Below are 144,179 nucleotides of genomic sequence, written 5' to 3'. Positions count from 1 at the left end.
TCTGCATTAACTCTGCTGCTCGCAGAGCCAGATTACCCTTCCGGTTGTCCTCTGATGGGACCTCGGGAGCCCACCACAGAAGGAGAGCACTAAGCTGTCAGGCCGCGCAGCTCAGGGAGGCAAGGAGGCAGGCGAGGAGGCAGGCAAGAGGACGGCCTCGGCGGGCCGGGGGCCGGCACAGACCGCACTTCCAGGCTCCCGCCAGGGGCCCACTCATGCTGGCTCTGGGGGAACATGCTCCTGCCCGGCCACTCTCCACTGGCCCGACAAGTGTGCCCAGCAGTCCCCAGGGACGTCGCTGTGCCGCTCTCGGAGCAGGCGGGAGCGTCCTGCCCTTGCGGGATCAGCCTCCTGATAGGGGCTTTATATTTATCCAGCTTTCCCTGTGCCCTGAACTTTGCCTGTGTCTCTGGCAGAAGGGCAGTTACCCCAGGTCAGAGCACTGCCTCGAGCCAGTGAGGGGAATCAGCTTTCAATTTCTGGAGCGACTTTCCTTCCCTTTTTTCTCTTATCCCTCCAGCCATCACAGAATAATTCCCATCCCTATTAGCTTACCCCCCTCCCCCTTCCTTTCTCTTCCCCTTTGAAATCTTTCCTTCTGTCCCTGGGACGGGGCAGGGGGAGGCGGAGGGGGACGGCTGGAGAATTCCTCCAGATATTACACAAAAGCCTCATGTATCCCCAGTGTCAACCCCAGAGGGCGGCTGAGTAATTTAATTAAAGCGAAGGGGCTTTTGTTTTACTTGCTTTCCTTTTTGATTTTCTCGGTTTAAAGCAAGAAAGAAAAGAAAGAGGGAAAGAAATGTTAGCCCTCAAAGGAGGCACAGCAATGCAAGATTTCCCGTCTCTGTTCAATGTCTTGCTGAGGAAACACCAAGGGCCTGTCACCCGGAGACCGTGGGGCTCTCCAAGCATTGGATGGTTCCCTTCCCTCCGCAGTGATTTAAGCGACTGACATATTCCAAGAATTAGCATGTATTCTTTTGCGGACAAACACATTCATGCTGTTCCCTCCATCTTCCCTCCCTGTTCTTTGTCCCATTCCTTTTCCATATTTGTCCTTTCATGTATTTTTCTCACCCTCTTCTACTACCCCCCTTTAGACTTTTCCTTCTCCCTTTCCTAACTTTTCTCCCCTCTTTTCCTCTTTTCCTTCATTGTTTTTTCTTGCACTCTCAGCATATTTACCTCCTTCCATCTCTCTCCGCAGCCTCTGCCTTCCTTCTCCCCTGCTACTCTTGACTGGTAGAAGCTTAATTTTTTGCCAATAAGTAATATCTTCATTCCTCAGCCTGATGTTTATTAATTGCAGATTCATCATACCCTTAATGCAGCACATTCATGGTGGGGTAGGCACAAATATGGGAGAAAGTGGTGCCTCATTTAAAGTACCATGGACAAAGTGTCAGCTCACCAGCATGCCAACATCCACAGATTTCTTCCCAACAATTTTTTGTTCTTCGTGTGAGGAAAAAGAAATGGCTGCACCAAAGGGGTCTGAGGCTAGGTCAGATTCAGCTTCTTCATATCGCTTTGAGGCACCAGGAAGCTAGGGCATTATGTCAATGTTATGCTGCAGCAGAGTCTTCTGTTAAGACCTGTTCTGCTTGTCGTGCCTCAGAGGCCACTTCTGCCACAAGCGCTTGGCTCTGTTTGTCCTCAGATTTGGCCACAATTTCTGAGAGAACTAAAAGATGAGGAGGGAGGTTCAAAGGGAAACACAGCCCTGAGGAAGAAGAAATTGTCCCTTGAGAACCATTAGCACAAGGCCTGTGTGCGAGCCTCAGCGCAGAAGATGTCATATCTTATCTGAGTAACAGAGATACCTTGAGCTACCTCCTCCTTACCCAGGAGAGTGCTGTGGAAAAAGGCACATAATTGGAGGTTAGAGACCACTTCAATTTAACATTCACCTCCTGGAACATGATGCTGTAGGTACTGAATCCTAAGTCCAACCTCAAACCAGAAAACCCTCCTGCAATTGAAGTGGATATCATCTCTCATCTGTGTATCTTGAAGGAAAGTTTAGAAGTCTAACAGGAGTCTCCAGAGAAGAAGAGATTCTCCCTCTCTGGAGTTAACTATTGAGTCCACTGTCAGAGGCAACTACAAGGTCTTTCACAAGACTCATTTTTGATGCCAGATCTAATTTAGGCTATGAGCTGAATATGCTGGGTTATTCAGGTGGACCCTTGCATGGCTGCAGAGACCTAATGCTTTCTGCACATTTCAGTGCAGGCACAAGGACTAGCATGAATGCACAGCTTCCAGGGACATGTCCTGTACAACTCGGGCCAGCTGCAGCTTCGATTAGGTTGGGAAGGGGAAAGAGAGTGTCCATGCCTCCATATCAGAGCCCTGATCCAGCACCCACACCACATTAGGTTGAATAGGTAGGAGCTAGGAGGGAACACCTCCTCACCTCCACCTTCCCACCACCATCTCCGATGAGGTAATTTCATGCTTGTAAGATGGCAGTGACATTTTAGCATGCTACACATAAGAGTAGAAGTCCTGATCACTCATAGTCCAAGGTGCTGTGGTTCCTTCTGCATGAGTAGTAGCAGAGGCCCTCTTGGTTGAATTCGGCTAGCTAAACATGTTTCTCCTAGAGGTCCTGAATTCCTTCCGGCAGCCCAGGTGCCTCTTTGCTTCCCAGCTTCTGTAGCTGCACAGAGCAGCTACTAACCAAATTCCATCTCTGACTGCCAGAGCAGCTGTGCTTCCCAGCGTGGCTGTGCTCTCAGAGCCATGAGGTACACATGCAGGCTTCTCAGAGTACCCCAAATCGGTCCAGCTTCACGCCATGCGACTGCAGCCAGGCTGTCCCTGTTAAGGAGCTAGCTCCTGTGTGACTGTACAGTCCTAGATAAATGGAAATCCTCATGGCAGATTTTCAGGGTACTGCTCAGGACCACCAGTTCCATTTTCCCTTGCCTGCCATCTCAAAGCGCATTGCTAAATCTGCACCATCAGAAAAGCTCAGGGGATTTATTTATCTTTTGGTTCATAATCTTTCTGAACTGTTCACCTTCTTGCTTCCCTTGGCTCCCCCCTTCCCGAGGAGCCGTGTGTGAATTCCAGGGAGAGGACTCCACGTCACGCCTCCACCCAAGAGCCCGGCAGAGGTTAACATAACAAGGCAGGGCTGCACTTAATTCCCTTCTATTCATGTCAGAGCTTCCCCAAATCAGATGTCTCTCACAGTCTTTTACTGAACTCCGTGTTTGTGGCAGCCTTCCCTTATTAAAGGGGACATATAGACCAATTAGTTGCTATATAATAGCTCTGGATGGCCAGGCAAAGGGACCAAGGGCACTTGTTCAAATTAATAGACTCTGGGATTGATTTAACTCTAGGAAAGAAAGCTAATTCAAGATTTAATATCTCTCTAGTATCTCCTCACACAAAACAGGACAGGTTTTTGTTTTTAGTGCTCGTATTGAATAAAGCCATATACATCACTACACACCAGTAAAAGCTCTCAATTCTAAACAGAAAGCTATGATTCTGCAATGACAAAATTATTTATTTTCCCTTGTGTTTAACTTTTCCATAAAATAAAACACTCTTATTTTCAGAAACTACACCTGGCAAAGGTAGCTATTTTCCCACAAAGAAAGAGCTGATTTGTGTAACAAGAAGGGATAGAATAGAAAAAGTCCAGCCTGAGGAAATAAAAGCTGAAGTGAGAGTGAGCATGTCTGTGGCAATCAAAATGCATATCCCAAAGAAGTGGCAGGTCAGTCATGCGCCTCAATAAGTGTCCTTATTGAACAAAGCATAACAAATCTACGCCCAAGAGGAAGAGGAAACTAGCTGCTATGGAACGGAGTGAAGTGCAGAGGAGAGCTGGTGCTTGGTTCCCAGGGGCACCAAAGGCTGGGCCTGCTGGGAGGGCTCCGAAAAGGCAGTGAGTTCAGCAGCTCTGGGACTTGCACGGCCCTCCCTGGCACAGCTTCCAGACACACAGGGCTTTGGTAAGGGCTGCTGTATACACAAAGAGATCTGGGAGGTTTATAGCAAAAGTCTTCATTAAGCCTAGCTATATACAAGCATGTAGAAAAGCAGAGGATAAATGCCTTTGCTGGACAAGCAGGTACACAGACAAGAGCTTAGAGGTGGCAGGTTGCAACTGCAGGTTATCTCAGCAGTGGAGGTTTAACACATGGGCATACCTATGTGTGCAAATCAAATTTGGCTTTCTTCCCTGCTCAGCAAGATGACCATGACTAGCAGCTACTGTGATGCTCCCTGGGGAGGAGAAAATGACTGTGGTGTCCTCAGCTGAATCCCTGCCCTTCCTTGCATAGGCTAAGCTCAGCCCACGGGACAACTTGAATGCACCAGCCCAGCTCCTTGGCTAGGGAAAATTCACACAGAGATACCAGTTCTCACCAACTGAAGGTCTGGTCCCTCATTCAAGTTCACATCTCTGAAATCATCTATCTCCCCTCAGCACACCGGTTGCAGATGTTGGGATCTATTAATGAGCTCTTCATGTGGCTCTTGACACAATTAGGAAATACAGACAAGAGAGTACCTGGAATTTTCTAGAACGGCTTATTTCTTATAAATGAAATCAAGACTGAAAGATGGCAGAGACACGTTTCCTACAGTACATGATGTTCATACAAAAATGTGTTCTTGTCTCGTCTCACATGTCTCTTATTCAGTCTATGAAACAAGAGGCAGGGAAACGGCATATAAAACTGTGCACATAAGCTGGCAGCACTGAAGGTCTTATCTCCTGTGAGTTTGGTCCTTGAGGCTATCATACCACATGTTTGTAACTCTTCTCGTTAGTCATTTGTGCAACCTAACCCTCAGACACAAGTAGATTCAGTGGTTAAAGCAGAGATCCAAGAGTAAGAGCTCCTCAGCTCTGCCATAGATGAGCTGTATGAAAAAATAAACTGTTAACTTTTGTATTGGGTATAAATAGGATTAGCATTCATGATGGGATGTTTCCTTAATTGATAGAGCCAGTCACAAATACTAGAATCGGTTTGCAAGTAATTTTGCAAATTACACTGCTGATTTCCTTTGTTATAAATCATGTCATGCTCACTAGTTGGGAAAGTTCAGATTAGGATGAGATAGACACAGAAACACGTAAGTCTCCAGCATTTCAAAGACTTTAACAGCACAAATGGACCATTGAAAAATTAGTACCAGAAGTTACTTCATTTTTTGTATAGTGATTACTCTCTTGCTACAAAGGGAAGCTATCCAACAGGAGAACAGCAGCTCTGCCCCCAACCGGGATCTGTCATGAAGTGCAGAGGCTGAAGGACAGAGAGTACAGATTGTGCTTCCTATAGATTGAAAACTATTCCCCACTATTTGGAGAGACACCCTGCTGATCATCCCTTACTGAGTCAGGACCAGTCAGTTAACATAACCTCATTTATGAAGGGGCAAAACTCTGATTATCACAATTTCACATATTACAAATGTTTAAAGAGCTTCTGATGGGAAGTGTGAGAAGAACTGGAGGCTATTGACTGATTCATTGTTATGGAAGACCTTGGCAGGGTCGTAAATTGACAGCATTAACAAGGAGTTTCAGAAAAAAGAAATCAAAATAAGAATTATATTATTCAAGTATGTGACCCAAGTAAGAGAATGATGGGAGGGAAGTTAGCCTTGAGTAATCCATGATTCCTTTAGACAAGCCTGTCCTGTAATGTAACTCATTAAGAGAATAAAAATAATCCACCTTCTACTGTTTGCCCCATTCACTCTACCTCTCTCTTCCCAAATCCACTTTGTCTTTTCAAAGGTAAGAAATAACACTGGGCTATGTTGCTCTCAAATCTCAGCCAAACCCCAGAGAAGAACAGCAGGATGCAGGTCTCAAATGGTCCTTTTTCATCTCAGCAACTTGGTGTTTCTGACAAAGCAAAAGAGAGAAAGCACATCCACTCTGGGTTCACTCTCTATCTTGGCAAAGCAGTCAGTAGGCACATGCCCAAAAGCATGCAGCTTCCAGTGGAGTGAAACCATAGGAAATATGTCAAGTCAAATAAAGTTACACTTTCTTATTTGCTGCCTCTGTTCAAATAATTCCATGATCTGCTCCTCAGACACTGGAGTCAGTCAGTCATTTATCTCCGACCGTTCCCATTAATCATAAGGGTATGTTTGGTGGGCTGCAGGACAGATAGGGGGCCAAGAGGGAGGCAGCTCATTTTGCTGGAGATGAGGATGGAAATACTTGGCTCCCCACTCTTACCACTGCTGGTGCCACTGCTACACCACAGCCCTCAAATGGGGCTGAAGGATTAGGAGATTGGGGAGAGGGGTTTGGGGAGAGCACTGTCTGTGGGAAGCAAAGAGCTGGCAGTCAAAACTACTGCATACACTGCAAAATATCATTCCAGCTCTTCTCCCTCCCTCCTTTCACACTCCAGCTTCCCAAAGCACTTTATAAGGGGCTGGGATCAAGCCAAAAGAGAAAAGAAAATAGGGCATCTGGCACACATTACCTCTGCTAAGGGCTCCCTTGTCCTTTGTTTCTGAAGAAGAGCAATCATACCTGCTGGAACCAGGACTGATACTGAATAGTATTTAAGAGTCTTAAGTTTCTAATTTTACCAAGTATATTTTTTTTCCATAAGTGATGTAGTAAGGAGATTTTTAGCCAGACTCCCTCAGGATAGTCATCCTGCAAGCTGGAGTCGGGTCCTGCAGCATGCCTTGCTCCTGCCAAGGGAGACATGGGCTGCACCACAGTGGGGCCAGACCACAGTGGGTCACTTGCTCTGCTGCCACTGCCAAAAGGTCCCACCCTGCCACTCTTATGGAGAGGCTGCAGATACTCCCCAGCTGCCCGCTTTGGTTTCTCTGCTCTGTTTTTCTGCTTCTCTGAACAGGTTCTTGTTTTGCAGAAAGTGAGTTTCTGAGGGGGTTCTTATATTTTGGATTTCAAAGAACTTTCCAAATGTCACCCCAAAGCCATGTCCTCAAACTGCCTGGAAGAAGCACTCCCAGGGAGAATTGCTCAATGAATTGTTATTATTTCAGAAGCTGAACAAAGTCCCTTTAAAGGGCTAGCTTTCAAAACAACTGGCATGTGTAAACACGCATGTAAATTCCCAAATATGGTTCCTAAAATTAGGCACCTTGAGTAAACAGCTTCTCAAGCCAGTAGGCAACAATAAAAAAAACTAAAAAAAGAAATGACAATGAGTAAAAAAAATCACATTAGTGAAATAAAAAGAAGAAGAAAGGAAACAGTAGCTTTACAAAAACGCCTACATTACAGTGGTATTTTCATTCTGGTTTGCATACAAGCCTACTATTGATATACCAGGTCAGAAGTCATATATTTCTCTTACTTTGTAGTGCTGAACATTCAGAGTGAGTTTGATATTAGAATTGAGCATGACCTTTATTTTTTCTTTTTTGGCAAATGGTAAATTCACTGAGCTTTAGGAGAGTGAAAGGACTGACAAATGTGAGATAAGTTTTGAGTATACATTCCAGATTAAGTGTTGGAAGCTAAAATACTGACTTTTTGTTAAAAGATTTTTGCGTTTTCTCTTTGAATCTTTTTCTATTTATTTTAAAGGTATTTTTTTATCTTAAAAAAAGAAGAGGAGGGATAAAAAAAAAGAAGGCTGTCTTTCAGCTTGTCCAAAGCAGAGTGAGAGATTCACTTCACCTAACTTCAGCCACTCATATTTGGAGATGACTTTTGTGAGGAAGATTAGAAGACAGAGAAAAACTTCTCAGTGGGAGATCTGGTACCTGAGCCGGGCATGCCGCAAAAGTACAGGTACAATTGCTTCACCAGCCTCACTCTGTTAAAGGCTTCCGGTAAATCGATTTTATCTAAGTCTGGTAAGAGAAAAAAATACCATGGAGAAGAAGTAGGATCCTCTAAGGAACACCAGAGAGACGGATCATGGGGACAGTTAGTATGTGATTCATTATATGGGCATCTACATAACACCTATATAAGGACTGAGATTGGTAGTGGTGATGGGGGGGTTAAGGCAAAACGGTGGACTGTATTTTGATACGATTTCACGGACTCTCAACTCAGAGAAATAAGCTGCCCCATTTACATCTTTGAGGACTCAGCTACATGCTTCAGGATGTAAATTTAAAGGCAAGGAAGTTCATTCAGTTGGTCCTCAAGGGCTTTTGTGTGGAAAACTGAGAGGCAGCTATGCTGGAAGAGATGCCAGCCGGGGCCCAGGGCTGCCCCTGAGACACCACTGGCGCCGCAGTGGATCCTTGCTCAGCCAGGCTCACAGCTCAGGCTTGCTCATTCCTGCACCCTGGCAGAGCAGTACAGGTTGCCTGGGGCAGGCCAGTACAGAAACTTCGTAATTTGGTTAAATCTGAAGCGGTACAACCCCAACAGGAGACCAAACCTGGTGTCCTGCAGCAAAGGCACTCCAAGACGTCAGGAGCACAGGGGACTGCAAACGTTGAAAGAGGGTCTCCCGTGACCTGCTGATGCTGCCATCAGACATGGTGGGGCTGTGACCAGCTATTTTCAGCACAACTTTCTTTCCCAATCTGAAAGAGCCCTCCGTGGTAAGGACTTGATTAACCCAGAATTTTTCAAGAAAGTTCTGGTCCTGATTTTTGGTTATTTTTCCAGTGAGAGGAATCCCACAACAAAATTCCCAGTGAGTTCAGCCTCTGCGTAAACATTCCTCTCCAAGCAAAATCCACTGCTGCGACCCGCAGAAGCACATGCTACTACAGGCCAAGCCCTGAAGTCTTTACGGAGGGAGGTTTTATTCTGATATGGGACCAGCCTTATCAAGGCTGTGCTTTCCCGCGTCATGTTTACCCTCTCGGGTTTCATGTGTTTTCCTTGAGTTCCTTTTGGTAAACCTTTGGCTTCAGTGTATTATTAGGGAAACAAGAGCTTGGCATTAAGTGATGATTATGCAATTTATTCTGACAGCAAAAAAAAGTGAAAACGGGAAATTGACATCTGTGATTTTAGTTATGCGCTGAAAACCATAATTAATCTTAATTCCTGCAAGAAGCAGATAAGTGAACGTGATGGGAAAGCTGCATTTTCATTGCTGCTGCCTAGGGACAGCTACTTAATCATGGCAATAAAATGGCACAAGTTAAGAAATTAAAGAGGGCAAAAAGTTTAAACCAGTTTAAATACAAGTAGAAAATAAAGATCCAAAAACTAAATGAAAGGAGGACCAATTAACATACATAAAAGGCACAAATTAGCTATGCAGAAAAATACCACTGTACAAAGGAAAAATAGCAACAGATGAGTTTAGAAAACAGGAAAAAAATCTTACAAAAAAAAAAAACTGCTGGGGACAACTGTAAACAGAAATAGGAAAGGGCTGAGCTTAGATATAACTTACAGAAAAAGGCAGATTAACTGTTTTTCACTTTATGAATTAAAAACCTTCTAAAAAGTGAGTGAGGAGTTAATTTTTTATTTGTCTTTTGAGGGTGAAAAATTCTTTTCGATATGACATTATTTTAACATGAAAATGACTCATAATTGTGATCAACAAAATATGCTAGTCTTTTGAAATGAAGAATCCTAAACACGTCAGCCTCAAACCACATGAAGCAAAAACTAATGTTTTTGATGAATACTGACGGAAAACCCTCTTTCAGCCCCATTTCACTTATATTTATTATATATCAAATTAAGAGATGGTACCTGCTGCCTTGGGGCAGGAGGACAGACTAGATGAATTCTTAAGGTCTCCTTTCACTCTTCTTTCTCCTAGTTACACTGACATGGAATAGGATATACAGGATTCCCTTTCCCTCTTCCCACAGAACTTTTTTTTTTTTTTTTCAGGCTTATTTAAAGAATTTGCTGAATGTAGTGAGTGAGCCTCCTTCATAAATACAACGTTGACTGTGGTCTCTAGCCCTGCCATGACAGAGATAAGAGAAGCAGGAATCCAAGAGCTAGAGAATACTTTAGTAGCATTAGTACCATCCTGCAACTGCATCCAAAGCAATGGGCTCTTTGCCAACAGAGATCCAGCTACAGAGTTGGGTACTCTCTATGATCTCTTGAGAGAATGAGGTTTCCTCTCTGACCAACCTATTATATCTCAATTTTGAGGAATTCCATTTGTTGCAAGTTAGAGAGAGCCTTTATCACTCACAGCAGGTCCTGTCTGGGTATATCCCTGTTCTGGGTCCTGTGTCTTCTGCAGTCAGTGGGGGAGAAGAGGGGGGAGGGAAATAACTCCATGGTCAACTGTTTTGGATATGTCTCTTACAGAATAAGCACTGCTGTAGGCAGCAATAATGGCTTAGAAGGGAGCCTAAGTTTGTGACTGTGTTTTCTCCAGATTTGAAATTCACAGATTTCCTGTCTTGTTTCAAAACAAACTAACACACATACGTGCATAGACTCAGCAACCTGTTGAGTTTAGAAATAGTTAATGTCAACTCTGCCAGACAACTCATTCATACAAAAATGTAGAGGTTGTCTGAAGTCAGTTTGAAATTGTAGACCAAGGTCTGAAACCTTTCCATTTTGATCACATTTTGTAAATGTATTTTACATTCTTTTTTTTCTTTTTTTTTTTTTTTTTTAACATCAGATCTTTTCTTCTCTCCGATGAACTGGAGTCAGAGTGAAAATAAGCTTTGCTTCCATGAACATAGGCTGGACCTGATGGCCACCTCACCTGTCTTGCCCTGTGCCAATTATTGGTATCTCTTTATTCTTCTGTTAGAAACCATGATCATCCATGGTGTGATAGAGAGAATGACAGTGAGCTATAGCACATCTGAACTGGAGCTGAGCACAAAACCATCCCTTTTCTTCCCCCCCCCCCTTTTTTTTTCTTGGTTTGAGGCAAGTTTAGGGAATCAAAAGGGGAGGAAAACTAAGGAAGTTTCAGCTCACACTGCCCCAATCCCACCTCTCTTTCCCTGTCCACAGTGCTCCCCTGCATTTCCCAGCATTTCCAGCAACCTCCATTTCATAGTTACTTTGTGGATTGAACAACCACATGCTAGACCCAGCTGATCAGTCTACTTATCAGTTGCAGGCAATCAGCACCAGCTGTTGCACAATGCTGCATTTGGCCATGCAGCTGACCAGATCACAGGCTCCTCTGGTCCATCACTTGCAGTAGTGCACAAACTTCTTCAGCAAATATGGCCCAGACTGATGTTCCTTGGATGATATTACAATTCTTACTGTGTTTTTGTAGAGCAGATTGTTTTTTTAGCTGAAATGTAACTTGGTTCTTTAAGCCAACTTGCTTAAAGAAATGTTTAGACAAGTATTCATATGCAGTGTCTTGAGGACAGTTTCTCTTACATTCAGCATTTTTCTTTATTTTCCACTGCTGAACATGATTCCTCATCCCAAACCATCTCCAGTTGATAAATTCTATATCCAAACTGAGGTTTACAGAAACCTCCATTTACAGTCAGACTGTGGAAATCCCAACCACAGAAAGTTACAAGTGAAATGCAGTAAGTTGATTCATTTTAAATGCTAAATAAATATATAACTAGCATTTGGTTATATTTAGGATAAGCAAATCTGATGCTTCAGGGCATAAAGCCAATCACATGAGGGTCAGGTATAAATTTCCACCACAAATAGTTTCTGTACATTACTGTACAACCAGACAGGTGCACTTCGTGATGTTTAAACTTCTTTTGGAAGCAAAAGGTAGTGGTTGTTGTTGAATTTGGTAATGAACCCCAGTAGTCTAATTTGGCATTTCATTCATTCCTTCTCTCCTGTAAGTGTCTGCTAAGAAAGGTCAATGACAGAACTGTTGATTTTTCTCTGGAGTTTTTTTCTTTAAGGTAAAAGACATAAAAAGAAATGAATAAGAAACAGAATCTCTCCCTCCATGCATCCATCCTCTGCACCATATGTGCCACCATTAATGAAAGCAAAGGTCATATGTTAAACCATTCAAAGAGATAGGGAGATCTCACAACAAAAACGATTTTACAATCATTAACATGTAAGAACAATCATTCTAAAAAGGTCACCAGCAAGCCAACCTGGTGGATAAATCAGAATACAAGAGGATATTTAAGTGCTTTGACCAAAGACTGGTCTCTCTAGTACGGCTGGAAATGAGTTTACCAGTGCTACGAAGCATCTCTTGGTACAGTTCAACACAGACATTTGCAGGGTTGGAGCTGACAGCCGAAAGATGGTAGTGTCAAATCTGACACTTGGTTGGAGCTGCAGAGTAATTCATTAATCTCAGTTAACCAAGTTCATTATTTCATTTAGGACTACTAATTCCTCACCTTCCAGCCAATGGCATATCTCGAGGAAGACACACTGACTTCCAATAACTTGATCATTACAGGGTCACAAAAACCAGTAAAACATCTGAACCACTAACTCAGCTGAAAGGTAGCACCAAGGTGAGGGAAGGAAGATCCTTACTACATCTCAATGAATAGCTGCATGATGTATTCATCATGCTGCCCAGAATCTAATGGGATGAAGGACTATCATAAAGCTTGCCTTTTTTACAGTGCAAATCACTCAGTAGACAAAGAGAGACCTTGTCACCAATCTTGCAAATAAGTGTGAATTCGTTAACATGAATTTATTTTAGCAGTCTTATGTTCTGGCTGACCTTTGCTCATGCCTTAAAGGGAAGTATGGCAGCAAGCATGAAGGAAAATTGTTGACAAGAACATTTGCCATGTGAATCAAAAGCCTTTTTTGCTTTTAGATTTCCTAAGACTGACAGCATCCATTTTTCTGCAACAGTCTTGTGTAAGGATGGCATCAGAAGACAGCATTTGAGTCTACATGAGCAGCTTATGATTCCACCAGTAGATCCAAGAGAAAAATTAAAAACTCAAAAGTTTGAGCTAGAGCTTGATAGGTAACTGAAAACAGAACCATTTATCATTGCAGAACAATCTTAAATAATTGTTCCTTTTACCAAAAACAAAATAGGAAAATCCACCCTACCACATGACTTTGAACAATTTCTAGGCCCTACAAAGAGCACAGTCGGACTGTTAACTATAAGGCCACTTCTTAGTCTTGTAAGTCACAAAAAGTTCTGAAAATGAGTACATTAGAGTTTTGTTCTGGGCTTTGTCATATATCAACCATCAGGCCTTGGGATAGTTAGGTAAGGTATCTAAGATACAGATAATGATGCTGATCCGCTTGTTGGGGATAGAGCAGTTAAAATACGGACAATTCAGAAAAGTTAAATTTATGAGCTGTGTACAGAATCTTCATGAGATTGGGTTAAAAATCATGCCTTTAAGTCAAGACAATCTGCACTTCCAAACTAGAAACTTTAATTCTGTAAGAACTGGCTGAGATTCTCTTATAATTACTTCAGGATAAATAAAACCTGTAACATTTGGCAATGTTACCTTGCAAAGGCTTCAGCGTTCTTTGACAGTTGGAGACTTTATCTGGTCCAATACATTTCTTGATCTCAGAAAACATTTCTTTCTCAGTCCAAGTTTGATTTCAGAAGAAACTACTTTAGGGAAAGACTGGCTGTCAGCCCTGGGCATAATGTATCCTCACTGATGAACAGCCATTTGGATCTGTAATTTCAGCATGACCTTGGAGAAAACACTTCAAGCTAAATGGGTTAAAAGTTTCCATCAACACACAGAACACAGACACATGCAGTTAAAAGACAGTTTGGGCTGATTCAGAGGCCGTGTATATTTCCAAATAAATTCAATTTACTAAGACTGACTCTTAAATGAAGTCTACTGTCAGTAAGCCCGCTAATGGAAAACTTGCAGTCTTTGTTTTTTCCGCCGGGAGTAAGTACCAAACCAGATGGCACTGGCTCTGGGCTGCAACAACCAAGTCTCCTCTCTCTACAGGGACAAATGTGCTGACACTACATAATACTTACAGGTGTTATTCAATATTACTAACACTAATAATAGACTTGCATTTACAAAAATCTCTTGCCCAAAGGCCTCGAGGCTCCTGAACAGAAATAAACTCAAAATCTAATTTACATTAAACAGGCAACATGCCCAACTGAAACACATGGAAGGAACAAAGTCTGGGAGAAAACTTGGCATGCTATGATCACTCATCTGCAACACTTAGCAGCAACATCAAGACTGAGGAAGATGCAGAAGCCTTGTCTCTTGTTCCCTCTGCCCATGGTTAGGAGATTTAGGAAGGGATTCCCCTGGCAGGGGGCACAAAGCGTAGCCTTTGCCAAGGAAGCCCTGAGCAAGCACTCCTCACTATGTGGGCAATCCCTTAGAGAGGCTCATGGCCTGTCACTGATCCCCTCTGAGACATACACTGGCCCCCAGGATTTTTCAGGTTTGAGGCCCCAGTTCCACAAAATGTCTTGTGGAGAGGCTCTGCAAGTCCTGACAGTCCCTGGGAACCCAGACCTTTGGGTTTCCATTCAGAGATGAAAGCAGGCGGGCACATGGTAAACAAAATCAAGCCTCTCTACAGTCCAGACAGGGCTTCCTACCTCCAGGCAGATATCTGCAGTGAACCCATAACTACAGAAGTTGGGTGCTGCCCATTTTGTGTAGTAGCTGAGAGATGTTACTGTGTAGTTAAGAAGGGACCATTTCTACTCATGGACTCAGACATGGCTCCTTACTGATCACAGATGAGATATCAGAAAGTAGGCTAAGAAAGACAAGATCTTAATACTGAGAAAAGGTAAAGGCTTGTTTTATTAACCAGTTAAATCATCTCTCACAGATGGTCAGTACTCAGCACAGTGCTAATGCCCATTGCAGAGAAGATACAAAGAGTTGGATCAGAACTACTAATGCCCCCTGTCTATTCCAGATGGTAAATTTGCAAGCAGTTTGCTGGCATAAACCCAAAGACACATAAAGCATCAAGTCTTCAGTCTTTACTGAAGGAAATGAATTACAAAGAAGATATTAAAGCAATGTGTCTGCACTCATTTTGCATCAAGAAGATGGAAGGAGATCATTTCAATCCTCCCTCCCCCTGTCATCAAGTGTCCTAACACCAGTGAAATCCCTTTCATATCAGGTCAGGCAGATCGCCTTTCAGTGGCTGCTTCCCACAGCCAATGGGGAAAAAAAGGGCTCATGAGGCAGCAGCTGGGAGGCTGGAGTTGGGCAGCAGGTGCCAAACACTTGTGGAGCCCTGGAGATCCTGGTCCTAAGGACTGGGCAGGCAGCAGTGGGGAGAGGGCTTTTGCCAGCGTGTGCTGTCGATGCGGCTGGAGGAGCGGCTGTGTCATGTCAGTAAACATGCCCCAGGGTAAGCAAGATGCAAGGGGTTGCTCAGGAAGAAAATGAAGAGAAAAAAAAATCTATCTAGGGTGGCAAATCCTACACACATTTTTCTGTTGATGATAGAGATTAATGCTTTGTAAAATATGGCAGACCAAGGATTTGGTGAAGTGATATAGATGTTTCTTCCTGACATGAAATTATCAGCAGAAATTTGGGAAGACAGCATGCCTATTTGTCCTGGGGTGGAAATGGCTGCCAGATAAGAGAGTAAGTACAGCTAAGCAAAAGAATTTGCCACCTGGGGACTGCTCTCCTGTGATCACATCTTGGTTATTGCAGCATCCAGTTGCCTTATGGTATGTAGGTGGCAGCTGTCTCCAGTAAGTTAAAAAAACAAACAAATAAACAAAAAAATCAAACAAAAAGCAAACAAAGCAAATTAAACACAAAGACAGTTCATCTGCCTCAGGGATTCCTTGAATCACAAGTTATTGGAGAGTACACTTCTGTAGTATCGCTGTTGATTTTTCCTGTTGTTAAGCTTCTTGCTCTACATGCCGTTTGGGGCATTCTCAGACACTAGATATTGGCTAGACCACAGAGGTCTGTTTTCATGTTATTTGAGGCTGGGTGACCTCAACTTCTGATAAGGTCCATCAGCCTTGAATAGGGCTGCAAGAAGCTAAGCTGCTGAGCAGGTTTCTGGTGAGTATTAACTAATATTTATTTTTGAATGTGGGGATTCATTTTTTAAGTCTTACTACAGTCTCAATCCCTAATAAGATTGAGAATGTGGAATAAAAAATTTTAATAGAAACTCTAAAGGTGTCTAAGTATATCAATTTTTACTTAGTAAGACTGGGGTAAAGAGAGTCCTAGTTCAGTCCAAAAGGAGCCAAGCTTGCCTTCTATGACCTGCCTGTCTAACTCTAGCCATAGGACATCCTGATTTAATTCTCAGTAGAACAGACCTAGATGTAAGAATTATTATTAAGAGGGGAAGTAGATCTTTGGTCTTGACCCACATCTCATGAGTTATGGGACTGTGGGACAATGTATCATTGTTCTGTGATCTTTTGCTTGGAACACATTGCCTTCATCATTCAGACATTCTTTGGACCTAGGATTTTTTCTCTTCATTTTCTCCATTTCACTGTATTCACAAAGATCACAACTACTTGCACTGCAGCATCTTTGAGTTCTTCCTGCCCTGCATTCTCAACTTTTTAACTCTTAAGGTTACGAGTCTTAGTGAGAGCCAGAGGCAATGAAGTCAGGGAAGCAGAACAGCAATGACAAGCTACAAGCACTTTCATTCAGATGGTCTCCACTGTATCTGAAACCCAAAACTTCTGGCAGAAATGAAGGACACTAACATTATTAAACAGTAGAGTCCTACTAAATGTGACAGTGCAATTGGGATATAAAATTTTAAAACAGTGATGCCATGCACAAAGAGAAAAACAAGAATCGTAGATACTTAGGTCCAATTCAAGTCATCCTTTAGCTCAGTAACCCGATTAAAATAATACAATTTTTTGTTTACTGTGGAAAAAATAGGATTTCTCTTTAGTTCCTTTTGTTCTTAGACCAACAGTAACACTCATGCATCTGAACAGTCTCCTGATTCCCTGAGAGGAGTTTCTCTAATTTCACCCTCATACTTTGGCCTTCCCTGGGCTATATAACAAAGTGAAGTGAACGTGCTTGGCATATTCCTAAGCTGAGCAGTCAAGATTGCTCATCTTATTAAACACAAGTGAAAAATGAAATACTCATTCTCACATTTTCCAGGTTCTGAGGCAGGATTTCCCACTGCTCTGCAGCTGATCATCTCCAAGGGCTTGACATGAACTTCTCTAGTTTGGAGCCCACAAGGAAATATCCCTAGATATCATGTATCAGACCAGACTCCCTTTACCCAAGCCAGAGGAGAGGAACTGTCACTGATTTCTGCTCCTTTTTATGGTGATATAAACCAGGCTCAAGAATTCCCTCGCTACCTATTTTTTCCATTGCAGAGGATAGAAATTCCTGCCAGCCATTTTCCTCAGGAGTTTACTTTCAAATCACAGTCACTTCTCAGTTACACATGGAAAGCCTTGGAAGGTGTTCCTTAAAAAAGGAAGAGGCTTGGACTTCTGGCCTTAAGTTTTCTCATTTGTGAGGGGGTCTCTTGTTTCTTTAGAGCTTTGTTTGGATTGATTAATTTAAGAGGAAAAGAGAGAAAATGCTGATATTTACCAGATACATGCACTCCTAAATTCTTCATTTTGTACCTAGAATCATACAGCAGCACCACCAGAAGTGACTGATTTGGGGAGCTTCTGCTTTATTTACATTAGGTAGCTACAAGGACATCTTGCCACCACAGATACGATGCACAGTTTTCTTCTTGTACAAAATATAACCTTGATCTTACCCCAGAGCAAGGCACACAGGCTGCAGAGGTGAGACCTCTCATCAAACTACCTTGCTCAAAAAATAGTGCCAACAACATTCCTTCAAGCATATGTCATTTTCAGAGGAGAAATGGCCTGCAGGGTTCCTCTGAACAGATATAATACTACAGTGAGTGTTACATTGTCCCAGCTGAACAGACTTTATGGAGAGAGGGGTAAAACATAAGCTGAAGACCAAACCCTTAGTGGCAGCTATTTCCATGTTGTCACTGCAAACTTGATTTGCAGCCTGTAAAATAAGGATGCAAGCAATCCTTGGCACTCCACTTGAAAATACAGCTCCTACTTGATCAGTCACAAGAAAGCTGCTACTCAGTGAAGAGGGCAGTTTGTACTGTTCTTCGAGATATGCCTACAGGGACAGTCTGCAGTCCCTAGCAGCACAAGGGTTGACTGCAGACCTTCATGTAGGCCCAGAGGCCTAGGATGTGTTAAGCAAGTCAGGCTGCCATGAGGAGTTCTGGGCAGCAGGTCCTGCAGCAGGCAGCAGATATGCTTCCCCAGATCTATGCATCATAGAATCACAGAATCAGTAAGATTGGAAGGGACCTCTGGAAATCATCTAGTCCAACCTCCCTGCTCAGCAGGGTCACCTACAGCATGTTAGACAGGGTTGCATCCAGGCGGGCCTTGAATATCTCCAGAGAAAGAGACTCCACAGCCTCTCTGGGCAACCTGTGCCAGTGCTCCGTCACTCTCACAGGGAAGAAATTCCCCCTCACGGTCAGGCAGAACTTCCTGTGCTTCAATTTCTGCCCATTGCCTCTTGTCCTGTCACACAGGACAACTGAAAAGAGTTTGTCCCCGTCCCCTTGAAACCCTCCCTTCAGGTACTTGTACACATGGAGAAGATCCCCCCTCAGTCTTCTCTTCCCCAGGCTGAAGAGGCCCAGCTCTCGCAGCCGTTCCTCATAGGGCAGATGCTCCAGCCCTCTGATCATCTTCGTAGCCCTACGCTGGACTCCCTCCAGTAGCTCCATGTCTCTCTTGTCCTGGGGAGCCCAGAACTGGATGCAGTACTCGAGATGAGGCCTCAGCAGGGCTGCATAGAGGGGCAGGATCACCTCCCTTGACCTGCTGGCAACAGTCTTCCTAACACACCCCAGGATACCATTGACCTTCTTGGCCACAAGGGCACATTGCTGGCTCACGGTCAACTTGTCATCCACCAGGACTCCCAGGTCCTTCGCTGCAGAGCTGCTCTCCAGCAGGTCAGCCCCCAGCTTGTACTGGTGCCTAGGGTTATTTTTCCCTAGGTGCAGGACTCTGTACTTGCCCTTGCTGAATCTCATGAGGCTCCTCTCTGCCCATCTCTCCAGCCTGTCCAGGTCTCTCTGAATGGCAGCACAGCGCTCAGGTGTGTCAGCCACTCCTCCCAGCTTGGTATCATCATCAGACTTGCTGAGGAGGCACTCTGTCCCCTCAACCAGGTCACTGATGAAGAAGTTGAACAGGATGGGACTCAGGACTGAGCCCTGGGGGACTCCACTAGCCACAGGCCTCCAGCTAGGCTCCACGCCACTGATGATGACCCTCTGAGCTCTGCCTTTCAGCCAGTTCTCAATCCACCTCACTGTCCACTCAGCTAACCCACACTTCCTGAGCTTATTTAGGAGGATGTTATGGGAGACAGCGTCAAAAGCCTTGCTGAAATCATGGTATAGAATGTCCACTGCTCTGCCCTCATCTACCCAGCCAGTCATTCCATCATAGAAGGCTATCAGATTGATTAAGCAGGATTTCCCCTTGTTGAATCTATGTTGGCTACTCCTGATCACCTTTTTTTCCTCCATATGTCTGGAGATGACATCCAGAATGAGCTGTTTCATCACCTTTCCAGGGATGGAGGTGAGGCTGACCGGCCTATAGTTTCCTGGGTCCTCCTTCTTGCCCTTCTTGAAGGCTGGAGTGATACTGGCTTTCTTCCAGTCCTCAGGCACCTCTACAGTTTTCCATGACTTTTCAAAGATGATGGCGAGTGGCCTGGCAACAACATCCACCAGCTGTCTCAGTACCCATAGGTGCATCCCATTTGGGCCCATGGATTTGTGGATGTCTAGCCTGCCCAGAAGGTCTCTATCCTCCTCAACCAAAGGAAAGTCTTCCCTTCTCCAGACTTTCTCCCTCACATCCAGGCTCTGGGATTTGTGGGGGTTGCCCTTAGCAGTGAAGACTGAAGCAAAGGAGGCATTCAGTAATTCTGCCTTCTCTGTATCCCTTGTCACCAGGGCCCCCGCCCCATTCAGCAGCAAGCCCACATTTTCCCTAGTCCTCCTCTTGCTGCTGATGTATTTGAAGAAGCCCTTCCTATTGTCCTTGACATCCCTTGCCAGACTCAATTCCAGCTGGGCCTTAGCCTTCCTCGCTGCATCTCTGCATACTCTGACTGCATTCCTGTAATTCTCCCAAGTAGCCTGTCCCCTCCACATTCCGTGTATTTTCTTCTTCTGTCTGAATTCGGCCAAGAGCTTCTTGCTCACCCATGCAGGTCTCCTGCCCCTTATGCTGCACTTCTTACTCATAGGGATGCACCGCTCTTGGGCTTGAAGGAAGTGATGTTTGAATAGTAGCCAGCTCTCCTGGACCCTCCTTCCTTCTAGGGCCTTAACCCATGAGATTCCTCCAAGTAGGTGTCTGAAGAGCCCAAAGTTCACTCTCCTGAAGTCTAGGGTTGCAATCCTGCCTGTTGCCTTACCTCTTTGCTGCAGGATCCTGAACTCCACCATCTCATGGTCACTGTAGCCCCCCAACCTTCACATCTCTAACCAGTCCATCTCTGTTGGTAAGGACAAGATCCAGCAGGACACCCTTCCTCGTAGGCTCCTCAACCATTTGTGACAAGAAGTTATCATCAATGCATTGCAGGAGCCTCCTGGACTGCTTGTGCCTTGCTGTGTAGTCCCTCCAGCAGATGTCAGAGTGGTTGAAGTCCCCCATGAGAACCAGGGCCTGTGATCTTGAGGCTACCTCCAGCTGCCTACAGAAGGCCTCATCAACTTTCTCTTCCTGGTCAGGTGCCATCACAGAAAGGAAAAAAAAAAAGTCATGTTACTTCCACGCAAAAGGAATGGCACTCACCTTTCAGCCTGTGCAGAGGCTTTTAGTCCTGTTAAAGTATAGTATTTCTTTTCATAATGCTTTTGTATGCTCCTATAATGGGAGACTAGAGTTAACCTCTCCCACCAGGGAAATAGATGTACCCTTGTAAGGGGTAGGAAAATCCACAGTCATGAGCACATGGAAGTTACCACTGTGTAGTCAAGCACTCATTCACTCAGTTCCACTCCTCCCACCCCCCCATCAGAGTGGCTAATGGTTCTTCTGATTTCAGCATAAAATCACACACTAGCTGAGTTTCTGTCTAACCTTGGACAGCTAAATCTGGCTCATGGGCAGAAGCTTGAGAATCATTATTTATATAGTAAAAACTTGCAGAACTGATACAACAAGAACTATATTTTAAGTTTTGACAGGAAAGATTTCTTTGATGAATACTTAACTGAGGAATTAGTAATAGTGCATGGCATTCGTTGCATCCATACATTATTAAGTGTTTTCTCCTCAAGTAAATGGTTGCTATTTGATGGCCATTTAGGGAGTGACTTGATACAGGCTATCAAACAAAGTGTCTTTATTTCAATGATATACTTAGTGGTTCCTATGGACATCTGATATCCTACTTGGGATTCATTTTCAACTCTCAAAGTCTCATTAAGATCTTGTGAATAGTAAGATTTTTCTGTTTATATGGACCCTTCCCAAGTGAGAAGCTAGCATGCTGACCAAGTGCAGGGAGAAAGACTGAGATGTTCCTAGCTGAACTAGAGATATGCAGAGCATCCAAAACAGGCAGTTTTAGATGATCAGCTTGGACAATTTTAAATGGTCTGACTTTTAAGAAGTTCAGGCCACTTTAGTTCTTAGAAGTCAACCCCCTACTGAAGTGTCACAAGTTGGAAGTCTCCAAATAATGATATACAAAGTGAATAGTGACTTATAGGCATTAGACAGAAACCACTCTCTTAAAAGTGCAGCTATTACTAGGTTAGTTTAGAGGTACTGGAGTGTGTGGGTAAGTGCAACTACTAAAAATCTGATCTGGAAATTCAGTAATTAAGAAAATGTGCCTTGCAAGTCTTCCTAGTAAGGCATCGGAATATCAGCATTTCAGAAAGGCCCCTTACTGTTCCAAGAGAGGGTAGAAAATAGCGCCCATACCTAGTAAGCCATGGTGATAGAAATGTGCAGCCTGTTCTCTTGAACTTGACAGGCAAATCTCTCAAAGCTTGGTGTGGGTACTGATAAAGCCTGTGCAGTGCCAGTTGTGGGGAAGGAAGTGTGAGGCTGATGCTGAACTTGTGCCAATATGCTTGCTTCTCCTGCTTTGGGAAGCTGCATGGATGTGACCTGAATGAGAAAATCTATGAGGTGGACTGCCAATATCAAAGGAAGTGAGTGGTCAAAATAAGTTGATTCTCAGTTTCATAAATTCTTTCTTACTGCTAAGTCAGAGCAGAGAGAACAACTAATGAATGGGAAGGTTAAAATACAAGATGCGGTCTATGCCCAAGATGTTGCAGAAATGCCTATGAGATTTTTGAGTTGTAACAGGACACTGAATCTTCAGCTGCAGGGATGTGAAAAAGAAAACTAATCTCACAAACACATCAAACTCTAACCCATTAATATTTTTTCCACTGGTGCTCATCACCTCTTTCTCAGAAACTAACATCTTGTAGAAGATTGATCAGTTGCTACCTAAGGAAAGAGCCTATTATATTTGAAGTAGAAATATATGTCAAGGAATACAATTCAAAAGGATTTTCATCCTACCACAGAAACACCTTTTCATCAAAAGCTAAGGGAATTTCTGTTGGCTTCTTCTTTCTCTTTGCTGAAAACAACCTTCAGGAAGGTAGTTTCATCACTGAAGTTCTTTAAACAGCTCTCCAGCCTTCCCCAGCTAGCAACAATACCTTTCACTTTCATTCCTTTCTTTTCCAGAACAAGAAAAATCCATTCTCTTCATCTACCATCATTAAGTTTAAAAAGAGAAGAAAAAAGTGCCACTTTGCCTTCTAGATGAACAATCTCTATTAAGGATCACAATTTTTTGAACTTCAGACTACAACTTTAGACAGGTGCTATCTTAAATACTGATAGAGCCTTTTCATTGTTATCCATTAAAATCTGAAGTTATATTAGCAGATCAAGGCCTCTTTTTTTCAGCTAGGAATGCAGAGTTAATGCTATTTTTAGCGAGATCAGAGGACCATCCTACTAGACTTCTGCCAATCTACTTGTCTACGTGTTTGTCAAGTGAAAATGCCATTTCTTCTGTGTAAGGCACTCATATAATTTGCAATGGAGCATGATTTAGTGATTCAAATGTATCAGTATGGTGACACCAGAATGTAATATTTTTCCAGGTTAAATATTTTAATTGGCTATATATACTGTTTTGATGTTAGAAACAAAAAAAGGCTCAGCATTTTAGGGTTGGTACTCTTCAGTTTTGATTGTTTAGTTCACAACCACGATGCTGAAGATTTAGTTCTAGAACTAGTAATGTTGATCTAATCTCCTGACCCACAAGCTTTAGAGCTGGACATGCCCTGGAAACTGTCATAAGAGATATCTTATAATCAGTACAGCTAAGAAAGGGTCCTTTTATTGAAGGAATCTTTTTAGTAAGCTATACTGCCCTCTCTGATATTTCTTTCCCTTGTGGGTGGTCAGAGCTGGAAGTAAAACATTAAAAAAAAAAAAAAAAAAAAAAAAAACACAATTCAAATGCAAGGAATTTTAAGTTCACAAACTGTGGCTCATTTTCACTAATGATATCCTATGGAATGATGAAGGGAGTTTTCTTTCTTTCTTATGAAAAGTGCCTTTTCTCAATCTATTTTTTGGCTTGCTGAGCTAGAGAGATGTACCCCATTCAAAAGTTCAGAAAAGCAAAACTCTTTTTAAGAGCTAGTCAAAATCTGTAGCGTAAGGAAATATTCCCTTCCTCCCTCTCTCTCTCAATACCAACATTTTCCCCTTCTTTTACTGTTGAATAGTATAGCTTCTTTTACTGTTGAAAAAGGAATCCAAAAAGTATTAAATAAAAAATGACATTTTCTAAAATTCAAAGCTAAGATGAATTTTGTTTTATAAATAGAGCTTAAGAAAGTTCCTGAGAGAAGAACCTGTTCAAATATTTCTTTAGGAAAAAAAAAACCAAAAACCAAAAAACTAACCAGCTGTTTCCCACTAGAAAATGGGGTAAGAACCCTCATTTGCTTCATAAACCTAGTGGTATTTCTTACAGAATCTTCACAAAAATTTCCTTAGGTAATGACACATTGGTGGCTGGGCTCACAGTCCTGGTTCTTCCCAGCATCTCAGCATCCAGGGCTCTGGGCTGGCCCAGGTGCTGGAAGCGCCTTGGCACCAACTGGGTTGGGAAATGGTCCTGAGACTAAGGTCTACGTGACTTCTGAAGGAAATATACAGATATCCACAGCCTCCTCTAGAGTCACATTTGTTTCCTTGTTCTGTGGGATTTTACTGGGTGTCTTTATCTTACTCTTTGCTGTAGTATATTCATAATATCCTAAATTGTCTAATGGGGACTCTGTGCATCACTTTAACCCATACATGCCATGGCACTATTCCGATAAGCCAAAGAAAATTGCTAAATGGATACGTATTTTTGCTTAGCTTTTGCCTGTTCCTGACTGATCTAAAATAAGACTGATCTAAAGCAGCATAAGTGTTATTCTTTTTCAAATCAGCTTAAGTCATACCTTAAAATGTTCTCTCTTCTGTTCAAGATGACCGTGACAAATGACAGAGCTCCTGACACTCACAGTTAGGTATGAAAGTGCCACTCCTCTTTTACATTCACATATTGTATATCAACCCTACCACATCATAAAACAGGGCTTGGGTAAGTTACTGAAAAGAAAATTGTTAGCTTTTAACACATAGTTTCTGATGTCTGGACACAATCTTCAAAGCACCGGGAACAGCAAAAAGGTCATTTAAAATAGAAGGAATGTTCTAGCTGAAGAACATAGTGGGATGTTAAATCAGAGGAGTGGAGACAGCTGATTAATTATATGTGCATTTTTTAACTTCAAGGAACAAAGGAGTATGGGAATTTGTTGCAATTGAACTTGAGGAAGAGCCTGATATTACTAAAATTATCAAAATATGTTAAAAATACGTTAAAATTATTATGCAGACAAAAGTTACCAAACAATTCTCAGTATCAGAACTTCACTTTGAATTGTTCTCTGTACCATGCCAGGGCAGTCAAGGGGCAATTATTGGCATCCCATGAGTGAGGTGGATGGCACTGCAAAAATCTCACTTGGACAAACCAGTCCTGCAGTGGCAAAGAGCTTTGTTACTTGCCTTCCAAGAACAAACACACTAGTAGCTAGCTAGGACAGTTCTTGCTTGCACAGAAAACTGTGTAATACAAGAGGCGCCTGGGAATCAGACCCTGATTAAAATCCAGTGAAGCCTGTTCCAAAGAGCAACATTTAGGGGTCGAGAGAGCGGTACCTTTTCAAATAGAAAATTTGTTTCCATCTCTCCCCACCCCTCAAAATATGACTCAGAAGTTATCATTATTATTACTATTATCTTTTATTTGTTTTTAATCAGAGGAAATGTAGCCCACATTTACCAATGCAACTTAACATGCAGATATGTTTCCTGTTTCCTTTCTCCTCATTATCTTACTTCTGTGAAATCAGGAATATGCCCGCCAGAAATAAACAGGTCTCAGCTGCAAGTGGCTGGCTTTCCACTGCTGCAACAAAACCCAGGCCAAGGATGAGAAACTTTGTATGAAAGTGCTTTGTATGAAATAGCTTCTCCTCTTGCCTTTGCCACACGCTACCGTTCTGCGTGTGGGCCTTGATTCATACACTCCACTGGAGGAAGTCCTAGGAATTTTTAAGTAACTTCAGAGAATCAGAAATGAATAATGCCTTCAGCACAATAACCCCTGTGCTAATTTTTTGGATATTAAGCTACATTCCTTTTACTTTGCCCTTACATTTACAGATTCTTGCACTAACATTGCAGTGGTACTGTGGAACTGTTTAGGGTAAAAACGGGAAAGTTAAGACATCTAGCTATAAGAAACCTGAGCATTTGGTATTTGGGGATATGTGAAAGACAGTGAGGGACACTGAGAAACTGATCAGTTTCTCTACTAACAATGTTAACTGGAAGCCTACAAAGAAAAATGTTAATATCCCTTTGTCATTGGGATGAATGCAGCAAGCAGTATCTCTCAGCTCTGGTCTCCCAGGAAGATATCTGCACATATTGCTTCTCTACAGCCTCCCACGAGAGCAACAAGGGCACCCTCACAGCTCAGAGGGGAGAAAGACCTTTTGCTGTCAAGTGAAAAGCAAAGATTTGAGGCCCTAGTTTCAAAGCCAGGAGATTTTCAAAGCCTTTTCTATAGCTTCTGTGTGGTGTTAACAGAGCTGGAGGAGCATCCTCAAAACTCAGAGTGCCAGAGGGCTTGGGAATTGTTTATCGAGTGCTACTTAGCTGTTTCAGGAAGACTTGCCGCCTAAGCAGTTCATGTTAAGCACATGATACATTTCATGCACATGATACATTAGAATACCAGATCAAATTTCAATATCAAAGTCATGCAGATCATAAAAATAATCTAAAATCCATGCTATTTGATATTACTATCAGAAGCATGTCAAGGAGAGCTCTGAATGGAGCAAAAAATCAGTTTGTTTGCACAAGAAGCAAAAGATGATTTTAATCATCAAGAACACATGGCAGGAGAAGGGTACAGAGCGGGTGACACAGCAGAGAGGGAAAGAAAAAGGTATCAAAATACAGAGATACATTGATGGAAGCCACTTTCAGCAACAAAGGAAAATTTGAACCTTATATGCTCACGGATGGTAAGAAGAAACTAAGACAACCCATATCAACTCATTACACAAAGACTGGAAGGAAACAAAAAGATGAGGAAAGAGAGAAGTTGCAATAAAGCTTTTTGTTCATAGGAATTACTCAGTTTTTATAGGCTGGGTCCTACCTGAAAATATACATTTCCTTTAAAGGAAAGCTCTAGTCCAGTACATCTGGAACTGATTTCTAGGAGAACCCAGAGGCAGTTTGCTACACTCCTATATGACATGCACCTGTGAGAGGCCCACAAACCACCTTTATAAAAGCAAGCATAAAAGAATCATGGGCTTATGTAGTGAGGAACTCACATGGAGGGCTCAGATGCATGCTAGTGTTACCATATACCGGTTTAGCCTTCCTAATTGAACATGTGTGCTCAGCCCTGACACATATGAAGTAGTGTGCACTCACTCTGCTCCTTGCATGGAGATTCAACAACGGTGACCTCCTCTGGGTCTGCAGCAGGCTTGCAGAATCCAAATGGTTGGTGTGTAGTTGGTACACAGCAAGTTGCTAACCAGTGACAGCTCAACTTCAGGCCAGAGCACCCTGAGACCGTCAGAGAAGATTTTAGTGTGCAGGTTGCCAGGAAAAGCCACAGCTACTCAGTAGCAGAAGGACGCATTTGCTTAGTTTTATGGGCTGTTGTCTTCTTCTGCTCCCTATACAATATAGAGAAAAACTATGCAGGCAGTGGGAGTTTACATGACTTACATTCACACTCCACCAGTCTGGTCAAACATTGAGTCAGGGAGCAAAAGTCACTAGAGGTCTCACGTATTATTTTAAATGTTGTCAATGACAGCTGCCTGCCAACACCCATACACAGTGTCCTGCCTTTTACTCGACTTTGACTGACTTAGGCTCTGATCTGCTTCACTCTTACTGTCTGGTCTTGTCAATGCCACTAAAATCAGCTTCCTTCTACCCATCTGATTGTTTTTATTTAGCTGTTTCTCTGGAAGCACCACTGCTGTGTATCAGACAAACACCTGAGATAGGGAGGATGCTGTCTAACTCCAGAGGAATGGCTGCAGACAGGAGCTCTGAGCAGAGGAGTGAGGAGCACCACATGTTGCAAAGCTGTGAGCTGCAGAACCACAGAGGAGGACAAGGAATTATCAAAGTAGATTGAGGAAGGGGGAAGATTAAGCCACTTCATTTCAGTACATTAGCCAGACAACAGTGCCAGCAGGTAAATAGTGGGTATATGATGATGGAATCAAATATATGTGCAAAGACATGAGACTGAACGGAAAGAGATGCAAGCAGATTTGTTTTCTTACAGGCTTTGATACAGGTTGCTATCATATATTAGCACTAGAGGATGTTCTCATCAATTTAAGTTCTTCTGAGAAGGTACTAACAATCTTGCACAGTTCAAGGGAAAATTCACTTTTGCATCCCATTCTATCTTTAGAGTAAAATGGTACTCATTTTCTAAGTTTCTGTTATCCTCCTATGCTCTCATGGAATGGGAACCATTAGGCTTCCTTGCTGGGGGAGGGAATAGTACTGCCAGGAGCCTCAGCCCCAGTAACTCTCCAGAAAGTTTTTTTGATAAAATCTCACTTGCTGAGCACCTTAGAGCACTTGCTGGAAGCAAGTGAGGATGCAGCTGGGAGGGCTGTCCAGTGTTCAAGGCAGGGTCAGGATCAGTGCTCAGGAATTTCGATTTCCTAGATATATTCGCCTTTAGTGACAGTGACAATACAGGGCTCTGTCTTTTATCTAGAGGCCCTTTCCACTAACTCAGGGGCAGTAACTCAGTCCAGGAAATACCCAAGGAAAGCTGGACTTAGAAATCCAGGCTGACCACCTGAACTAATGTGGAGGCGCTACAAAAAAAGAAGAATATAGAGACTTCAGCCAGAAGCAGAATTTGACCAACAGCAATGAGGAATTTATTTAGTCAGAGGGATTCCCAAGATTACATATACAAAAACTTTGATATCAGAGGCCACATGCCTGTTCATGCTATGCCAGACTGAAAATACACATAATTATTGCACCTGCCCAAAGATAGGGGGAGGGGGAACAACTCAGAGATTTTGTATCAGGGCAGACAAAGCCATAACATCCACAAGGGAAGATGGTGGTGTTACATGTTGGCACCTGTGCCATGTTAGCAGGACAGATGTACAGTGTTGATGTGTTAACGGGCATTGATCATGTCCTCTGGCCCTAGATGAGTTCTCCAAGGAGAAGGGTTCAGGATAGAACCAGGAGCAGAGCTCAGGTCACCCTCATCAAAGGCCCATGCTCCAGCTCTTCATTTTTCAAACTTTCTCAATCCAGTGATGTTCTGAAAAGTTCCCCACAGATAACCCTGCACCATGTTGCCATACAATCAAATAAAACTGGTTTATTAATAGTTTATTGCTTTCATTTTTCCCTGTGCTTGATGAATACATTTGTGTGGGTGCCTAGCAGTCTTTTCATGGACTAGCTCCTGGGGTTTTGTGGGATGCAGGCTGAAGAGCCCTGCTGTACCACTGGTTCAGACTACCTACAAAGCATGTACATGGACATTCCAAGACTTTTCCATGCAAGTGTCTAGCTAAAAACATGCTTTATGACTTGGTACAGCTCTTTCTTACATAAAATCTGACAAATGACATGTAAACTTTCTCCTGCCCTGTCACAAACTTGCAGCCTTCCAGTGCTGTCACACCCACATATACAGTTTTCCAGACAAAACTTTATCCAAGTCCTTCTAAGAGCCTGTACGCACCTCACTTTTTCCTCATCTGAAAATAAATCCACAACCTTTGGAGCATTTCCTCCCTGCTCCATGTGATTCTGATTTCACTAATTAAAGTTAATCTGATAAAGGAAGGAACTGCAAAGAAGAATAAGAGCAAAAAGGCAAGTGAGCAAGGGTCACCCGGCATGCTACAGAGAGAGTGCTTTGTGGCCACAGAGCTGTGCTGCTGCAGGGCACTGAGGGAAGCAGCAAGTTGAGCTGCTTCATCTGTTTGGCCCATGGGCTTGTGCTGAACCCCCGGCCACCCTGCCTGCCCATCCTGACCTCCCTGCTGCCCTGCAGCAGAACCAACACTTGCAAGGTGGGACCTAATGAAAGGCATCAGGAAACAGAAAGAGTGTTCTGCCTCCTGATTATATTTATCCAGAACAAAACATCATGAAGGCTGGCTCAGGGATGAGTAATGAATAACAGAGCAGCTTCTCATCTCCAGGCTGCTAGTCTGACTGGTGCCTAGAGGGCAGCACTGACTGAAATTCACTGCCACCTGAGAGTGGCTGAAGAGTTTCCTCCATACGAAATGAATGCCTGGCTTTCAGGATAAAAATGTTTATTTGGTGGACAAAATGGTTCCTGGAGTGAGGGAGCACAAATTGGGAGCAGTGTGTGGTGATTAATGTCTCAAAAAAAGCAAAACTTCAGTTCCCAGTATTACTTTGTACAAAGTTACTTTGTACAGCTCCTGGAACTTCACTGGCAACACAGCTGACTGGGAAAAAGCACTTTAGCACATAAAAATTCAGCTCAGTGCAAAAAATATCTGACAAAATGCTGTGCCTCTACCACTCAGAAGAGGCAGGACCATGGCATTCAACTTCATGGTTCAACGGTGGCAGCTTTTTTCTCTAAGGAGCACACCAGAATTTTTGAATCCAGCAGATTTATAAAAGAGGAGGTCTTCAGAGAGGAAATGGCTGTTGAAGTGACACACATGCACATACAGAATATCAGAGACAATTAATTAGAAAGATAGGAAGTAAGGTGATGATGTTACTTTCTTTCTTCAAATCATTTTCAATTGTGTTTATGGGATTGAAATTAACTTGCCTGGGCAGAACGAAGTAAATTAATCCAAAACACTCAGGCACCAGTGTGGTTCCATCTAGGCTACAGGTAAAGAAGAGAAGGGAGCAGAGAGGCCTATTGCTTCAAATATGCCAACAGAGACATTAGCAGAACCTCTCCGCTGAGGCATGATATTTACATGCAGTAAGAAATTTGCCACTTCTCTGCTTTCTTTAAATGACTAGTACATATATCAATTTCGACAGCATCCCGCCCCTCCTCTGCAAGCCCCATTCATTGTTAACTTGTTTAAATTAAACACAAGCACTGAAAGGATCGGCAAGCAGCCGTCTGTTTTATTAGTGCTTCTACTTCAAATGTCAGTCTTAGTCCCTCCTTGCTGGGTTCTGATCTCTCATGACAATTTGATTAACTTTACATTTCCTTTTATTGTTGGAGAAACATTTGGAAAATCTTAACATATCTTACTGGCTGGTTCTGAGACCAAGATGGTTACTATGTCCATGCTTAGCATCATTTATCAAAATCAGGCGTCTGACAGTCAGACCACCTGAAAACATGTCACTCCTGAGAAGTTCATGGGCCATAAAATGTTTCCTACTTGTGAACAATCACAGGACACTCCTTTTTCTCCCTGGAGCAACTCCTTCATTAGGAATTCCTTAAACATCTTCATTAGAAGGAAACAGTTTCCACTTCGTACCAGTCTGCCTGGATAAAAACACTCTTCCATCTTCCATCAGCTAGAAACTGGTAACTAGGTTTTTCCAAGGGCAACATTTCTGTAGTGACCCCCTAATCGGAATGTACCCTTAATTCAAGCACTGTCAGGATGTGACAGATCCCAGGGAAAAGGATGCTCCATTTCACTTTGACAGAATGGCCTCTTTCCTAGTACTCAAGTTAATCTAATGCTGTTTCAAATCTCTGGCATATACTCAGTGTTACATTTTTGCTGGCCTCTGAGCTTCTGGATCTTGGCTCAACCCCAGAGCATCAAGATACCAATGGAAAGGACTGGAAGTTGGCTCGGTTTTGTCTTTATGTTTCAAGACCAGGATTAGAAATAGGAGTGCTAAGAACTTCATAGAAAAAACCTACTTTCCCAGTGTTTCTAACAGCTTAGTACATGTGAATGTTTAAATTCTCTTTCCTGGCATCATTTTAATTGATTTGAAGTGAGGTATAGACACTTAGTCATTCTGAAAAGTCACATCGTTTGTCTCTGTGAACATTACATGATGACAGCAGATGTCATTTGCTTTTGTGCAAAGGGTCTGTACAACTCTGACATGTCATCTCAGTACTAATTAATCCCTATTGGGTCTTAAGTTGCACACAGACCTTATGCTGGGCTTTGACATAAGCTTGAACTTCTCCTGGAGAGACTAGCACTAGTAGTGCCATTAGACCATACTTTTACCCTTCTTCCCTGCTAGCCATGATGTTATTTATGCTCTTAAGCAGCCCCTTCATTCCTCAGTGACTCAACATTCATTTGTTCCTAGCTCCATATTTACAGCTTTTCTACTACTTCAGGACAAGAATTAGTGTTCCCTTAGACCTGTTTTGAACCTACAAAAATAGTTCAAAACCTTAATTCATGTGTAAAAACACTTATATCTAAGGGTATTAAGATGATGTCAGGAAATACTCAGATACCATAGTCAGTTGATAACACTATGCCATGGTAATTCTATTCTACATCTAAGCCACTCAATATTCTGTTCAGTGAAAGTCAAAACTAACTGTAATATTTTCAGGCATCACAAAACATGATCAGGAGACATGCTAACCTCAGAACCCAGCCCATAACAGAAACTCCTTGGATCTGAAGCAGTACAAAGTACACTAGATAACCTCAGAGTAACTTCTGTTAAGAGCTAAGCCTCAGGGTTCCTCTCACATCAAATCTGGGGATGCGAGGGGAACATACCATACCAATCTCCATTGCTTCTTGGGCAATTATGTGTTGATGAACAATAAAAGTGGTTAAAGTAAAAATGGTATCAGAATCCTCTGATGGATATTTCCAATAATTCTCTTCTATTTCTGTTACTTTTAGCCCTAAGTGAAGTCCCTCAGAAATTCCCAGATATTTCTAATTTTCCTCTCCTGAGGAAAGCTACCATTTTAGGCTCTAGAAATGAGCAGTTCTGTTCCTGCTTAAGTTACAGAAGCAGACTGATAAGTATTTCAAGAAAATAGAAGTTATTTCCTTAATCAGACCTTATTCCAATCTACCCCCCAAAAAACCCTACCCAGTTTTTAGCTCCCATCCTCAAGGGGAAATACTGCTCATGCCTTCTGAGAAAAGCTGAGCTTTCATAGCTAGGTAGAGAAAATGAAGTAAAAGAAACAGGTAGAGGAGCTATACGTAGACAATTTGCTGAAATTTACAGCAGACAGACTGAAGTTTCTGACTCTTCTGCAGCCCCAAATCCTTACACAGAGAAGTCTAAATTTTAAGAAGTATTTAGGCTCATTACACATTCTGTACTTGTGCTTCAGAGTAGAGTCCTACACCTCCCTTTTACCCCTTAAAGAAGGAAACAAGCTACTTATGCCAGCTTGATACTACAGCCACGTAAGACAAAAAGGCTTCCCTGACCCAAGAGAGACTACAATGGAATCTACAATCCAGCTCCATAGTGGCTGCTCTCCCTGCTTCAGGGCCAATAAACCACAGGTCTAATCTAGCTTTCAGTGCTATGGGTGCTGGAAAGAGTCCAGCCCCTGCTGTCCTAAGGAAGTGATAAAACCCCATGTGCTAGTTAATGCACTGCCTCTTATAGGCCTATGCAGCAGGTGAGCAATTATCACTTGCAGTTTAGTTTAATGTTTTACAGGGCCTGGGAGCTGTTTCCAATTAGCCTTAGTATACTATGGAAATTAACTCATTTGTGTCACCTTGGCTTGCAAGTGGGCTATGAGAAACTGATGAAACAACAGGAATTGTGGCACCTTCCCTTTCTTCATGCTCCCTGGCACTTCTTGCCCTGGATCAAGAGGGGCTATTTTTCACGAGAGAAAATATGGACGGAAAAAAACAGCTTGATCCATTACCAGGAGCCAACAGAGGGTTGATCCCCAGAGCCTTGTCTCCATGGCATTTTTCCAGATTGGTTCTCTGTGTCCCAAGAAATAGGCTTCCAAGCACTTCCTTTTGGATTATTTCATAATCTCATGAGGCTCCTCGGCATTTGGTCTATAAAAACCTCTCTTTATAAAGAGCTGTGTCATATGTACATTTTATCTGTGAGCCTTGATTAGTGAATGCTTTCAGACATTATGAGACAATTCCAAGCCTCTTGTAAAGCCAGCTCATTGCTCCATCAAGCTCATTGCAGTGTCTGTGCTGCAAGCATTTTCTCTTAGAAGGATGTTCTAAAAGTTGATGTCAGGGCTAAAATTAGGCTAAATATTTGCAGGGATTCTTCTGTGATCTCCTAATACAACTTCAGTGTCTGTGAATGGTGTGCATATCAAAGGAAGGACGATCTCATGGATAAAGAGCAAGAAGAGGATAGAAGAACTCTGAACTGTTTTCTGAGCTTTGCCATAAAAAGTCCTCTGTCATTCTGAGCGCATTGTCTCATCTCTCTATGCTTCAGGTTTCTCCCCTCAGAGGTAACAGTAAGCACCTCTCAGTAAGGTTGTGAAGATAAACACCTTAATAATTGAAAAGTGATTCTTGGGCAACAGATACAAAAAGAAGCATAGAACTTTAATGCTTAAGAGATATCTTCCTTTTTCAGTATGATTTTGAACTTGCTATGTTCCAGACTTGACCTATGTGAGCTCTTTTTATAACCTCACTTTTGATAAAAGGATGTGAGCTATAATCTGAGTATTCTCAATCAAAAATTATCTTAAAAAACAAATTATTAAACTTTAAAAATAGTGTGTTTGTGTGTTATATATGGATGAAAATAAATTAAAAGCCAAATTCAGCTCTCATATGAAAGTATCTATTTCTACTGATGACCCACTTACACTGTGTATGAAGAAGAGACATGGAGCTCTACTAAAAAAAGAGACAGAATAAAATCATAACCAAATCCACAGAAAATTCACATACAAAATATAGTCCACAAAATAAACATCAGGCACTGCACGACAGTACACTCAGTCAGTGAAAGAATAGATCAGAAGCACAATACTCTCCATGTAAACATACTTCAGTTCATCAAAATGTGAACTAGAGCTTAGCTCATTATTTCTAGCAGTTAATGAAAGCTAATTACACTCTACTGCATTGTACTAACACACTAGGAGACACTGCCTGCCCTAAAAAGGTAGCTAGAAGGTAGTTTTCTCCATCTTAGCGATGTATGGATATTGAGTAATGTACTTAAGGCTGCATAGTAAATCTGTAGTAAAGGCAGGAGCTTTGAACTCAGAGATTCTGAATCTCTGTCCTGTATTCTGAACATAATATGACAACCACATGAAAGAAAGATTGTGAGGTCTGAGCTGCAGACAGATTGCCGTAGATTTAATCTGAATTCCCAAGAACCTCTTATCATTTAATTGCCAGTATTTCCATGTGGACAACACATAACTACAAAAATAGTAACTTCTAAATGTTATCACTTTTAGGAACTAAAAAGTCTTAGCAACATCATGGAAGTTGTGGACCTGTCATTACAGCTAATGAATTAGCTACACTAACGACAGACCAATGCTTTTGAAAAATCCAGATCATCTGGAGAGCTTTCAACAACAAAGGGCTGGACTTTGGGGATGGCTTTGTGCTGGGGAGCAGCAGAATAATACGCCTTGCTTTGCTCTCAGGGAGGAGAGCTTCCCAGAACTGGAAATGTCAAACTGCTTCACAAGGAGAGTCAGGCCTGGGCCCAAACCCAAAATGTCAGGCCAAATCTGAACTACCCCAAATTTGGATCTGGATGTGAAATCTGTGACTTGAGACCATTTCTGCTTTATATTTAAAAAGCTAATTGTCTTTTGCCATGGGTAACTAAGTTTCATAAGAACTGAGATGGAAGCAGCAGATCAGAATCTCTCAGGGTCCCATTTTGCAGTAGTCAAAAACCCCATTCTTCCTCGGATGCAGAGAACAATTCTTGCCACATCTGCAAGCCAGGGAAAATCACTGGAAACTCTGGAGTGAATAATTATACACAAATGTTTACAAAAAATAAATAAGAAGAATGTATGCATAAGTCAAGAATAACAAATGACATGTGGCCAAAACCTTGAATAGCTACTAAGGCCTGGGACTGGGATATGCAATTTTCACATCATTTGCAGCCCTGGGCAGCTAGAAAGGGTGGTTAGGAGATATTAGTACAAAGGCTGCTCAGTACCTGGTATTTATAGTAAATTTCCAGTGGCCAAGGAAACAGATCACAAAAATACAGCCTAGGAAAGGATGGAAAAAGCCCAGGATAGCCAGTATTCCTCGTATTCCTGTCCAAGAGAGACGTCTTGGGCAATATGTGTATTTCCTTCAGGTTTGTGTACATACGCACAAAACCAGACTCCCAAGTTTGTTGCTGTCCCTGGCTTTCCTCACGGCCCTCCAATCAGTCATCATTTCAGAGACAAACCTCGTACCGTCTCTTTCTTTCAACGACTGCCAGATCTCATCCTCCAGTAGATGATACTTCCTTTCATTCCCTTGCTCCCAATCCATCTTTGAATTTCTGCAGGATAGGCTCTATGTTTCAGAGTCTGCAAGACTTTCTTTTTGGTTCGTATTTTTTGTACAAAGAAGCTAATGCCTGAACTGCTGGCACCCTGGGTGGGTTCCTCTGGTTCCCACTCTACATACACGCATCACTGCTCCTGTTTCTCTAGTGCAGAACCCTGGGCTTGTGTGACATTAATCCCAAGCAAGAAATAAGTACAAAAACTGCATGTGAGCAGATGAGATTTCATTCCTCCCATTCCCCAAAGGCAACATAAAGGAGAGGGAAGCTGTCTGGTGCTATCAACATCATCTCCCTTTGGAAGTGGCCAAGCTCCAGCAGAAGAAATTCCTTGCTGGTTTTCTCTTTCCATGCTGAAATCTCAGGTACCCAACAATGATCAGATCAGGCTGGGAACCCTGCCACCTATCAAGGAGTGTGAGAAAAGCCACTCATGCTGATCTTTTTGCCTTACAGTAGATGATAGCCCTGTGGGCCTCTATCTGAGCTCAGTAGCAGATAGTTGAGCTTCTGGACTGGGATAACATTCATCAGCACCTTTTGGCTTCTTCCAGTAGATTACTGGGGACCAATTTACTATTTACTGGTCCTATGAAAAATAAAAGAGAGAGAGTGAAAAGCAATTTGGGGACTATCAAAGTGAGTAGCTGTAGCTTTTAAGGAGTTAGTTTTACAAGATATTACTTCCAGGTGACTCTTAGCTGGCTGAGGGTTTCAGCTGACAGAGCAAATCAATCTGTTGAGGGGGCTTGAGGGAATCAGATTAAAGCAACAGCCTACTTTCTTTTTGTCCTGGTGAAGTGTTGGGGCTCAGACAGAGCAGCTTAATGAGAATCTGCGGGGTGATTTGAAGTGATTACCTCCCTGCTTATAAAATCTATATTATGTATGAGGGCTGTTATTAGAAAGTCAGTAAGATAAGCAGAACCATATCTACCTATGGAGCTGGGCTGCAGAAGATGATGCATTAAGATGTAGATTATGGGGATTTCCTCCTTGTTATTGCATAGTAACAGGCTCCACTGTACACATAATTTACAATATCTAGGTAGGAAAGCATGCAGGATGTGGCAGCCTCATAATACTCTTCACCTACTCCAAAGTCATAGATGACTGCAAGGAGACAAAATCGTTACAAGCTGCATCAGAAAATAAACAGAGTGTTTTTAATTGTGATGTGACTGTGAAGCAGTTGGAAAGGAATTCAGTTTTAGCTAGAGATGGGCATGATTTGAAGTGAGACAGATCTTGACCAGAATTCTCTTCAAAATCAAAGGCTATTTTGATCTGGGATTTTCTGCCAGGTCATTTGAAAGACTTTCCTGAAATTCAGACCCAGAGTGAGATGCAAACATCTTCTCTTTCCATTTCTGCTGATAATCAAGTGCAGCACACATGTACATATACATATGTCTGAATCAAAAATTCACTCAGCAAAGCAGACTACAATGCAATCCCACCACCAATGCTGTAAGACTGGAGAAAGAGATTGCCATCTCTGTGATGTCCTGCCAAGCCACCAGGGCTAACAGGGCTCCTTTGGTAACCACTCCACGAAAAGTGGGAGCATCTGCTGGAACATTCACCTCAGCGCAGTATCAGTGGTTGGGGCCGAAACAATTGAGATTCAACGCACATTTTCGGGGATGAAGTTAGCATGCTAGGCATGGGGGCTGGAAGGGAAGCTTTCCAAGTATCATACTGTTGTCATGACACACAATCCGAGACTGAAAGCTGGATGCTATGGAATAGCAGGGGCTTAAGAGCACCCTCTCTCCCTCCCTCAGAGAGATCTGAACCTGTGCAAAACTCTAATGAAGTCAGTGGCAATAAGTATTGCTGCTCATCAAAAAACTACTTTGAGAAAGAGTGGCAATTTTAAAGCAATGTTTTTTCTGTAGGGTTGAAATGAAATAACTTTTGGGTTTTTTTCATGTTTTATATATACTTTTTCATTTTCTTATTTTCCATTCCAACCTTCCTTTTCATACTATTTTCTCACCTTCCTCAAATATCATCTTTCTATTTGGGGAAACGAATAAGGATGAGGGGAAAATTCAGAGCCAAAAAAACCCACAGAATTAACAGCCAGAAAGGAAAAAGCCAACCCTTAGTAATTTCTCTGTTTTGTTCAAAAAAAACCCAAACAATCCCCTATTATTACTAGAAGCAATTCTTAGTTTTACAGTTACAATAAGCTTCTAAAACTACTTGTTTTCACACAACCTCCTTCCCTTCCCCCCAAAATATCAAGTTGAACAAAAGACTATTTTTTGATGGAAGAAACCTTTCAAAACTTTTGGCTAATTCTAGAAATAAGGATCAGCTCCTACTTTTATCTGAAACCTGGATCTGGTTTGTAGTTTTTCTCTCAACACAGTAGCTTTAAAGCCAACATCTGAACATATTGATCTGGAATATGAGACATATGAGAGGACAGAGGAGACCATATAACACCATAGATTTCTCAGTCCTGGTATTTAGAAATACCTGAATTGATAGGAATCTGGTAGTGGCAAGCAGATGGTGCTGCTTCATAGGAAAGGAAAAAACGATGAAATAACCGTTTTGTCCCAACAAGGGAAGCTGATGCCAGCTCAACAGCTCCTCTTGCACACTCCCTGGGCTATAGTGCAGTCACGTCCATCATGACTTGTTCTCCTCCACATTTGTCACTTATTTGGCATCTCCTAACAAAGCTGAGCTACCCTGAGAAAGGCTGTCTTCACAATGTGAATTTTCTCCAAAATTAACATGTAAGATCCCACCCACTTTGAAATCATTCAGAGAACTCTCATTAACTTTCCTTGGGTTGAGATTCAGCACATAGTCCTGGATTTCAGCACTTTTTAAAGCATCTCCTTTCTATAGAGAGGATAATATTGTCCCTTACAAATGCCTCCCTGCTTCCTCAGGGATCTGGTCAGGTGAAAAACCCGCTTCTCTTGCTGCTCTCATTTTCTGGTGTAACATCATTTTTCAGTTTGTTCCAGCACCTTGCTTCATGTGTCAAGTGGCCTTTTTTTTAATCCCTTTAAAACTCTGTCCTTTTCCTTAACTTTCTTTTGTTGATTCATATTGACAATTTTGGCTCCTCCTGTTGGAGAAGTGCTTGACTTTCCTCTGTGTTATCAATGTGGATTCATAAGCTCCTTTGGGCAGGGTCTGTGCCATTTGGGTTCAGTGATTTGCCACATTTATCTATCACTATATAAAATTAATATGCAGGGGCAGAGGAGCAATGATGGTGCCTAGTTGTTGAATAAGTATTACTGGTGGGTTAGCAAGAGAGAAGAATTCAGCATATTTCATTTTTACTTTCTGATCCTTGCATCAGCATTATACCTGCAGCACAACGTGGGCTGAAGGCAGTGTGCCTGGGTTTTGCGCTGTAGCAGGTCCAGGGAATTCACCTACCCACCTCTCCTGCAAGAGCAGGATTTAGAAGGGACTGCAGTATTGTTCTTTAGGCATACTCAGATGCTCAGTATTAGCCTAGGCAGCTCTGTCAAGATTGTTTCCTGCTACCACAGGACAGGAAGAGTATTTGAATGAAGTAGTGGTTTGTGTTTGCAGGTCTGGAGTATAACTAAGCTGGAAAGAGATTTAGCTCCATTTATTTGACATAACTCAGAATACAGAATAACCCTCCATTGCTAAGACAGTGTTAGTTTTAATTTCAGTGGCAACAGCTACAGCAAACTGCACTCTATTGGTTTTTTTGAGTGTGTAGGTATGTGTATGAATCCAAAACCTCAACCTGAGAGTCCTTAGCATCAGAGCAGACACTGAGATCCAAAGGTGTGTATTTAACTACAGTCTCTAATGGAAAACTAAACCAAATCAAACAAACAAACAAAAAAGTCTGGAAACAAACAAAACCCCTTCTGAGCTCAAACTAATTTAAAAATCCATTCTTTACACAATGTTTCTTCTGTAAGCTTATTTTGTTCATTTTACTCTGGCTGGGTGGTGAACTCAACTCCTTTCCTGACACTATAATACAGTTCTTGTGCCCTAGCTACACATTGTTTTGTCTGGGTCTCCAACACTACTAGAGCAGTTCAGATCCAGCCCTGGTTTCATCTAATGTTGAGAGTAAAAGCAACACCAACAAAAACAGGGTGAGAAAATCAGCTTTGTTTGACTCCTCCTATTCTACCTTTTATGATAAGGCTTTATCCCTGATCCAAGACTAAGCTGACGGTGTCCTTTAAAATTTGATTACAAACGGACAAAATCTATTGTCTAAAACAGAAGAGGGGAATAGGTGACTTGTCTGACCTGGAAAAGCCCACCAACAAAATAGGGGATTTAGTTATCTCAAAACAAGAGGGAACCTAAACTATCCCCTAGGAATATCCAGGATTCAGAAAGACAAGTGGATAAGAGAGAAAATGCTGCAGAATCTATGGAAAAATACAACACTGCCTGGCTGCACAGCAGTTATTGCTGAGCACATATACAGGAAGATCATTCCAAACTTGAAATTTTCAAGAAAAGTAAACCTTGCTCTCCTGTTTGTTTGGAACCAGATTTAATTTCAGAGTGGTATTTATTCAGGCTGCTTGATTTAATGCTCCAGCTTGAAGAAATCTGAAATATACCAGGGAAGATGCAAGAATAGATGTTTGTTCAAATACATGAACCTGCAACCCTTGATAAATAACAGAGTATGATCCCAAGCTGCTTGTTAGATTGTCTGAGCAGAAGGTATTTCCCCCTCCATCTCTCCAAGTTTTGTTTTCTGTTTCCAATCATTGCGATTGCAGGCTCTTTGAGGCAGGGACTGCTTTTTGTCACCCTTAGCTCCTCAATGCTCCACTGTCTAGTTCTGGCCTCTGCCATGGGAGGAAGGAGGTCAGTCATTTCAGACTTACAATTATTTCTTCCCCACAATTTATCCATTGCTACTACTGTTGGCATCTATTTATGTCCAGAAGGAAAGAAAGTGTTACCTGTCACAGTAAAACTGTCCATACATTTAAGCTTTACCTGTTCGTTGCTTTGCACCTCCAAACCATTTTGTGCCACATGTTTGGGCTTTGTTGTGTCCAGGGTCCTCATTGAATTCACCTCAAGACCTGAGCAAATAAAAAGAACTAGTGTCAGATTTACCAATACCTTAAAAAAAAAAAAAAAAAAAAAAAAAAAAAAAAAAAACAGTAATAAAAGACTGAGCTAAATATGTTTGACAGGCTACACTTTTCCTGCTGGGCTTTAAAGCCCAGCCAGTATTGACCGTGCACAAAAATGAGGTGGGTGTCTCCATGCTCTCCTAAAACAAGTCAAGCCAGAAGAGAGATGCCCAGTTCCTAACCTGGTGCAAACTGCAGAAAAGTGTGAGGCTGATCTTGCTGTGTCACAAGCTGATCTTTCACAGATGCTGAAAAGCTAGGAAGTGCAATTACGGGAAAATTGCACTAAGGCAAACAAGTACATGCCAAGTTCTGCCATTCTCCATTACCCACCTGAGCCTCTTGATTGTGGCGGACAACACACATCTGCATGTGCTTTGTCAGAAAAATAAAATAAAATAAAAGAAATCCCAAGAACAGTGACTGAATGGGGGAGCAGATGAGCGAGAGGCTCCCAGAAACAGCAGGCACCGCAGAGCCCGTGGAAAGCTGGAGGGGTGTCCAGGCTAGCCAAATGCTAGCTCAAGAGAAGTGCTTAGCTGAGACCTTCTCCAGGGCCACCCTCGGTAGGGGGACCCCTGTACACTCAAGCAGTAGTTTGGCCCTCGGGGGCTCTTCTGGACCTCCCGAGTGTGCGGTGTGAAGCTGGTGTTCTCATGGGAACAAGCTTTCTGGGCACTGGAAGATGTCAGATACTTCCAGCTCCTGCTTGGGCCAAAAATAACTCACAGTCTTCTTTTCTCAGAATATTCCGGCAATGCTGTTTCCTAACCCGGATGCATCCTACTATTCCTGGGTTATCAAAAAAAAAAAAAAAAGTAAATGAACAAATAATGCAAGAGGGCAGGGAAGTGAAAAAGCTACCTACGCTCACTTGAGCCTCGGAGATGGCCGTTTTGTTTCCAGCTCGACCCTGGTTTAAGGAGCAGGCCTTTTTCTAACCCAAATAGTGTGGTAATTCACGTTTCCGAGGATGGACGGCTCAGAGGTCAGAGCGCTCTTCTCGTTTTAGCGGCTCGCCCTGCTTGCTCCAGCCCTGCGTTAGCCTGATCAACCTGGTCCCATCATGGGCGCCCGCGCGGGGAGCGGGGCTCGGGGTCCCTCCCGCCGCAGCCCGCTGGGGTCAGAGCGCCGCGGACGGGGAGGCAAACGCCTCACAACCCGCATTTCCCTGCGGCAGAAGCAGAGGGCCAGGGAATCGATATTTTCGTAATTATTAATTTTATTAGTAGCAGGTGGAGTAAGTAACAGCAGCGGTAAAAAAAAAAAAAAAAAAAAAATGAAGGAAGAACTACGGATAATTTGGTGAAAAGGATCCCCGGGACGAGGAGCGGCCATTTCCCCGCCGGCACGGGCCCTGCCTCCATTTTGGCGGGGGGCTGCCACGGGGCACCGCGCGCGCCCAGCAACGCGGCTGCCCGACGGCGTCTGGGCGGCCGCGGGGCCCCCGCTGCGCCCCGCGGGGCCCGGCCCGGCTCCGCCGCCGCGGGCCTTCGGCCCCCGCTCCGGATAAGCGCTGCTGAAGGGCTTTCTGCGGCGTTTTCTCCGAGAGAGGCCAGGCTCCCTCTGCTGGCGCCGGCCCGGCGGGACGGGCACCAGGCCCGGGCTCGGCGGCGGCGGCGGCGGCGGCGGCGGCAGGAGGCGACGCCGCGAGGCCTCCGGCGGGAGCGGGGCCCGCAGCGGGGTGGCGAGGGACGGGGCCCCCGCGCGGCCGGGCGTGCGGCCGTTCCCTGCCTTGTGGTGCCTCTGCCCCTTGCCGGGCGTTTGCCGGCGCCCTGCAGGGCCCTCAGCGGGGCAGCTCCCTGCCCTCCTCTTCACCAAACTGGGGGAATATTGCCCTCCCAGGATCCACCCGATCGGAGCCGCTGACGCTCCGTGGCCAGACGCCTGCTCGGGGGCAGCCCCACAGGTCTCTTTTATTAAGTTGGGAGCCCAGAAAGAGAGCCAGGTGGACCCACGGGGTCCCTGGCATTTTCCCTTTCAGGGAAAGTTAACTTGTTTTTGCCTGCAGTCTGCTCCTCGCTATAGGTGGCTCTTGCCCACTTGCGCGACCGGAGCGGAGTTGAGACAAGGCTTGGGATGGTATGATCCTTTGCTCTCCTCTCTGGGGCTGGGCCTGTGGCCAGGATGGCAATGGGGGCTGAGAAGGCACTCACAAAACTGCCTGAAAATGCAAGTGATTTCTCTTTAGCTTTGTCCTTTCCTGCTGGCTTTTCACAAGTATTCTAGCAAATGCATTTGCTAGCAGGAATGTTGGCAGAATCAGCAGAATTTAGAGAATATCCAGGGCTGGACCCAGCTGTGTTACAAGCTGGGGAGGTGCAAGGGAAAAGAGAAGGCTGCATAGCCCTGTGTGGTATGCCTCAAAACATTTGTGTGGTGTCTGCAGTGGATGGCAGGGTGGGAGATAAGTCCCTGCACTCCCTGCATAAACTCACTGCTAATATTGGCAGAAAGTGAATTCTTTATAAGCACCAGAACTCCCCAAACAGAAACATCACCATTTGAACATCACGCTCACCAAATGGGAAAGCAGGAGCAGTACCTGGAGCTCTTCAACTTCGGCACTGGACGAGAGAACAGTTGCACTTCAGGTGTGCAGTACTGCTCACAGAAAGGGAGTGTTTTATCCAAAGTAAATACAGGATCATTCCAAATGAATTCCATACCAAATGGCCTGTGGAAGGGAGACTTTGGCACACAAGTAATTCTCTTCTGGTGAAAACCATATAAAAATGGACAATTTTGTTCCTAGCATTCATGAGATCAGTACAGCAGTGTTTAAGGGTCGTGGCTGTGGAATAAGCCTCCTTGTGCTCTGCACAGCATTCCTGCCATCAGCTGAATGGAAGTTGCAACCAGATCTGATATCCACTTTGAAACTATTGGCTTTATTCTAACTCAGGTTAGAAATTGGAGAATGGAAATGAGAATCAAGTGGGAAACAAACGTTAGCCAGGCCCTCTTGTTTCAAAAGGAGACTTGTGCACTTAACTGTTCCTTTTCAGGCATTGCAACTAATAGAGAAGCAAAAAGCAGTTTGTGGCCTCAGAGCAAACAAAAAGCCCCACAACTACAGTATTAGCCTAGTAATCATCCCTTGATATCCCTCTCTTACTCCATACAGTGGGCACAAGAAATGGGTGATAGAGATTGTAGGTTTGAAAAAAGGAAGAAGACAGTTCAGGGAAATTATCTTTAGGGTTCTTTACTGCTATGGGACTTGGAGAAACTGTTCTGGCTATCTCCTGCCCCAAGGGGATCTTCTAATAGCTGCAAAGGGTCTGAAAAGTAGCTGATGGGGCAGTTACGTGCTTTGGCAGGTGTAATCAGAAGGTGCGGCAAATTAGCTTCTCAGAAGTACCAGTCTTGTTACACTCATGATCAAAATGGTGCAGACAGCTGAACATACTACACTTTGAGGTTGAACTGGTTTTGAATGTCACGTGTTCACAAGGCTGGAGATAGCCGCCTAAAGAATGTATGGTGAGTGTGTTTGGGTGGGGAATTGTCTAAATGAATTCCTAACAGCCATTGCTGGAAGATAAAGATGTACCTAAAGAGCTCCAGACTTAGCTTTGGATGAAGAGTTGGAATTTTCCTCTCTTTGGATGACTCTCCAGTTCTGGCCCATGAGTACCTGGAGGCTGAGAGGACATATCAGGTTCCCAATTCCCTTTAAATGCCTTCAGGCTCAGATGTTGGGCAGAAGAGCTCCCAGACAGTAAAAAACAAGCAGTAGCAAAGAGAGGATACTTCCGAGCACTCCCTGACCTGGAGCTGGGGACATGAGAGCAAGTATATGTGGGAGAAAAGAAGCTGAAGTAAAATGAAAACAGACATAGGGAAAAGGCTGCAGGAGGGAGAGTAAAACAGAGACGGAGAGAGGGAGAAAGAGAACAAGAAGAGAGGAAGAAATCGAACATACCTACAATCACGTGCTCTGCTTTTGTTCCTGCACTTTGACATGTCTGAGTTGCCCATTGGTCAATAGAGGCAGCTCTCCTATTTCTATTTATGTGACCAAGTTACTGAAACATCCAGGCATGATCCTAGCCTTGTGCCTCGGCAAAGGAAATGAAGTGCCATTTCCTTGCAGGACTTGGTGCTTGCTACATTGATTAGAAGTGGCATCAAATCTTTAGCAAAGGAGGTGGGGAACAAACAGCACATCGAATGAGAGAGATGGGCGCTCTTCCTTCCTGTGTGTGCTGACTGCCGTTGCAGATGGCCTTAGGGTGGGACCTCTGTGCTCAGTGCGTTTGGTAAAGCAACGTACCGTTTACCATAAAAACAATTCTTGTTCAGCATCCGACTCAGTGTTCTTCATGAGATCCCATTCTTGGGACAAGCAGCCATGGTCTGTAGTGTCTCAAAGACTCTGCACACCAGGTTTGCAGAAACCCAGGCTATTAGTTCTTGGTGGCCTTTGTTGAATGAGAGGATAGAGGAGTGCACATGTGTGGGAGATCAGTTGATATTTATTTTCTTAGCTTGAAGCTAGGGCTTGAGGCTTTTCTGTGGTTTGCAGAATCAGCAGGAATGTGGTAAGGAGGGGGGGAAATCTGTTACTCTGGAAGCACTGAGACACACTGGATTTTCTCTTGACTAGCTAGTTTTAGTAGTGTTCCTAGTACTTTTCCAACCAGATCACTTTCTGGAGAGCCGGGGTCATTCTTGTGCATTGTAGGACTATCCCAGCACCTGCAAACCTTGACAATCATACTGCCTTGCTGGGGTGGCAGGAAGAGGGAAGTGGGAAGAGAAGTGCAGCAGGGCAGTTTGACCCAGATGCCCTGTTTTGAGAGATGGCAGTTTCTAGTTTCTGTTCCTACAATACAGCCTAATAAAAGGTCGCAGGATAAACTTTTGCCATGGGTAACCTGTCACGTTCCTGTACACTGTAAATACGAGCGCTTCGTAAAGGGAGGAACATTATTTCTTGCATTGAGTTGAAAATCTTATGGGGATTTAGGAAAAAGGGTTTTTGAGCTAGGGAATCTCAAATCTAATGGCAGTCCTTTATGACAGTGAATAGTTGGCACAGCAGCTGTGGAGTGCTCTCTCAAGTAGATCAGGGGGTGCTGGTCCAGTCTCAATGTCAGAAACTTAAGACAGAAGAACTTTTGCAAAAGTCACTTGAATTTTGTTTGGAGATAGTTAATCCAAGAGATGGGAAGGTCTAGCCCTCCTTTGCTGCAGAAATCCCTGGACTGAGCTGGATGGCTGCAAGCAATATGAGATGGGCTGTCATAAGGGCAGTAGTCTTCACTCTGTCAAAGCTCCCTTGTTCTTACTTGGAGTATACTTTCTCTCCAACCCCATTGTCTGCTCTGAGTAGCAGCTCAAAATTTTGAGGGTGTATATTATTTCTGAGTGAGGGAGAGCAGCAACTAACAGACAAAAGAAGAGCTGCCTTTGCTGGTAGTAACTGGACCTACCTCCTCTAACTTTAGACAGCTACACTGGAGGCATCTGAGACTCTTCTTGTCAGTGCAGGTGGAGAGGAGCACTTCCAGAGCATGATTTATTTCACTGGTTTTAGGTATCTGTCTCAGGATGAGATGAATTGTACCACGGAAACACCTGTTTCTCTCCATTTAGGGAGATCTTAGAGAAGACGGTATAAACATCAATGTTGACAAAATCTGAAGCTCGGTAGGTGAATCCCACCTTTGATGTTTCATGCTCAACGCTTGGCTGGGCAATGGCACTTGTCTCTCTGCCTGAGCCATTCCTTGGCACAGCAACAACTGCCAGGCAAACAGGACTCTAACAGTCAATCTTATGCTCCGTAGTCAGACTGCAGCTTCTTGATTAGAGATGTAGCTATAGACAAAAGGCTAGGTTGGGTTAAGAGGGAGGGAAATAAGAGAATGATGTGATAGCCATAAGATATAGCGCTGTTTAAATGCTTCGTTTATTGCTTCCAAAAGAACAACAGACAATGTTCTGATTTGTTACAGTGAAGGTCAAATGACACTGTGGTTTTTAATAGCTGTCTAGAAAAGGATTTCCTTCTTGGAGAGGTGCAAGCAGCGAAATTTGTGCCTCTGAACAAATAAACCATTTTCTTTTCCTTGCTATGCTCACTCAGAGCTTGGACATGTCCTTAGGTAAAAATCTACCTGATCTGTGGTCCTCAGTGCCTTCTCCTCGCTTCATCACAACTAACATAGCCCAGTCTTTCTGCCAGCTACCTTTTTCCACTCACACATGAAATATGTGACATTATGGGGCATCTTTGTGACAAATGGAGGGCATTTTTCTGTCTTGAAAGAGGCTTTAAAGTAGGAACTATCGACATTAATATCCTAAACACAATTGCTGCTCATTTTGGCAGTTTAAATTGCATATTTGTAGATATCCTATACTCTGGTGTTCATTTATTTGTTCACAGGCTGATATCAGTGCTTATTATGAAAGCATTTGGGTTATAGAAATCAGATACAAGACAAAAACTCTTTTGTCTTTGTCAGATTATGTTTCATTAACTTATGCATTATTGAGCAAAACTGGAGTTCCTGAACTGATCTAAATTTCTACACTCAGCTAGATTTTTACTTCTTTGAGGAATGCCTGCAGACTTGAATAAAAACTCCTAGATGTTGCTGATAACAACGCAGAGACACATACAAACACACAAAAGGTGCCGGAGCCCATGCATGTCAGGTGGCTGCAGCGCAGCCATGCTGGGCAGTAAGAAGGTGAATCGGCTGCAGCAGCACTGCACAATAGTTATAAAGCTAAGGATCCGGATGTAAACAGTATCAAGTTAAACTAGGAGCTGAGCATGGTTTACCATGCAAGGTAGGATTTATCTTGCAAGTAGGAATTTTGATAAGTTCAGGATCTCTGGGAGAAGAGAACCTTATTTCATGAATCAGAACAGATGTATCATATGTGTGTGTTAGTTATTTGAGTGCTGTTTGCTCTGATTGTACAGCATTCTAGATCTGACTCACCAACACTCCAGACTTTAAAGACATAAATATTCTTTGAAGACAGTTGTTATTCCTGGACTGTCCTTTGACAGATGCCTCTAAGGTATGGAAGGTAATCCAAAAGTCTGACTTAAGGTACAATCAGAGTACACACAACCCAATGTGCCTATATTTGCCAGACAGACAAAAGTGTGGCATTAAGTCATTTGGTTCAGCCTATGTCATGCATGGCTTACTTCTGCAGATGGGAGGTGAGAAGATGATACACCCTACTCACCCCTGCTTCCTTCACTGTCCATCAAAAGCCGTGCAAACATATGTGTAATTTGGATCAAGAACTGCCTGTGGTCAAGTCCTTTTGGGTCAAACTTGAGCATATTTATTTAGATGTACCTCATAAATGTAGAAAATGAATACTACCCAAAGACATACTTGTCTGAAGTCTGACACAAAGTGAAAGGGAAGAAAAAAAGAAAAGTGAACATGTATGTAACTTTCTGCTTTTAGTCTAAAAATTGCACTGGCAAACTTAAATTTGGCAAGAGACAACAACAGATGTGATTTTTTTTTGCATTCTATTAAATTTAGTGTGATTTGTCTAATTCAGGAGTTTACAAGCAGTTCCCTCATTTGCATTAGATCTTAATATAGCATGTCATGTTTCTTTCAATTCCATTCTTCTTTAATGCATAGACTTTCTTCCTCCCCTCTCACTCTTCTCCGGCCATCCTGTTGCATCCCTTAAATCCCTCCCCTCACAAGCCAATATGAGGTAAATGTTTGCTGTCTTTATAGCTGTTTTAATGCGTAGAAAGAATGAAAAGGTTTGGCCAAGGGAGTGACCAACCAGCTCTCCGTGGAGCATGAGTAGCTATATCATGAACCACTGGCATCATCAGTCTAGAATGGCCAGTCCTGGCCATTAGTGAATTTAGGAGTACTAGATAAAGGATGCTTTATCATTAGTTTTACATTTAAACAGGGAGGAGCAATGTAAGGTGCTCTAAGACTTTACTAATCCTTAGCAATTGCAGGCATAATATCTGATGGCTCTTATTTCCAGACTGGAAATAATAGTGATATGCTTCACATCAAATGGCAAGTCTCCTATGAGCTGGGATCCCAGGTTATTCTGGGAGTACCATGCATTAGTGTGTGAGGCTATGTCCTGTGACTGGCAGTCGTGCTGCACTGGCAGGAGGGTTGCTGGGAAGTCTGAATTGCAGAAGCAGGAGGAAGCAAACCAGCACAGGATGCTGAAACCAACCTCACTACATTGTCCCAGATCCTGTGTTGCTCCCAGCCCAGGCCAGTTGCCATCCTTGTGGAACAATGGAAGCCCTGGGAAACAATGTCATCTCCTGTCTGGGAGCTGCTCCTGGAGATCTGCCCCTTTGGCACCATGAGGACTCTTGTGGTTTCCAGACAAATGGACCCTTTTATATGTGGCTCATTGAAGTTTGGTCACTCCTGGCCGGATGACCACTGAGATCATCCCACTTACTTACCTTTTTCTCTGAAAAGAAAATAAGCTCTGTTTGCGTCTTCTTTCAAAGCACACACAGCTTTTGGGTTGTTTTGAGCTGTTGTTGGGTCATCTGCGGAAATTTCTAAAAATAATTCAGAATTCATTCTTCAGGGGATTTAGAAAAGCTCCTATTTCATAGAGCACAATTCCATTCTTCACTCTTCTCCCATAAGCATCCCATTTCCTGTGTCTGCAGACCAGGTCCAGGAATTCAGCCGCTAGTTCTGCCAAATCTCACCAGTTCTAGTCTTGAAGCCACATCCGATTCCTACTAAGTACCCTTAAAAGACCTACTAGTATAGGCAGAACCGTGGTCAGACATGTCCAACCATTTTCAGGACTGCCACTGGGTCACACTGCATCAGCTTGAAATGTGTGTGGTCAGCACCTGATGGTATAGATGTACTCTCTATTCTCAGCCAGTGTCTGCAAGCAAAATGCTTGCTATTCTGTAGTTTTAACAAAAGAAGCAGAAAATATTCCCTTCCCCTACTTTCTGATACTGCTGGAGGTTTCAGGGCTAAGTTTCTGCTGACTTCAGTCTTTATTAAATGAGTTTGGGGGTAGGGAGGATCTGTTGTGTACTGAAAACTAGAGGTGGGTATAGTTTCATCTTCTCCCAGAACCTTGGGAAACTTTGGAGCTGGGCCCATGTCTGGGCATTATAAGTTTCTCTAACATGCCGAGTCAGAGCATTACATTGAAATAGTTGCAAATCCTTGGGCAAATTTAGCTTTGGAGCCAGTTCTGGGCCAGACTGTGCAAGACAGGGACTTATCTCAGTTCCAAATAGATACTTCCACTGTTAGCATTTCCCTCTAAGCAACATGCAGTGAAATTCCTTCTTTCCCTCTGCAGTGCCTGTTCTGTCTCTGGGCTTCTGTGCAAGATCTCTCTCTGGTGAATCAGTTAAAAGAGCTTGGGAAGGCTTTCATAGCCAGATAACATAGAGGAATTGGCACAGACAGCAGGGAGCAAAAGAAGCCAAGAAAAGCAATAGAAGGGACTTCAAGTGGGATATTAAATTAAATTAATAAATTTATTTGTGAAGGTAAGCATCACAATCATCACAATATGTAGAACAGGTTTGAATTCTGAAGTCTTTATAGAGGAAAAGGGTGTTTGTAACTCCCTCTGTAGAAAGAAAAAGGGGAAGAAACTCCATGTCACAGTCTGGATTTGAAGTCTCGGGCTAAATCTATTCCTAATTGATAAAAACCTTCTGAGGTTGAAGCAGCATTGTATAGTTGTGAGATGACAGGCTGAAGCCTCTTTCTTTATTTTCCATGTGCTTCTTAGGGATTCCCAGAACATGTTTCGTTATTCCTTGCATGTGCTGCTGCCCTGCATTTATTAACATCATTGCAACTATGAAGTTGCTACAGTCATCTTTGACAGCAGGTATAGACAGGAAACAGAAATGCTATTTGCTCCGTGGTAAGCCTGGAGACACGGTTAGTCTGGTGTGCAATGTCAAAGGTACACAGGGCAAAAGCGGTAATGCGCTGGCCTCCAAAAATCAGTGGGGATGAGGTTTGGATGGGAGGAATGGGGCAGGATGCACCATATTCTGCAGTCACCCACTGTTCCATAGCTCACATAATTACGCTGGTGTCAGTACTAATTAAGCTTTTTCGAGGCCCGTTTGAGCTTTGATTACCAGCTGACAGGTATATACAATCCCTCTTCTGGGATCTGTAGCTCCCTGCAAATCATCAAACTGTCTTCAGTCAGCTTTGGACCAGAGGAGTTTTGCCAGAGGCATCCTGCATCTGTTGCATCATATACAGTACATTAAAACCATCTTTATTGCTCTTTTTAAAGAAACCACAGTTGTTAGAGTCCTGAATGCTCAGCCCTCATGTATTTTCTTGCCTGTGTAACCCCCTGTTGCTTTGAGACATAGTAATACATACGGCAGCTAATCATTTAAAGCTATATTCATCTCTCCTCTTGGAAACCAATAGTGGCAGGTACATAATGACACATTGGATCCAGGGGGGTTGATTTGGGCCCATCTGTAATTTATCCAGTGGGAAATGTAGGGAGAATGTCTTTGTTCATTTGTCTTATTCAAACATGCCTATTGCAGCCTCTTGATGTATGTGCAATGATTGGGGTATAGGGGGGAGGGAAATGAAGTAAGAAAGGAACAAATTGATGACAGCCATCTCAACAGAGACAGAATCCTAGTCAAAGGCCAGCAGAGTGCTGCAGACTCTATCTGCTCTGTAAAGGGCTACAAATTGAGGGTTTGCTAGGGAAGGAGATGGGTGGTACTGAACATGGCCTGAGTAAAAGAGGAAGGAAAGAGTGAGTGCATGCTGGAAAATACAGCTGCTCTCTCTAATGGGTGTGTTCTGCTTTCATGTTTACCAGAATGTTTTAAGTGAATTTAAAGGGAAGCTTTAAAACGAACTAGTTTATAAAACCTAAGATGTTGTAAGTAAGCTCTTGTCAACTGTTCACATTAGCATCACTTTTTTTTTTTTTTTTTTTTTTTTTAATCTAGGATTTTTTAGAAACAAATATAACTGAGCAAGTTGTTAGGATCTGCTGTTATTAAGGTGGCATTTGGGGATTAATTAAATTTTGCAACATTCCATCAGGAAATGGGTAAAGTATAGTTGAGACTATTCCTGTTGTACAGTGGAAGAAACTGAATAAAGGGGAGCTTATTTTAAAAAAAGACTTTGGAGGGAGTCAGCATTCAATCCCGAGGGCTTCCATGAGGTTAGACTGTTAGTGTTACATTAGTATTGTGAGGAGCAAGATCTCCTGGAGAGAGCAAGATTTTACTGTGATAAGTTTATGAATTAAGTAGGAATCAGGACATGGCAAAGTGATCCTTGTCCTGCATACTGTCTACCCGCTGTCTGCACACCTGCACTGAGTGCCAAAGATAGAGGGAAGAGTAATTTTGCAGGGAGCAGAGACTCAGCCAGTAGAGCCTTGCCACCCGCACTGCGGCTGCTCCCCTGTGGCACCCCGTCCTGCTGGCCCTACTGCGAGCTGCTTGGCTCACGTGGCTTTTTCTTCCTGGCTTCAGCAGCTGCTGGCAGGGCTCTGGAGCACCCTTCTCCATTCAGTACCCTCTGCTTTGACATAGCTCTTCCCACCCTTGCTACCCTGCTATTGGGGAGGTAAATCACTGGGAGGGGAAGGCTTTTCAAGGGAAGAGTGTTCCTCTAGAGAACACGCCCTCACTGAAACTAAAGAATTTTGTAAGAAAGTGTGTTTTCAACATTTCTGAGAAGACCTACTAAATTCACCTTTTGGACATTATTATATCACCTCAGTAACATTAACTAGGCTTTGTTTTCACAGTTATGTTTAACACTTTGGTTAATTTTTGGTTAACTGTGATTTGCAAAGTATATGAAATATTACTGAATTTACTGATGTCACATTTAACATGCAGTGTCATGTTTTGATGTTACAGAGATGGAACAAGTTCAGCTTATCAGCTGACAGATATAAATTGAAATGTTTCAGCTTTTTATTTCAAGGGAAATTATTATAAAGACTGGCTTTTCACTTCCACTCAGAATAAAATCTGTTCTAAAAGTGAAAATTTCTCACAAAATAGAATTTTAGCTTCCCATCATCCAGGGCTGCCAGAAGCAGTTTGCAAGATCCTTTATTTATAGACGTTATGAAAGCAGGTCACTTCTCTGTGATTCTCTAAAGCTTTAATAAAAACAAGAAGGTGTTCAGTCATTATTGGAAGGAGAACCATAAAACTTTGACAGACAGTGTTTCCCTCTTAAACCTGATCTCATGCCAAACCTTAATGCAAAAGCACGAGAATGACAAAATGGAATGGCATTATTAGGTATTTCCTGCATGGTCTGAAATCTCAGCACCTCCCAAAATTGTGAAAGTGAGCAGATCATTCTTACTGTCTGAAACAAATAAAATATTGGAGGGAAACAAAACAGAAAAATGTTATGTTGCAAGTCAGATTATTGTAATTCTATGTATTCTTAAATTCACCTTTTCAACATAGCAAAATCTTAAAATATTTTCTTACTTTTGCAGTTTCATTTAAACATAGATTTTAAGCAGAATCCATTCTAGTTATCTGAAACAGGAAAGGAACTAAGATTTTAACCACTTTGTAAGTGAAGAAAGCATAGAATTATTTTTCCTGCCTGTATCTATTTGGCAGGTAGAACCAAAAAAACCCTACTACTTTGTGGGACTCCTGTGATCACGTAAGGTTTAGAAACAGGCTGCTCTGATACCACAGAAATATCCCTTAGATTTCCTTTGTGAATCTGCTCCATACCCATCATTTTAATTGATGAAAGGAGGAAGTATGTTGCAGCAGCTTAGTTTGGATGATACTAGGTTCAGAAGCTTCTCTGCACAACTGGAATTTATTGTTTCTATTGATGTGGCCTGAGCCTCTCACAGAAATTGAAATTTTCCACCTAAGTCCTATTATCTCCTACTTCTGCTTGGATCAGTGAAATCACAAGAGGAGCCATTCTCCGAAGCTTGGACACAAGAGTCAGAGCTACATCTGAGCATCTCCAGATATCAGCAATGTTTGTGTATAGAGGGAGAAGATATTCAGGAACTAAATTCATCTTCATTGCTGGTGGGGATCAGAGGCCCCGAGTCTTTTACATCAGTTTTTCACTAGCTTAATATTACTGGCTTTTATGAGGTTATTCCTGATTTACAATAACAGGAGATTAAATGAGGCTCAGGGAGGATAGCTTCCTGCTGAAATCCCCAAAGAAACCAGATCTTGCATTATTTCACATCACAGTAAATGATTTCTTTAGACAAAAGAAACCCATGAAAGAGATAAATACCCATCCAAATGCTAAGACAGATGGATTCCTTCAGAACTTCCTTACTAATCAAATATATCACTGCTTTCTTCAGTAATGTGTCAGACAATTTAATGTGGGATATATTTCATGGGGCTTGGAGGAAAGGGTCCAGGGCCAACTTCCCAAGGACAGGATCCCTCTGGACATGGAAGGCGGATCCATGGGGATATACTGTACTACGAGTTTTTCTTCCTTCTGATCGCATCCTGCTGAGGCAGTACAGACAGACCAAGAGAGTGAAAGCAGCCTCCACAGAAAGACCAAGAAGCTGTCAGGATACAGACATTTGTGGTTAAGAAACATAGAGGGTGGAAAGTTGGTACGTGCCATTTACAGAGAAGCTTTATTTCTGAGAACAAATAGAAAAAAAAGGCATTTCAGGCCTTTGCAGAAAGAGCCAGAACAAGTGAACAGACCTTGGCAGTACAGTTTCCCCAAAAAATGAACAATGGAAAGTAACAGAAGCCTCAGGGTATTATTAAGAATTAAAAATAACAGCTAGCACTGGCAAACCTGGCATTCGTCTGGCATTTGGCATATGCAGCTCTGCGACAGTCTGAGGTACACTGCTGCTTGTAGACCTCCTTGGGGCCCCTGGGTTGGGTCAGAGCCAACCGCTGGTGATGTGAGACGTGGAAACTGAACAACACGGGGCAGAAATTATGTTAGCAAGTACAAGCCTCCGATAATAATTCATATTGATTGGTAAGAAATGGGTTTCCCATCGTATGCTTCCAAGATTTTCCTACTGTTTCTCTTCAGGTGAATTAGAATTCATTCAAAGCTTTTCAGTGAAAAACAATATAAATGTAACTCCTCCTACAACAAGGTCCGGGGTTTGGAGAGAGGTGGTGTATACTTAGACCATCTCTGAGTGAGGAATTCCAAGCATGGATCACCACTGCTTCAGAGAAGGTCTTCGCTACTGGACATTCTTGAAGGTGGGGCACCCTCCCTTGATTTTGACCACGAATTTGCTCCGAGACATGAGAAATTCTTCCTAATTAAGCTTTTAGTACATCCTTCAGGAAGTTTTGGTTTTGACAAACCAGTGTTTTTCTGGCAGAAGATCATTATGCAAGAAAGTTCCTGTCCAGCCCTAATGATCCTGTTGTATAACACTTTTACCATGCTTTCCAGCTTAGCTCTCACGTCCCCAAAACCTTCACTGGCCGGGGTTAATACCCTGCAAGTTCTCACAGAGCTGTAAGGCCGTAAGGATCTATTTGCCCATGGCGAACCCATCAGTTACCAGTGGTACTGTAAGACCTCAGTTCCTGCAGTATCCTCTGCACTTTTTGTCTCTCTAGCTATCACAAAATTTTCCCTGGTCCTTGCTGGCCTAAAAGGCCCCACCCTCTCCATGCCCTACCACTTCAGCAAAGGGTACTGACCAGCCCTGCACGGTTGCGTTCCCTGTGGGCTATTCCACGATGTCCCAGCAAAGCTCCCTCCATGCCCACATCCCCCAGCAATGGATGTTGCTCGTTACTCCCAACACCTGCCCAGACCATCTCTTGGGAACTTTCCCTTTTCAAAACCTCTTGTCCTTTTCTCTTACAGGCACCTCTTAGTCCCCTATCCCCGCTTTGCCACCTAGTGCCAGCTTTATAATTAGCTTCTGCAGTTCTCAGAGGCCATCACAGGTTTCCTCCAGATTGCGTAGCAGCAGTAAACTCCACTGCATCTGCTGGCTTTCCCCCATGATGTCTCCACAGGCACCAAGCAGCCTAACAAAAGGGCCATCATGTGAATGTACACAAAGATGCTGAAGCCGACAGACTGTCTGTCATCTGGATCTACTTTGTTCAGGAAAACCACTTAGTTTACAAATATTTGTATTTAAATGCTGCTTTGCCCACTTAATTCAAGCCTGTGCTTTGAAAAAAACAAAACCTTCCTTAGAGAAAAGCAAAACATAAAGCCTAGGCTGAGAGAACTGCTCATTCACTAATGCCACATTTTCCACAATGGAAATAATTGTCCCTCTTTATGTTCGGCAGTAATCTGCAGTCCCAAAATAAACAGGGCTCATCTTAATTTTGCTTCAGGGTATTTCCCATCTGTCAAAGTGGAGCAGAAGAATGCAGGCAGCCATGCAAGAGGTGCAGTGCTCTGAACTTCACACTCTTCACTTTCACCTCAGAAGGATTTAGAAAGCAAATGGTTAAAATCTTTTGTTGGCCATCAGCACAGAAAAAATGTTACCTGGCCCTCCCTTGTTAATCAATGGAAAGCCAGGACTAACAAGGGAAGGAAATAGGCTCATTAGAAGAGGGGTAATGGATTACCCAAATATTGATTTCAGAGCCAGAAGAGAAGAGAGTGTTTCAAACCAGACCTGAGACACATTTGTGGTGTCTTGGAGAACTGTAAGGTATGCACTGAGAGAGTAAAGGAATATTATCCAGGATTCACTTATTATATGTCTAATTTTGTCTGCTTTAGCCATACCTTTATTTGCAGAAGCATAAAATTCATGTCAGTATTTTGAGGGAATTATTTTTATGTGAGGTCAAAATCAGACTTTCATGTTTAATGAAATACCTGCACCCAGAATACTACATACAGAGACTACTGTTCAATACTGGAAAAATCCTTTTTCCTCCAAAGAAATGCTAAATAGCTTTGAGCAATGGGTTACTGAGCAGCTGCAGTGCAACAGGGCATTCAAAGTAGCTGAGATAACACAATCCTTCTTCTGCAGGACTGACTGAATAAGCATGTTACTTCTTGTGTCCTTCAGGGGCTTTCGGAAGTTGTGGAAATTCATTTAAGAGAACAAAAAACAATATATGTTGCTTACATACCTGATTTTATTTTCATAACCCTGAGTGCAGTTCTCCTAGTTGTTGACCCCATTTAGGTATTATATGACTGTGTGTACTATACAAAGAAAGACAGAAGTAGCATGAGATAGAAGGACAATCAATATCCTGCCTTCGCTATGAAAACATGTTTGGGAATCCCATAACTCTAGTACATCAGTTGCAACTTGTCTTTTGTTGTGTTGTGGTAGCCTATTAGAAAGGAGAAAAACACATTTGCAGAGGCTGCCACTTTGGCTAGCAAGCCTGGGATAGAAGCAGCGTCCTCTAAAATAGTATTACAGCCTAATGCAGCATGAACTAAACATAGGAAGGATTGCCTGGTTCAGACTGCAGGTTCAGCTAGTCTGCTGCTCTCTCTGATACTGGCATAGTGGATACTTACGGAAGAGCGAACAAGGCAGATTGTAATCATGTATTTCAAGACCTCCAGCAATTTATTCCGCAAGGATATCTTGAGACAGTGGTAGTATCTTTATGTTTGACACACAGCTCTGAATGGATTTTTTTCTCAATTTATATTTCTAGAAAGTAAATTTATTACATCCAAACATCCTGTGACAAGGAATTCCACAGCTTAACTCTAGACTGAATGAAGAAGTACCTCCTTTTGTTTTGAATCTACCTCTAGCTAGTTTTGTTTAATTCCCTTCCATTCTTGTAATAGAATATTTGGTGAATAACCCAGGCCAATCATTATCTTGTAGACCTTTGTTCTATGTTCCCTCGGCCTGCTCTGTTACAGGCATCTGAGCATAAAAATTTTCATAGTGGGGGCTGTAGCAGACTCACCTGATGGGAACCCAAGAACACTACTTTAGTACATGCATATACACTACTGGTTTACACTCACTCTAATTATTTCTTGTTGCTGTTTTTCTCATTGCAAATTAAAAGTCATTTTGAGCAGAAAGTAAATGTTGCACTTTCCATGGTATGAAGAAATTCAAAATTACCATCTTTTGTGTGGTCTAATAATGAGATCTGTTTGGTGAAAGCACTGCTACGCCATGTAATGCTACTTCTCGCCTCAGGATGAGCCAGTTCTGAGACTGATATTTGCCTGTTGTCAAGATTTGGCTTTTACCAGACAAGCTGTCAGGGGATACACAGCAGGCAGAAGGAAATAATCATGTTGTCCCAAAGGAATCCTTAACACATGGAGGCTCAGACAAGAAGATCGGGTTTTGGGAATAAAGCCTGGGAGAATGCTAGCAGGGCTAGCGGGGAAGGAGATGCAGACATCTGCACCATGTGGCTGACAGACCAGAGACAATTCAGGTCCAGAGAGAGCAAAAAAACTTACTATAAAGCTTAAAATAATATCTGTGAAGCCAAGGAAAGAATTTCACTCTCAGGCTCTCTGGTGATCCTTTCAAGTGAGTGTTCAAGACCTTTCCAGATTTTGAGCTTCTCTTTGAAATCTGGTTCAAGACTGAAGCTGCCCAACTATTTCAGAAAGCACTAGGAAAAGTAGTGCATAGAGTTGGTATCTGTTTCCCAAATGTATGAGAACGATGTCAACCAAAAAGTAATGTGGCACCTTTAAGAAGATGAAATTTTATCATGTTACCTTTTGTAAGATTCTGGTTTTGTGGCAGAATATTGCCAGACTGCTGGACATGACCTTCTGCGGAAAAGTAAGAACAATGAGAACCTACTGAGACATCTATAGTATGAGTTAGAGTCTGAGAAAACAATTAACTCTTTGAAAGCTGAGTGCTTCCTTTTTCTACTGGAAGAAGAAATCACAAAAGGCAAAAAGGATCTTTTGAGCCTTTGCTGTTAATGTAGAACTAATTTAGGGACTGGTTTCCCTAACAGCAGCTGACTCTTATTAGAGCTTGTTTCTGGCAGTAGGAGAGCAAGGTAAATGGCCAGGTAGCCCAACACAGGCAGGTTAGTACCTAGTCATCAACAGAAGCAAGTAGCAGTAGCAGGCATCTCAACCCACAGCTGGGGCATGGAGGAGAATGGTGGCTCATCAGGTCAACGTGAAGGCAAACAAGAATGTAGACATTGTGTTGGATTTCAAAAGTCCAACAGATACGGACAACATGGAATGTTATAAGACATGACTGAAAGAAGTGACTTGTGTCCGCCTAACTTTGGACCCTTCTGGAATCAATTTCACTCTTGATGCAGAGTAAGATTAAGGTCACAAAAGCCTTATCTCACTCACTATGCTTCTACTACAGGGCAGCAGGGAATGGCTATTCGACCACTCCTCCTTTGGTACTTAATTTAGCCTTTTCTCCTCTACTTTTGCTTGTCCCACAATGCACTGTAAGTCCTTCCTGGATAGTGTGGAAGTCTCTGTGTTGGTGTTATTCTATGGACAGAGGTAGGAAGATAAACTGAGTTAAGTACAGTAAAGACTGTAGGTGGCTGCCCTCTTTGCAAATGGAATTTGACCTGAGCCATTAATGCTGAACTCCGTCACTGAACAATCCTGGGAGTTGAGGAGCACTCTGGGTTTAGGGTCTGGTTCATGCCCACCTCTCCCAGATAACCTAGATGCTAACATTTTCTCACTGGGACTCAGGAAAAGGAGGCTTCTGTACCCTCCTGGGCTCAAGTATTTCAGACTTTAATGACTCAGGTCTGTGGAACAGAAGCAATAAAGATGTGGGAGAGAAGGAGGGGAAGCAAACCCTCTCTCAAAGGTACCAAAGTGTGTAACACCTCATAAAGCAGTGGGAACTGGAGCTTGGAAAGTTATTGGAATCAAGACTTTCATCTCCTGTCAATAAAGCGTTATCAGCACCGAGCCCAATTTTCGTCTCTTAATTCCAGATGTGTATATTGGAACTTCTTGCCTCTTCTTATGCTGAAACCTGCAGCTAAGTTCAGGCCCTGTGGCAGATGGAAGGCAAACTAGAAAACAGACAAGTTCCTTCCACTTGTGTCCAAATATGGGAGTGTCAGAATATATGCAAGATTTAATCTCCATTTTCCTGGGTTCCAGGTAGGAGGAAAGACTGCGACCTTGTACTGTTCCCTTGATGAAACTGAAGCACATAGATGAAATAACAGGAAAGACCATAAGCTGTGGCTTCTTGGAGGTAATCTGAAGCCTTTCAGTCAGAAAAACTAGTAGGAGGAAGGTGTCTGGCTACATCTTTTCTTCAAAGGGATCATAGTATGGCCAGAAATAAAACTATACATATACATAATATTGTCCTATAATACAGAAGGGGAGGAAATAACAGCATACAGCCTTTACTACCTCTTGTCCATCCCCATTGACTGTTGGAACACAGCTATACCAGCTAGAAGCATGTCCTGTTCTTCCCTCTAAATCTGCAACTCCATCTTAATCTTGAGAAATCAAACATCGAAAACCTTGCTCAGCAAACTGAAAGCTTTATGCTGGAAAAAGGTGAATATTGTTACTTTTGGAATACTGATGAAGAAATTGAGGCAGATAATTGTCCAGTATTGTCAGTCAGAGGTAATGGGGGTAATATCTAACATGCGGAGCCTCTGGAAGTAGGTGATTTACTTAAATGCCTAATTTTACTCATGCACATGACTATGTTGTTCTGTGAGGGCTAGTTCAGAGGTCCTCTTGCAATAGGAAGAAGAAAGGTACCTCGCTTGCATGCATCCAGCCTTGCCTTAGAGACAGAGTATTGAGAGATGTGTGAGTAAGCTGGATATCACATGATGGCTGAGTTCAGTGACAATAGTAAAAATGTGCAAGTTGTTTCTTTTCATTAGGCAGTTACAAAATGTCCCCAAAGCCTTTTTCTTGAGAGACCTTAGGGCATATTTTGGCCCTCCACTGACCATGCTTTGGGATCTTTTCCATTAGAAATCACAACAAGAGCTGATTAAATCACAGCAGACCAAGGATAGGAGTTGCACCAGGCAGTTCTGGCAGCCAGTATACACAGTAAAATAATTAAATGGAGTGCCTTTTGGGGTAGATGAAAGAGTAGCACTCTCTTTCTTTTTAATCCCAAATATGTATTTCTTAGGGAACAATCAGAGAACAAGCAGCTCCTTTTAGTGGAAGTCAGCCACACTTTTTGGAACCAAGTACACGGGGAGTTCAAGATACTCACTTATAAAATCCATGATAAATTCTCTGAGAATACAGAAGAAAAGAGGCAAAGGGAGAAAGGATAAGGAAAGTAAAATGACAGAGAAATCCCACTTGTGAGTTGCAGTAAGTCTTCATGTTCAAAGTGAAAGCAATAGAAGCACTAAACATCTTATAGTACAGCTTCATTTGTTTAGACTTCCCTATTGAACATTATATTTTATGGCACTTTAAAGAGTGCTTGATAGTTTTGTAAAGCTGTGCATTAAATACACATACACAGATGCACACATGCACAGATGCACACACCCGCATGCACACACGTACATACCCACACACATACACACAGCTTTAACAGCCTCAGCATCTTGTAGTGGCCCAATACATTCTAATTTTACATCATGAACATAATGAAAAGCATCAGAAAATACCTTGGTAGAACAGAAGTGTTCAATGGTGAAAAGGAGAGAGGAGAAGAGGGAGACATTTCAGGAGACAGAAAAGGGCCATAAGAGCCATCTGCAGCACTGTCACTAGGCAGTCCCATAGTGGCCAGTTCTCATCAGTGAAAGAGTCAGCCTTGTGTGCAAAGTCCACAAGAGATGCCCTTCTTCTGCAGAGCACCTGTCACCACATGGGATGTTCCTTGTAGCCAGCTCTTTGCACTTGTGCTGCTTTGCAGCTGTGGATGATGATAATGCTACCAGTTGGTGTGGAGGGTGTATCAACAACAGAGCAAGGTAAGGAAGGGGTGCATGTAGGGCATTGAGGTGGGAGGAGATTCCGTTGACAGAATATCAGACAGCAGAACCAAATGTCTGGGCCATGAGAGGATTCCCAGGAGCTAGTCTGATTTCCCTTGCACCCAGATGTGTTCAGATTCAATGGCAGGAACTGGCAGCTTTCAAAGGATTTCCTTTTGTGTCCCCTGCACCACACTCAATCTATACTTTCTGCCAAAGCTGAGATGGACTTTTCATGTGATGAGACAGAATAATGAGGTAGGTCTTAAGCAGGTCTAAGATTCCAAAAGCTCCAAGGAAATGCTGGAGGCACTGAAAGACTGTTCTTCCTTGAGAAACACCTAATCCCCTTCAGATGAGAATCTTTAACCCTTGGTGACCCCAGAGTCATGAATCACCCACTAAAGGCCTGACCCTCAGCATGTGTGGCTGTCAGTTTAGCAATGGAAGAAGGACTTTCTTTATGGTTTTCACTCAGGCACACTCTGTCTGCTTAGGACTTCAGAGAAATACCATTTATCAACAATTTTTTCTACCCCATCTTTGTATGACACCCGAGGCTCCTCACTGTGGCAAGAAAGTGAATGTCCAGCTTTGCATACTGATGATGCCATGTTACCAAACATGAGGTGATTCTTGAATTCCTCTAGGTCTCCCAGCAAACTCTGGCAGGCAGCAAGCTGTTGGTTAAAGCAAACAGAGCTGTTCTCATACTTACAGCACTGCAACACTGGGCTGGAGCAGCAGAAGGGAGGTGCTAATGGCACATACAGAGAGTATCTCCATCAGCATCTCAGGAAGGGCGAAGCAGTAGGAGCAAGACCTGAGTATATACAGCACTCTACAATTGTGAACTATCTGAAAAACTAACACTGGACCACTACCGGTGGCCACCTGGCACTAGGCCTTTCCTAGGGGGTTTCTGGGAGTGTTTTGAGGCTGCAGAGATTATGAGTTCAGTCTCTTTCTCTGACTAGTGTAGCACTTCTTGAGCATCTTTGGCTGCTGGCAGTCCCGTAATTCTGTTCCTTGTGTCTCATGTTCATACTTGAAAGTCCATCAATGCTTGTTTAGTTGGTACCAGCTCTACTTTAGTAGCTGAGACATGCAATCCTACATGAGACAAACTTGATCTGAGTACAATTTTTTTTACTTATCTTGCAGAGCTGAGAGTAATTGAGAAAGAATAAATACATTATTCCTCAGGGCCTGGGTTTTGGTTGCTTTTTTTCTTTTCTTTTGGGGTTATTTTAAAAGCAACTTTTTATTAAAATGAGCATCCAAGGAGTATTGTAGAGATTCATGTTACATCCTGAGGGTGTTTGATCTTACAAACACAAGGAATACAATGAAAGAAGACTTCGTGCAATTATATCTAGCCTAAGTTTCCAAGCTAAAAAAGAAAAGGCGTGCTGTTCATAGCAGAACTGGCTTTTCTTTCGTTGATGGTGATGTTGTGAACTGTTTGAGTTCTCCCTTCTATCTACTGCTGTACATGATTTTAAGAAGAAAAAGGAAATGAAGACTTTTCTGCTGTGAGAGTCAGGCTGTTTTCCTCACTCTAGCTGCAGGTTAAAGATTCTGAGTTTCAGCTTGAAAACTGGACCTTTGCGAGATCTTAACTTTGGCTCCCTCCTGCCTCTCCCAGTGGCTGTACTGCAGTTCAAAGAACATCATGTAGACATACTACTGTTATCTTTTAATGTAGCTTCACCAACCACAATGGCAGAGAAGAATCAGCTGCAGAGCCTTATAGAGCAGCTGTTCAAGACCATGTAGGACTCCAGTCACTTATCCAGATGACTAGCCCATGCTGAAGCCTAAAGCCTCTGAGGAAGCTGTAGATATAGAAAGCTATATAGATACAGAGAGCTGCATCAGATATCTTGCAAGCATTGCTCCTTGCACTGCAATACAGACATCTCATGATGTAGTCAGCGATGTGACAGAGAAAGACAACACGGAGGTAAATTTAGTAACAGGCTTTTCTTTCTTATTTTACTTCATGAGTAATACAGCTGCTTTGCTGAGACCATAAGTTGACCCTCTAACATATATTAATGCTCACCTGCATTGTACCTTCTTGCTACTTCATTTTTAGAGGGGCATCACACCATCTACCACCAAGCACTTTGCTTAGTCCAGCCAAGACAGGAGGCTAGGCTCCCTGTCCCTCCTACAGTCAGAGCATAGAGATGGACTTCTCCTAAGGGCAACCAGAGTATTTTAGTGACATTTCAGCTCTGCATTACCCCCAAAGGAGCCTCTTTCTTCCTTTGCTGCCTGCAGAGGCAGCCTACAGAACCAGCTGCTCTTTCAAGTCTATCACTAGAAATTGCCTGTGTTTTTAGAAAAACCGTCAACAAGACAGTGAATACTCTGAGCTACTTTCTGTCCTAAACGTGCCATAAGAGAAGGGTATGGGGCCTTCTCAGTCTTCTGCAGGTGTATTAACTTATCCAAACCTAGATGACGCTGTGTTTTCTCTGAGCAGTTTTGGTATGAAAAGATCTGAAATAAATGTAGTTTTAGTTAAGTTCTTTATTATTATGTATTATTTCTCTTTGCAAAGATCTGAGAAACTCTGTGATGTTCAAGTCCCTTGAAGCTTCAGTGAGAACAGTCAAGAGACTTGGAATTTAAGAAAGTAAAGGTGGGATTTAAAGAATGGAGATGAGTGACAGATTTTGAATGAGCATGTGCTGTGTTTTGTAGGCATTTAGTATATTTAGAAGAGGTTTTAAAGAGCACAGTAAGAGTGCTTAATGCCTACTTTCTTCTATTAGATTGATTACCTTCGTTTTTTATTATGTAGGTTAAACACCATTATACCTGAATTTGCTATTCAAAGTTGTATTTCAAGCATCCTGAGATAAATAGTTCTCATACAGATTTTTCTTTTCTGTGGCTATTGCACTGTATATGAATATGTCATGTGTCATATCACTGTTTCCTATTACATGAAGATTTGGGCATGAACTGGCATTAGTATGCTAGAGGAAAAACAAGTCATATTAGGGCTTTAACCTCAGGTCCTCTCTCTGGTGTGAGATACGTGTGATTGTACCCACAGATGTGAATAAATTCAAGTTTGCCAAGCAGGCAGCCCGAGCCTGTTTCCATGCTGCAATGCTGAGGGAAAGCACATATCCTGGTTCTATCCTGGCTCACACAATGAGCCGACAGCAGAGTCAGAAGCAGAAGCACGCTTCTCAAGAATCCCACTCCACTGCTGTCTTCCTCAGACCATTTCTTTTATTGTCTTTGGGAATACATCAGCAGGCAGGCAACAAATTATGCAGATAGGGAAGCTTTCAAAAACATGCTTCTAATTATTTACGTGACTGCTCAAAAGCCCAACACTTTTACTTGTGGTGAAAACGACTTCTCTTTTTCTTGAGGCCCTTTCCCTTCCTTATACATTTATTTCTTGTCTTTCTGTCTTTCCTGAAAAAGAGAATTGGCTGTATAAACATCATTAAAGCCAACGACTTTTCACAAAATATATGTTTGCAGACATAACCCTATTGCACCAGGGACAAATACATCCTGGTCTCAGAGCTGTCATCACAACCATATGCTTTGTACTGTGTCTCTGAATGGATTTGTCCCAAGATGAATAAGATAATGCTTTAAGGTGGTGTATTTGTTAAGTATTCTGTTAGGAGCATAAATCAGAATAGAACAGCATCATTTCTGCTAGGCAGGTAGGATCCTAGAGCCATGTGAACAGCAGTCATGTCCATACTATGTCCCTTCCTTGGCGACAAGAAGCTCAGGACTAGGTCCTGGGAAGAGGTTCCCAAACTAGCACTTGTAAGCCCCATCAGGGCCATGAATCCAAATATGCAAGCAGAAATGGGGGCTACAGTCCCATAGCTGAGGGCAGAAATGCAAAGGTCTGGGAGTCACTAGCATAATGTGTTTTTCTTGATTGATAGGTTGTTAAAGGCAGCCTGGCACCAACTTAGTCACCTCTCAGTGAGTATCTGCTTCCTGTAACTTTGTGCTGCTTCAAAGAATTGTGACATCCTGGGTATCCAGAGTATTTTGTGTCTGGCAAAGCCAAGCCAATCTGTTCATAAACCTCACCATAGCATTTAAAGTTTGAGATGTGGCAGTTGGGCACATATCAGAAATAAGCAGCCACAAAGTCTGAACTCTCTCGAAGTTTGGGAGTACTCGGATCCCTGCATTTGCTTCAGTTTCCTCTCTGGCTTAAGCTGGGAATGTTTGTGCCAGCAACCTAGAGAAGAAAATGAAGACCATTGCACACAGATGCTTGGCCAGCTCTCAGTAATGAAACACGTCTTTATCGTCCACAATTTTTGATTTAAGGAAAGGGGCAAAACTGCCCATGGTTTGCAGAGAAAATAAAATATATAAAAAAAGAAGCAAGCCCCAATGCTTAGGTTGTGAAACGCAGCTTCCTCGGGACAATAAAGACGTGTTTCATTATGGAAAGTGGCCGACCATCTGTGCACATTTGACTCGTATCCTTCAGATCTGGGAAGTAACAAGGCCAGTTTTACACTCACTTCTCTGACTGTAACTGTGCTGACGTGTCTGACTTTGGAAACATTGCCAGCGTTTTTGGAGAGGAGAACACATGCCTCACTCCTCTGGGCACGTTCCCTGCACACAGCACTTAGGAGTCCTCTTGCTTCCCTTCTCATGGGGCAGAAATATTTAGCATGCTGTGTATCTGTTATATGTTGCTGTGAATGGCTATTTCCTGTGCGACTGGCAGCCTCTAATATGGTTGAAATTACATCAGAGCAGCAACGTTCATGCTGTTAAAGGGCATAGCATGACACACTATCTCAGGCCAAAGTAATAATAGGCAGACCACACTTTGCTGAAAAAATCCTGCAGTGGCCCTGTGCTCACTCCTCCACTGTTTGCTTTGTTTAGAGTGATTTTCAAGCAAGTGAGATGTACTGGACTGACACACCTGGAAATGAGTATTTTCTGTCTGAACAAAGTATATGGTAACGGCAGTGAAGATATCCATGGTGCCCCCGATCCACCAGCACTTCCTCTCAGCTGCCTGAAGTTGTGCAGTCTTTGCTCCTTGCCTCCTCTGTTGACACTGCCCTTAAGCCTCTTCATTGCAATAAGGTTCTTTGAGCTATGAATGCTTCTGTGTATGCACATAAACACACCTGTGCTTACCTATGGCTTACACCATATGTTAGGTGCTGTACTGGCGTGTGCACACATGCATACCAAGGAAGGCCCATGTCCAGCCTGGAGAGCTGATCTTCTACAAGCAGATGAAGAGCAGAGAAAAAAAAAAAAGATTCAATACAGGTGAAGAAGGGAAGAAAGGGCTATCACCTTGTTCTATGTACTTGGGTGTTTCTTTTTCATATCAGCTATTGCAACTGCCTCGTGCAGACTTACTGGAGAGGGGCAAGGTGAGGGCCACTGCTCAGCCTGACTGTGAGCTCCAGCCAGTGCCATGAGCAGTTGTGCTGCCACATGCAACTACCACTGAATATGGGCTATGTCTGCCTCTGTAAATCAGCCCTCCACTTGACAGTTATTAGCTAGCCTATACTTGTATCTATTGTCATAGAAATGTGCCAAAGAGATGTGGCTGCTGAAAGGGTGATGTTGTGGGAAGGGTATTTCATGTGCAATGTGCAGGATGGAGCTGAATGTGAGATGCACTGAGATTGGCTCCATTTCTGGAAGTTCTTCATGAAAGAAGGTTTCATCTCTCCTAACTCACCTGTTGAAGACCAAATCCTCATTCAGATCTTCAGCTTTTATGATGAAAATAGGAACAGACAAAGTATAGGCAATCTATGTATTTCCTGCTGTTCATGAGCTGTATCTTCTTATGTTTCTGACTCACTGTGAAATCTATCTGTCCATCTATATCTGATGCTTCCTATGGATATCCAGGTACCAAGAACAGCTACTGCTTAGGAAATAAACCCCTCCAATTTCAGGAGAGAAAGAACTCTGGGAAGAGTAATAGTTGTTACCTACCCTCATGATTGAAGAAATACCAAAATCTTACTTAGGCTGCTCCAAAATCCATCAGAGACACCATAAAGACTCCAGCTGAGACCACTAGCCCTTAGATCAGATCCTAAATGAAGCCATGTGAACTATATGTGGACAGAAGAAACAGAGTCCTAAGTGCACGATGTGGCAAAAAGATACGCTTCTTGAACAGCAGGCAAACTGATTTAACAAAAAAATATCCCAGAAAAGCAGAACAGAGCAGTCTTCCAGTGTGTCTGTTATCTGCAGCTCAGAAAGGGTAATATAGTTCCTGGAGCCCTCATTTCTAAACTGACACAAGGAGCTAGAATTGGTGTTTACACAGTCATTTTAGGGAAAGAAGAGAGTTTAATTTCAAAAGCACCCCACCTACATGTGTGCCTGGGTATCATTATTGGCAGGTGCATGTAATCACAAAAACACCAATCAAATAATAAAAACATTACATTTGAGATCAAGATCAAAAGAATGAACCAAAACCTCTACCCTTGCTCAGCCTGGTGTGTCAGCCACATGCCTCCATACCTATGGCTTCAAGACTGTTCATTTCTCCAAGGCCCATCCGTTCATATGTCTGGGAAAGCTGAAGAGCTTCTGATTTTGAGCCCTCACCTGTAAAATCAGTCGAATGCAGCATTCCTAGCAGTAATGCAATAGAACTGCATTAACTGATACCAGTGAGCTGACATCCAGCTATACCTGCTGAGGGTTTGTATTACTCCCATTTGGGGATGGAGGTGGCTGAACAGACTGGTCAGGAACAGACAGCTGACAATATGGGGAGATATAGGTTAAAACAGGGAGAGAGGGTAGCATGGGACTGACCAAAAATAAAAGTCCTTGCAAGGTAGGGATATATGGGAAACAGACATATCATTTAGGTCACTTAAAAAGTAAATTAGATAAGGAGTTGAAGATGATGTGGCCTGGATCAATCCTGCACCACCTTCCCAGGAGAATTCTTGAGATGGTAGAATTTAATAGCTTTTTTCTCCTGAATTCTAATTTCCATTAAATGAAAGGTTTTGTGCCTGCCAAAACCAGAATGCAAAGATTCTATGAAATGCTTGGCTAAATGCTCCTCTCACTTATGCCACAAGAAATGTGTATTTAAGTCCATGGCTATCATTAGAGTTTACCTAAGATATTTAGAGTTTGGGGCAGAATTTTGCCTAATATCCTCTCTGTATTCCCTGCTCGGGTTTTCACAAAGACGCATGCTCTTGTTCGTCTGATGCACAGAACAGATGCCCTGTCACCCTGGTAAAATTGGTCTCTGTCACCATTGGGCTGTGGTGCAATGTGGCTTGCCTGAGGTTTTAGTCTTTCTAAATTAGCTAGCTGCTGCCCACTGAAACCAATGTTTTAGTCACTAAACTGCAGCTACTTGGCATAGCATGTCCAGGCAAGTCAGGAAAAAAGAAAGAGCAAGAGATTTGTGCACACAGAGTCCAGGTCATCAGTGGTTTATTAAGTCCCATTAACCATATGGTCACGATTATAATAAAAGTCTGAATTACGGCCAGTGACATGTGTAAACCACCCCCCCCTCAAAACCCTGATATATATATGATGGGTGTAGATTCGATGTGAACACAGACTTATATCACAAGATTTTTTAACCCTTTCTGATCCCCATGGGAAAGGAAGAAAGACGTGAACACAACTTAACTGTGTCTGATGACTCTCCCAACTCAGGAAAGCCTCTCAAAAGATACAGCCTTTGCTATTACTGCACTCCCTACCTTCAAGTTCTCACTGCTGACTACTTATGTTGAGAGACTGCACTTACTCTGCTGGACCCCAGTAATTAGAATATTTTCCTTTATATGAGGAGTGGGCTCAGGTTTTGCTCTCTCTCCTTCTACCATGTGAAGAAATTGCACCGCCTCGGTTGATTACACTGGAGTTGTATTGATACAATTTAGAGCAGAATTTGGCCCTGCATATTTCTGAGCAGTGTTTATAATGGGCTAACTCTGAATAGAAACACCTACAGGCTGACCCTTATCACTGAGATAATATTCTTAACTCTGTGATGACACCACATTTCTTTAGTACCAGCCACTGAAAGTGCTCACAATACTCCACTGGCACGTAGCAAGCTGACATGTGAGATGCAAAGGCTCTTCTGCTTCTTCATGGGTCAAAGTGCCAAAGTAAAAAGAAGGTACTGACTAACATAATGGATGACACTGATAATAGAGCTAGAAGGAAAATTCAGAGAGCGTGAGTAGGAAGAAACAGCAAACTTTACTGAGGTATTTTGTTGGCCAGGTCAGAGAAGGCAACAAACAGTGAAAAGGAATGTGTAATTTTAAAAATTCCTTCCATTTTAATCTTTGCAGGAGCTACTTATCCCTGGAAAGAAATTTAAATGTGTGAATTTTTATTTTGGCAAGGTTCCTTTGAAACAGAAAGACCAAACTGGATATGAAAAGCCATGATTCCTCCTGGGCTGGTTCCTTCACTCTATTCAGACCTCTCACCAGGCATCCTTCACTGTGTGGTGAATAATCAATGGGTCTGTGTTGGTGCAGACTGCTAAGGATTAGCTCCCAGCCTCATAGCGGAGAAGAAGGAAGGAGAAAAGAAGCAAGCTGATCGAAGGGTGGGAAGCCCTCACAATGCTTGCAGTGAGCCTAGCTGCACACGCACAGCCAGCCTTGCTCTCTGCGCTCCGTTCTGGTGTTCCTCCTTCTCTCATCAGCCTTACCAGTGCTTCTCCTGGATTTCAACTGAGCAGTCTGGGAAGGGAGCAGTATAGCAGTGAGGGAGGATAGTTTTGCTATGTTGACCTTGGCTGTTTGCCTTGAGGTCTATGAATCTGTGAGACAGTTGCAATGCAATTCACACTCTATCATGCCTTTTCATGACATTAATTTGGTGGAGAGGTTCTCTGGTCTCAGTGCTATGTGTCATACTTTGTTTCTTATGTTGGATTTTAGCATCTCTATGCCTGTGTAAGCACACATCCGGCAGATCTCCAGATCTTGTAAAATTGGGGTATGTCTGGTGACTTCACTGAGTTCATCTTGCATGAGTAGGGTCTCTGACCTGTTGTTCTTCAAGAGATCTCTTTTTCCATCAACCATAAATAAAGATATTATAGAAGATAATCCCACTGATTAGCTCCAGGGAGAATCAAAATCTGACTTTTCATTTTTTACATACATCACTACGAGGGTGAGGAAAGACTCTCCCTCCTTTGTCACTTTTACATAGTTGGTCTGAAATGCAGCAGAATTTTGCCTTCTTTTAATACAGGGACAAGGCTTTCACTGGAGAGCTGACTGACCCAGCAAAGCACAGGCTGGGATAGCAGGCTAGAGGGAATATTGGTCTGTGCAATTTGGCAGCATACAGGCTGTTGAGGAAGATTTGGAATTCAGGAAAGATTATATCTATGCACAAATGTGTCTTGCTGTGTTCAACACACAAAGCACATCAGGAAAAATACCTAGATCTATTCTCTATTCAGACCTCTCACCAGGCATCCAGGTGGCCTCCAAAGCAAACATCACAGCCAAACAATTCCCAGCACACCCTCATCTTGCCTAAAACACGTACTCATCCAATCTCTCTTCTAACACAACCGCACGTCCAGCCTCAACTCAAAGTTGTTCAAAACTCAGCTGCTAACACTTATTCATGCAGTCCCTTTTGATACACACCCCCACCTATTCCCTCCCTTCAGCAGCTTCCTAAATCTCCATCCTGAGGAGTAATTTGCCTCAGAGACTACTGGGGAAACTGTCTATCAGGAGCTTGCCTAGCCTTTCCATCACTGGCAACTTGAGAGTTTCAGACAGCAAAGCCTAGGATATAAATAAAAATTTGGTTGAGACAGCACTGGAAAGTGCTGGACGTGCAAAGAAATGACCCAAAAGGTAAAAGTCAAAGATAAATAAGAACAGTCCGTGTAAACTGTGTGCTCATCTTAACAATAAACAGAGCGGCTGCTGCAGAGAAACTTGAAAGGGCTTCACTCTGCAAAGATGAATGGTTTGCTGTGCCTGCTCAGGGCTCCGTTTGAGGGGGTTCAGCATGAGTAATTGGGTGTGAGAAGCGCTTGCTCACAAGGGCCGGTGCAGGCGAGCTCCAAGCAGGGGGAACATGTAATGATCGCTTGGGTTATTTATTGTTTCGTTTGCTCATTAGCTTGGCATCACCTTAAGTCTCCAGCCATAGCACGTGACAGCTTTGAACTGGCGCCTCGGGTGTTGCGGATGCTGTGACATGGAGTTTTGATGTGTGCCCCAAAGCTCCCGTAGGATTTCCGCTCTCCAATCTGCACAGTCAAGCAGTCCAGCTGGGGATAAATCACCTCCCCCTTCTCAGAACAGCTCTAGGGTTTATTGGTATTATCTATCATTGTAGAGTCCTCATCTGGACATGTGCAAGCTTACAATCTCTCAACAGTAAGGGCAGGATTTCAGTGTGCTGGGAAGGCTAAAACATTGGGAGCTAAAGCCTTGTGGGCTTCCCCAGGCTTGCTATTCATCACAGGCAGTGTGTGAAACTGGAGACAGGCCATGGGATACGGCACGGAGTGCTCATGCTCGTGAGGTTTCCCAGGGACTGCTGTCTTCAGCAAGGCAAACTCTGTAGCTGGCCTATATGATGCTCTGCAAAAAAAAGAGAAGTGAAAAGGGGCCAGCCCTGTTCTCTGTAGGTTTTGGCCAGAAGCCAGTTGAACTTGCACTCTTCACATCTCCTGAGCAAGGAGAAATCTTCCTTGCTAGCTTTCTCTGGCCTTAGTGGCACTGGGGAAGATGTGATGTTAGAAGACAAGTTCAAGAACAAAATGCCAACCTTGGTTTTGACCTTGCTGCAGCAAACTTGGGGGGAAAGTGTATAAGCATGGTTTGCTGATATGACATAAAAAAGCATTGCCTATACACTCTGGGCAATAATCTGTTTAAAGCTGCATTATGTAAAACATCTCAATGTACTATTGATTACAAGGGTGAATGCCAGAGAGGCAAAAATGACAGTGTTGTCTGAGCAGGAGGAACAGGCAGAGTGCAGTGGCCTTGCTCCCAGTAGCTGTTCCTGTTGTGTCAGTTGTGTGGGAAATGGCTACTAACGTAAGTGATCCTCCAAAGCAGTTCTGGATATCTGGACAGCAGTGAGCAGAAAATGGTATAACTGGTGGGGGAAAAAAAAAAAAAAAAAACAGCTTTCCACCATTTTGTTATGGAATTCCTTCATGTAAGTGATTTTAGTCATTTGATGCAGGCTTCCCCTTCCTAATGGGAAAAAAAGCCATGTATCTACACACTAGAAGATAATTATGCACTTTTGCCTTAACCTCCTGAAGAATGTTACATGCTTCTAACGTAATATGCATCTTTTCAGGCCAGGCACAATGGCTGTGACACAGCCCTGTCGCCACCTAATTCTTGTGCAAAGAAGGACTTACAGAGGAATTACCAGCTCACTGACAGCATCATCAGTCCAGATCAGCTGCACAAAAGTCTGTCTACTGCTTTCAAATCTGATCTCTAATAGGGAACTTTGTCCATCATATTACAGGCTTCAACAGGCCTTTTCTGCACAAAGGGAGACTGTATAAACATGTTGTGCCATTAGCTAGTTTAATTTCCTTAATCTGGCACCATTAGTTTCCTAACCTAAAGAAAGCTTTAGTTACAAATGCAGAGCCCAGAATCTTTCTCAAGTCACCCTGATTTCACCTGTGGTCATTACAATGTATCATGTGGTGTCCTGACAAAATATCAGCTCAACAAAACTACATACTTTTCCTTTATGTCTTGGCACGTCCTGGTAGGAGAATGCTAAGAAAACACCTCTGTGATGTGAGAAAAGTAAATAAGCTCCCAAACTGCAGTACAGTGAAAACTATACTACCCTTGTCCTTCTAATAGGTCTAGTCTGCTTGATTTTCTCTCACATTTTATTAAATAGGGTTTGGTCATGTTATATGTTAATAGCTTCCTGAGGTGTACTAGTCAGGGACAGCACTAGGCAACTACCTACCGGTAGAAATGGATGTATCATTAAACTTGTGTGAGATCTGGTGAGAGGAACCTGGAAAGTCATCTACTTAGAAATGTCTGTGCTCAGTCATAGAAATCTAGAGGGTAGATGTAAGAATCTTTTAGAAGACCAAAGGTCTTGGGAGAAAGCTCCTATTTTTAGCCTGGATTTAACACAAGACAGAGCTTTAGGGGAAAACAACAACAAGCACTTGATTTACCTGTAAAAGCAAACAGGTTGTCAATGATACCATCCTGGATGATGGATATGAGGGGCATTAGGAAGGCAAGAAGGCATTTCTGAAGCTGCAGACCCAATTTGCAAATATCAGGTGAACTTCCTGTGAGTCTCCATGCAGCAAGCCTCACCTCACCTCAGCTTTTCTACCCCAGCAGAATCTCTTGCAAGCACATCTATAGTCTCACCAGCAGCTGTGCAAGCTCCAGGTAATGCTGATGCTTTAACTTTTCCCCTGAGTCCTCCCTGCCTCCCTTCCCACCTTCCCAATGCAATACAAGCTGCAGAACTCACTTGTCAGGACTGTTTTCCTGTTTTTTCTCTGACGATCTATTCTGTCATATGCCCCACATGTGTGCCAGAGCTCAGATCCCTGAGGCTGCGAGCAGCCAGGCAGCTGCATGGCATGGGTGCATAACCTGATTAATGCACTTTGAAACCTGGGCCCCAAAACTGGATGTCTCTGAAATGCTCTGGGTGGTAGTCATGGTTCTCTGTGGCCTTTCCTGTACAGGCAGACAGGATCACTGAGCAGGTAAAGGAAAAGCCAGCATCTGGAAAGTCAGCTCCATTCCCTTTTCACTAGCAATACATTATACAGCAATGTGCCCCAGGCTTCCTCCACTGCTCCACCTGGAGCCATCCAGACAGAGAGAACTATACAGTGTCCAGGTAACCTGATCCAGGAAAGGGTGAAGAGGCCCTGGAAGGCCTGCAGGAACTGAGTGCTCCAGCTGAAAAATCCAAGTGCGCTTCTGTGATGCTGTATGACAGACACATTAAAGGCATCTATTTCAGCTCCTTGGAGCCAGATGCCTCCTCCTTCCTCTGCTGGGCAGAGAGCCGGCTCAGCATGGAATTTTCTCTCCCATTTCCTAGAGATGTCACTCAAAACCAGGCTCTTGGAAGTTCAAGCGTGGCCAAAAGGAAGCAGATTTCAAAACACACCCCTCCCTCCATCCCCCCCTTCTTAGGCCTTTTGTTTCTAGTTCCCCCTCCTCCCATCAAAGAAAGAAACAAGAAAAGATTCTGGAGTCACCAAGCCATGATCTATCATTTGTTCAGGGGAGTTTCTTCTAATATTAATCAACACAAGCCTCTCTCCTTGCCTCCCCCACCCCAAGAGAGCAGCGGGCTTGGAAAGCTCTGGCGGGTTTCGGATGGGTCTTGCGGCAAAATTCCTTAGTTCTCAGTTGGAGCAAGATGGTGTTGGGGCAGTTGCCAGGCTTTCTGAGATTCTTGGAAGATAAATGAGATTCACTGCCTATTGCCTAGTGCTATGAATGCACAGGACACCCAGAAACTCTGTTGTTTTCAGCAAAATGACTGGCTTCTTTGTTCAGTGGAATTTGGCCCAGATTCCCTGCTTTGCTGTGACTGTCCCCAGTGAAGAAGGTGAGGCACCAGCTGAGAGATGATGACGCCTTCTGCATTTTGCTTTCTGATCGTTGACCAGATTAGAGAAGCATTAAGATTATCCTAAATATGTCAGCTGCTGAGAGACCTCCAGGGATGGCCTCCCAGTAACGTGCAGTAAGAGTATAACTTCACAGGCCACTTCTCTTTCAGTTCCTTCGGTCTCTGAGGAGTTGCCAGCAGACTGGCACAGGACTGAGCTGTTGCCTCACTATACCTAGTGGTGATAGCTTTGCATCAGGCCATGAGGCAAGTTTGGTCTGTTTGGAGGGTACAGAGGAACTGAAGTGAGGTGGAAAAGTTGTCTCAGCCTTCAGCCTCTCCCCTCAGTAAAGCCTGAATGCCTCTGTAGTATTAATCTCTGTTGATGGGCCAAAGAATGTCCTAAGTGGTTGCCAGATCGGATACTGCTGTCTATGCCGTTCATTTGAGATACTGGCTCAAAAGGTTCTCCTAGCTTCTCCTTATTGGGAGGTAAAGTAGGTGTCCAGTCAGTGCTTACTCTTTGGGGGAAGGAAAGAAGGACACTCTTGAGTTTCCAAATAATCTTAGAAGAAGTTCTTCTTCTCCCTTCCTATCTGGCTCCCGTGTCACACTCTTGGCTAGGGATTAATTCATTCTGCTGTGCCTATCATTGCTGATTTGGCTGTTTTGAAGCACTTCGTTTGCAAATCCACAGACCAATGCTGCTGATGTAATTTTGCTAGATTTACTCAATTTCTTAAATTTGATTAAAAAAAAAACACTGAAAGTGCTCTAATTTCCCATGAGTCAATGCAGGCTCTGCTGAATTCATAGACTCATACATGAGCTCTGCTCACAACATCCGTTTGACTTTTCTAGTACTCTTCTCTTGGCTATTCTTCACACATCATTTCCTTTATCATTTAGTTAGTCATAGAGGACTACATCAGCAGCCACAATGGCATTAACACATTTTTTTTTATGAATCCTCCCAATATCTCTAAAATATAACAAGCAAGAGGGAGAACCAAAGGGAACATTTCAAAATCCTGCATGAAAACCTGGGTGACAAAACATAGTCGGACCAAACCATCCCCAGAAAGATCCCACTGAGAGGTTCAAAACAAGCCATGGAAGGGTTCACATCTGAAGAATTTTCTGACAAAGTAGGACCTCCTGATCAGTTCTGCCAAAGACCGCTAATCAATCTGATGGATAAAGATGGTAACCTGAACCTCTTCCACTATCAAGAGTAGAGATTGCCTCTCATGCATACCTTTATTAGTGCTTAAACTGACAGGCAGAAGTCTCTTTCTGGTGGCATATGATCTTGTAATAATCTTCTCAAAGCATGTTATAAGCAATAAAGGTGTCCTCAGTGGATCCTGTTTTTCAGGACAATTTTGCTGTATTTCATTTATCTTTTACTTCATTCTAAAGGAGATCTGGAAAACAGATGGTTTCACACACTCTGATTTTTATTTTTCACTCTCATTGCTTTATTATTTAACTCCACAGACTGTAGAGTTAAATTTGTAGGCACAAATATTGATATGGGTCTTGAGTACTAGCTCAGAACTCTTTTTGGCATCTCTTTTGTGTCTTTTCCCCCAGATATCCTGACTGCCTAGGAAAAACATAATAGTTCATGTGCTGTTTGATTTTTTTTTTTTCATCTCAGCACCAAGATCTTTTCATCCTGCAGTAGGATCTTTCTGGAACAGGGTTTGAAAAAAAAAATCCCAAGATCTCCAGCTCCTGCCTGAATGAGGAACGGGAAGAATGTTACGTCCTCTGAAACTGATGCTCCCTGTCTTCCATACACTGTCATGGATGGAATATAAGAGGGCAAAAGGACCTGGCGGTCATCAGATGCAGTCCACTGCAATCCCAAACAGTCATAAAACAGACGTTAAGTTTAGAAGTGTCTATAGGACATCTACTCCATAAGCCACACATCACAGGCTAACAGTCCTAATTCCCAACGGTGATGATTAAATTGGGGGAATGCAGCATGGCCTATGGGGGAGCAGAGGGCTGAACTGCTGTGGGGACCGGAGCGGAGAGGGGAAGGCGGCCAAGGGGAGGGGAGACTGGATTTCCTTTCTGACTCAGATGGAGACTTTTGTACCACATGGAGCCTCAGGACACCATCGTCCTGTCCTTGTTGGCTGATTTCCTATAATTCACAGGAAACCAAAATACCCTCCCAAGTAAGGCTTCAAAGGGTAAAAAAAAAGTCCTTCCTGGCCTCTACAGACAACCAGAAGACAACCAGAAGTCAAGGATTAGTCAAAATAAATATGGCACAATCCAGCAGTGATTCTGTCTCTTTTCAAACCCCTTTGGGAATGACATCATGCCACATGCCCAGGGTTTCATATCATAAACTTAATTTTTGGTATCCAAGAACAACTATTCTGCAGGGAATAACAAAACTACAAATACATACTAAGCTGACTGGGCCATCCAGTCCTTGTCTCGCCATATGCCTAGGTCCCTGGCTGAACAATGTAAGACTGAATTGCCGCTGAATCCCTGGTGACACTGGGCCGGCCAGCTGCTGTGCACTGGCTGAGGAGCCATACTGCTGCTCAAGAGCGGGTGACTCGTGGTTTAGGGTCCAGCCCTGATCTGCATTTCCATAAACTCTTCTGTTGAGACTCATCTCAGATTTTTGGTTGGATGTTTGAAATTTTCTTTAGAACATTTTCAGGAAAGCGTTGAAATTTTATTTTTTTCCTTTCTATATTGTTTTTGCTGTTTCATCACACATCACCACTAGCGAGGTAGGCTTACATTAGAGACACACTTGGGACTAGTGTAAAAAATAATAGGAAACACAATGTAAAAAGGAAGGAAGTCAAAAGAATATTTTGAAATTTGACACATTTTCAAAACTGGAAACAATCGTTTTATTCTGAAACCAAAATGTTTTTAAATATCTGAAATGACTTTAAAATTCTACTTCACTGGAAACTGTAAATGTATTGCTTTTCATTTTTCATTTAGACAGAACACACATCCAGCAATGACAACATCTACCACGTAAGCGATATTCAGAAGGTAAAACAGCGCCCTTACCCTGTGTCTTTAAGAAGGAAGGATGACAAGATGCTAGTGTGCAGCAGCTGTTAGCAGTTCCAAGACGCTTTGTATTATGGCAGGACAGAAGAGTTGACAGTTTTTTCTCAGCTCTGTGGTTAGCTGGCTACAGGCATGCAGTCATTACTTTATATTAATGTGAGATGTGAACATTGTTTTGCTGGTTGTAATTATTCTCCAAGTGGTACAACCCTAAACATTACAGCTTTGGAGAATCTTTTTCTCTGTAGTTCTTCCTGGGAGTCCCTGCCTGGGTTGGTTCCCAATAAAAAGATTTTCTAAGGGGACTGGGAATATATTGATTTATTTGCTCTTGGATTCTAATTAACTTTGATGTTCTGTAGCCACGCTCCTGGCTGCCATACTGCATGCAGGGGAACAGCAGAGCTGGGACCCAATTCAGGAAAAAGGCCACCATGGGGTTCAAATGGGAGTGAGTGTCTCTAGTTTGTGCTGCATTTTGCGGTAGCTCTTAAGCCAGAAGTGGAAACCTTTCTGAAGAGCCCTTTCACAAGAGGTCCTGATGGACAGAACCTGGGACATCCTCGCTCACCAGGAGTTTCTAGAAGGGCCAAGGCAGATGGAGTCATCCTGGTATGGGGCTTCTCTTCCAGCAAATTGGGAGCAGGAATTGCATGTACCTCCCACAGGAAGCTGTACCTTCAGGCAAAGGTTGTCCTGCAGATGCCAGGGCCCTCGGCTTCCCCTCCATCAGAGCAAAAGCAAGGCAAAGACATCTGAAACAATTGCTTAAGCAGTGATGAAAGAGATCAGTCTCTCTTCATCTCCACAAACGACACTGTGTCATCAGTCTTTGCACCATATTTCAGCACTGTGCTCTCTACTGAGTCTGCCAGCAAGGGGCTGTGTGGTTCTAAGAGCAGATGTGGTGATGGGTTCAGAGTCTAAGGCCTGGATGGAAATCAACCCACTTCTTTCACTCAGGCAGCAGCCATCAGCAATGATGACCTCTGGTAACACTCAGCTCTCAATGGAATTTTAACCAGAAGCAAAAAACCCTTCCCCTCCATCACCACAGCCCCATAGGGCACATTTTAAAAAGGTGTTAGAAAGCTTAAAAGCCCACACAGGCCCTCCTAGGCCTAATGGCCTTTTGTTGCTATGGTACATCAATTCTGAGGCCAGCAGCATTCAAGGAATTTGGGTGGCCAATGGCACATACAGCTGACTTTCCCTCCTCAGCCAAAAAAGCATGTAGCGATTTGCAAACAGATCAAACATGCGTGGTCTTCAGCTAGAGTCCAAGTAAGGCTACAGCATGCAAATTGCTTGAATGTTGGACATGCAAAAATGTATTTTTCTTCTTTACTACTTCTCTTCACTCTCTGTTTTGAGTGCACACCTGAGTGAAGTCAAATAAGAATGGAGGGATATACTCATTTCTTATGGTAATGAAGAAGAGTGACGACCCTTCTCAGCAGAGGAAACAACTCTGTGCTTTCCATTTTCAGAGCCCTAGTGTTGATGTTTACATGATGCTGCATCTACTAGACACAGCATATGTGACATCCACATTTATGGTAGCAGACTCCTCAGCCATCGTTTTGCCGCACACATGAAAATCAGCAAGACCTCCTGCAGGCTGCTCATGGAGTTTTGGCTTTGTGCCTCTCCTCCAACCAATTTGTATCATAGTCTGAATATTTAGCAGCTTGCCACAGCACAGAGGCAAACCATAAATCCCTTGTGGGGAGCAGTGCTAGGAATGTCCACTTGGACCTCTGCACTGCCAGGATGAGGCAGTTTGCTTCCAGTGGAAAGTGATCCTTTCCTTGTTCCCAGTCACGTAGTCACTCTTAGAGTGGAAATGTCCAAATGCCTGTTCCTAGTTTTTAGAAAGAACTCAATCCATCTCAAGTGTGGTGGTGCATTCAACCATAGGACACAGCATGCTGCCTTTCTTTCAATTGTGTAGAAAGCTGTGTAGTTGCATCAGTTGCTAATATGGCCTCAGTTGCCCAAAGGCTCATAAGGTTTTGAAGCCCGGACACAGCTTGGTACCTGCTTTTTGATATCAAACCTAAAAAAAAAATCTATAAATGATGCTACTGGAAAGGCAAGTGAGGAGATCCCAAAATAATCTTGACAATTCACAATTGGCAAAATTGATAATTGACAAAATTCACAAATAACCTTGACAATTCATCAAGTGGGGACTCAGTGGGGACATGTGCTGCCATATGAACATATGTTCAAAGAATAGATACTTCCAAGCACTGAAATTTTATTCTCAGCAGCACCAGTGAAACCTGCTGTCTGCAAATATAATTTACAAATATTCATCTATTCTGCAGGATTTCTCTAGAAATTTCTGACTTGCCCCTTTTCAAGCAGTCAGTTGGCACCTTTCATTTTACTTCTTTCTCTTTCCTTTCCCTTACAGTTTCTATCTTGAGGTCGCAGGTTGGGAAAGTTTAGCTATCAGCAGCTGACAACACTAAGACCTATGGTCCATACGGTCTGTCTTTTTCCAGTTCCTCTGATTAGCTGCACATCTTTCTCCATTACTTTCCATTTCCATTTCCATCTTTGGGATCTGCCTGTCTCAGCTTAGGGATCTCCCTGTTTTCTGGAGCATTTTAGCACCTGGAAGGGCTTTCAGTCTATTATCCTCTCTGGTTCTCTCTGAAACCTGTTTGATCTGACATCTGCATTTTCCATTACTGACTGCTATAAGTCAAACTTGACTTCCTGCAGGCCAGTGTAGGATCAGGACACAGCAATACAAGCCAGCTCTATATGTTCAGTGGTACCTGGATGATTGACGCATGGCAGAAGGGACTCAATATGGCTTGTAGTAACACATAAAGGCCCATAGTTTGCCTTGAAGCCTAGATTCCAGTGCTTGGGCTCTTGTCCTCAGGGAATACTTGGCCAGAAGTGAGAACTGTTCTCTTGACATTTCACATTGTGCTGAATGTAAAAAAGTAGCTAGGATTTAAGTCCTGAATAAGAGCAGCTCTTAATCATTCCATGTGCACGGGAAAGCAGCTCCTGGAAGCCAAACAGCTATTCCATCTCTCCATATGTTTCCTTTTTGAAATCTTACAAACAACCAAAAGTCTCTTTACTTTACTTCCAGAGATTTTCCAGATTTCTGCTGGCTCTTTTTTTTTTTTTTTTCCTACCTCTAGTTTTCTGTCTGATAACAAAACCTAAAAACATAAAGGTTATCAATTTCCAAGACCTGCTCTACGCTGGCAGATCCATAAGATCTCTTAAAAAAATCAGTAGAGCAGCATTCATTTTTATTCCTCCATGGAAGATCAGAGAAATCAGAAGCTTTTTGTCCTCATAAACCATCTGTAACATCCCAGAGAAGCAAAGAACATTTACTCACAATGGAGTGCCCTCTCCTTTCTCTCTGTATCTGCAATTCCGCTCATTGGTTGGATGAAGCCTATGGCACAGAAGTACCACATGATATATATGGCAGAGTGCAAAACTACCCTAAGGTCCCTAAACTCCCAAGACCAGCATTCTGACCCCAGAGACATGCAGAGATCTCCAGCAACAGGACAAGAATGTTTAAAATCAAGCTTCAAGCATCATTCATCCAGGTCAGTCCCCAACACAGTCCAGTCTATGTGAAAGAATCTGCGAAACAGCAGTGGCTGAGCTGGACTTACCAGGGCTTTTTTAGCTGCCATGGACTGCACTAGCAATCCAGCTATTGGCCAACAGTCTGAGCTGTCTGCAATAGATGGCTGAGTGCTTTGAGACCTTCCTCCAAGCTCTCAGACAATGAAAGGACTTACTTGTTCAAATCATGCTCACTGGCTGCCACATTTAATGAAGCCACATGCTGGGACAGTCAGCACCATAGGTGCTGAGACCATCAGTTGTCTTCTGCAGTGAAAGGAGCTCTTTTTTTCTTTTTTCTTTTTTATTTTTTTTAGCCTTCTAGTTACTGAAGCTTATTGAGAGACATTGCAAGAGATGAATTATCCCAGCTGAAAAGTCTGGGCCTGTTAAATCTTGTAGGGTGACTAGCTGGACAGCACTATTGCAACACAAAGATGACTCAGCCACATAGCATGTTTGTTGGCATCCTATTAGCTGCTGCGGAGACGATTATTTCTTTATTGCTAAATGGAGTCTGTCAGTGGCTTGGGGCACTTTTGTGAAAAATGTATCAGAGACAGAATAATAATTCAAAACATGCCAAAACAGAAAGCCATAGCTCGTCATATCAAACTCCTTCTGCCTGAAATTCAACCAGTCCAGGTTGTTCAGGGTGAGTGCCACAGTGCCACAGATGCCTGTGACTTCATCAGAAGCCATGCATCCTTCCAGGAAAGCAGGATCCCCCCTTCTCATACAAATGGCCTTACAAATACAAAAGCAGAAGGGAGCAAAGAAATATTCTAAGTGGAAGCTGCATCAGCAGAACTGACTCAGAAGAGAAGCTTGCTTTTCCAACTTTTCCATGAGGCGTCAGCTGCTCTTGGGTGAAGTGATGCTAGCAGGCAGTGTCCCAGTTACTTTCCCACTGTGGGAACTGAGCCCTTTTAAAACTGTTTTGACTGTAACCAAGGAATTAGAGAGATGGATGAAGCCAGCCGAAAGTGTGACAATCTCCTAAAGGCGCACAGATGGTGAGCAGACCCTGAAAACTGATTCACTTTGAGCAATCGCTTTCCTGAAGCATATTTTGGACAGCTTTCAATCTCTCTGAGGACCTGAGAAAACCCATAACTTCTAGGCAAAATGATGGGTGAGAGGAAAGGGGAAAAAGCATGTTTTTTTCCTTGAAATGCACATGTCCATGTAGTTATTTATTTACTTGCCCTTTGACATCGAGAGAGGCTCATCTCGCAGAGAATGATCACCTGTGGCTCAGCCCAGATGGAGGCGGGATACAAATTTCATTGCCAGCACTAACCATGAAAAGATTTTCCTATTTTACCAGAAACCACAATCTCCTATAGTTCCCAGACTACTCAAGTGATGTATAGCTTGGTAACTGTCCTGAAAGATAAGAGAAAGCCTTCTCTGCAGTTGTATTTGATATCGGCCTGACGTATGGCATCGTTCAGGGCTAGCTGGGTGGAGGGTGTCTACAGACAGCATGCAGTACGCCCCTCTGCCTTCTTCTTCTCACTAGGGAACCTCTGATGGTGGCAGGCAGGATCCTGAGGGTTGCAAATTGCTTTCCCACATCTAACATCCCTTTCATAGCAGCCTTAGTTGGTTTTTGGCATGAGGAGGAGAGTTAAAGAGTGGTTTATAGCTGCTCTGGAGCCTCCTCTGCAGTGCTGCCACCCTAGAAGGGTATAAACAACAGGGACAGAAAGGAGCTGCTGAGGGTAGCTGAAAAGGGTAGGAGTGAAATCAGGGGTGGGGAGTGGAAAGCTGTGCAAGGGGGAGCAGAAAAAAAGCTTCTAAAGAGAGAAACATTCACCAAAAAGTGACAGAAACTCCCCTTCTGTGGTCTATTCAAATGGTATTGGACAAAACCTCAGTCGATTGACTATTAGGAACTTATGTTGTGGCACATCCTGCTCACGGGCCAGAGCCTCATACAGACTGTCCGGCTCCGCGGTGAATAGGTGAGATAAACAACTCGAGATTCTCAGATAAGAATCCACTGTGCTTGATTTTCCATTTCCTAGAGACAAACTAGAAATGTGATAACGTAGCCCAAGCCACACTATTGTGCTACGAACACTACTGGGCGAGTGTCCGCTAGATGGCATTTACATCCTCATGCAAACTCAAAATCCTACAGCCACAGAAGTCCAGGATGTCCCGCTCATCCCACACAGACAGAGGAAAAGAATTAAATGTTATCTCATCTTCTGCTTTTAGAAAACACTGGAAGGCTTTGCAGTTGTTTTGTGTGGGGGATCTGCAATCTGATGAACATTCCTCTGTGATTCTGAACGGATTTAAAAATAAGGTACACACAGATTTTGCAAATTTGGTTTCAGTGGAGATGCACTAGGGCTGCAGAAAGCATTTATGTGCAAAACAGATCGTAAAAGGAAATATATAGTGTTTGTTCTCCCACAGGAGGGCTAGTGAAATATTTGGGTAGAACCCACATGAAGTAAGAAGTTATTGGTAGATATTTTTTTCCAGGTCCTCAGCTGCTGTTATGTGGTATAATTTACTTGTTAATGCTAGCTGAGAGACTAGTCTTTAGGTCTCCTCCAAATGAGAATTAAGCAAGATACCAAGAGGTCTTTTGAGAAAGGAGTTTTTATTTGGGGGAACTGCCAAACACATTAAATCTAGACCACTTTCTCTAAGAGATTTAATCTTAGAGGAACAGGCAAAACAAAGAGGTCCGGAAACTGAAGTGAATCAAGCACATTAAGGCATCTGTGCTGTAAGCCACAGACAGTGTTTTCCATGTGTAGCAGAAAACACCTGAAGTCTTTCAAAGCAGAGTTTCAGTGTAACTTTTGTCATTGAAAAACTGGCTTGAACTTCATAAAAACGGAAAGAGAAGCCAGGCTTGTGGGTTCCCTTTTAAGTCAGTTTTACATAGCATGAAGATGTTAGTTTCTGGTACAAAAAGGCTTAACTCACCCCTGCAACAAAAATATTTCCAGTACGATACGAAGGATTAGAAGTATTGTACAGGGTTTTTAACTCCCCACCATTTTCACTGTTTCTGCCAAAAAGAGAGGCCGCATTTTTATTTGATATTGTTTTGAAATCATCTCTTTCAAATATGCTATTTTGTGCATTCAGTGAAGTAACGCTTCGTGTTTCATTTGCATGCCCCTGAATTTGTCTAGCATTTGTTAAAGCACGAGTCAAATCAGCTCTATTCCTCTGTAACACCTATTAGAGCAAGCTGGACAACAAACATGATACTTTTGTCCAAAAACAGCACACCATAATAAATATTTGAATTTCCCCGGCACATTTAAAGACAATGGAGAAATATATTGAGAAGTACAGAAAACTGGGGAGAGAGGGAAAGAGAGTGTTTCACATTTTGTTAGTTCTATACATTGCTAATCACCATGGAATTTTGCTGCCCAATTGAAATTTCAGCGTATGTCTACAGTGCAAATAAGAACAAATAATAGTCCCCTAACAGTGCAGTACTGCAGATCCAGCCCCAGATTTGAGACTAAAGAGAGACACCAAGTGGGGAGAAAGGCATATGATCAGTTGCAGCTCATAGTGGGCCTCATTTCCACAGTTCCACGGTTGTCTCATGTTGTTCGCTGAAGTTTTACATGCATAACTATGTGAACCAGGAAAGCATTTTGGCACCTTACTGCCCACAGGGGCATTAAAACATATATGAGTGAGAAAGACTGAGGATGGCAAAGGTGGAAATTAGGTTCCTTTCAATGCAAGATTTGAAATCGACTCTATTTGGCAAGGTACTTAGATCAAACTATAATCAAAGGACATAATGGCAATTTTTCTTAGCCTCTGAACAGTCATGTCTCTAAGTTTCCAAGCTATTAGCTCCTCTTTATGGATTGCACTTCCAGGTTTCCTATTTTAGGAACAGAAATCATTCCCAGTTCCACTAAATTGGCTCTAGTGCCAATTCTGTTCTTCTTGAACAACAGCGGCAGACCCAAGCAATTTTGCATTCAAGATACAAGATAGACTCTGATTCTGTCTCAGAAGGAAATTAGTCTTATTACCAGTGATCTGTCACCTTCTTCCTACTGTGCAGAAAAATACATATATGCACCAGTCAGCCTAACCTCAGAAACACTGTTATGGAAAGATATTATGCAAAACAGCTCTAATCTTGCGGGAGTGGAGGAAACTCATGGTGCCCTGGGATTTCATAACCTCTGAATGCAAAGCTAGACATAAAATCTGGAATGTCAGTGAAATTTGTAAGTAATAGATCAAAACAAGGTTTTAAGTGGAACCTACTGTGCTCAAGCTGCCTTTAGAAACAAAACCCTCCTTTGGTCCTGGGGGACTGGTGGATAGTCTCGTTGCCTTCTAAACAGAAGGTTTTGATTTAAGGTAAGATGTCTCCTGGAAAAGGCACAAGCAAGATGCCTTGTTCAGCCAAAGGAAGAGAGCACACTGGGACAAGCAGAGTGTTCCTGTATAAAAGGAGGAAGGAAGATCTTGGTACCTAGTATGAAAGCCTCAAGAGTTAGATGAGGTTGTTCAGATGTTCATCCACATCTCTAATTACTTAAAAGGACTGAGTGCTTCCTCTGAATGCTACCTGTTTGAAAGTGCATCCTTGGCCGCCAAAGATGACTGCAAAAGTTGAAAAGATGATTGTAAAACTGGTTTAACTGCTAACTCCATTAAGTTCCACAAAATCACACTATGGAGGTCCTTATCCCAGGTATGCCCAGGTACTGAACAGAACTCAGCAGCACAAGCAAGAGTTTCTTAGTGATGGGGATGCTTCTTTGAAATGCATCTGGCATCTTCGTATGGTTTCATCTCAACCCAAAGATATCTGTGACCTGCTCATGTGCTGTGAAAGACATTTTGAGATATTTTTCTATTAAAAAAAAAAAGTGGAGAAATTTTGGGAAGCACAGGATGGCAAATCTTGATAAAACACCAGCAAATCTTGATAATATTCCAGCAAGTTTCCCATCCCAAAGGTCAAATAAATATGCATATTCTCATACTTGTCAATGCTTAATGGATCACAAAAGCTTAGAGTTCAGAAGTCCTAAAGTCAGTGCCTAGGAAGACACATCTCTGGATGTGTTATATTTTTCAAAATCTGTGGAGGGGAAGCATTTTTCTTTTGCAAAACACTGCATTTGGGCACACAATCATTTCTGAAAGAGTCAGTTACCCCACAGAGTCCAAACCAGAGAAGTACAGAGGAAGCTGCTCCCCAGTAACAGCCAGGCTCTGGGGGGAAGAGTCTCCCTTTGGCTTTTCCAGGTCTAACTTCTGCTGAAAAATTTCAATTGTCTGCATTTCTCACTGCAACCAGGGGAGGGCAACTGGTCATTAGGAGAAGTAAATCAGTTGGCTAAAGTTAACTTGTTCACTTAGAGGTTCTAAAAGAGAGTAACAACTCAGAAATGTTAAAAATAATTAGTTCTGAAAGGGAATAGGCTACTTTAAAATCATGCCTTTTAATAAATCAGGTAGATTTAATAAATCTACCTAATGTAGATTAAACTAGTTTTGAATTTATTCTTAATTTTCACAATTCAATTTTTAAATTTTTTCTCTCCACTTGCCCCCAAGCCCCAGCAACCACTGCATTTTTATTGATGTTTCATTTTAACTACTATTTTTTTGTATATGACTAATCCACATCCTAGTTCTGCTAGTAAAATTACAGCTTTCAGCAAATACAAGGAGAGAATTCCACTTTCAGTGCTATGAAAGTACTTTTGCCAATACTAGATTTTATAAAATCTGTAATCTTCAATCCTGCTTTTGCATTCTTTTTATTTTATGCTGTATTGTTAAAGAGAAACTAACTGTCGATCACAGGTTTTTTAATTGTGTTTTTAATAGCCTAGAATTTAAATAGAACAAATATTGCAACTTTTAGCTCTATTTTGAAGTCATCCTCCTTGTAATAACAACTTCAAAAGCATTTTTTTTAAGTTAGGCAGTTTGCTCTGATCATAACTCAGTGACATTCCTCACTCTATCACCTGACCCCCTTAGCGTACAAGGCTGCCAGATTATAACTCCTTCCCCTTTTAGAGTTGTAGTACTGTGTGGCTAATTGAAGGACTTTTTCAGGGGAATGAAATATGCAGACATAATGAATCCACATACATTTTCCTCTTTCTCTTAAATTCTGTTTTTCCTAGTGGCAAGCATTCACTCTGAGACTGCTTTATACTGGCCCCAGAGCAGTAACTTGTTCAGTAACTGCTACAATGGTGAAGGCACTAGACTAGGATTGATTTCCTGCTCTGATACGCTTGATATCAGGCAAGCAACCTGTGCTGGCTGAACCTCAGACCCTTTCTTCTCAGAGAAGGTCTGAGAATAGAGTACAAGAGTTTGGTCCCTTCTGTCCTGCAGCTTGCTACATAGCAGTAGCCCTGAGAGCTTTCATCCCTGCGTCATGGAGAGCTATGAAGCACAACCTGCACGCAAAAATGCAGGAACTTGCTTGCTTGCATCCCACCAGCCAGGATGGCTCCCACCCAGCCAGGCATGGTTTTATCAACAGAAAATGAGAGGGCTGCAGCTGCCTCAGCCTCTTCAGTAGCTGCCCATGCAGTACCTGTGTTTCTCACTGCAGAGCAGAAGGGCTCTGAGGACTGCAGTTTCCAACTGCCCCAAGCAAGGTTGCAATGGGCCCTAAAGGTGCAGCAAGGCCAGGTTCATCTTGCAAGGCACTCACATGCCACTGTGAAGGAGACCTTGTGTACAAATGGCTCTGGACCTGTAACAGTCTGCATCCCAGGGACTCGGACTGGTGTGCAAGACTCCCTGTGTTTATCCACGGAATAGACCATCACTCAGTTGGCTAAAGAGATTAATTACTTCTAATAAGAAAGAATTCATTTGACGGGAACGGTTGTTTTGTTTGAAAAGAAAATGACCCTAGGCAATAACAGATTGCTTGGCTGAATGACCTTGTGGCTGATAATCTGGCTGCCTTTGAAACGGTCTATGGAATTACATGCCACATAATGGTGGGTTTCTCCAGTGTGTGTGTTTTCTTACAGACATTTTTGTCTAACCGCTAGCTGAGAATCCAGCCTACTGTGTATGTTGTAAAAGATGCTGTTTATACTTGGGCTTTTAGTTTACCATCTGTGCACAGTTCAGCTGCAGTATCTCTGTAGATCTGTTTCCTCTTTGCCAAATCCCTGTTGCAAGCCTTCAGAAGACAGTGACTTCAGACTTTCTAATAAAATTCTAGCTCTTTGCAAACTCTCTTTTAAACCTATCCCCTGTTCACAGCAAACTCAGTGATACAGACTTAATGCTTTTCTACAGACTCACTGATTCTTATCTGAGTGGCACTGAAGCGTAGCTAGTTATACATGCAGTCATTGATGCATATATACCTCTGCCCTGCCCTTGCTAACATATATCCTATTCTTAAAGCCATTGACACAAATCCATTCAGGCCCTGGAGCTGCTGGCACATAAACAATCCATTTGCACTGCAACTTGTAATCACTTTTTATTTTAAAATCGTTTTCTTTAAAAAATAGCCTTTGCACTAATCCTCAGGGAGAATATTTTGAGCCTAAACTTCCTTCCTCAAAATAGGACACTTCTTGTAAGAGTCAGAAACAAGCTACATGCTCATTACCTGCAGGCTCAGATTGCCATGGTGCAGATGAAGAAGACTGTATGTAAGGACAGGCAGACACAACTATACTTGACTCAAGGATCCTTTTACCTCAATGGGTACACACTCTGGGTTACAGAGCTCTGGCATAAGCCTGACTGTGTGTTTAACTTATTAAAGGGAGAGGGAGCGAGAGACAGAGCGAGAGGAAGACAGGAAAGAAAAAGTATCCTCTATATTTTGTTGGAGAATAGGAGTATTTTTACTCAAGGTTAATTCTGCTTGAAAAGTGTTGCTGGAATGCTACAAATTTCCAGAAAGACAGGTGGAATCCTAGTCCCTAAGATAGGCTGTAATTGGGTTTTCAGGCACTGTCCTAAATGAGGCAAAATTTGTTCTGGTCTTAGATGACCAACTGTAGGCCTTACAGCTCTTGTGCTACCAGAAAGGAGCCTGAGTGAGGTTAGATTTATAAGGCAGTTTGCAGGCCTGGTATTGCTGTGGACAGCTGCAGAAATAGGGACGATAAGGCCACACCTATAAAAGCCCCTGCAAAGAGAGTGAGTCATTCATTTCACTTCCACCTTATCCTCTCTGTTTTGCTCCAGCACCTGCATTTCAAGCACCTCTCTCTCTCCGAGCCCACATACCAGCCGCAGCAGAGCAGCTTGCAGTTTCCTCGTCCGCTCTTCTTCCCGGTGCCACAGAGGAGGGCCTGGCAACGGAGGTATGCTGCATGCGTGATGCTCAGTGGTACCTGCTCTTGGGGCACAGCCCAGGGCCACAGCCCCTCTTCCTCATGTTGTTCAAGACACATGAAGGGGACAGTTGTTGTGGCCTACTTTTGCCCATTACATGACCATACGTCCATCCTGCTGAGAACGTGAGGCATCTGTAGGATGATATACAGACGAGCGGGAAAGCTGCTGAGAAACTCTGCTGCAAAATGGGAGAAAGATTATGGTTAATCTTGATACAAAAGAAAAAGGATTGTTTGCAAACCCTGAGGGCTGCAGGGAAAGGTTTGGACTGAAGAGGTTTTGAATGTAAGAATTAAAGCCAAGTGCATGCAATGAATAAAGCACGGCATGGAAAGGCACCTTTTAAAAATCTGTTCTTGAAAGTCTGGTGACATAGTGAGCAATTACCCTGCAGGCATAAAAGGAGGATTGAGAAGCATCTTGTTTGATAAAGGACAGAGTAAGATGGCCACTGCAAACACTTCTCAGTATTGAGGCCAAACTGGATTTTGCTACCCGAGAAAAGAGGAGTGGGGCTTTGAGTTGTATGAGCTTGTAGCTCCTCCTTTTGCCAGGACAAAGGAAAATATGTAAGCGAGGAGTGTTGCTCCTCAGGAAGGTATGAGGGACCTCCCATTCCTCCCTCATAGTTGCTGCTGTCCCATTTACCCAAATTTCTTCTTTAGTCATAGCAGCAGTCAGCTTGCCTTTCCCAAAGTTTGACACGAGCAAAGCAGGCAGCAAGGTAATGGCAATTTTGCTGCCCAAAGCAACACGCTACCCTAGCAAATTCTTATTTCACTGGCATCTAGAGCTGTGCCTGTGTGACGCTGTAATATTAAGCATGCATTCAGTAAATGTTAGAAACAGCCTCCTATCCCAGGTAGCTTTACCAGCACAATGCACAGGGACCAGTTTGCTTTAAACTCCTCTGTTGCTCTTCTTTCATGAAGGAGGATCCTTAATTCAAAAAGGAGGAGGAATTGGGGCAAGGTGAGAAGGGCCACAGAAAGCTCTGATTGGACTTGCAGCCGTTGTTCCAGAAGAAAAATGAGCAGCACTGCTACCAATGCTTCTACTACTCAGTTAAATGCTAGATAGATGATAGGAGCACAGACGTAAAGAGAGTAGGAATGAAAGGAATAATTCTAACATTTCTATAATGAAAAGGAGTAATTTGAGTGAAGAAGCAGGGGAGAGGGGCAGGGGGGAGATTATTGCTTCTTCAAAATTTATCACAGACTCTTTCCTGCCCCTAGTTTGGTTTTAGCTGGTTTGGTTTGGCTGATTTGGTCCTGGTATCTTTAAAATGGGGATTTAAAGAAGATCATGTTAGTATTGCTATTAGACGGCCTTAGTTTTACTCCTCTTCTGCCAGGAGCTGAGAGGCAGGGTCCCACGCAGCACAAAGACACGATGCTGCAAGCTTACTGCCTGCCTCGGGCGACGGTCACGGCAGATGAAACAGGGGCGCCCAGGGAAACAACACAGTGGCCCTGGTTAGCGGGGTAAAGAGCGGGCACAGCACACCAGCACCTCACCACCGTCATGTTTCTGTAATCACTGGGGCAAGCAAGCCTGCCAGAGCTTAATGGGGCAGGCAGTAACGAGGCAGATCTGCTGATGTTCACAGGCTTCAGCAACACGGCCTGCTGGAAACATCTTTGAGCGGGTCATCAGGGCTGGCTTCATTTGGCAGAGAACCACAGTGCACATCTCATGGGTGGAGTAGCCTTAAGCGTCAAGGCCCGCGTGTTCCTATGCAATGGGCCGTGAAGGAAGAGAAGGCTGGGAGAGGCGACATGGTGAACACAGCAAGGCTGGGCAAGTTAACTTACAGCTGTACTTAAGTGGGCTGAAGTTAACTGACCACAGCTGGAAAAGAGGAAGTAGCAGTGAAGACCCAAGGGTTGAGGAGGACCAGCAGGAACTTCACCTTAGAGGAGAAGAGCTAAGGCAGGGTTGTTTTGCGTGGGAAGGGTACGCGAGGGGCTGCAGTGACCTGGTGAGATGAGCACAGGGCAAAGAGGGTAATGGAAGCTTTCCTGGGCTGAGCGGGGTGCGCAGCTACACTGAAGCGCAACGGCACCGTGTGCTGGTGAGCCGGCCCAGCTTCGGAGCGGCTCAGCTCCAGGCGCCGCGGCCCGGGCCGTGCCGAGGCGTGTGGACGGCGAGGCCGGGAGCGCCGCTGGCGCGGGCACCGGCGTGTGCCCAGGTGCCTGCAGGGGGGACCGGGCGGTTTCGCTGCTCGCCCTCCTCCTCCCACCTCGGGGCCGCCCCGGGCCTTGCGGGGCAGCAGGGAGCGGCACCGCTGCCCCGCGGCAGCTCCGCGGCGCCCGAGCCCGACCGGCCCCGCACCGGCGGCGGCGGGGAGGCGAGGGGAGCCGCCCCGGGGCGGGCTCGGCGCAGCCGCGGGCTCCGCTCCGCCCCGTCCCGCCGGGCCACAGCGGCGGAGCGAGCGCGGGCGGACGAGGCAGCGGCGCAGGTAAGGGCGCCGCGGGGCCGGGCGGCGGGCGGCCCGGCGGCGGCTCCCTGGGCGGGCGGGCGGCGCGGCGTGGCGTGGGCGGCCCCGGCGCCCGCTCCTCCTCGCCCGGCCGGAGCCGCGGCGCCCCCTCGGCCCGGCCCGGCCCGGCCCGGCCGGGGCTGCGCGGCGCCCGCGGTGGCGGGCCGAGCCGGGGCGGCGCGGGGCAGCGCGGCCGCCTGGCGCGGCCCGGGGGCGGCGGCGGCGGCGCGGGGATCCCCGCGGCGGGCGGCCCGCGGGGCTTCCCGGGGGGTTTCCGCGGCGGCCGGGGCGGGGGAAACCCGCGGCCGGGGGCAGCGCGGGGCTTCCCCGCGGGGCGGCGGCCGGGCCCGCCTGTGCCCCCCGGCGCTCGGGGAGCGGCGGCACCCAGCGCTCCCCCTCCGCCCCGGCCCGGAAACTTCTCTGTTCTTTGGCCTCCTGCAGCTCTTTCTTATCTGGCGCCTCCGCCGATAACCTGCGCGCCCGAGGCAGGCGGGGAGGGCGCGGGGCGCTTTCCCGGTGACAGCTGGCACCGGCCCTCGGCTGCTGCCCGGCTTTGCGGGGCGCCGTCCCTCTCTCCGGAGGCCGGGGCAGGGCTCGGGGCCGGCGTGGCGCTTCCTTCTGCCCGGGCTGCTGCAGCACCTACGAATCCTGGGGGGACTCGGCGGTGTTAGCGGCGTAGCAGAGCGCTTCCCTGCGTGCCCCGCGGAGGCTTCGGAGGCCGGCGTGCGTCCCTGCTGCTGGAAGGAGGAGAGCGGAGGAGCCTCCTTGCTGTTGCTCGGGCTCTTGATCAGTGCGGAGGTGAGGGAGTCGTCTTTCTGGGTGTGATTCCTGTTTGTCCACAGCTCGTGTGCGTGCCTGTGTTTCAGAGTCAGCACTTCTAAATCAGTGGGTGAGTGTTGATCCTCTTGTGTAGCCAATACATGGCCTAAAAAGTCATCGTGTTGGTTATGATGGAATTGACCCATGCAGGAATGAGTCCTAGTGACCAGGCTTTTAGTTGTGTAATATAGCGTTTCAGGGTTAAAAGCAATTTTAGTGGAATAAATGTGCCTTAGCTGTGTGTAAGTGAGAGTTGGGTGATATCCCTGTCTTCAATAGGATTTTTGTCTTGATTCATTTCTGAGACTTGCATTAAATGTGTCTGTAGAGATCTTAACCCCAATATGACTAGAAAATCTGGTGACTACAAAAATCTGGTACTGGCCCAGACTGATGGGTTATTTATTTGTTTATTAAGATACCGGTGAGGAGAAGAATTTGGGCATTTCAACAGCTAGACCTTAGCTGTGAACTGTTTTGCAGCATGACTGTTAACAAGTCTGTTAATACACGGATATAAGGACTTGTTACAGCCTGGATATGCCATGTCTGCTCTAGAGCCTAGAAGTTCTGTGTATGCATTAAACATAAAATGGAGTACTCAGTTTACCAAATTAAAAAAAAAAAAAGGGGGGGGGGTGGGGGAACCCACCTTGGAATCCAAGCATAGGCTTCACTGTGTTCATAAACTGAATATAGCTGGTTTATAATGATATACTGCTTTGTCTTGGACCAACTCTGGCATTTCCATCTTGCTCATGAGATCAGAGCTAGAAATTTTAATAGCCCTACAGATGAGGGACTGGGTACCTTACTGAAGTACTGTCTCGGAGATAGTGTTTGGGGCAGAGGAGCAATTCTTGGAGTTGAAGGTGCTGCTAGCTGTGATCATGTTTTGTGGGACCTAATCCATCCAAACACTAGTTGAGCCTCTTGTTGTGTAGCTCCTGAGAATGCCCATGGGACTCCGTGTGAGTGAGAGCATGAGACTGGAGAGTGCTGCTTGGAAACCTGGAGTTAGTGATACTTCCTTTCCATGTAAGATTTTTTTCTCCTTTCTCAGGCACTCTGCTTGAGGAAAATCTGTCTATTCAAAGCCTGAGGCTTGAGTGTGATGATGTGATCCTTGCTTTCTATCTGAGAACCTTGCAGCAGAAGTGTGTGGCTAGGGTACTGCAGTCTGATATCCTTTGGTGAATACAGGGGTCTAATTGCAGAATCACTGGTCTGATGGCTTTGAGAGAAGCAGCTGGTGTGAGAATCCTTCTCAGAAGTGTGCTGTCATATGTTGATGTAAAGATAAACATATGATGAACAAGCTCTAAAAGTGATGAGTTACTTAGGTCTTGCTTAATGCTTTGTAAACACTAAATGGGAATAAACATTGGCAGCTGTATCAGTGACTTGCTCAAATTCCAAGGCATGCGCAGCAGCAGCAATACTGTCAGGATCCCATTAGTAGACCTGTTTGTGGTTGCTACAGTGGGACAGATTCTATGTTCCTGTATGTTTCTGGTTCTTTGGTTGGAGCAAGAATTCTTACACCTCCAGCTAATTTTCTTTAAATAATTGCTCACGTACACTTGCTCATGTTGGGCTACCACACCTGTGTAAGAGACCTCTGCCAATTACTCTGCAGGCCAAGATGCAGATTTGGGGTGGCTCAGAGAATTAAATAGCTTTTCCTCCCTCCTAACTTTCTTTAATATCCTTTTCCTAGAAGGATCTTGCTTCCAAGGTAGTTTCAGTTGGCGGAGCTTCTCTGGACCTGAATCCAGCTTAGCTGGGATCCCTCTGCTCTTGTGAATGCTCTGTGAATGGTGTGTGTTGGACCCGGGGCTGGGAGGGAAACCTCTTTTGCTGGGTGAAGTCCTGCAGCATTTGCTCGGCTTTGTACCTGTGTATGACAGAAATAGAAAAGGCAAGCTCAGTGCTTGGAAAAAGCTTTCTCCTTAGGCAATCTCTAGCCTGCTGCAAAAAACTCCTCCCTTAAGAGGATTTAGCAGCTTTAGTGATGCAGCTCGTCTGGACTCTGTTCTGTTACTGTCTTTATTTCAGTTCTCAGGGGACAGTCAGGTGCATTGTGACCCAGAACCATTAGCTGGTGTGGGAGATGGTCTAAAATAGGAGCCCTGTGTCTGCATTCCCTTCCAGATCTGGAGTCTTCACATGTAAAAAAGGAAGATAAGTGTGGTCCACTGCAGCTCTCGGCTTTGATGGGCTAAGAAATAAACACCCCTCTTGCACTGACATGTCTGTGTGGGGTATTCAGAACCAGAGCCTTCTACAGGAAAATAAGTGGACGCATGCACAAAACAGGCTTTGTGAGCCACCTTACCTTCAGGAACTGTTTAATGAGCTACAGTAATTATCTGATTATACCTGCACCAGGTGGAGGTGTATTCTTAAAGAGGGAGTAACTGAAGGAAAGGCTAAAAATTGCAAGGTGTCTCTTGGCATGATATGATGTTAATACATGAGGCACAGCCAAAGTGATTTCTTTGTGGTCTGTAGGTTATACTGGAACCTGTTTGTTGCTCAGTTCCATACTCTGTTTAAAGCTGTGGTTTATCAGGGCTCAGAGGCACTGAAGTAGTTAATGGCTGACATGCAACCTAGGCAGAGTTATAAGCAAAACACAAGGACCTGCATACTGGAAATTGCTTAAATCATTATTTGAATGCACTGATAGATTCAGAGCTAACAAATTTCCTGGAAAAAGATGAGGCATTACTGTGGGCAATCCTGGAAAAAGAGACTGTTCATTAGACGATAAGCAGAAAAAGTGAAGAAAACACCCTGTCAAGATGGAGATTGGTATTGGAGAACACTTCTGTAGCCTGTCTCTGACAAGCATACCTGAGAGGTACGTACAAGCATATGTCTTCTCAGATGTGGCAGAGCTGGAGAAGCCCTGTTTGAGGTAAATACAGAGAGGAAGGGTGTTTGTGGGAGGAGAGAGAAAATTAAGCCAAAGATGGGCTTTCTTCTATGGAAAGGGCTAGATCTCACGTGTCTTAGGAGTGTTATGGATAGCAAATACTGCTAGTCCTTTGCCTCAGGGTGCTGCCTGGCTTTGCCTGCCAGTTTTGTTCAGTCTCCTTGCAGTGCAGTCTTGTGCAAACAGGTGCATAAGGGAAGTGTTATACTCTTTACTGCAAAATTGTTATAAGCAGATCACTGATATATTCCACTTTGGTAAATAATCCCATGACCATGTGTATTGGAGAAATGCTGGTCTGGAAAGAATTATATATATTAGGATATCCAGCAGCCCAAAGATTTGAAGTTATATAATGCAGAATTCCCCTCTTGACTAAGATTATAGAATAATGATTATAGCTGCTTTTCTACAGTCATGCATAGCAATGCTGACATACTTGCATGGGAAAAAGTGATTGCGAAGGAATTGTCTCACACACAACAAAGACAGGCATAAGACTTCAAAGCTATGGTTATGCATGTTGAACTACATTGTCCTTCTCACAGCAGGAATTTGCTGTGATCAGTCCCTTCTGCTGCTGCTTCCTATTAGTTGCCCTGGAGGCAGCTTGGGAAAGGGGGAGGAGAGGAACTAGCTCACAGTGGTTTGCATACCTGGGCAGTAAGTTTCCATAAAGCAGTTTTACCTGTTGATTGGTAACAAAGGAGCCTGTTTCTCAGGGTTGCCCTAGAGAAGGGATTGCAGTCGCTCCTGGCTGTCTCTTCCAATACCACTGTGCTTGGACTGCTACCTCAGCTCATAGTGAGCTGCAGTGTCCTACCTGGGGTGGGTTTTGGGGGGCTTCTAAAGAGCTCAGTGCCCTGAGCTCTTCTCTGTATGGGGAGACCTAGTGCAATGGATCATCTTTTGTTAAAGTCAATTCATTCCAAACCCTTAATTTCTATTGGGCCAAGGTACCAGAATAACGCTTGTTCAAGAAAACTTCCTCTAGGTACTTTATGCTTTGGGGGATTCTGAGGTGTATGGGTGTCTCAGCCTATACTCTGTTGGTGCTGGAATTTAGGAGTTGCATGCAAAGGCAGATCATAGAATGGTAAGGTTGGAAGGGACCTCTGGAGGTCATCTAGTCCAACCCTCAGTGTAGCCAATATGGGGATTGAACCCACGACCTTGGCATTAGTAACACCCTGCTCTAACCAACTGAGCTAAACCTGCCATGAAGTGACTTTTTGGCACCTTGGACTCTAAGGGCTGCTGCTATCATTCCATAATATAAAAACACACAAATCTTAAGCACCCAGATCCAGAATGTCTGTTATGATAGATGGTTAACAACTTACTTGAGAGTCAGCTGTGGAATCTAAATTAATTGGAGAAACTACTGTTGCATAAAACAGCTGAATACTGATTTACACTCTAGCTGGACCTTTCCAGGGAGGATTCTGTACCTTTAATGGCATTTCAGTTTCTGAGTTGCTAGGTGTACCAGTCTCAGAAGCAAAAATATTTCTGCCAGGAGTGTTTTATTCCCTTCTTGTTTTTTCTTATTTCTCCTTGGTCCTGCAACTGGTTTACTACACATTTCTTGGAATGTGAGGGGCATGCATTTTGTGTGAACATGGATTAGAGGGGATCTTTATTCAGTAGTGCAAATATCAAATATTTTTTTCTTGAGCTACATACTTGGGTTTCTAAGAGTATCATGTGAACTGCTGTGTTTATCTCCTAGCTGCCTGTAGTCAACTAATCTGTAGACTAGTCTTTACACAAAAGGATGTCATTCTGGCTGGTGTGCTGATAGGACACTAATTCTAATATTGCTATTATAATGGTGCATTGAATCTGAAGCTTGTTTCCTGCTGGCAGCCTGCTACAATCAAAGCATCCTCTTGACCCCTATGGAGCTGGTCACGTGTATCTGGACTGTGTGTCACCATAGACTGAAGTCACTGGGGATGAGTCAGCCTTGAGTGGCTTCACTGGAACACCCTCAACTTCCCAGTGAGGTTGGGTTGTGTCATTTTACCAAAAAAACCTGTTCTGTGTCTTCTCACTCCCATTTTTGTCTCTTTACCAAATTAGGCTTCTGTCTGTTTACCCGGTTAGGCTTCTGTCTCATTCATAACAGAAGTATGAATGCACTATATCATGCTGGACTGAAGTTGAGGAGGTTTGCAGGTCAGCAAAGCTTAGTTCTCCCCTGCTGTTGTCTTCAATTTTGCACTGATGCAGCAGAGACTGAAACTCTATATTCACTGTTGCACAGTATCTCTGCTAGATGTTTGGAGAAACTGGGGCCTTAATTAGAACTTCTGTCTGCCTTTTATGTTCCTCACCAAGGTGTCTCTTTAGGAAAAATAAAATAAAAATAATAAAAAAATCCTCAGCCTTGCTGAGGGATGTTCCTTTCCTAACAGTCTAGGAAGTTGCTGTGCTCTTCTTTGCATTCAGGTCCCTTTCTAATGCAGGCTTTGCAGAGAGACTGCACGTGGAATAACTAAGGAGCCTTCTAGGGCTGTGCAGTAAATCTGTGTATGCCCTAAGGAAGCTCTTTTAATTAGAGAAGATTTCTGCTCAAAAGCTTTTGTGCAACACAGCGTTTACTGAACTGACAATCATCTGTAGATCCCAGTTCTTGAGAAGAAGCCCTGGTGAACCATACGAAACACGGTAAACTGTGCAGCCTTTCTTCCTTCTGCCCTTTCTGCCCCCGCGTAGGGTCTGCTGCAAACCTCCCCTGGCGGGGGCCGCGCAGGAATGCGAAGGAGGCCTGTGGGAATACAATGGTGGTCGCTGGAGCACAACGGCTGTCTGGGGCCGGGGCCTTCGCAGAGCCCTGGGAACAAAAGGCTGGTGGCTTGGAGAAGTGGGGCCTTGTGGGGCGGGTCAGGCCCCAAAAGCTAGCCTGGGCCCCTCTTTGGGTTCCCGAAGCAGCTACTGCCCCCTCCTCTTCCTGGGAGCGGCTGCCGTGGCGTAGTACAGCAAGGCGCTACACTGTCTGCAGTGGCTGCCCCTTGGCAGATGCCATGTGGGCCCACAGGTCCCTCCCACCAGTCACTTTCCAGGAGGAATAATTCCTGGTCTGAATGGAGGAGCTTTGCACGTAGCTAAAATGAGGGGGTGCTCGTGCTCGTTTCTGAGGGGTACAAGGTGGGAGGGGTTACCTGTGGCAGCTGGCGCCGCTTATGTGGAATACATGCGTGGGACTCCCCCTGCATGTTGGAGCTTCCTTTATCATCTGCTCCCTGGGGATAAAAGTGGCAGTGCTGTGACTCTTGACTCTGTGGAACTAAACTGAGGTGAGTGAGATAGCATCACCAAAACCAGTATATGAATATATTCTTAGTGTTGAAAATAGCATCAAATTGACTTACTTCAACAGAAGAGGCCATTTCAAGGAATCAATTTCAAGGAACAGAAAGCTGCTTTAACATCTGACTCCAAGACCTCAAAGGCTCTTCTGATGCTGCAGTCTTGCCTGTGGTTTTGAAGCTGTCTTGTTTGTTTTCATTGCCAATCTGTTGTGTTTCAGCTTTGGAGCCCTCTGGGGAGAGGAGACTGGACTGTCCCTGTCCTGGCAGTGGTTTAGATTTGACCCTGTAGTAAAAAAGCAAGTTCGTGTCTTTGCGTAGCCTTGGAGAGATAGGGAACTTTTCTAGCAGGTCTGACAAGCTGGTGCCCTGAGCGTGATCTTGCAGAGTACAGGTAACTAGGTGACTGCACATGGTGTTCCATGGGAACCCGAGCAGATGCTCTGTGCTCACTTTGAAGAGAGAAGGTCTTCACAGTGAAGTGTGTGCTTTTGGGAGAAACAGTCTGCATAGCAGTGTGCAAGCTGAGCTGGGTCATCCTTCACTGTAGCAGCAGTCATGCACTCCAGTGTTACTGGATGTTTACTCCTGTGCTGAGAATTTTGGTGGAAAACCCCATCTATGAAAGCGGCAGTTCATTCAGCTGCACAACAGCTTCCTGTGCTGGATGATTCTGCTGATGGATGACTTCTGTAGAAGGAGTAGTAGGCCGTGGGAATTTCCTAGTCTGTTTTACCTACCCTATCATTAGGACAGGAGTGCATGTATGTTGGGGCAGAAGGAGGCGCCCATCTCAGTCCTTAACTACCCAGGTAGCATGCATAAGAGGACTTCTTATAATTTGGTGTCATTACTAAGTTTAGTGTGATTAAAAATAGTAGAACTGCTGTGAAGTAGGAAGTGTCTCTTTCAGAATGAGCTGTAGGGGGGAAGAGAGCAACATGATGGGAGTGAGGTAAGTTCTCAAAAAATCGATCTGCATCCATATTGCAAAGTGTTCTTAGCCTGAACCTTAATTCACTGATTCAAGCTGAGACAGAATAGTACTGCTTTATCCTTCTAATATGGGAGCGCTTTTCTCTGTGTTGAGGTTTAGCTGGTATTTGTAAATCAATTGGTTACTCTGGATTTAAGTTCTTTCTTTTTAAAGAAAATTGTGACTCTTCCATCCTGTTCTTCTAGTTTTGTTCTGCCAAATAGTCTTCTGAAATATTTGTGCTCTAAATTTAGAAAAGGACAGAGACACACTCAAGAAACCAGAAAAGGCCACCCAGCCTCCCTTGGTTCTGGTTCAACTTAACCCATTTTCCAGGCTGCTGTAAGTAGAACGCCATGTATAATCTAGAGACTCCAAGGAGGCTCCTCCTTTTCCCAGAACAGGCCTAGCTTTGAAAGTCTTGCTGTCTACATTAACTGCCAAATTCTTGGGGAACTTAAGCCATATGTCTGTTCCTCTTGGCTTGAGGCAGTCTTGTCCATAACCTACATATGCTGTGGTTGGAAGAATGCATTGATTTTCTTTGGATGGTGTTTAGTGGTGGAGTCTTAACTGCAGGTGGCTGATCTGTAACTAAGTAACATTCTCACATTGCTCCAGTTAAGTCTGCTGGGATCACCTGCCTGGTAACACAGCAGTCAGTGGGTTAGCAAAACACCTGCGTGCATTGCCTTCTGCCTCAGCTGCCAGGGTTGTCTTCACTGGAGTGAAACCGAAAGCCTTTGACTCTCTCTTCCAGCTGGCTCTGCTGTCCAGAGGCCCCTGTTGTTTTCCAGCTTTGTCTGCTGAGATTCCTTATTGCGGTATTTCACTTCATAAAATGCTTAGACTAGAAATGAAGCTGCTTTATTACAGTTTCTGTAACAACTTGTGCTGTGTTACTCTTGCTATTTACAGTGCTGCTCTATACTGTAAAATTTTTCTTTCTTCTCCTTTTTTTCCCCTTTCTTGTAGCAAGGGCTTGTGGAATGAGGTGATTTACCTGTAAAGTGGGAGGAAAAAGGTAGTTCTAGACAATACTACAGTAAATCTTGACGACTGTACAGCAGTCCCTGCTGGGACTGACTCTTCCAGAATAAAGCATGAGATTGCTTCAGAGCTATATCCTCAAACTACTCAGATCAGTGAGCGGTTTGGCTGTTTTGGACAGGTACTGCCAGTTATAAATGCAGGAAAATGTGATTTCAGATGGGGGGAAAACATGGTTGCAGGGGGATATTCTTGGGCAGAAAGGAATGACTCAAAACACTTATGCTCTGAAGTCTTGTACTTTGGGGCTGCTCTTACCCCTTGCCCCCTTTCTGGAAAGAGGGACTGCCTGAGACAAAAGGGCCCTTTTATCTTGAGTTTCTTATAACTGTGGATTTCTCTTTTCATTCATGCCTACTGGTAGTCTTGAGCAGTATCCATGGCCTGAAATTCAGGATATTGTGAAATACTTGTCCACAGACAGTCTGTGATGACACTCATCTTGCCAGCAGGCAGACCAAACTCTGCCGAGTTGCAGTATCTTGTGTTGAATGTGACCTCAGGACAGGCAGTAATGCCTCTCTTTGGGCAGAAGGCAGTAAACGCAGAGACTGTGTGCAGCCGTAGTCTTTCATGGCTGTGGTACTGCCCTCTTGTGAATTGCTCTGTCTTGTTGAATGTGGAGATCCCTTGTTTAACTATACCTCTCAGCTTCTAGCGAACTGGTTTAGTATGACTAGGGAGCCTTCTCTACTGAATTTCTTTCCTTGCCCATCCCAATATGAGTGTTTGGAAGAGACTGTAAGATACTTCATGCAAGAACTTTGTGGATGCCAATGGTTAATATGACATGAGGACTTCAATCCGTTGCACTGGCTTCCTGGGTTGGGTTGTGTCAAATTCCCTGTCCAAGCCCGCTTGGATGGAGCGGAAGTCCTATACCTCTAACTTTAAGTGTTGGCAGCAATGCTTCTTCAGGCTTTAGTGAAAGGGCCGTGGTTATGGTAGAGTAGAACTTGACTAAGACTATAGAATAATGATTATAGCTATTTATCTACAGCGATGGATAACAGTGCTGACAAACTTGCATGAGAAAAGGAGTGATTCAGAAGCATGAGGAGCTGTAGGCAGGCAGACAGCTGGTGAACGATGAGTGCTGCAGTTAGCAAATGGTATACTTGGCGAAAACAAGATGCATAAGATGACAAATAGTAAGAAACTTGTTTATGTGAACAAACTAGAAGTCACACCACTTCGTGGGCTGGGGCACTTTTCTATGTCAATAAAACTTTTGTGAATTCCTAGATATGCTGGGTCTGCAGTACTCTTCCAGTTCTGCTCAATCTATGAGGCTAAGATTGTTATAACCTTAGGTTCTTCAGATCAGTGTCCTGTTACCAGTGAAGAATCTGATACGAAGCATGTGATATGATTAAAGTAGACTAATAGCCTGTCTCTTCTGTTGTTCAGAATGACATGCCAGAGGTGCTGTTTTTGCTTGCTGTGTGGTGGTTTTCTTATTTCAAGTTGCAGAAAGAAAAAAATACTGTGAGTGGGCCCTGGGAGAAAAACTCTTGGGCAGAATCCTGGTGCCAGAGGGTATGTCCACTTCTCAGTGAGCTGGTCAGACCCAGCAATGTGGGACCCTAATGCTCTAGTTAGTGGTCAGTAGGCTCAGCAGAAAGATTCCAGCCTAAAGAGTGCAGTGTGCCCTTTCCTACTAGGCTTTTCTGGATGAAAAATCACTAGCGCTTAGCTTTTAGTAGCCCTTGACTCTGGTTACATGTGAACTATTCTAACATCTGCTGTTGCTAATAACCAGAGGTTTATTTTGTCGATCCACATATCTGTGGCGAAGGGGGTGCAGTCACTTGTGACTGCTTAAGAGGGGCAGAGCGAAGGTGGAGAAAGAGGGTGTTTAATTCCTACTCAAGCTGCTAAACTCAGCAAAACTTCTCATTTCTAATGTGGAACTACCCCTTCTGGTGCCTTACTACCACCTTGATAATTCCTGGAAAGAACCAAAGGGCATGAACCTCATTTCTCGATTAAGGCAGATCCCTGTAACTTCTTGGAGATAGGTTTGGTGTGGGTGTTTGCTTAAACAGTTTCTGGTTATCTGCTCTAGCAGCTCAGAAAATGAAAGTAACTGTGGAAAAATAGTTTGTTTTGAAAGGGAACTCAGCGACAAAGTTCTTAGCCCCTTGTACCTTATAGGAGGAAGCAAAAGATAAAAATACTACCTGGTTCCTACTGCAGGGTCTGAGATCTCTGACACTGTCTTTTACACTAGAGAAAAACTCTTATTGGGTGTCTGTCCGGTCCACAGAAGTATCTGAATTGCAGCAGCATTGAAATGACTTGGGCATGGAGGAAAGCTGCTGCCAGTCTCAGGAAGGCATGAAGCAAAGGGGCATTTGGAGAGGTTTTGTGTAACTCCTCAGGTGAGATCTGTTGACCTCTGAGACATCCCTTTCATAAGAAAGGAGGCTTGGGAACTGGTCCCGTGTGTGTGTCTACTGGGGGTTACCCATGTGCAAGTAAGGTGCCGCAGATCCGTGCCAGCCTCCCCTCCACAGTTAGGAGTGCTGCAGCTTCAGATGCTGGCCCTACTCGCAAGCTCCTGGTCTTCATTCCTCCGTGGAAGAAGTAGATGTGGAGCAAGCCAGGACTGAGGTTGAGGCCTATGCCTTTAACACAGTATATGCTGTTAACAGGAGGAGGGAGCTGGCAGAGGCATCTATTTCAGAGTTGAAGTTTACAGCATAACTGCTCCAAGAGAAAACAAAGCTGAACTAGTCTCGCTTGGGAAGCTATTAAAGAGCCAATATAGTCAAGTGACAGAGTTGCCCAACCAGTTTTCTGTAATCAATGCATTTTTACTGCAGCATGTGCTGTTTTTAGTCAGTGTGGAGATCTCTTTATGGGCTTCAGCTGCACTGTTTGTTTTGCAAATAAATTTCAAATATAGGATAATCAAAAAGAAAACAAAGTACCTGGCCACCACTGCCAGGAAGATGTTTCTTTTGGTGGAGGGGCAGGGGGGACCCAGATGGTATCTGGGATAGTCATTGTCCCCCCTTCCCCACGCACACCTTGGCAGACTAATCTCTGGTCTTAACTGTATGGAAAAAAAATTGCTTAACTTGAGGAAATAGACTGTCCTGCAAATAGACTGTCATGCTGTGCAAGCATGAGTGTATAGACTGAAAATAGCAAAGAACTTTCTCAATTTTCCAGTTGTCAGAACTGACGACCCACTTAAATATTGGCTTTTAAACTGAAGCGTGAAGTGTAGATATTCTAAAATCTGACTGCATCCCTTGCAGATACACAGAACAATAACGAGTGATTCTAAATATTGCTCTGCAATACTGAAATGTGAGTTAGTTTCTATGACACTGATTTATAAATAACTAATCACTTCCCCCCAAGTATTGGAGATATATCTCTAAAATACCTTCTCTCTGCAAATGTGCAGCATCTGCTTGCTGCTTAGTTGTAGAACATGCTGAAGAACCTCTGCAATCCTAGACAGTCCTGAGGCTGCTTTCTAATGGGTATCTCAACTAGATGATGCTTGTTACTTGTCAGGCTATTAACAGCATCCTAACTACAGACATCATACAGAAAAGCTTTCTTATGTGTGCTGGGAACAGATCTAGCTCTGCAGCTTAAGTTGATGCTTATTTCTCAGAAGAAGTCTTTCCAGCAGTAATTCTGCAGTACTTGCAGCAACACTCTTTTTGCTTTAGTTTACTACCCTGGTTTCAGGGATAGCAAGCATGCAGTCCCTGCATGCTCGCCTGGGTCTTGGACTTGCAAATGTTTTGCAGAAGGTTGTGTTACAGTGGCACTGTGCCTGTTTGTACTCTAACAAGCAAGATCAAAGTGTGTTGACAGTTAAGCATTGTGCTGCCGTTTGCAGGCTGATATGGCTATCCCTGCTATCTGACTTTGCCCTTTGTGGTATTCTTAGCCCTCAGCACAATCTCTTCTAGTTAGAAGACAGTGACTTCTACTTAAGATAAGAAGCAATTATCTCTTAAATAGATGGAATGAGAGAGTTCTGTTCAGTATAAACTTTTTTCCTTGTTCCTGCTTACCAAACTTGTGTTATGTGGGAAGAAACAAAATTTTTACCTTTTCCTGTCACTTTCCTTAGAAAAGAAACTATAGCTGTGTTGGTGACATAACCATATATACCTGTCTCCACAACAGGTATCCTAGGTGTCTTAGTTGAGAGACTAATCCTAATTAGCAGCCCTAATTCTTTTGCCTCCCTCAAATCCTACTGTTGGTGTGGAACTTGAAAAGGGATGCCATTTGGAAAATATATATCCCAGACATGATTGTGTTCTACTTTCAAGGTCATTACACAGCTGGTATTATCTCAGTGGGGCTTAAAGAAAGTTCAGTGAATTCAGACAAAGATTTTTCATTGGCTCTGCAGTTACTTGCTCACCAGAGACAAGACGCACTGCCCAGGTGTATGAGGGGTCCAAGGCCATTGAATGTTAATGTCAACAGGGTGAACTCCATCAGATATTCTTTGTATGTTAACATGACTGTAACTTCAGCCTTCTCTGCCCTTAAGGCAATGTTGTACTTGGTAAACAAGAGACTTAGTAACTCTGTCATTATTCATTAACTGGCGCTGTTGTATTACTGTGCGAAGCTGTCACTTCTCATCACTGATGACCAAGAGTCATTCTGATTGTCAAGTGCTAGTTCTTTGTTTGGATAGAGATACATTCCCACAAACTGGGCTTTGGGAGGCAACATTCAAAATCCTGCAAAAGTTGGGCCACGTTCTCCCCTGCCATTAAAGACGGGCCTTCTGAACTGCCTATCCTCTGGCTCTTCCTGCATGCAGATGCCAGGCTTGGAACTGGATGTAGGAATGACTGTTTAGTGAGTGACTTCTAAGTCCCTCACCCATGTGTGAGTCTAGCCTGGGATAACTGACTCAGGTTCTTATTTCTGTGTTAGAGAATGCAACTGCCTCTTCCAACTTTGGAGTAGGAAACAAGTTCCTCTGAAAAGTAACTGCACTGGCCTTAATAATGGCCTTAACTTTACGCAGATTAATATGCAGGTAAGCAAGCTTATGGACCAGCAACTTGCTGATCCTCTCTGGTTCACCAAATGGAACAGCTGTTTAGGTCAAGTGAAGCCAGTTCTGTGACCAGAGTATGGTAGTGGGAGTGCCTGCTTTTCCTGGACTACTTAGGCTATCTGTCTGCAAACGAACCCAGATAACCTTGTAACTGATTGTGGCGTGGAAAGAAGAGAGGCAAGACCAGATCTTTGAGAGCATTAGAGATTTAAAGTCTAGCCTGGGAATAGAAGGCAATAATTTATTATAATATGTAGGACTCAGGTACTTACATGGGGGGGGAAATGGTGCTTGCCTGCTGAGCCAGGAAGCAGTGTGGAAGCCTTGCAGTGTTTCTGATCATCTGAGGCTGATTTGGAGGCTGCTTCAGTGGTGTAGCTGCTCTTTCCTCCAGAGATCCCAGCTGCAAAATCAGGTGCAAGATGTGAAGAATTAAGAGCTTTGGCATGTGCTGCATAACTAGGATAGCTATGGCTGCTGCATCTGGACTTCTGTAGAGTTAAAAGTTCCTCCTTCAGCCAGCTGCAGGCAGGAGAGAGAAAGTAGAAAAGAGCTGGCATTTCAACCATACAGAGCATTCAGGGCCTCTGTAGGGACAGAGAATAGCGGCTGGAAAAACTCACTCTGGTGCTATTTTGACTTATACCTAGCCTGGTAAAAGCTAATAGCATCAGGTCCTTTAGAATCTACCTTTGTTTTAAGTTCGCTGGGGTTGGGGGGGTGGAAAGTGGTAGTGGGGAGCAACTGGCCTAAGCAAACAGAAACAACTTGTGGCCACTTTGTGATTGATCATTCTCTTTCCTTAAAGAGGGTCTATGGGAGAGGGGACTGCATCTTCTGGGCTATGTGTATTCATTCAAATGTGCACCCTCTCCTACTTGATGCAGAGTGGTTGGAGCTGACCTACAGAGCTCACTGCTCTTGTATATATGGGCATTCTCTTTGAGAGTTCAGAGGAACTTTGCACTTGCCTGTTAACTTACTGTGATGATTATTTCCACAAACTAATTTACTCTGGTTTGTGTTAAGATTGTTCCAGCTTGTCTCCTTCTCCTTTGCCACTCTTATAAATGAGCTTCTTATTTTTGCTGTACAGTCACTTGGCAGCTTAGGTGCTTCAGCTGCCAGGCCTGATCAGGAAGAAACGTGTATTGCAACAGCAAGGGTGGTGCTGCAGATGAAGGCTGAACTGCTACTAGCAGAGCTGCAGGCATGAAGAGTGCTGGCTTGAGCCAAGAGTCATAAATTTCACTTCAGTGAGCATCGAACATACAGTGCCTGCTAGATGGAAGCAGTATAGTATCTATTTCAAGAGCAGAATTGCAATTAAAAATTAACTTAGCCTCTCAGCCCCTCAGTTGATGTGGTTGTAACATCCGTGCACAAGCTTTCGCTCGCATGTTACTTGTCGGTCACAGCTCGTGGTGCTGCTCACTGCGTGTGGCTAGGAGGGAGGAAGTGTTCAGGTTTCCCAGTATCGTTGTCCTTTGCTGCAGTCACCTTTTGCAGGAAGGGGGTTGGAAATATTACAGGCTCCTGTTACAAAAATAAATTAATCCCTGAGCTGTGACAAGACTCTTCTGCTGTCACTAACAAAGCAGGCCTCTGTTCACCTCTCCTCAGACGTGTGTCCCAGATTTTTGCTCCACATACTGCTTTTGCTGACTTCCCTTTTGCTGGGAGAAGGACAAGCCTGAAAGGTGGAGGTGGTGAAGGGGGCAGGAGGCTATCTTTTGCCTGCTTAGCCTGTGCAGACTTGAGTGTTGATCCTTTCCTATGGGGAACCCCAAGGTCCTGGATCAGTTAATGCCTTCCTGGGATTAATTCTCGCTACAAGTCTTAGGGCTGAAGCCAGGCTAAGACCTAGGATTAAACTGTACAGAAGCAGACTAGGCTGTATTGGCATCCAAGTTTTTACTGAAGCAGTACCTCAAAGCAACAGAGATGCAGAAATAATCCTGTATACCTGTAAAGGATAGGAAATGAGGCGTTAGGAGAAACGCTGTTATATATGTTGAAGTACAGTCTCATTAAATCCTCTGGCATCAGTCTGGAGAATGATACTGAAAATTAGAGGCACATGGGCAGGATATTTTAAAAGAATTTTTGGTACTATTTAATTAAAAGATATAATAAATGCATATAAAAATTCAAATGGTTGAAGTAGTAGAGGTGGAAAAGAAAAAGAGGAAACAAAGAACAGTGGTGGACAATATTGAAATTAAGATTGGAAAGTTCATATACTAAATCTTCACGTGCGTTGCTGCAGGATTTTAAGACTCAACTTGGCCAGCTTTAAGAAGCAATTATTCAGCTTGGGCTGCCACAATACATAACCAGCACTGGCTGATGAAACTCCAGAGTTCAACCAAGTGCTTCCTTGCTAGGTGTAAGGGTGAGAGGTATATAGACGGAAGTTGTGGGTCACTTTTGTTCTGAAGTGACTGTCTAGTTTGTGGAAGAAGCTACTGAAATTGTGGTCCACAGATATGCCCTGTTGTGGTGACTCCCAACTCATCTGCTTCCAAACCTGACCCTTCTCAATTTTTGCTCAGAGTTGCTACTTCAAGCAGCTGTGTAATTTCAAGAAGTGGGGCTTTGAGGAGTCTCTCTATGTTGATGTAGTGAACAAAAGTAATTTTATCTTCAATATAACAAACTGGAAAACATGTCATGTTTCAATATGTGAAATCCTGCAATATCATAAAAGCTCAAACAAAAACCCTAAAAACTTATCTGGTTCTCTCTTGGATTGCAAACTGTACTTTGAATTACCTTCTTGTGGCCATGAGCTCTGCAAGAGGTTCCTCTCCCTATGGCAAGGGGAGAAGAGTGCATAATGCTGTAGTGCACAGAGTTGGCTCTTTTAAACCACTAAAAGTAGCGTGCTTTAAACAAAATCTTGGTAGCAGAAGAGTCCTGAAAGCAAATCTTTTACTCTGTCACCTCCAGCATATCTTTTTCCAAACAAGTTCCTGTCAACTTATTTACCTACTTAATTGTCTTAAACTGTTATAATGATTCTAACAGTTCTGGAAATTTTCTTGATTTAATCAAAATAGTATGAGCAGAGTTGGAGATGGGCAGCACAAGGCTATATAGTACTGTACAGCAGATCAGCAAGTGCTGGGAATTGTCCCCCAAATGTGAAAATAAGGGGGATTGCACTTGGGAGAGTGACATCTTCAGGTGAAGAGTTTGCTGGCTTGTGCAGTAGGTTATTGTCTAGTTTAGCTCTTGGCTATGTTGAAAAAACACTCCTATCCCTCACAACAGACACTCATCGTTGCCTAAGGATCTGGCTGCCTCAGTATTCTGGTTAGACTGCCAGGCTCCAGTTCCTGATCCTATGAAGAGAAGAGTTGTGTTCATAGTGAAGCCAGCCAGCAAGCAAGCCAGCTGGATCAGAAAGCTGCTGTCTTAATTATCCTTTCCAGTCTTACTTGTTTGCATCTGCCAGGGTTACTGGCCAGAGAGAACATTCGTCATCCAGCAGAGGAAAAGAGGAGTAGCACCCAGTTCAAAAGTCCCATCTTTTGAACTGGGTGCTACTCATAAATAGTATGCTGTCCATGCTCAAACATTCTCCACCTTTCTGAAATCCCATTAAGGGAAGTTCTAGTGTTTGGGTTATGGTTGCTCTCTGACAGTAAGCTGACATATGATGTGTAGTAGGATAACTGCTCTTGCATAGGTGAGGCTTGTTTAATATGGTTGCTACTTTAATCAAGGGGTAAGTCTGCCAACAGGTAGCAGTTTCCAACTTCTCATAAGTTGGTACTGATGTGACTGTTGTACAGTGCATCTAATGCTGGAACAGAAGCCACTCATAGCTGATGAGTGCAGCTGAGGGGACTGAAAATGGGAATACTGTTTGATACTTGCGGTAAGCATGGCCCAGAAAACTCCCAGAGGAATTTTCCCAGTTTATTTGAAGGCCCTTTAGGTGTTACTGCCACTGAGATCTTGAGCTTTATGGGCTGCAGCATTCCAATTTGGGGAGGTAACTGAATTAAATGTCTGAGATGATGCTAACCAGATTGTACTTAAGTTCCTGTTGCACAACAATTGCTATATATTGGGGTTTTGTAATACAGGCTGTGCCACAGCTTGCTGAGACTGTATTTGTGTGCTGCTTTCCCTTCTTAATAGCATCTTTTGAGATGTTGTGCAGCTGTGGGAATGACACAGGCCTGAACTGGGGCATCCTTTAAAATCAGAGCATTAGTGTTGTATTCAGCCACAGAGTTTAGGCTCAGCCTCTCTTTTAGTAGTCTGCAAATGACCATGGCTTGGTTGGAAGACTAGTCAGTTATAACAGGGTTCACATACCAGTTTAGCTCCAGAATTAACCTAAATATTTAATAGGATTAAGCAAAAGCCTTTGACCGAAACAAAAGAACATACTGGGCTCCAGTGATGCTTGGTATGCTCAGGCTGGCAGCAGGAAGCTCTACTGACCTTGGTCCCATTGGGGCTGGCTCTTCTCAGACCAAACTGGTACCTCCAGCTTGCTTTTTTGGCAGCTCTTGAGTCTTCAGATGGCACAGTCTGTGTGAAGCAGTCAGCTTGCTAGAGCAAGTTTTAAGGAGCTTAGGCCTTCTAATGCCTCCACAGGAAACTTAAGTAGGCACAAGGGAGGAAGAAGAAGCAGGAAAGCTGACCTCTGGAACAGATCTCCCTATCTATGGCTATCTGTCACTTGCTTCCCTAGGAGGAGACCAGCTCTAGCAGTGAAGATGGTCTGCAGGGCTTATCTCTAACTTCTGAACTCTTTGCTTTCAGACAAGTAAGAATTGGGGCAGGTGGTGGTAGTTCAGATCTATTTATCCAGAAGTTCTGTAGTGCAAAGACCTGATGAGGATCCACTGCTGATAGGATACTGTTGAATTTGCAGCAGCAAGAGCCACCTTGTCCTCCTTTCCTCTTACAGTCCAGGTTTGCCTAGGTTTTAGGAATGTTAATTGAACAGAACTAACTTCAGACACAGTAAAGCTGTAAATGCTTTACTACTGACTTGACATGGACATGATATTGTGAAAAGCAATATGCTGCACAGGATGCTTGTTGCAGCATGGATTCTTCTATATGTACCTAAACCATGTTCTCTGTAGAGTGAAGTCCTGCGCTGGAGTTGTCTGTTACCAGCTTTGTATTTCCTGCTAGCTGCCCTACAAACTGCGGCAGCTATCAACAAGCTAAAACTGGCATCCCATCTCATCAGTGCTCTCACATTGCCTCCAACTTGTGAGAATGGCTTTGGAAATGGACCTGTTGGAAAATTTGCATGCCTTTGTGTTGCAAATTAATTGGTTGTATGTGGCTATGGAGTAGACTGCTAAATTCATGAGTAAACTGTTGACTTGCATACAGGAAGCTTGGTATGTTGCTGCCTTTTAAATTGAACTCTTGGCCTTACTTTTCTGTGATCTTTCAACTACTTAAAGGTCATGTGGAGATGAGGTTTTTTTTTGGGGGGGGGGGGGGGGAGGGGACTGGCCTTGTGATTTTTCTGTCTTCAGATAAATGCATCACTTTTTTCAGTTGGGACTGGCAGCTACAGTTGGTGTTCTGGTTGATGCCGTTAATGCAAAGTCCTTGTAAACAGTGATGGAATTAGCAGTGTACTTGTGATTAAATCCTTTCTGTAACTGCTGCAAGCACTCTGTCACTCTTCAGGATATCTTGGCAGCTGTGGCTGCTTGTGTTAGTAGTGACTAGGTTGTCTTGTTTTGCTGCACTGAAAAGGCAACTCTGTCTCTGTCAGTAACATGCTTTCTGTGTGCTTAGTCAGAGATATACCAAGTGATCAGAGATTTGTACAGGGTTGGAGGGTTGCTCTGAAGTTGTTCCAGGGGAACACGATACTAACACATTTGGCTATCTTTCTGCTTTTCTTTTAGATCCTGTAAGTGAAAGAAGATGGGGTCTGGCTGCTTAAAAGTCACCAAATACTTCCTTTTTCTCTTCAATCTCCTGTTCCTTGTAAGTATCTTGAGTGTCTGCAGAATAGATAGGAAATCCTGAACTAAAAGTAGTTGGAAAGGTGGTTTTTCTGGATGTTGGCCTAGTGTGTTCATTAAATAAAACAACCAGAGTTTTGGAAGAAATGGGAAAGGGAGGGAATTCCTGAAGCTAAGGGACACTGCAGCTATTGTGCAACTCCCAGTTCGGTAGTGTCATTTCTAGTATCCACCTGCTGGGTCTAATACCCTTGGATTCCTTCACTGGGAAAGGAAGACAGAGGCTACTGCTTTTTTTTCTGGAAGAACAACAGTTGCACCTTACTTCTGCCACATCTGGAGCAGCAGCTGACCTGCAGCTGACCAAGCTACAAAACCTGCCGAGTAATGGAAGTGCCCTCTTAAATAGGCCAGACAGGCTTCAAAGAATGATTCTAATTTCATTTCAAGTCCCAACAGCTGGTTTTGATTTTTAACAAGTTGACTTAGTCCAAGTCATCTATTTGAAATGCAGTTTGGAGGAAGGGGGGCCCTAGCACAGGCTTGTTTGGAGAAAAGAGGCAGCCCACTGGATGGGCTTATTTTTGAGTGTGAGCCTTAGCAAAAGATCCAGTCTGAGCTCCTCCTTAGATTCGAGTGGGTTTGGAAGGACCTATGTTTTGAAGGAGGCAGAGTAGCTTGGCTGCATGACCCCAGTTTAGCTATTCCCCTTCCTCCCACACACATTCTCACATCCATCCTTTTGTGAACTTTAAATAGTGTGTCATCTGAATAGAGAAACTCGTCTGGGCTGGGGGTAGTGCTGTTGATGCTGCCCTTCTGAAGTTAGATGGTGTAGCAGGGAAGTATGTGATTTCAGATTTTCTCATACCATCAAGAAAATAGCCTGCCCTATCTTATTACCGTTTGTGTAGCATAGAAGGGGAAGGAAGGGCCAAGATGGCAGGGAGCGAAATAAAGCGTGATGAGTACTGCTTTCTGATCTCTGTTCCTGAACATAGCTTTACTGTTGCTTCCTGCACTGCTTTGCTGTGCTACAGATGCTGGAGCACAGGCTTGAGTTTGTGCCGGCACATCTGGATCTGATTTCCTTTGACTTGCTATGCTGGCTCTTTTCTCTCCATGTGTTGCTTCCATCTTAAGAGCATATACTCCTGGTCTAAGAGTCAAAGGTCAGAGATGCTCAAAGTATTGATGGGGAAAACTTTGGAAGAGGAGGAAGGGATACTTTTAATGCAGCACTAGAGTTTTTGGAGTTTCATTTGGTCTGCTTCAAGGATAGGAAAAGTCTGTCTGGGTCTGGTGTGGTTCCTCTTCCTACTAGAGCAGGACTCCTCTGAAGTATTAGCATCCTGGTTATCTCAGCTAATGAAGGGATTTTTTAAAAAATTATTTTATTTAGTAGTTTTAATTAAAAGTTAAGATTTTCTGATTTAAAGTTAGTTCTTGGGGAGCACTAGACTTCCCCCCGCCCCCTGCCCTGCAGCTGGGTTGCAAGTGATGAGAAATGACTGTTCACTGGGACACTTTCAGCTGTTCCCTATCCTGTTCCAGACAAACTCCTCTGGTTTAGCAACCAGCCCCTTCCTTCTCAGTGGAAAGCTGAACTACTCTCCAGACTCAGCTCAGTATATCAGAAGTTTAGGATGGGATGGAAGGAGGTCTCTGACCAAAGGGAGAAAGCTGCTTTAACAAGCTCTTTAGTAAGCCTGCCTTTCAGCACAGGCTGTGTCTTTCCTTTAAGCTGTTCTGTGGGGAGAAGGTCTTTAAAGCTGCTGTGTTCTGGTGGGGGACTTGATGCTTCTTTAGAGTGAAGATTTGGAGCATGCTTGTGTCTCAGCAGATGGCATGCTTTTTGCACACACCTGTTAATGAGAAAGGCAACATTCGTTACTCTCCCACTGCCATAGCATGTTGTTGACATGACGTTTTTTCCTCTTACAGTTGTTCAAGGTCTGGATGGAGATTCTTGAGCTTAGACAGTGTGATGTTTCTAGATCAGCACTACTCTAGTGGAGAAACTGCTTCTCTTTAGTTGCCATGAGCTCCCAGCAAGAACAGGTTCTGCATATCTCCTACTGGTTTACCAGTAGGTGCTGAGTTTTGTTATGGAGAGTACCTGGCTGTGAGCTCAAGAAACTATTCCTGTTGCTTTCCTTGACCTGGTAAAGCTTATGTTACTGTGTCTAGGCTAAGGGCAGTCAGACCTGACAGTGAAAGTTGTAGGGCAGTTATTCCAGCTCACTTGTTTTCCACTGTCAACTTAAGATGACTTTTTTTTTTCCTGGACATTCACACTGATTAGGCAAAACTCACACGCTTGCACAAGTGTGAACACTAATACTGATGATGGAGCTCTGTGTCTGCTCTAGACCCTGAAGTGAGCCTCTGATTGAATCCTGTGCAAGCCAGCCCCCTCCAGTCTGAAGTGTGTTATCCAGTCTGACTTGGAGGTGATGAATTAAAACTTTAGACACGAGTAACTCTTCTGGAAGCTAGTCAGTCATTGAAATAGCACCTCTCCACAGCTAGAGGACTTTGAGAAGGTTCCTTGCTAGGTGAAGTAGTTTAGGGACTTAGGTTCTGAGGCTGCAAAACGCTACTTACTTCAGGGAAAGGTTGGACATGCTTTGGTTAAAATGGAGCAGGTTGTTTGGGCTGCTTGCTTACTTGCCTCAAAGGATGCCAGAAATGTAAACTTAGGAAATAAGCTCAGTTTGTCTAGTCAAGACTTAATGTGTCTCTTCCTTCATGGGTAGCAAATGTGAGCTGCAGTAGATGTTTCTCCTTAAAGCAAAAACAGTTCCCTCAAGCAAGTTCAGCAGCCTCTGGAAACTATTTGTTTAGACTGGCTGCCTATCCTACTTAAAAACACCCCTGAAAAGTGAGCAGAGGGCTACCTTAAACAGCCTCAGGTTCAAGACCCCTTCAGTTGGCCTCTCTTTGCCTGGCTCAGATTTTGCCTCTCACAATCTGAGCATGAATGAGGGTAGCGTTGGAAGAGGACAACCAGATAACCACTGCTGCTTCTGGGAAGGCAAGTTGGTGCCGTTACTGAAGCAGCTTGTCTCATGGTGATGCTGACAGTGGGACTTCTCTTGGACTTGGGCTTATTTGGGCTTGAAGTTCAGTAGCAGCTTAATTCTGCAGTGCCCCCGTTCATTAGGTTGTGCTGTAGGAAACTATCTGTCTTTTGCCTGCTGCCTTTGGCCCTGCAATCAAGGGAACTGCATCCTTTTAACTTGAGTTCTGAAGGGATCTTGCTGAAGTCTTTTCCCCTGGGGTGGGGAAGAGATATTCATGTTCCACCTCACTAATTTAAAGTACTGCAACATGAATTCAGGTCTATGGGAGGTGGACATAATTGCTTTATGGAGGATCTGTAGCCAAGCTAGTGGTAGAAGCAGCTTTGTTATGCTAAGCAAATTCTTCTAGATGCCAAGAAGAGATATTATCCTACCAGGAAATAACAAGAAATAACAATAGTGTTAACAGGGCTGTTTTCTCTTGTGGTTTCTTTCCTCCCTGTCTTGTCCCTTTTACTGTTTTCCACAGCAGCTCCTGGCAAATGCATGAGTTGTGGACTAGAGCAAAGATCAGAGTGAAAACAGGCCTTGGATAGTGCAGGTACCTCATAACAAATAACTTCCCAAGAACTCAGCTCAGCAGGAGTTCTGTGTTTTGTCAGCAACAGCAAAACTTAGGTGGCATTTCAGTATCAGTGAGCCAAAAGAGATGTCACATACAGCCTGGTTTAAATCTTTGTTCAAGACAAATATTTTATTAAGGCTATGAGTTAAATATGAGACTGCCCCCTAAACTGTAAATTCAGCAATTCCTGGAAATACCAAGTTAAGAGCTTCTAGCTGTTGCATGTTCCAGGGTGTTTCTGATTTGGCCCAGTGTGTTTGTGCTGTCACGCAGCACGTGGTGCAGCAAGGAGCAATTCTTGTTGCTGCCATCTTGTTGTTTTTCTGGGAGACAAGTTATATGCTTTCAGCAGCCGAGTCAGTAGTCTTCATCCATCTTTACGCATTGGGAACTTGCTTGGTGAGTTTGTAATCCTATTCCCAGAGCTAGCTGCATGTTATGCCTAAGCTAGAAGGGCCTGCAGGCAGATTACTTGAGTGTTACTTTATTTTAGCTCTGAAAAACTTCCTTATTTGAGGAGCTGAAGCATAGTATAAATGTTTGAAATGTGGAGATAATACTTGTCCCCACAATCCAGTCTGCCCACTTGCTTCAGGTGATGGTTTGATTTTCTTTCTCCCCCCTCCCCCCCACCCTTATCTCCCAAATATCTGAGCATCCTCTAATGATGTATGGAACCACCATCTCTCTTGACCCTTGTTGGCTTAGTACTTCATCCTATCCTGAAATCCTGCTGATGTAAGAACTATTGCCTGCAGCTATTCTCCTTTGGAACTATCTCACTTACAGTCTCCTTGTCCCTCCTCTGTTTCTTCAAAATCTGTTTTAAATCTTTACACAGCAAGTGGTTTCCAGCCTTTGCTAATTCTAACTGGCAGAATGGCATAAGTTTCCTCTTCTCAACAAACCTGAAGACATTCAGGCTTCTCAGCGCAGTGACTTTGTTATAGTGCTGTGGTGCTGATTTGCATTTGGGAGTTGTGATGACCTATATGCAAATATCTCACAGGGCAGTATAAAACACTGATATCCAGAAAGTAAAATGAGGGTGCCTTTTTTTTTTCCCTGCTTCAAAGCAAGAGCTGGGAAAGCTGCTTGTCTCCTGCTTTCTTGATTCTGTGTGTGGATTCATCTGAGTGCTCGCGGGAGTATATTGCTCTGCTAATCCTTGCCCTAGATAGACTGTGGGGACCATGAGATAGGGACCATGGTTGCTGTTTCATTTTTTTCATTTTTTTCCCCTCCTGTTGGTGGGAAGATAAGATGCGCTTGCTGGAGTTCTCAAAGGGCTGGGGTGTTCTGGGGCAGAAGCTGGAATGCCTAGGCCTGACTTGGTAAGGGGCACAATGTGTAAAGCCCTTCAAGGGAACTTGTATGCAAAGTGAATTTTTACATTTATGAGTTGGAGCCATAACAATATAATAGAGTCTGACAAACCATAGATTTCCTTCCTGGGAAGGTTCCAGCTGCCAGATACCTAATCCTGTGGCTTCTGGTACATGTGGTCAAGATTTTTTCTATTCAAAAGATCTTTTTAATCATGTGTATTAGATATTTGTCCTTTATCAGTTCTTCACAGAAGCTGAGTGTTGTTACCTTGTGTTCCTCTAGACAGCAAGGTTTTAGCAGCAGGAGATCTTGCCAGATTATTTTGAACCATCCTCCTGTACAACATCATGTACTATTAAAATGCTGTGTGAAGAACTGCCAAAAAGAACCTGGGGCTCCTGCACAGTTGGCTGAGGCTGTCTTCCTGAAGTAATGCTAATCCTGTTTACTTTGGGAGGAGTACTATGGAGGAGATGGGTGGGAACAGCAAAGGAATGATTATTTTTTTTCCCTTTGGAAGCATAGGGAATGGTGACTACCTCTTCTTGTGCAAACTAATAAGCTATATTTTTTTGCTGCTTTTTTCAGATCCTAGGTGCTGTGATCCTTGGCTTTGGAATATGGATTCTGGCCGACAAAACCAGTTTCATTGCAGTTCTACGTAAGACCATGTTTATTCATCTTCTCCCTCCTTCTGAACTGACTCTAGTCTGGGGCTGTGCATGACCATGATGTAGTTTAGGAGTGACAATGCTGTTGTGTAACCTGGGGAGCAACTCAGTATGTAGGCAGGAACCTTAGCAAGGACAGAGTGAAAGAGAATTTCTCCCATTCTCTAGTGTTTCTTTCTCATGCATTGGAACACCAGGGTCATGCTGAATGACACCATTGCCTCTTGACCCGACAATGCAGAATTCTAGTTCTTTCTTACGTTTAAGGTGAAAAATTTCATCTTATTTTTACTGCATGTTGTGTGTTCCACAACAGCGTCCTCATCACCATCCTCCCAACAGGCCTACCAGGCCCCCAACACTTTAATGTAATTTCACTATGACAGTCCCATAAGTACTGACTATAATTCAACTATTTGAATTATCTATTTCAATTCAACTATTTAAAATACAAAAGGAAGAGGGTACTTGGTTTTCCTGGTGCTTCATGTACACTGGAAGTATGCCGTACATGCTTGTTCTTGAGCAGTAGCAATGTAAATCCAGATGGGGGAGGGAGGAGGTGTAAGGCTGTGAAGTCTTTAATATCCTGGCTACTAAAATGAATTGATCAGTGTACACTTCACAGGAGACTCTACCCTGAACATCGGAAGTGTTCTATGTCACTATGCATGCAGTTGGCTAGCTGCTTTCCCCTTTGAGTCAGTCAAGAGAAGCAACCTGAGTTGTATCAGAGGGACTGCCTTTTGCAATAATTAAAAAAAAATAAAAAAAAAAAAAAAAAAAAGCTAGCTTAGCTGAGCCTAGCATTGATGTAAGCAAGATTCTTACCAAATGAGTAACTCAGCCTTTTCACAAGCTTTACTTCCTTTGTGCCTTTTTCTAGAGGGGGATTCAAACAGCTTTTTTACTCATCAAATCTGGTTACTGATTTCCACTACCTCCAGAATCACTGGCTTGTACCTTTTTTTGGATGCTGCAGGACCGTAGCATACATGCTTGCAGCCCCAATTCCTTTTGCCCAGGGAATGAGTAGTAAGAGTATTCATAAACTTGCTCCCAACTACAGTGATCCTGCAAGTGGTTTTATCTTCCCAGCCCTGCTGACCACTCTGGTCTGACTTTGGAAGATGTTAGGTGGAGATAGCACTCCACTAATGTCAGAACACACCAGGCACTGCTGCTTGCTCTGTTTATTGTGCTATGGCTTTTGGCTTGCTACTGCAGTATTAGAAGGGCAGGAAGCACAGTGAGGGTTGGTGGCTAATAAAGCGGGGGCAGGAGCAGAAACATACTTTGTGCAGCTAGCCAAAAAGGAGCTTACCAGGGCCTGGTTGCTTACAGCACCACTCACAGTCTAAGAACCTGCTTACTACCGCTGGTCCTGCAGCTGTTCCTGCAGGCTCATAGATGTCGCTACCATTTGTGGAGGTACTAAGTCCTTGGTTTTGACTCTGCTTCTTCCCATTTTACCCAGAATCTCTGCTAACTGAGCACTTGAGGCTTTAGCTTCCTTCCTGGAGATTTCCAGCCTCAGCTCTTTCTCCCTGCCCCCTCATTTCCTTTCCCATGCCTGCCCCCTCTTTGCCTCTGCTTTAGTAACCCGGGTGGTGTGGGAAGGGAGCTCTGCACAGCGGGGCATTCCAGCCTGCTGCCAAAGGGGACTGTTGTACTTGTTTGGCTGCCTTCCCAGCTCAGGGGAAAACATGGAGTAACAGCAAACAAAGTAGGAGTTTTCCTGCCAGCAGAGCCTTCTTTTGCAAGACAAGATGTATTGCAGATGAGAAGCACAAATACAAATTCGGCTCCTCCTGCCACTGTGATGCCTTTGAAGGGCTTTGAAGTTGGGAATACCTTTTGCTTTGTTCTAATGAGAAGCTGACTAAACAACTGCTCATAGCATTACAGGTGCACTACAGCCCAGGCACTTGAAAACTCCTGTCATAGCTGAGTAGATTTTGGATGAGGGAATAATATAGCCTTGCGAAGGCCACTGAAATCAGAAGGCTACTCTTAGAAGGCTGCTGCTTCTTTAAAGGCCTCCCAACGTGAGGGCCTAGCCTAACCTGCACAATAGAAGACCCAGAACTGGTTGGGAGGGAGGAGCAGGACAGATCTAGCATTCTGATTTCTGTGACATAATCCTGGCCTGGAAATGAATCGAGACTAAAATGTTCAGGTAGACCAGTGCAGCAAACAGTTCTAATCTTCTGATAATTGGTATCTTTCCTCTGTTCAGCCCATTCTGATGGGGGAAAATGTTTTGGGGCTGGTCAGTGATGTGTACCAGATAGCGGGGAGGGAAGGGAGAGAAGAGTATTAGACTAGATTCAGTTTCTCTCTCTTCTTAACCTGTTTCCAGAGGAGCTCAGGGGAAGCTTGTCTCCTGGGACTTCTTTCCAGGAAACTGAAAGCTGAGTTCTAAGAATGTCATTTTCATTAATCACTGGATGTCCAGAATTCCCTTACGCTCTGCAACATGTAGGTTTAAAAATGTGATGGTTAATGAAGTGTCTGATTACTGTTTCTAGACAAGAGCATCTCTTTGACTTTTATGCCATAATGCTTGCTCCTTCCAATCTTCTGCAAGAAATGCTTGTGTGACAAACCCAAATATAAAAGCTCTTTTTTTTTTTTTTTTTTTTTTTTTTTTGCTTGCAGTACCAGATGATGTTGAGGATGGAGGACTGAGAGTACTAACATACATCACAAATAATGCTACCTAAATGTGATTGAAAAACGGAGAATGGGAGGGCAGAGTATTTCTGGGATTACCAGGAGGGTGTGTAGGAATAGCTAAGTTTGGGTCCTAAAATAGCTTCTATTTGTAGAGATCACACGCATGCTACAGTCTGCAATGAATGTCTGGCCATAAGCCATTTAACACCAACTTGTCAAGTAACCTGTTGCATAATCTACACTTGACACTAGCTGTAGCTGCTGTGTAATGTTTCACTCCACTGAGTTTGACAGTTATCCACTCTTAACTGCAAGTGGATAAGTGAAAACAGAATGGCTGGAGCAAAGAAGAGCATGTAAAAATGAAAAACCAAACCAAAATGAGTTTTTAAGATTGGAAAAATAGCTTTGCTGATCGTAGGAAAGGGAGTTAATGAAGAAAAAAATATGTAGTATTGATGTGGTGGTATAAACTTATTTACCTTTTTCTCACTCATACAAGTGCATTCATGAGGGTTTTTTAAATCCACTAAGCAGCTAACTTCCTGTCTTGTTTGGAGTGACCTAGGCCATGTCTCTGAGATGATGTAGACCTGATGATGTTGCCTTTGAAGTCATCCCTCGTCAGATGACATAGAAGCAGCATTCTGTCTCTGTGGTTAATATGCCTCTGTAGTCTCTCCATAGTTGACATCAGATCATTATGAGTGGATATGTAGGCAGTTATCCAAATGGTGATGGCTAATGTAATTTTTCAGTGGCTAATTTTGTTGTCTTTTGTGGCCCCTACAGAGACCTCATCTCCCTCCTTGAAGACTGGCGCATACATCCTAATTGGTGTTGGGGCTGTCACCATGCTGATGGGGCTCTTGGGCTGTCTTGGAGCAGTCAATGAAATCCGATGTCTCTTGGGTCTGGTGAGAGAATTCATACTACCATTAGATCCACTATCTGATACCTTTCCTACAGAGAATCTATTAACTTGGGATTAACAACACCTGGGGAGGGTATTTTTGCCAGGTCAGCTCAGATCCAGTACTTCGTATCTTTTTTTGCACCCCTTATTCTCCTACAGGCAACAAAGCTGCATCAGTGGTTCCTCAGACATCACTGATGATGAGGTAGCAATGTGACTGAGAAATGTGAGGATCTCACTGGAAACATTTTTCCTGAGATCAGTGGGTAGAGGACTGCTGAACTGAAGAGAGGTATCCTAAGTGGAACTCAGCCTTCTGGCCCCTCACAGCTCTTTCTAGTTGTGCTCTACGTTTCAAGGACTAGTATCAAGAGCAGTGAGAAGAGTGACCAGCTTCCTGCTGTGCTGCTAAGTTCAGCTTTTGTGGAAAATGCAATAGACAAGATAGACTCTATTAGGAACATCCTGTATGTCAGGGCCTCTCTCCAAATGGTTTGTCTATACCAAATTTTCTGACTGATGGATAAGCTGAAACTATCTTTGTAAACCTCAACCTGCTACTTGTCTCCTGCATATTCAGAGTGCATGTGTATACAGGACACCAGATACAGCCGTATTGTGTGTCCTGGCATTAGGAGCTTCTCAGTATCCACTTGGGTTGGACAGAGCCCCACTACTGAAAGGAAGTTCCAGCTTGAAGGACACAATGCAGATGCTTCTCCATCCTGAAGTCATCTTGTTGTTGACCTGATGGGAGAAGCTCTGAAGTGTATTGGCCAGAAAGCCTGGGAGGTTGGTTCTAGCTGCTGCTTGTACTTACAAATAGTCCAGAACTTAAGCCTGTTGCTGGGGTGCGCATTTTGTTAGCAGAGCTTGCTTGCAGGGGAAGATGCTGACTAGTTCTTGTGACTTTTCCTCTCCATAAAATCTCACCAAAACTTGTTACCTATGCACAGACCTTTCTAAATGCTGATAGTGCTCACCTCTTTGTTTCTAGTATTTCACCTGCCTGCTGGTGATCCTCATAACTCAGGTGGCTGCTGGACTGATCATCTACTTCCAGAAAGAAAAAGTGAGCATTTCTAACTATGTTTTCGCTACCTGTTTTCTGTTCGTTTGTTTTTATTGTGGGAGGTGATGGGGGAGGAGGAAATGCCTGGAAATTCTCTCTTCCAGTCTGGGTTATACCATTAGCAGACATAACTGGAGTCTTCCTTTTCTCTAGCTCAGCTACTTGCCGTGGTCTGCTTACTGGGCTTGGCAGATGCACGATAATACTACTTTCTCAAAGGGTAGGAAGCTTTGCTATACAGGCTTTAATTTTAGGTACTGGGAGCAGTAAAAAGAAATTCCTGAAAGGCTTTGGCCACAGATCCTCTTGGTCCTGCTACAAACCACCATTTGGACATGCAATAATGGTTATTACTGTGGTGCCATCACTGCTGCCTTGGCAGGTTATCAGTCTGAGTATATTGCTGTTCTGACTGGCCTCCTTCCTTGTATCATCTTGCTTTGTGCCATAGGACTGCTTCTCAACTTCCAGCCCTTTTGCAGCTGTACATAAAACTTGAGGGAGAGCTGTCCAGCTTTCTTCCAGGCCATAATGCAGTATCCAGTGGGTTCTGTACTACAGTTTGAGTTAAGAGCCAAGAGACTTAACAACTGAAGTGAATCTCTTTGTCAGGAATGCAGTTGCACAGTGCAGCTTGAAAACAGTAACTCCACACTGCAACTCTGCATTGCAATGTTCAGTCATGGCTGTAGGTTCCCTGGCCAGGGCAGCTCCCTGTTGGGCCTCCAACTGCTCAGAAGCTAAACTGGGAGTCACATCCACACAGTGGAAACAAATGGTAACTGTGGTGTCCATGCTGGCTTCTCTTCTGGTATGCAGGTAGCTGGTACCAGTTGCTGGTAATCCTGTCTTTTGCCATGTAACTTGTCTGTCCATGCTATTGCACTGTGCTGTGATTTCTTCTCCTAAGATGACCTTCTTGGTAGGTGGTTATAGAAAGCAGATGGTTGAGAAGTTATATAGGGTCTGCTAGTAGAATTTTTGGTGGGAGGGGAAGCGCCTGTCCCTGGTGTAGCTAATATGAGCTTTGTACAGATGGCTGTGGTGGTTGCGAGCAGCTGCTGGCTAGATTCCTTGCCAAAAGTGTTGTGAATATAGCTTGCTTTTTGTGCTAGCTGGAACAGGGAAAAAAAATGAAGTGTTGGTTAGCTGGTATGTAAAGTTACAGCTTCAAACAAGCTGCTGATTCTCAGCAAACAGATCTGATTAATGCAAAGGGAAAGGTGTAGGGAAGGGTATTTCCCTGCAGTGGGGAAATGTGATTTCTTTGGACCATGCACCTCAGTATTTCTCCTCTAGACTTCACTTACTCTAAGTAGTGTGTGTGGGGTTTTTTTTTTGTTTTTGTTTTTTTTTAAGCTTCAGATCTTTTGGACTTAGGCCAGGCCAGGAAGGGGATAAAATCACTGGGGATTATTTTGTACAGCTCTTAGAACCAGTGGGCCTCTGTCATGTCAGCACCTCTGTGCTGAGTTCATCACCCCTCCAAACCCAGCAGAGTGGGCTGAGGAGTGCTAGACTTCCTAACTGAAACTTCAGATACTTCTGCTCAATTCTAAGTTAACAAAATCTACAGAAGAGCCTCTGTAGAGCCTTTCTGCCTCAGGAATCCTGAAGTACCTGCCCAGAAGACTGAAAAATACTGTTTCAGGAAGGTCTTGGCCGAAACCTCTTATGCACTGGTTTGTGGCTGTGCTTCAGTGATGCTATGAATGTCGCTCTGCTTCACTTGGTGCACGTCATTCGGGGGTAGTTCAGAGTACAGTGAAGCAGACTGAAAACCAATCCCTAGGTGCACATTGTGTTCTCCACAATTATTTCTTCTTTCTGACTTCAGGGACTTGGCTAGAATTAAAACAAGGAATAATAGAAGTGTATCCTCTTGGATTCAGAGTGTAGCACAAGTGATGCTTACTCTTCCAGTTGTTACTGAAATCCTTATTTCTGTGCTGTAGGAGGTAGACAGGCTTCCTGTTGCTTTCTTCCCTGTCCATCTTCCTCTTGATTAGTAACTACTGAGCAAATTCACTTTTTAGCCTCTATCCCTGGCTTTTTCAGGGCTGAAGCTTTTGATGCTGATTGTGAACAGGTATTCCAGAAAAATCTTTCCACCCTTGACCCATGGAAGTATGCTGAAGTACAGTTAGCATAACTGCAAACAGCTGAGTCTGACAGGCAGGCTGCTGTTTTCCCTTCCTCATGGGCACTGCTAGAGGAATGCCCCATCAGATTGGAATTGCCCAGTACTAGCAAGAGGATGTTGTTGTAACATCCATTTTGTACATCTCTTATCTACTGAAACTTGTGGTGGAATGGGAAGTTTTGTGAGGAAGATGAAATAATATTGTCAAAAGTTTGGCGAATAGCACTCTGCCTTGCAAGCTGGGTGTTGCTACTCAACTACATCTCCTTGGATCACAAGATCCTGAACATGTAAGAGTCCCAGTAATGTTTCTCTGGCCTAGTTTACGCAGTTCTCTGAAGCTTGACTCTAAATGTCATGAGCAAAAGGAGAGCAGTGGTCTTTTGGGGATTGCTGCAAACAATAGATAGCAAGTAGGGCAAACAGGACTGTGTGATTGTGTGCAGCCGCTTGCCTGGGGCTATGGAAATATGCATTAGTTGAGGAACTGAAGTAACTGGAGGATGAGGGCCCCCTCCTATTTAGTCTGCTTTCTTGTGCAGGCTAGATGCTAATAAACACGAGAGGGGCAGATCTAGCTTGAGTCCCTTGAGTTCCTCAGAATTCCCTGAAACTCTGGGAAGGTATGAGTCACTACCTACTCTTGTAGGCAACTGAGTTTTCTGATATACAGCTGTTGGAAACTTCCCTTTTTAGTAAGTCACTGACGTGCCTCTCAGTGACAGTAGAAGAAGCTCCCATGATTCATTCTTTGACCAAGAGTGGAATCAAAGACCTATATTCTGGCCTCTGGTCTTCAACTTTCTCCCAGCTTCCTCCTTCCATAAGCCCGTGTGAAAGGGAGGCTGACAGTCCTGCTGCTTTCTGGCAATCAGCTATAGCATTGGTGTCTAGGCTTCGAATTTGCATGCTGTAGGGCGGGAAGCAAGGGATTACACCTTCTGAATTGGGATGCTTTGTGCTCTAAGGCAACAGGAACCCTGAAAGCAAGGGTAACAGTTTCTTGGAGCTGTCATGCTCCATAGGACACTGAATCCTGACAGACCTTTAATGGGAGAAGACAGGAGGAGTATTGAAGGCCTGTCAAAGTATCTGATATGCCTTTCCAGCTTGTTTCTTCACTTTCCAGCTTGTTTGTTCAGTGACAAATGTAGAAGGCCAAGCGTTCAACTGCAAGTGCCTGTGTTTTTCCCATTTGGTGGCTCTGTCAGTTAAGCCCATGAATAAGCTGCCTTTGCATCTGCTCTCCAGACTTGTACTATTGTTTGTGTATTAAAACCCTTTTCTCAAGTTACTTTCTAAAAGCCTAAAAATATCTGACTTTCTTTTGAATAACTTAACATACCTTAATTCTAGATCTAGATCTGTCTGTAAGACCCCTTGCCTATTCTCCTTGTGTAAGAATAAAGGAAGAGCAGAGGTATAGCTTCCCTAAGGGAGCTCTGATTGGAGGTGTCTGGTTCAGGCCCTGTCTCTGCTTGTGGTGTGGCTCTGTGAAGAGCATTTCTGCTAGGGATTCTTGCAGAAGTGACTCTTGGCTCTGTGTGGGCTAATAGCTGACAGGTCAGATGGGCCCAAGGTAAGAAAACAAACCCAGCTCTCCTCACCTCCCTTCATGCATACAGAGCAGCAGTGTGCAGGAGGGGTGAGGATGAGCACTTGAAGGTTCAGTATCTTCTAAGGCTTATGGCAGCAGATGAGGCCAATCTCATTAGTGAGAACCAGGTCAAGTTGCCTTGATTTGAAAGGAAGAAAAAGGGGAAGCAAAGTAATTAAGTGGGGAAGAGTTAGCTATCATGAGAGGAAAGATCATGTGGCTCCCATCTGTCTGGCCTGACCTAGCTGACTGCAGTGAACCAAGCTGAATTTTTTTCTAGAAAGTAGAGTTGCCAGTGTTCAATGCTAGTAAATCAGCTATGGCCTGAAACTTCTCTCTAACAATAGACACTGCTTACTGCTGCTAGGTGTCCTTGAGTTTACCAATGTCAGTTTGCATCCTTTAACAAGAAAGAAAAGGAAAAACCTTTCCACAGCTCTGAAATATAATGTAGCACTGCTGACACAATGGTAACATGCAGGAGTAAGAGCATCCCAGTGCTCAGGGCTGATGTGACTCTGCTGCCCCTCAAGCACTCTAATGACGGTTCTCTGACTTCCTGTGATCAGGGTCTGTCCTTTGCAATGGCAGTTATCCCATGTCCAAGCTGGCTGAGAAGAACTTCAGAAGGAGGTGGGAGGAAGACTGTCAAGAAGCCTGCTGAAGTGGTAGCTTTTACCTCTCACCAGGCTGAGAAATGATGTGAATTCTCTGCATAAGGAATTGGGGTGAGGTGGGGGGAACTTACCGATATGTGTAAGCTTCATAAGACTGTTAGTGAGCAGTTGAGACAGATGCAGTACTTGCTGCCTTAATATAGAAGCAGCAGCTGTAAGAATTTGGGGAGAGGCAGGTCAATGCCTTATGAAAAAGGGAAGTTTCCAACAGCTGTATATCACAAAACTCAGTTGCCTTCAAGAGTAGGCAGTGACTCATACCTTCCCAGAGTTGTAGAGAAGGGCCTTATCTGTGCTAGGAGATTAACCACAAGGACTGAGATTCTGGATCGAAATCTTACTTGCCCTGCAAGGTTAGAGATGTGTTGCCTGTGAGTCTATATGCCACTGTTGTCCTCCAGTTTGTATTGATCCTTCCCCTTGCTCTTCTGGGACAGGCAGCAATTGTTTGATCTTTGATAAACATGCTCAGTTCTCTGTTTTCACACTGCTTTGCCTTTGCTCATTAGGGTAGTAGCTGTTCTCTGACCGGGCACAGACTTGCTGGGTGCATTGGCTGTTGTGTTGTATAGTAAAGCTATGCATTTCCTCCTGTTTTGCCTTCCTTTCAAGACTGAGGCTTGACATATCCCCTCAGCTTTACTTGTTACTTGTTTCAGGTAGCTCTTAAAAATTTGAGTAATCAAAGCAGCATATAGTATTTCAGAAGAGGTCCAGTTTGTGCTTTGTACCATTTTTTTTCACTATTTTCCAATCTCTTCTGCATCCATGGATGCATACTTAGCCTGTGTGTTTTTGAGTTGTGTGGTGTGCTTTTTTAAATTCTGACTCTGTCACTAGAGCCTAATAGGTGATTTCTAGTTTTGGTGGCCAGTGAGCATATAGAGTTTTTTTTCTGTGGTATCTGTTTGACTTCTATGCTTCATAACACTTACTGGCCCATGACTTCACAAATTTGATTTTTTTTTTGATAATGAAATTTATTTCACTTTCTATTCTGGTTTTTAGGAGTTGCATGACTGCTGTCTGATGTCTGAACTATATGCATGAAATATACTTCCCACTAATGCTCTAAATATGTTGTTGTCACTAAGGGAAAGAATTTGTTCCAAGCCTCCTTTTTTTTTTTTTTTTTAGGAACTTGAGTAGCAGTCTCCCTTCCTCTCAATAAGCTTGAGAAGAAACTGATTGATGAAGGAAATAGGGACCAAGAATTAATTTGCTTCTAGAATAACTACCCTCTCACACAGCAGCAGACCACATGCATCACTGAAGTCTAGGCTGGATTTGTTGGGTTTACTTCTGCCTAGGAAAAAAAATCTCAGCAAATGTCATCTGGCCACTGTAGAGGGATTTTTATCTTGGTAAACCCATTCTGCATTTTACATGTTGATTATATTTATTGCTTGTTCTTAAATGTAGACAAGACTGCAGAGTAAGCCATTTCAAGGTCAGTCTGGGGGATATGTCACTGCCTCTGTTGCTTTTTTCTTTAAGCGTAGCTTGTGGACCTCTTAAATATTTTTTTTCCCTCATTTTAGTAATACTTTTATTTGTCTTTTTCCTACAACTTTAGAAGAGCTGCTGATATTCTGGGAATATGAGCCCTTACTGCCTGCTTCTGGCCCTTTGGAAGAGGACTGAGAAGACACTTTCCGTTCCTCTGTGCGTGTAGTCGCAGTGCCTGTCATCTGTAGTCTGTCTCTTTTCTCTAGCCTCGCTCACCGGAACTGCCATCATGGAGATTTTAATGTTGAAGGTTTTTGCTTTGCTCTAGCCTTATTCACTGGAGTTATAGCAAAGTGTTTTAATGCTTAAATCTCCCTGACTGTGGTAAATCTGTGTTTTTTTTCTCCACCTTCAGGGAGATGGACCCACTGCACGTCAAGCACACCTTGTAGGGATGTCTTCTGCCCTAGACTTCAAAGAAAGGCTAAAAGGAATTGACCAATCTAACTCTGTCTTCCCCCCATCTGCCCCCCCCCCCCTTTTTTTTCTTTTAACAGTTGAAAGAAGAGTTGTCCGTCATAGTTAGAGGGCTGATTGAAACTTATGACCCTTCGAATGAGGAGGAGAACAACTTACAGGATGCATGGGACTATGTGCAGAGACAGGTGAGCCACTGGGCAGGGCCAACAAGAGGCAGGTGATGCTATTCTGCCAGTGTAGCAAGTGGCTGTTAAAACTAGGCTGAGGATAGGGAACAGGATTTTTTTTTTTTTTTTAAGAGGCCTAGCTAACATTTCTTGATCTTCTCCCTCTTCTTTCCAGTCATAAACTGTGCTGCTGATGTTATCCTTCACCTCCTGAAGATTCCCTCTTAGCTTTGATTGTCATATAGTCTATCCTTGTGGTTCTCAGTGCTGGACAGGAGACATCTCCTTCTGTAGCATCCTTCTGTAGCACTTGACTCATGTGTGAGAGCCTTGTTGTGGATATACACCTCTCAGATCTTTGACTTGCATCTTTAGCATAGGAAATTGCTGGATAACGCTATTGCACACAGAAAAATGTCTTTGGCCACATGAAATTAAGTGGCTGTCTGTTTTATCCAAGTTGAGAGACTTTTTTCCAACTTTCCTATTACAGTCATAAGTGTCTATAACACAACATGTTGTGCTCTGCAATTGGCTGTTCTAAAGAGCTGTCCATGGGATTTGGTGCCTGTGTACCAGAAAACTGTCTTGCTTTCTAATGCTAGGTAAGACCTTGAACCATTCCTACATGCTGGCTGGTAAGACTAACTAGTATTGGTTGCCTAGCCCGGTGTGTGTGGCCTTTTATGTGGCACCTCAACCATTCTGCTCTTTCCTTTATCTGCAAGGTCTTCAAAATGTCCTAGTCTGCATGAAAGCCACAATGCAGGCTATTTTTGTAGCAAGTGAAGTCCCTAGCTTTGCTGGGCAAAGCAGCTGCACTGGCTGCCTTGTTTCTTGGTGCATGTTGCTGCTTTACTGTGACAGCTCCTCTATAAGAGCCAGTGTTCTTGGGAGCCATCCAACTGCTCATGAGTTCTGCTTTCATGTCAGGGTCAGTGCTTGAGCAACTAGGTCAGTACTGAGGCATGCTGGAGTCATGATAGCTGTTGACTGCCAAACCTCAAGCATGGGAGCTGGCTGTCTACTGTGGTTAAATGTGCCCAGCATGAGGCTGACATGTAGTAAGTACAAGGAACAGAAGTTTCTTCTGGCTGTTCTTGTCTTTGCAACACTTATCTGCAGTATTTCCCCTCTTTGGGGGGAGAATGATTTATTCATGTCTTATCACTGTATTTGCAGCTCCTTACTAATGGACTGAAGGCCGAGTCCACTGTTTAGAGAGGATTCTGCTTTAGTCCCCTTTTACATAGGAGCAGAATAAAAAGGTTTTGCAGAGTTGAAGTTGAGTGTTAGGAATCTAGTTCATCTCATATACTAGAGTTTTTGGATTTGTGTTGGGCAAGAAGGGGGAAATTGTTCTGTAGAAGTTAATGGAGTTAAAAGTCCTAACCTCCATGAGATAGAGGTAGTTCCTTCTGGAGGCTCTTAAATATTGAAATTTCAACACCTCAGAAAACAAATGCTAATCCCAGTGTGGGCATTCGGCTATTCGTACCTCCATTCCAATATACATTGTGTCGGACTGACACATGATGCTTACCTGCTGAGAAGAGAGAGTTTTTCCCTAGACTTCCACCTCAAGTCCAATAGCCAGCCTCCCTGTTCTGTGCTGCCATGGAGCACTGGGATCCACGCTTGCAGCTAAGTTTCCAGATGTTGGTCTTTGGACCTCCTGATGTGTCGTTCCCTCCAATATATGCAGTTTTATTTATAGGAATGTAAACGTCTCTTTGAATGGAAAACTTTCCTCATCCCATTTTCAGCCAGTCCCTTGCTGCAGCAAGGCAGGCACAGACTTGGTCTTACTTACTGGGGCTTGGCAGCATGTTGACGCCATCATGCGGTGGCTAGCTGCTGCTGTGCCACTTGGGCAATCGTACCTTGCAATCAGGAACTCTTGACTTTCAGGTTTCTGTTTTGCATCTGCTTGGTGTGTGCTACTCGAAAATAAACCCTCAGCATTTAAACCTATGGAAATGACATCTGTAGTGGAAGATTAGGTAGTAGTCCTCTGTGACATCTTTGAAATGTTAATATGTTAATCTCTTGCCTGCATGGCTTCTCTTTGCTAAATCAATCTGACTATGAACCAGAGGGTCTGCAAAGTCTCAGATGTATTGCACAGGACACTACTGTCTTCCAGCTGACTTGTCAGCAACATCTATTTTGCAGTATTACTTCTATTCAGCATTGTCACCTTTAAGTTACATGAGATTTTCTAGTGTTTAGTCTACAAAAGCTATAGTCAAAATCACATTTTGTAGAACTGGTGTCAATTTCTATCAAGCTTACTGAAGTCTGAATATGTAGGCTTTCTCCATGGCTTCTGCCTCCTGTATATTATGGTATGCTATGCTCAAAGTCTATTAGAAGTGGCCTCCTAACTCTTGTCTTACTAACAGAGTAATCCTTTGGTAGGAAATAATGGTCCTTTTGGGGGGACTGCTCTGTGCATAGCTTATTGACTGGTAAGTAGGATACTGTTTGATGCAGCTTTTTCATACAAACTATATGGCCCAACTGTTGTTGCTGCATGGGGAGGTCCTGTGTACCTTTACTTTGCTTGTTTGTTTTCACCTGAAGTATGTTACAAGTGCAAAGTGTAAGACCACAGTGCTCTGTCTCTGTTTGTTAGATTGCCTGCTGTGGCTGGGATGGAGCAAAGGACTGGGAAAACAATGCAGTTCTCATCAACAGAAGCATGACCATTTATCCTTGCTCCTGCTCCAATAGTTCCAAGGACTCCATGACAGATAGCGGTTTCTGTGATCAAGGTATCCCTTCTAACAGCACTGCAAAATCTGATGACTGGCCTGTTCATCAGCAGGTGAGTGAAGCTCAGTCTTGTGAAGCTTCCACTGAAATCACATTTCCTTGCTCCTCTGGGAAGTATTTTAGAGCATGTTTTCACTTTTTTCTTTTCTTCTTTTTTTTTTTTTTTTTTTTTTTGCTTGAAGTGCACATAGAAGTTGGGGCTATGGGGAAGAGCTAAGGGATCCTACCTTTTTATGCTGTTGCTGTGAAACCTGGTATAGCATGCAACTGGAATGTTTTCTATGTGCAGAAGAGGAGATATCTTATGGATCTTTAGTCTTGAAATACTTAGATTTCTACTTCTTTCTCTGTGACCATGTTTTCTCCCTAGGGATGTGTGGATGGTGTCCAGAAGTGGTTGAAGAACAACCTTGGTATCATTCTTGGGGTCTGCACAGGTGTTGCTGTTATAGAGGTAAGTCAGTCTGTGGCATGTGATCCCACCTACCCATGCAGACTTTTTTTAAAGGCAAAGCTATTTTTCCATAGCAGTAGACATCTGGTTTAAGGCAGTGCAGTTGTAGTTCTTGGTTGTGTCTTGCTGGAGCTTTGAATTCTTCCTTTTACTGGTTGAATTAAGGTTGGACAGAGCCATGTCTACTTGTGGTTCCTGCTGGTGAGTCTAGTACTTTGGAATTCACTGCATGCATAACCAGGAAGAATGAGACAAGCTGTGTCCCACTAGAGGGAAACCACTTGTTGCCTTGAAAAGTCCATAGGAGAGATTCCAGATGAAGGCACATCTTCCTGCAGCAAAATGTTTTTGGCACCCTGGCTATTGGACTTCCCTTGTATTGGGATCCAACTCTGTCCTCTGAGTGGTGTCATTAAAAGGAGACCACTGCATTCCACTGTGCTGTACCACCATTTCCTCACACCTCCTTATCTTTCTGGTTGCTGACTGACTTCCCGTTCTTCATTATTTATTCCAGTTGCTGGGGATGATGCTATCCATTGCACTCTGCAAGAACATACACAGTGAAGACTACACCAAAGTGCCCAAGTCTTGAGTCTGCTGACCCCAGAGCTATGGCACTGCAGAGGAAGGAGCAAACAGAACATTCCTGCTTCATATCCAGACTGTCCAACCATTGACCATTATTGCTGTGACATCCCATTTCTGATACCACTCTGCTAAGAACCATTAGAGCTGCAATACAGCCTGATCTTCTGGCAATAGGACCCTTGGGCCACTTGCATCCTGCCACTGGTTTATTTCTACTTCAAGAAGCAGAACTTAAGTCTCTTATATCACATGAGACTGATTAATCTGAGGGGACAATGCTTTTACTACCTACTCCGTGTTGTATAATCCTATTCATATCTCCATTCTTCTACAATTCACCAGGCCTAGCATAGAGTAATTCTCTTCCTCCCTCCCATTTCCTTTCCCCCCAGAAAGAAAAATTATTTTTTTGTTCCATGAGCCAGAATTCCTGTTGAGATTCCAGTGGTTTCGTAACTTTCGCTACTTCACTGACTTGTGGTGATAGCTAGCCATGCTTCATAGGCATTCTTCCTCCCTTGCAGTTAACCCTATGATGCATCTTTCAGCTTGCGTTCATCTGAAATATTGATCACTACCCTCGTACTCACTTCTCCTGCTTCTGGAGTGAGCCAAGCCTTGCCTTCAGCAGAGTTCTTCCTGTGTTGTGTGATGAGAAGCCACCGGGAAGGAGTCAGGTCTACCTATTTCAAGTGTTGCCTGGCAGATTGTGGTGGTGTTGCTCAGCTGCTCTCGGAACGGGTCCCATGAGTTCTGGAGTTGACACATTTCTCCTATTTGCCTTTCTTCCCTTTCCTCTCAGCCTAGCAGTGCTTTGCTGGCTCCTGTCAACTTGGAGGCACTTTGACCACTGCATAGTGTGCGCTCAGCCCCAGGCTGGCTCTGCTAGTTGCATTCTTGGGTTGCCAACTTCTACAGAGATTGATTTTTAATTTGATTCTCCCCCTGCTCCCATTATTAATATAAGGTTTGTTAGTTGTGGCTTTTAATTATGAATGTGGAGGGATATCTGACTGGATTGCAGACTCTGTATCTTGGAATTCTCTACTACCAGTGCCCAGGTTTGGGCTATGTAGTTTGGATGTAAGGATAAGTTGCTTTTAGTTGTCTAGTCTGTTGACTCCACTGTGGTGTGGATCTGTGGCTGTTGGTTGCTGCATCCTGAGCTCTGTCTTGAGGGAAAGCACTGCAGCAGATAAATAGCTGGTTTCTGCACTGATGCAGGCAGGGCAGTTTCTCTATGTAATGGCAGGACTGTTGGCTCCATTCAACCAATGGCTGGACGCAAGGACTGATCTAGAGCACAAGAAAGAAATGCAGGTGAAAAACTTCCCCAACTTTGTTGATAAAGGAGCTGGGTGCAAATCCTCAGTCAGTCTTAGAGGTGGCTTGGGTAGAGTAGATTTCCTGCAATTGCACATGCATGTCTTCACCCTGACAGCGGGAAGTGATGTGGGAGAGAAGTGGATGCTTCTTGTCAGAGACCTGAACTTGAATACAAGGTACTTTGGTGAGAGAGCCTTTTCCTTTTCCTTACAGGTGTGGTCGACAGACTGTCAAGAGTCCTGTCTCTTGTCAGGAGTAGGGTTGGTAGGAATGAGCAGTTTAAAGGAATGGTTTCACTATCTACTCTCTTTTCCTTCTGACAAGAAAGAAGTGGTGAAGGTCTGTTCTAGGGGATCAGAGTCCCAGCAGTGAGGCCCTGCTCTGTCCTCATCTCTGGATATGTTGACTGAGGAGAGGGGCTATAACTGGGCAACTGACTTCATGGACATTTGATAAGGCTTTGCTATTTTGAGACCACTGTCCCTTCTCACACAGATCCTTCCAAACTGACCTTTGCTATAGCAGAAGGCACCCTTAGCAGTAAAGCTTGCTAGCTTTTGTAGTACAAAGTCTATTCAGTAATGTGTTCTTATTTGTAAGGTTCATGTTCAGTTACAGATGCCAAGGCTCAGCAGCAAGTAAAGAAGAACCTGTGCTGCGTTTCCTCCTTCTGTTTTTGTCTGTTTTTAGCAACATCTTCCCAGTGGAAGAAATGCATGTACAGATCTAAAAGCCTAGATGGTGAATATTTCTGTAATAAAGACTTTGCTAAAAAAAAAAAAAAAAGTCTGCCTAAGACTTGTGCATTTTACTGGTTTTCCCCCTACCTTCTCACTGCCTCTTCTGCTTTACATGCAAACCACTGACACCCTATTTATTCAAGGCAGCAAATGATTTGTCAGAAAGCAGCAAATATATGCCAGTATGCTCTGAGGTCTTCAAATGGTATTTTGAGGCCTGCTTGTGAGGTTAATGTGAACTATGAAGTTATCACCTATCAAAGGTAATGACAATTTTACTAGGCTGTATTTGGTATACAATTTGCCTTGTTTTGTGAAGCTGAGCTCTCTTAGGTGAGCTAAGTGGTAGGCAGGTAATTCAAATGAACTATCATCTCCCAGGCTGAGCAAACTCCATGTCTGAAGATGTCGCTTCAAATTCTGTATGGTCTGTATTGTTACAGAGTTAGTCCCAGAGACTTATGATTTCATACAAATAAAAAATGCTTGCTACTATGCCTACAGTGCATACAGCAGATGATCTCCCCCCCTCCTTCTAGCTAGCTTTATTTTTTGCCCTCCCTTCCCATCTTCTGTAGTGTTCTTTGGGATTTTGTTAGAGAGATTTCTTTGTCCTTCTCCTGCGACAATGAGGAGGAAGAAATTTGAGGCAGCTGTTTTTGTAGATGATACCACCATATACTTGAGTGTTTGGAAAGCTCTTGAGAAATAGAGCAACTGTATAAATAATCTTCTTCCCTTAGCTAAGCAGAGTTGAGAAGCAGCTGTGAGCTGGCTCTCAACTCTTCAGAACCTGTAGTGAGCTGCTGGCTGCATGCATGCATTTAAAATGGCTGTTTTTACAAAAACCTGCAATTTCTTTCAAGCAGTAGTAGGGTCTGGAGTCATTGATTTGATAGGGATTCATAAACATGGCATAAGTCCTCATGTGGACAAAGAAGCAGCATGAACTTTACTGCTATCAGCAAACACTCCTGGAAGCTAGCTTTAAGTCAAGACTCCAGTTACCTTGACTTATGGGGCATGGAGCAGGAAGTGCTTAACTGGGTCTCAGAGAACTTGGGATCACAAGGGGGGCAATGACCTGCAAGTAAAACTTGTTTCTTTAGGCTATACTGGACTGTGCTTGAGGAAAAGCTTGATTTCAGGGTTGTGTGTGAGTTCCCTTCTTTTTGGCTGATTTCCAGGAGCCCTGCTTTAGTCAGGTGGCTACACTGCCCCAGGGTTTCATAACTTAGAGTACTCTGCTTAAGGCAAAAATACTGAACCTGAACAGATGGCTTCTGGGTGGGGAAGGATGCGGTTGTTTCTCCTGCAGTCTCATCTGTAGTTAGAAGAAAGGGGGAAGGCTATCACTGCTGCTTGTCCCCAGTTTAGCCCCCAACTGCCTGAGCTATGTGGAAACAACTTCTGTTTTGCCACTGGAGGGAGTTGTTCCACCAAGAAAGTTCAGACCTGAAGCTGCAGTATCATCAGCCTTGACTGGTCCCTGGGGGAAGAGATGATGACAATGATAGCTTTCTTCTGCTAGTAGTTACTCATGACAGCAGGGCAGCTAAACTAACTTGTAATTACAAATGTAGCCTCTTTATAAACAACTTGTGCTGCCTGCTTGGTATTTTAGGGACAAATTTCCCACCCTGCCATCCCTTGGAGCAGCATACAGTTGGATATTTTGTTGTGTTCTTTTACTACTCTACATGGGTTGTGCTTCCTTCTTGGGGTTACTGCCCTAAGTATTTCTGAAACCTGAAGACAGGGTAAGGAGCTCCTTCTCCTGATTCTTCCCTTGTACCCAATCCCTTTCCCTATATCCCCAATCCCTTAGGGGAAATACTTGCAAAAGAAGTTTGATGCTCACAAAGCTGTTTTGAAATATGACTCCCAGAGAGTGGAACTCCAGAGAGCAAGAAGCTTGATGATGCTCCCGTGGTGTGCATGTACCTTGGGCCAAACTCACAGCTCTTCTCCTGAAGTGAGCTTTTGCTCCTGGACCTAGAAATTGGAGTAACATATGGACTTTGCTTCTTGGGAGCTGCAGTACTTCTCCATCAAAACCCATAATGCAGGTGTTTGCAGTAGCTTAGTACACAAGATCACACTCTACATAACCAATAAGCTGCTATATAGCCATTCCAATCCAATAATTAGTATAGTATGAGCATAATTGTAACCCCTCCCCCCCCCCGTGGCCTCAAGTAAGGGCCTTAATAAGGAAATGGTGATATTTCTCATTCTGCATGATCATAAAGGACTCAGAAGCTGCTACAGTTCTCCCCATGGGACTTTTTCCTTCTGGAACATGAAGAGAATTTGCATTAGTTAGAGCTGATATGGATAAGATATAGGTCACAAGGCATCATGTTATCTGTGATGGTTTGTGCCTGGCACCTACCCAAATATAGCATGTGGCTGCTGGGCTTTTCAACTCTCCCACATGTGGTGGTGTGGCTAATTCCTATAGGCTTGACTCAGAAATTGAGGATGAGTTTGATAGGCTTCAGGAGAGATTCACATTCCAGCTGCTGAAGGACAGACTGCAAGCAGTGGTGTCAGACTCTGTGACTTAGCTGGGGGAAGGTGAGTAACAACAGCAATTGTACTCTTGTTGAAAAGCCTAAGGACAGTGGGATTCCTACAAATGCATTTTTGCAGTCAGGTTCTGCCACTCAATGCTATAAATGGAGAACACCCTCAATTATTCATGATCTGATTCTAACCCATTGGCCTCTGAAACTCTTGGCTCTAGCCCTGGCCTTTTATTACACAGAATAAACCTCAGTTAACAACCAGGATTTCTGAATGAGGTTTTAAGCCAGGTTGACACTAAAAAGTTGTTGGTGCAGTATCTGCTAATGTGGAAGTCTCCAAATAGCTGTAAGCTGGCAAAAGATCCCTAGACAAAGGATAACTGAAATAAAGCTATGCTATTAGTAAACTTGCTAGCTAAGCTAGTGTGTTTTAGCCATTATAAACCATCTCTAGCAGGTGTGTATAGGTGCAACACGTGCAAATTCTTGCCTTGTGGTAAGAATCTTTTCTGCCAGCATGAGAAGCAACTTTCTTTTAAGTAGACTTTATCATGCTAGTCATCAATTGCTTCTCACATGTATGAGTTTTCAGATTTCTCCCTTCTAAGCTCCAATAATATAACTGATTGTGATGTGTGTGTACTGTTTGGTGTCTGTGGGAAGGGTCTAGGGGAATATTAGATACTGTGTATCTGGAGAAAAGGTATCTCAGTTCTCTGGGCAAAGATATTACCCCTACTTAAAATACGGATTTCAGAGAAGAATAATGCTCAAAAGCAGTATGTGAGTGCTCTAAGAGGCATAGAATACGAGAGGGAAAATTTCTGCTTACCTATTGAAGATAGTATTTGTACAAACTTCAATGAAACGTATGTCTTGATGTCCTCCTTCCTTTGCCTCTCTCACTAACCAGCAGCATCATAAGGTGGCTTATTTGTCCTCAACAAGCAGCTAAGTAGATCAAGGAACCTATTTACGGAAGTACAACAGGTCCCACTTTTCTGAGAAACATGAAGCCTTCTCTTGTGTGGGCTCCAGCTGATAGTAACTCCCATTCCTTCACAGTGTTGCTTTGAACAATAACAGCCAGGTTAGGGACTATTTTCTTACACCTATATAAGGCTATCATACTGCTGTTCTAGACCTGGGCCAATCTAGAACTGCTGTAGGACCCTAAATGTTCACTATGTGACCATAGTTTGTCTGACAGCTTGCACTGATTCCTGCTAGCGCTGCCCGGTTGTATATAGCCCTAAGCTTTCTCCATGTTGTCTCTTCTTGTCCGAGCAATTCCCCTGGAAGTTCTAGGTCTGTAGTTCTTCTTAGATGTGGCTGTCCTGGCACCATGTAACTAACCTTAATGGTTCTGATAGTCCAATGCTTATTCTTCTAATCTCTTCCAGCACTAACTTTCTTGGTTTTGTCCTGCATAGAGTTACAGACTGGACATATGGAAGTTCTTTGGAGACAGCAAGAATCCCAAAGTATATGATCATATGATTTGCTTACCCAGCATGCTTCCTGGGTATTTTGTACATAGCACTTCTGGAAACTACTTGGAATTTACTAGAGTGGAAATCTGAGGTCCTGACAAAACCATATTATAGTACAGGTTTATGCTTTGGGCACTGAACTTGCAAAATGATGTCAGAGTAGTATAATTCATGCAGCGATGTCTGCAGACAGCCTGGAACAATTGCCCAGCAAAGACCTTTAATCTTGGCAGAGGCTGCTCCATGACGTTCTTAAGTATTTGAAGAGAAGCTGACCTTTAAATATGATGTTGTAAATGACTGGTTAGCACTAGCTGGGAATTCTTTTGGCAAAACAGGTTTGTTTTTTTCCTCCCCCTGGAAGGCGTCCGTTCATTTAAAACAAAGTGCTTTTTGTTCATAGATTTTTTTTTTTCCTGTTCAAACAGAACTGAAAATCATTTGATAACTTCTGATGGAAGGGTTTTTCCTGATGTATCAGTGGTCACCCTATAGTAAACATTATGTAAAAGAGCTGGAATTGAACAATCTATATACCAAATATGTGATCTAGCAACATATGGGTATTCTGAGAAAACTCTTTTCCATGTGAATAGTGAAGGGTGTTGGCTGCACTGGAGGGAGAAGGGCAATTTTTGCCTTTAAAACTGCATTTCTTAAGGTCTGGAGGCTGAAAGAAAAGGATGAGAAACTAGCCAAGGTACTACCGTTGCCACTTGGCTGGGTGGAATGAAGGAGTAGGAGTGCTCACAACTTCCCCTTCAAGCAAAGGTGCCTGTAACAAATGCCATGCAAACCAGGCCCACTTTGACTCACTATTTCCCTACAGAAGAAGCAGTTTGAGTGCTGGGTTTTGTATTTTGGAGTAACTTACCTAGAACCTGGAAACAGTTCTTCAGATTTGCAGAATTTAGCTAGTCTTAAGCAATGCAAAACAGCAATGAGTCAAGTGCCATGTGGTGTATTAGAGAGGCTGCCTGGTGAAGTTGGTGGGTGCCCTTTCTTCAAAACTAATACGCTCTTAATCACCCAGAAAACATAATGAAGTATTGGCAGGACATACGGGGAGCATGTGGCAACCTCTTTCCTTCTGTCTCTTTATCTCTTCTAGGGTAGCAGCTTTATCAGCAGATCTTGGGAAAGGGGAAAGCAGATAATGCCATGTTCTAGGGCTGCAAGGAATCTTATATATCCATAACTAAAAAACATCACGGAAATACCTCTTCCTCCTCTGCTGCCTCCTCTATGCTGAAGCTATTTAAATGCTGGGGTTTCAGGTTTCTCAGAGCAAATGGGATAGTGACTCAAAATCTGTCTGTCCTTCAGAAATTTGGAAATAATAGACACTATCTGGGGTACCAGTAATGTTCTCTGTTGACGCTTCTGCTCAAATGCAGAAGTATGAAGCTCTGTAGAGTGCCTTGGACTAGCAAAGTAGTCATTTGAAATGCCTTTCTTAAAAAGTATCTTGATGTTTCTCACCTTCAATAAAGTAGAGAAATTGGGGCTCAGATATGCCCACCTGCACCCAGAGGTGCAGACATGGCTGTAACTTCCATTCCAGTGTGTGCACAGCAGCGGCTGAGTTCACACTGCTGCCCAGCAAAAAGCTAGCATGCCTCTTCAAATGGAGAACAGGTGCAGGTGCCATGAAATGCTACAAATGCTAAAATGTGTTTAAAGATGGATTAGACAAGACTGGAAGAGAAAAATCTCTCAAGGGCTATTAAATGTAGCCATGTTTTGCTGGAGGCTGGAAAGGTCTGTCAAGGGAACATCAGTCTGTGCATGCCCTGTTTTTCTGTTGTCATTATTCCTCAGTAGCTGAGACTGACACTGTGGCCATATTGTATTTTAAAACATCTCAGCATCCTGTGAAAAAATTCTGCCCCAGGAATCTTGTCTAACAATTCATCTCTGGGAAAGGAATAAAACAAGAAATTCTGGAAACTGAGTGTGGACTGGGCAGTGCTCAAGTCTGTATTAAGAATTTAACAATAGCATTTCTCCTTGAATTTAAATTGAAGAGGTTTATTGAGGACTGACTTTCAGAGTGCTTTGAACATATTCTGCCTAAAAGTAAGGCATCTGATTATTTTTAAAAACATATACTGTGTATCTGATGCATGAAGTTTCCAGCAAGAAAACTGTGTTTAGATTTAAAAACATGGAAATAGCTGGGACATGGGAAATCCCCATCCGAAATGAAACCCCATGTGAGGCAAACCCAGCTGTGTGTGTTGAACCATGACACTGTTTACCTGAATGTCACATTATCCCTACTGAAAATGTTTATTTAGATGTTTGCTGAACTGGGGAATGGAAGAGGATAGGGAATTCCATTATGAAATGTAAAATACATGATAGATCAGTATTATGGCAGAAATTTAAATGCAAAAAACCTGGCTCCTGCTTTCACTGTTTTTTCAGCCCACCTAGAAGTACCTTCTCCAAGCAGAAAGTAAAATTAGGAAATGGTACAAAGCTATTATAAATAGGAAAAACGATTTTAGTATAGTGACTCTGAAAAGCCATATCCCACCAACTCGTGTGTGTGACATGCTGATGACAGTATTCATCAATATAGGGTTTTTTTTAATCGTTTATTTTAGAGTGCAAACACACTAGTGCCGCTGTCCATACAAGCGTGTGGAATTGGTCTCAACAGGAGAGCTAAGCCTGCAGGTCTCCAGCAAGTACTGCAAACAGCCTGCAATTTCTGCACGATAGATATGTAATGCTCTTAATAGTTTAGATCCTCAGGAAACACAGTGGTTTTGAAATCCCTGGTTACCTTAGTGCCAACTGGCACTCACAATCGTGCAAAAAAACCAGACCAGGCCACTGGGAGTGTTGAGAGCTGATCATAAGACTTGGTAATGTTTCTTGAAATTTTGAGCAGATCGACGTGGAAAAGGTAGGGAAAGGGTAGCCTAAAGGTTCAGCAGCCCCTGCAGCAAGGCTAAGCGGTAGCTTTGGGAAGAGCCCAACTGCTGGGAAGACGTGCTGGGGGTATGCCACCTTCCCCAGGAGAATGCCCCAGCCAGCGGTGGAGACTTTGTGGTGGTGGCAGTGAGTCAGGCGCTGAGGACTGACTCGCTCCATGGGCCCACCACAGGTTTGCACGCATGGGGCCGGGGGCCACCCAGAGACGCTCTCCTCTTGTGAGGCGGTCAGCAAGTGTGGCCAGGCTGAGGGGCCATGCTGTTCTGGATGGGGCCATGGGACAGCAAGCCAGGATGGTCCCCAGAGCACTGCACTGCAACCAGTACTAGTGCCCCGAGGGCTGCACAGCGGGGGGTGCCAACTGACCTGGCTGGGTAGGTTTGTGTGCTGAGGAAGTGCAGGGTTCCCATCTGGCCACAAAGGTTGGTGGGACAAACTGCCCCTCTTGCAGCGGAGGTATGTTTGTGGCTGGACCACCCAGACCTCAGCAGTTACCAAAAGGGACAGGAGGCACTGAGGTCCATCTGTGCTTGAGGAGCTGTAGGAAGCAGGTTTTTCAAGGATGTCCCGGTCTCTTAAATAAGGGGCTCCACCTGGTCTGCAGGAACCAGGCTGGACAAGTAGTTACAGGTGTGGCGGGCCCTTGTATTCCTGCTCAGTGGATGAGTGGGCTTTCCAGAGCGAGCTGCCTACTGTTGCCCATACGAACTCAAAAACCATGACTGAGACAGGGCTGGGCACAGCAGGTGGCTGGTTTTCAGCACATCAAGGTTTGCTGCATTGGTTTTTGCTGGTGGCAGGATGGGGCAAATGCATCTCCCGTGCCTGAATGGGAATGTTCTGGCATATGGAGCATGTTTGTGTGAGGAGTCAGCAGAGAATAAAGAAACCACAGCACTTTTATTTGTGAGCAGCTCTGCTGCTTTTCCCATTAATTTCAGGATCAGTTGGAAACCTGTTGTTTATAAAACAATCTACTAGATTGCTGGAGTTGCCTTTTGAATCCT

At 43.6% G+C, this 144,179-nt stretch overlaps 1 protein-coding gene across 2 annotated transcripts; it reads left to right on the top strand.

The window, feature by feature from the left end:
- The first annotated feature begins 93,255 nt into the window (after window positions 1-93,255).
- CD82 (CD82 molecule) lies at window positions 93,256-136,654 on the top strand. 2 transcript variants are annotated; one of them, XM_062577867.1, is made up of 9 exons: window positions 93,256-93,342; window positions 113,423-113,504; window positions 119,051-119,123; window positions 122,605-122,729; window positions 123,726-123,800; window positions 130,224-130,331; window positions 132,952-133,143; window positions 133,462-133,545; window positions 134,063-136,654. In XM_062577867.1, the coding sequence occupies exons 2-9, from the start codon at window positions 113,442-113,444 to the stop codon at window positions 134,138-134,140; spliced, it is 798 nt and encodes a 265-aa protein (XP_062433851.1). In that variant the 5' UTR covers window positions 93,256-93,342; window positions 113,423-113,441; the 3' UTR covers window positions 134,141-136,654. The 2 variants fall into 2 exon arrangements, with proteins under 2 accessions (XP_062433851.1, XP_062433850.1); XM_062577866.1 differs by lacking the exon at window positions 93,256-93,342 and adding an exon at window positions 93,648-94,158.
- Window positions 136,655-144,179: the final 7,525 nt, after the last annotated feature.

The sequence above is a fragment of the Rhea pennata genome, chromosome 5 (assembly GCF_028389875.1).
Source record: "Rhea pennata isolate bPtePen1 chromosome 5, bPtePen1.pri, whole genome shotgun sequence".
Lineage (NCBI taxonomy): Eukaryota > Metazoa > Chordata > Aves > Rheiformes > Rheidae > Rhea > Rhea pennata.
This window is presented reverse-complemented; position numbering and strand designations above follow the sequence as displayed.

Coding starts and splice junctions, on each gene's coding strand:
- CD82 (XM_062577867.1), top strand. CDS start 113,442: ATGGGGTCTGGCTGCTTAAAAGTCACCAAATACTTCCTTTTTCTCTTC. Junction 119,124..122,604: donor CAGTTTCATTGCAGTTCTAC/GTAAGACCATGT, acceptor TGGCCCCTACAG/AGACCTCATCTCCCTCCTTG. Junction 122,730..123,725: donor TCCGATGTCTCTTGGGTCTG/GTGAGAGAATTC, acceptor CTTTGTTTCTAG/TATTTCACCTGCCTGCTGGT.